The sequence below is a fragment of the Pan troglodytes genome, chromosome 5, assembly GCF_028858775.2.
Source record: "Pan troglodytes isolate AG18354 chromosome 5, NHGRI_mPanTro3-v2.0_pri, whole genome shotgun sequence".
NCBI classification, from domain to species: domain Eukaryota; kingdom Metazoa; phylum Chordata; class Mammalia; order Primates; family Hominidae; genus Pan; species Pan troglodytes.
The window spans coordinates 179,033,529-179,177,707 of record NC_072403.2 but is presented as its reverse complement, the minus strand read 5'-3'; the positions used below and the strand labels follow the sequence as shown (position 1 = coordinate 179,177,707).

At 44.2% G+C, this 144,179-nt stretch overlaps 2 protein-coding genes, 1 long non-coding RNA gene and 1 pseudogene across 25 annotated transcripts; 3 read left to right on the top strand and 1 right to left on the bottom strand.

The window, feature by feature from the left end:
- Positions 1-12,386: 12,386 nt before the first annotated feature.
- Positions 12,387-65,844, bottom strand: CEP43 (centrosomal protein 43). Of its 21 annotated transcripts, none has more exons than XM_063813670.1 (14): positions 65,504-65,712; positions 64,905-64,958; positions 61,770-61,824; positions 61,205-61,293; positions 60,615-60,752; positions 54,130-54,210; positions 51,472-51,531; positions 42,488-42,714; positions 40,229-40,341; positions 38,519-38,587; positions 32,513-32,552; positions 31,199-31,295; positions 14,787-14,881; positions 12,387-12,786 (listed from the first exon to the last, which is right to left on the bottom strand). In XM_063813670.1, exons 1-13 carry the CDS (start codon positions 65,603-65,605, stop codon positions 14,825-14,827), a joined length of 1,182 nt encoding a protein of 393 aa, XP_063669740.1. In that variant the 5' UTR covers positions 65,606-65,712; the 3' UTR covers positions 12,387-12,786; positions 14,787-14,824. The 21 variants fall into 21 exon arrangements, 13 of the variants coding, with proteins under 13 accessions (XP_063669740.1, XP_063669742.1, XP_016812111.1 ...); XR_001718906.4 differs by lacking the exons at positions 12,387-12,786; positions 14,787-14,881 and adding exons at positions 22,724-25,246; positions 28,913-29,089 and having other exon boundaries at positions 65,504-65,844; XR_010158251.1 differs by lacking the exons at positions 12,387-12,786; positions 14,787-14,881 and adding exons at positions 22,724-25,246; positions 35,926-37,267.
- A 13,429-nt stretch (positions 65,845-79,273) lies between these two features.
- On the top strand, positions 79,274-84,103 carry LOC107975014 (uncharacterized). The gene is made up of 3 exons (XR_010158253.1): positions 79,274-80,865; positions 81,674-81,775; positions 83,063-84,103. It is a non-coding gene; the product is annotated as an uncharacterized LOC107975014 (long non-coding RNA).
- Positions 84,104-111,822: 27,719 nt separating this feature from the next.
- On the top strand, positions 111,823-140,364 carry RNASET2 (ribonuclease T2). Of its 3 annotated transcripts, none has more exons than XM_001136814.7 (9): positions 111,823-112,983; positions 116,332-116,392; positions 120,243-120,298; positions 122,129-122,186; positions 126,601-126,671; positions 130,700-130,813; positions 135,568-135,613; positions 138,628-138,702; positions 140,089-140,364. In XM_001136814.7, the coding sequence occupies exons 1-9, from the start codon at positions 112,898-112,900 to the stop codon at positions 140,290-140,292; spliced, it is 771 nt and encodes a 256-aa protein (XP_001136814.2). In that variant the 5' UTR covers positions 111,823-112,897; the 3' UTR covers positions 140,293-140,364. The 3 variants fall into 3 exon arrangements, with proteins under 3 accessions (XP_001136814.2, XP_063669749.1, XP_054542461.1); XM_063813679.1 differs by lacking the exons at positions 138,628-138,702; positions 140,089-140,364 and adding exons at positions 138,741-138,875; positions 138,951-139,079; XM_054686486.2 differs by lacking the exons at positions 138,628-138,702; positions 140,089-140,364 and adding an exon at positions 138,741-139,085.
- Positions 122,826-123,567, top strand: LOC101059255 (protein GVQW1-like; annotated as a pseudogene).
- Positions 140,365-144,179: the final 3,815 nt, after the last annotated feature.

Below are 144,179 nucleotides of genomic sequence, written 5' to 3'. Positions count from 1 at the left end.
TTGGGATGATCAGCCAGCTGGTTGGTGGCAGGTTGATTATACTGGCCATTTCCATCATGGAAAGGACAGCAGTTTGTCCTCATCAGAATAGACACTTACCCTGGATATGGGTTTGCTTATCCTGCACACAATGCTTCTGCCAAGACTACCAACGGTGAACTCACAAAATGCTTTATTCACTGTCATGGTATTCCACACAGCATTGCACTCACTTTACAGCTAAAGAAGTGTGACAGTGGGCTCATGCTCATGGAATTCACTGGTCTTACCATGTTCCCCCTCATACTGAAGCAGCTGGATTAATAGAACAGTGGAATGGCCTTTTGAAGTCACAATTACAATGCCAACTAGGTGACAATAGTGTGCAGGGCCAGGGCAAAGTTCTCCAAAAGGCTGTGTATGCTCTGAATCAGCATCCAATATATGGTATTGTTTCTCCCATAGCTGCAATTCACAAGTCTAGGAATCAAGGAGTGGAAGTGGAAGTGGCACCACTCACCATCACCCCTAGTGATCCACTAGCAAAATTTTTGCTTCCTGTTCCCACAACATTACATCCTGCTGGCCTAGGAGGCTTAGTTCCACAGGAAGGAACACTGCCACCAGGAGACATAACAACAATTCCATTAAACTGGAAGTTAAGATTGCCACCTGGACACTTTGGGCTACTCCTACCTTTAAGTCAACAGGCTAAGAGAAGGGAGTTACAGTGTTGGCTGGGGTGATTGACTCCAACTATCAAGATGAAATTAGTCTACTACTAATTTCACTACTAATTTCACTCCACCGTGGAGGTAACGAAGAGTATGTGTGGAATACAGGAGATCCACTAGGGCATCTCTTAGTATTACCATGCCCTATGATTAAGGTCAATGGGAAACTACAACAGCCCAATCCAGGCAGGACTATAAGTGGCTCAGACTCTTCAGGAATGAAGGTTTGGGTCACTCCACCAGGAAAAAAACCACGACCTCCTGAGGTGCTTGCTGAAAGCAAAGGGAATACAAAATGGGTAGTAGAAGAAGGTAGTCATCAATACCAGCTATGACCATGTGACCAGCTGCAAAAACAAGGACTGTAATTGTCATGAGTATTTCCTCCTTCGTTAAGAACACGTTTGTGCATGTATACACTTGTACTAAGAAAATATCTTCATTGGCCGGGCGCGGTGACTCACGCCTGTATTCCCAGCACTTTGGGAGGCCGAGGCAGGTGGATCACGAGGTCAGGAGATCGAGACCATCCTGGCTAACATGGTGAAACCCTGTGTCTACTAAAAATACAAAAAAACTAGCCAGGTGTGGTGGTGGGTGCCTGTAGTCCCAGCTACTGGGGAGGCTGAGGCAGGAGAATGGCGTGAACCCGGGAGGCGGAGCTTGCAGTGAGCCGAGATCGTGCCACTGCACTCCAGCCTGGGTGACAGAGCAAGACTCCATCTCAAAAAAAAAAAAAAAAGAAAATATCTTCATTTTATTTCCTTTTTCCTTTAGTGACATAAGATTTATTGACTTCACATCAGCATTTAAATGTTGTTAACTTTATGTAATAGCATTTGAATTGGGGATGTATGAAGGATAGTTGTATTATGTTAGGCATAATTATTATTACCTTATTATTGTCTTTATTTGCAGATTATGTATGATTTCAGAAGATGTGTATGGGTTCAAGTTGACAAGGGGTGGACTTGTGATGATTAATACTGAGTGTCAACTTGATTGGATTGAAGGAGGCAAAGTATTGTTCCTGGGTGTGTCTGTGAGCATGTTGCCAAAGGAGATTAACATTTGAATCAGTTAATCAGTGAATCAGTGGGTCTGGGAAAGGCAGACCCACCCTCAACCTGGGTGGGCACAATCTAACCAGCTGCCAGCTCAGCCAGAATAAAAGCAGATAGAAGAATGTGAAAAAACTAGACTAGCTTATCCTCTGAGCCTACATCTTTCTTCCATGCTGGATACTCCCTACTCTCAAACATCAGACTCCAAGTTCTTCAGCTTTGGGACTGGTATTGGCTTCCTTGCTCCTCAGTTTGCAGATGGGCTATTGTGGGACCTCACCTTGTAATTGTGTGAGTTAATGCTCCTTAATAAACTCCCCTTTATGTTTACATCCATCCTATTAATTCTGTCCCTCTAGAGAACCCTAACTAATAGATTTCTTCTAAGAGTTTTAGTTTTTTTGTTTTACATTTAGATCTTTGATCTATTTTGAGTTAATTTTTTATACAGTGTGAGGTAAGGATCAAGCTTCATTCTTTGGATGTGACTATCCATTCCACCTAGTATAATTTGTTGAAAAGACTATTCTTTCCCCATTGAATGGTCCCGGAGCCCTTTTCAAAACTCAGTTGACCACAGATGTATGGATATACTTCCAGACTCTCAATTCTATCCCATTGATTTGTATTTCTATCTTTATGCTAGTACCACACTGTCTTGATTGATTGCCATCGCATTGTAGTAAATTTTAAAATCAGGAAGTATGAGTCCTAGTTTATTCCTCATTTTTAAGACTGTTTTGGCTATTGTGGATTCCCTGCAATTCTATATGAATTTCAGAATCAGTTTGTTGATGTCTGCAAAAAATCTCTGTGATTCTGATAGGGATTGCTTTTAACCTGTGTAACAATTTGGGGAGTATTGTCATTTTAACAACCTTATGTATTCTAATCCATGAATATGAAATATATTTCCTTTTGTTTAGATCTTTGATTCTTTCATTATGTTTTATAGTTTCAGAGTATAGTAAGTTTTGCAATTTTTATGTTAAATTTATTCTTAAGAATTTATTTTTGATGCTATCATAAACGAATATTTTTAATTACATTTTCAGATTGTTCATTGCAAATATGTAAAAATACACAATTGATTTTTGTATATTAATCTTGTATCCTGCACCCGTGCTGAACTTGTTAGTGCCAATAGTTTTTTTAAAGTGAATTCCTTAGACTATTATATATACAAGATCATAACATCTACAGTTTTCTTTCTTTCTTTCCAAACTGATGGCTTTTTTTTTTTTTTTTTTTTTTTTTTGCCTAATCGCCCTGGCTGGAACTTCTAGAACAATGTTGTATATAAGTGAAGAGAGTGATCATCCTTGTCTTGTTTCTCATCTTGAGGGAAAGCATCCATGTTTTCACAATTAAGGATAATAGTAGCAGTGGGTTTTTTATAGTTACCTTTTATCAGGTTGAGGAAGTTTTCTTCTATTCCTAGTTTCTTGAGTATTTATATTATGACAGAGTGTTGGATTTTTCCAAATGTGTTTTCTGCATCTTTTGAAATGATCATGTAATTTTTGTATTTATTCTGTTATTATGCATTACATTAATTGATTTTTCAAATGTTGAATCAACTGTGCATTCCTGGGGTAAAAATTCCACTTGGTCATGGTGGATATTTCCTTTTATATGTTGTTGGATTTGGTTTCCTAGTATTTGTTCATGATGCCTACATCTATTCATAAGATATATTCATCTTTAGTTTTTATTTCTTATGAGGTTTTTGTCTGGTTTTGGTATCAGGGCAACTAGCCTCATAAAATGAATTGTAAAGTATTCCCTCCTCTTTTTTGAGAGAGTTTGTAAAGAATTGGTGTTCATTAAAAAAAAAAATTTAGTAGAATTCCGTGGTGAAACCACTTGATACAGGGCTTTACTTTGTGGGTAGATTTTTTGCTTAGCTATTCAATCTTGATTATTATAATTCTTTTTAGATTTTTGATATTTTCTTAAATCAGTTTTGGTAGTTTAAATCTTTCTAGAAATCTTCCCACTTTATCTAAGTTATTTCACTGTTGATGTACAATTGCTGTCACATTCTTCCTTTACAACCCTTTGTATTTCTGTCAAGGTCAGAAATAATGTCTTCTCTTATTTCTGATACTAGGAATGTGAATCTTCTCGTTTTCATGGTCAGTCTAGCTATAGGATTGTCAGTTTTGTTGGATTTTTTTCAAAGAACCAGTTTTTTAATTTTATTGATTTCCTCTATTGTCTTTCTATTCTCTATTTCATTAATTTCCATTTTAATCTTTATTTTCTTCATTTTGCTTGCTTTAGATTTAGTTTGCTCTTCTTTCCCCAGTGTCTTTAAGTGGAATGCTAGCTTATTGATTTATTTTTTTCCTTCTTGATATAAGCATTTACAGCTATAAATTGTCCTCTAAGCCCTCATCTGCTTTCACTGGATTCCATAAGGTTGGTGTGTTTTATCTTCATTTTCATACATCTCCAAGTATTTTCTGATTTCCCTTTTGAGTTCTCCATTGATCCATTGGTTATTTAGGAGTGTGTCTTTACATTTCTATATATTTGTGAGTTTCCCAGATTTTTTCCTGTTATTAATTTCCTATTTTATTCCAAAGTGACTGGAGAACATACTTTGTGTTATTTCTGTCCTTTTAAATATATTGAAGTTTGATTTTGGCCTAACATATAATCTATCCTGGAGAAGGTTTCATGTATATATACAGAAAAATGTATATTTTGTTTTTGGCTAACGTGCTCTATAGATGTCTGTTAGCATTGATGTATTTGCCTTCAGGTTTACCATTTTGTTATTTGTTTTGTTTTATCTTCTGTTTTTCATTCTTGTTTTCTCTTTCCTACCTTCTTTCGGATTATACAAACATTTTGTAGCATACTATATTTATCTGTTGTATATTTAACTATGTATTTTTTCATAGTTTTAAAAGTGTTTACTCAAGGAATTACATTACACATAGTTAACAAAATTTTCACAGTCTACTTAGAATCAATATTTTACCACTTCAAGTTAAATGGAGAAAGCTAAGCATCATAAGGATACCTTTATCTCTCATTGTTTTTACTTCTAACATGTATGACACCAAATATGTGGGCTTTTTCTACACCAGTGAACAATATTTCAACTCTTCTGACACCAACTGGGTGCCCAGCTATATATAGTAAAGAACATATATTTGGTCTTTATCCCCAGTTCCTGGCACAGAGCTCCTAAAATTCTTGTAATTTTCTGAGTGATAGGAGTGGGAGAACCATCTTTTGTTATTGACAATAAGCCCTTTTCAACCATACCTGAGTTTATGCTAGTAAGATGACTCTTGGTAGGCCCCCGGATGGCTCCAGGATGGGGTCTGGTTATCAGACAAAACAACTCTATAATCAGAGGGTTGGACTTTCAGCTCCACCTCCCCCTCCAACCTCTGGAAAAGGGAGAGGAGGTGGATACTAAGTCACCAATGGCCAGATTTAATTAATCATGTTTTTGTAGGAGAGCCCTCAAAAAGCCCTTAGTAAAAGGGTTTGGAGATCTTCCAGGTCAGCAAATGCATTCGCATTCCAGATAGGAGATGCACCCCAACTCCATGAAGACAGGAACTCTTACGCTCAGGACCCCTTTGGATCTTTCCCTATGTACCTCTTCATCTGGCCGTTTATTTGCATACTTAACAATATGGTAAATAAACTGTTTCCCCTGAGTTCTGTGGGCTGGTCTAGCAAATGATTGACCACAAGGAGCGGGGGGTGATGAAAATTCCCGATTTGGAGCCAGTTGGTCAGAAATGTAGAAGAACTGGAAGTTGTGATTAAAATTTGAAGTGGGACATTCTTGTGGGACTGGGCCCTTAACCTGTGGGTTTTGACACTAACTCTAGGTAGTCAGTGTCAGAATTAAATTGAATTGCTGGACACCTAGTTGGCATCCAGCGAGTTGGAGAATTGGTTGCTGGTGTGAAAACAAAAACATGTATTTAGTGCCAGAAGTGTTAGGAGTAAAAATAATTCATCATATTACATCTACATACGATGCATACATTGGAAACCCCAACAGATATTGTAATTGTTGATTTCAACCATCAAATTATAATCATTTTTAAAACCCAAGAGAACAGTCTTATATTTCGTTATATAACTACCATTTCTGATGTTTAATGTTTTTCTCTGATAACACATCTCTTTTGACTGAAAAACTTTCTTTAGCAGTTTTTTAGAAAAGACCTCCTACCAATGGATTTTCTTTCTTTTCCTTAATTTGGGAATATCTTGATTTCACCTTCATTTCTGGAAGACATTGTCCCTGGATACAGAATTCTAGCTGATAGTTCCTTTGTTTCAGCACTTCCTTCTGGTCTTCATGATTTCTAATGAGAAATCAGCATCCCTTTGAATCCTTGTTTCTCTAATAAGTAATGAATTATTTTACTGTGGCTGTTCTCAAAACTTTTTTTGTCTAGTTTTCAGTAGTTTGATCCTGATGTATCTAGACGTGGATTTATTTGGATTTATCCTGTTTGGGGGTGCTGAGGTTCTTGAATCTGTAGGTTTAAGCGTTTCTGCTAGATTTGGAAAGTTCTTATCCATTATTTCTTTAAATATTTCTTCTGTACTCATTCTTTCTCATCTCCTCCTAGTATTCCAATAATACAAATGCTAAGCCTTTTGGTAGTAATCCAAAATTATCTGGTTCTGTTCATTTTTTTTAGTTTTCTTTCTCTGTTGTTCAATTGGATAATTTTGTTGGTGTGTCTTCAAGTTAGCTGACTCATTCCTCTTTTATCTTTGTTGTGTTTTTGAACCTGTCAACTAAAAATACAATTCTAAACCCTGCGACCGACTGAATGGACTCCCTCTCTTGGCCAAAGGCATTCCAAAAAATCCTGAAAATGTAGTTCAGGCCATGATGTGAAGGGGGAGTGGCGGGGCAGGGGGACATGCCTCATTATACTCTCCTCCCTTTGAAGTTCTGGCACAGCTGACTGGCATTAACAATAAAATAGAGCCTTTTTTTTTTTTTTTTTTTTTTTTTTTTTTTGAGGCAGAGTTTCACTCTTGCTGCCCAGGCTGGAGTGCAATGGCGCAATCTCGGCTCACTGCAACCTCCACCTCCCGGGTTCAAGTGATACCCTGCTTCAGCCTCCCAAGTAACTGGAATTACAGGCGCCCACCACCACACAGGGCTAATTTTTGTATTTGTAGTAGAGACAGGGTTTCACCATGTTGACCAGGCTGGTCTTAAACTCCTGACCTCAGGTGATCCGCCTGCCTCAGCCTCCCAAAGTACTGGGATTACAGGCATGAGCCACCGTACCCAGGCAAAACAGAGACCTTAAGAATAACAAAATAGGCTCTTTGTACCAGTAAGATACCAAATTCCACATCACATGACATAGCAGGCTATGAAATAAATCAAAAATATTTTACTCCAGAAATCAAAAAATATTTTACTCCAAAATATATTTCTTCAACGTATTTTGAAGTGGGCCTGTAAACTGTCTCTTGCAAAGACGAGAAACATCTTTATGAGGCCATTTCATTCCTTTACTTTCTGTACCAAGTCCCCTTCCCTTTCCAGTCTTTTTTTGATCCAGAGAGATTTAACTAAGAGCCTGGCAACTTTTAAAGTCTGATGATCTGTTGTCTCTGAAGCCTGCTATCTGGAGGCTTCATCTACATAACAAGAATCTTGGCTTCCACAACCCACCTTACCGTAACCCCAAACATTTATTTCTGCTGACTTCAACTCATTAGGCTCTTTCAGCCAATTGCCAATCAGGAAATCTTTGAATCTACCTATGACCTGGAAGCCTCCCACTCCACTTTGAGATGTCCCTCCTTTCTGGGCTGAACCAATGTAAACCTTATATGTACTGATTTATGTCTTTGCCTGTAATTTCTGTCTCCCTAAAATGTACCAAATCAAGCTGTAACCCAACCACCTTGGGCACATGTTCTCAGGATCTCCTGCGGCTGTGTCATGGGTCATGGTCCCTCACATCTGGCTCAGAATAAACCTCTTCAAATATTTTACAGAGTTTGGCTCTTTTTATCAACAAATCCATCCAGTGAGAATCTATTCCATTTATTGAATTTTTAGTTCCAATTTCCACTTAGTTTTCTTGATGTCTTCTCTCTTTGCTGAGAATGTCCTGGCACACATTTAGCCTGATATTTTATGATTCTTAGAAAATGGAAAATATATGCTAATTGAGGTGTAAGTTAAAATCTCAGTGACTAAGCACACTAGAACCTTCTTACACACATAAAAACCCAATCATCTAATCAGCTTTTCTGAGGAGGAGAATCTGCTCCACACAGTAATTCAGCACCCAGGCTCTTTCCCACTCCTGGTTCCCCCGTTCTCTATGGACTAAGGGTAACCCAAAGGTCACAAACAAGTTAACAGCTGGGAAACAGCAGCCTTGGGAGGCTTCATGCAGGACATTTTCTTCTCTCCTATGGCAACAGCTGAAGTATTAAACAATAACTGATATTTAGGATGATGACCCTGATTAATAAAAGGTCTTAAGTCATTAAAAAGTTAAATCATTAAAGAATAATTATGAAGTGTACTAATGAATGTACTTGCATTTTAAATATGTATTCAATAATAAAGTTTCCAAATATTTCATTTAAGAAGAAAATTCAATTAATGAGAGCACCCGTCTCTGAGTCAGCTCATTAACCAGGGTTTTTTACTTTATCCAAGTATGAGTGGGCACTGACAGACAAGCACATCCACAGTATGGTTGCTGTTACATAATAGTACACACTCTCAGTGCACACATTAGCTCTGAAACCACAGAAGTCAAACCACAGTGGAAAATTCAGCTACCCTGGAGAGAAATGGCAAGATAATCTTCTGCAAGGCTTCCTATTCTGGTCTGCACTCTATGGTGGCCTATATTTCTACTACTTCTTCAAGCCCACACAATTAAGGAAAAGTTATTAATTCTGAAAATATATATATGTTCTCAAATGCTCATGAGAACATATGGTATATTAAATAGTGTCTGCAATACTATGGTTTGTAGAAAACAATTAGGAATCCTGGAAGTTAGAGCTTGAGAATATACAGCTTGGCTCTATATTCCATCTCACAGGAAGGCTTTAAGTATTATCAAGATAATTTAAATATTTCATATAACTTAAGGTTTTGCGGCCGGCTGCAGTGGCTCATGCCTGTAATCCCAGCAGTTTGGGAGGCCGACGCAGGCAGATCACTTGAGGTCAGGAGTTCGAGACTAGCCTGGCCAACATACTGAAATCCCATCTCTACTAAAAATATAAAAATTAGCCAGGTGTGGTGGCACATGCCTGTAGTCCCAGCTACTCAGGAGGCTGAGGCAGGAGAATCGCTTGAACCCAGGAGGCAGAGGTTGCAGTTGGCTGAGATCATGCCACTGCACTCCAGCCTGGGCGACAGAGTAAGATTCTGTCTAAAAAAAAAAAATTTTTTTTTAATGTATATATATAGGGAGAGAGCTCCTTTTTCAATACACAAATAAATCTCTGAGAATTCTGAAAATCTTCAACTCAGTTTTAGAAAATTATTTAGGTTGGGAAGTAAACATCACCTATAAAAATAATCTGTTAAGCATTCATTTCTGTATATATTATGCTTTCTATATATTATGCATATACAGTCAGCCCTTGTATCCATGGGTTCTGCATCTGTGGATTCAACCAATCATAGACCAAGATATTTTAAAAGAATAAAACAAAAGGTGATACAACAATAAAAAAATACAAGTTAAAAAACAATAAACAACTATTTACATAGCATTTACATTGTATTAGATATCATAATAGAGATTTAAAGTACACAGGAGGATTTGCATAGGTTATATGCAAATATGATGCCATTTCATATGAGAGACTTGGTATCCTCAGGCGTCCTGGTACCAAGCCCCATGGGTACTCAGGAATAACTGTATTCCATATGTATTACAGTATTCTCAGAACTAGGATGTGGAACGTCTACAGGATTTTATTCAGTCCTGAAGCAAGCACCTTACAAGAAGAGATTATTTTTTCCACACCAGTGCAGTTGAGAATATTTCCTCCCAGGAGGCGTCTGTGACTAATAAATACAGTAAAGTCAATCACTGATAGAAGTGATAAGGGTATTGTGTGTGGTGGTGACACATGAATGCCATGGCAGCAATATCGGTCGATAGCCCCTTCTGATAAGAGCAGCCAAAAAACCCCAATTATTGCAATGAGGGCAGAAATCCATTACTGTTCGCTTTCTTTCCCCTTGGGAGCACTGACTCGCAGTGGGCTCACCCCCACCATGTCCAGCGTGTCCTCTCCTGCCCTTCCTCCTCCCCTGTCTCCAGCTCCTCCTCTCCTTGTTGAACTTTCTCCTCCTGGCCCTGGATTCTGTCTTTCACATTCTGTTGGGCTCTGCCACTTTCCGTCTCCATCTTCACTTCACCTCGAGAAATCAACCAAATCATTGTTCTTGTAAAGTTGCTCATTTAAACACTATTTTCCTCTAAAAACCTATATTTTTTTCCAAGTCTTCTAAGCCCTCAACTTATTTCCTCAGTAGAAAAATAAATGTAGGCCGGGCGCAGTGGCTCACGCCTGCAATCCCAGCACTTTAGGAGGCCAAGACAGGCAGGATCACCTGAGATCAGGTGTTTGAGACCAGCCTGGCCAACACGGTGAAACCCTGCCTCTACTAAAAATACAAAAATTAGCTAGACACGGTAGTGCAACTGTAGTCCCGGCTACTCAGGAGGCTGAGGCAGGAGAATCACATGAACCTGGGAAGCAGAGGCTGCAGTGAGGCGAGATCGCGCCACTGCACTCCAGCCTGGGTGACAGAGCAAGACTATGTTTCAAAAAAAAAAGAAAGAAAAGAAAGAAAAATAAATGAAAGGCTTTCCACTGTTTCTTAGGAGATGCATTGCCAAATATTTTTCTAAGCCCATGGCAATGTTTTTTGTTTCTCTTTTTCAAAGAGGTGGAAATAGCTGCTGATAAACCACTCCCACAACTCAAGTGGTTTGACTTGAAAATATGAGCTGGATAAATGACCTATTTTTTCTTTTTGCTACTAGTAGTTATTTTATGTAGATGATCTGATTTAAATACCGACCTAGAAGTAGAAAAACAAAGTAGTTTTAGCATTTTGGGAGAGGAGGTGCTTTTAAGATATAATTTTAGTCATCACTTTCACTGACTTTGAACACAGCTTCCCTAGACATGAGCAGGCACGCTTATCTTCTAACAGAGGCCTGAACGGTCTGCCAGAGCATCAGGATTTGATGTTACCTCAGAACACGTTCAGCTGGCAACACAGAGGTCCCACTGGTCTTCTCTAGAAAGCTTTGCTTTCCTTCCCAGGTGATCACACCATCCAGGCAGCTTGCTCACTGCAGTCCTAACTGAGGCCAGCCACTCGGTGGAAATGGACAGTTTCTAAAGTGCCAGAAAGCTGGGGCTGGGAGAACTTAGTCCAGTAGCTTTCCCTAAACCAGCTGTTTAAGGAGAATTGCTCTTTGTAAATCTTAGGGGAAAAGTGCTGTTCCTCTCCCTGTCCACAGCCCCCTGAAACACCCTGAGAGCCCTGGGGCTCCAACAGCCCAGAGTGGAAACAATGAGAAACAGTTCCGCTCCCGCTGGTGAAAGGTGGAGCCCGGGGAAGCCAACCAGGCTGCCAGCGAGTGGCATGGCAGGATCCGGAACCCTAGGATTCCGACCATGGCCCACAGTACTTCCCTTTAGATAAGACCACCTCTTATTTCCCATGAGCACTCATTCGTTCATGGACTGTGTTTATTTGCTATTGCACCTAAAACATAGATGTGTGCAAACTGACAAACTGTTTTTCCAAAGGCTCATTTTAACACCTATTCTGACTTAGCACTTAAAACTCAGAATGTTCCCATTTCTAGGGAATGTCTAGACTTTAAGAAATCACCATTTAATTTTAAGGTAATGTATGGGTCAATGAAGCCCAGCAGACATTCATTAACTATTATCAATTATAGAACATATGCCTCCTCCATTGATACAGAGTACAACAAAACAAAGTTTCTCAAGCTTCAGTTTTTGAAAGGTTACATTTCAAAAGTTCCCTGGTATGTCAGTGGGTTATGTACATCTCTCTATAGGAATATGTGTGCTAAAATGTAGAAAACAGGGTCCAGGCCGGGCGTGGTGGTTCATGCCTGTAATCCCAGTGCTTCGGGAGGTTGAGGTGGGTGGATCACCTGAGGTCAGGAGTTCAAGACCAGCCTGGCCAACATGGCAAAAGCCGTCTCTACTAAAAATACAAAAATTAGCCAGGCGTGGTGGTGGGCACCAGTAATCCCAGCTATTCGGGAAGCTGAGGCATGAGAATCACTTGAACCCGGAAAGCAGGGTTGGAGTGAGCCAAGATCGTGCTACTGCACTCCACCCTGAGGGACAGGGCAACATTCTGTCAAAAAAAAAAAAAAAGAAAGAAAGAATAAAAAAAGAAAATGGAGTCCAAACTCCAAAAGCATATTCATCTTCCAATGTACAAGTGTACTTCTACTTCCTGCTCTGAGGCTTTGCAGAACATACATCCTTAGAACTTATCATCCTGTACATGTTCACATTTTTTAAAAGATCGCAGACAGCCATGAAAGGTTTGTGCATAAAATTTATTTAATTTCAACTGAACAAAACCCAGATTGTAGGAAACTGCAGTAAGTGGAACAGTATTTGACTATCGCAATGAAGTCTGTCATGAAAACTATGAGTACGTGGAGCCATTTTGAAATCCGCACAATCGAGAAGTTCTGCCTCCAGTATAGGGTCACCTGGTGAAAGGCAAGGAATGTCCTCCAGGATACACTGCTCTAATAAGATGCAGGGAAGACGGGGATTTCATCTTCCAAAGAGTTGTCACTGGGAATTCACAAAGGCCCCTGGAAATAAGCTCAGGGTATCCACTAAAGGAGGTGGAGCCCCCTTTCACACACTTTTCCTTCCTCTTCCTTCCTTCCTGCACGCCCTATTTCCCTCACTTCCAGTCTCAGGTTCTTTAAAAAACATAAAAGTATATAAATAAGTATAATAATATTCTTGGGCTTGTAACATATACAGAGGTAGTAAGTATAACAATAATAGCACAAAAAACAAGTGAAGAGGACCTAGAGCTATAAAGAAGAAATGTGTTTCTATCTCACTGGACATAAGTTAGTATAAACTTAAGTAGATTCTGATAAACTGAGAAGGAGATTGTGAGCCATCAAGCATTCATTAAGGAAATACGTAAAAATATAGTTAAAAATAATTTAAGAAATTAAGTTGTTAAACTAGAAAATACTTAATGCAAAAGAAAGCAAAGAAGAAGAAGCAAAGCCACAAAAACACGAGACATATAGAAAACAAAAATTAAAATTGCAGACACAAATCCAGCCATATCAATAGTAACGCTAAAAATGAATGAATTAAACAATCCAATCAAAAGAACTAAAAATTATCCAACTATATGCTATCTACAGGAGACAAACTTTAGATTCAAAGATATAAATAGGCTAAAAGAAAAAGGTATCATACAAATTGCCACAGTAAGAGCAAGAATAGCTATGCTAATATCAAACAAAATAGACTTTAAGTCAAACAGACAAAAAATACTAGAGATAAAAAGGAATATTTTACAATGATAATAGTGTATTTTACAGTGATTACAATACCAATCCATCAGGAAGATATAACAATTATAAATATGTATGCACCTAACAACAGAGTTCCAAAATATAAGAAGCAGAACATGACAGAACTAAAGGAATAAATACATAATTTAACAATAAAAGTTTCAGATTTTGAAACTGCCTTTGTAAATTTTAACAGTGAGAAAATTATAACAGTGAAAGAGATCTGATCTAACCAACTCCATCTTGACTTTAATCTCCAAATTGCCCTTGGTCATTCCTGGGCATGGGCCAAGCTAACTTTGGGACAAATGATTATAGTTTATAGTTTAGATGATAATAGCCCTGCCCCCCAAAATTAAACTGCCTTTGTAAAACTAATGAAAGGCTACCAGGTTAGGAGGAAGTGAGGGGCCTGAATTCTGCTAAGATATAGGTGTAAAGATTACCACCTATTTTTTACAGAGGTCACAAGATTTGCAACTTTCCCAATTACTATAAATAACTTGACTATTGTAGAACCTAACATTTGAGATGACTTTCCAGGCTTTTGCATTTCTGACAACCAGATGGCCCTACGTGAACCTGTACCTCTTGAATTCTTGGCTCAACTGGTCCTCTGGCCCCCACCCAGAAGCTGACTTAGTACACAAGAAACATTTAGTTTCTTAGTACACAAACCCCTGCCCATCAAACTATCTTTGAAAAGACCTAGCCTCCAAATTTTTGTGGAGGCTGATTTGAATAATAATAAAACTCCAGTCTCTTGTTTAGCCAGTTCTACGTGTATTAAACTCTTTCTCTATTGCAATTTCCCTGTCCTCATAAATCGGCTCTATCTGGGCAGCAGGCAAAATGAACCTGTCAGAAACTTACAAATCCAATGTCTCATTTTCTTTCCTTTTTTTTTTTTTTTTTTCTTTTTTGAGTCTCACTCTGTCACCCAGACTGGAGTGCAGTGGCATGATCTCAGCTCACTGCAAACTCTGACTCCAGGGTTCAAGCAATTCCCCTGCCTCAGCCTCCCAAGTAGATGGGACTATAGGCGGGCACGCACTGCCACACCTGACTAATTTTTGTATTTTTAGTAGAGACAGGAGTTCTCCATGTTAGCCACTCTGGTCTTGAACCCCTGACCTCAAGTGATCTGCTGGTCTTGGCCTCCCAAAGTGCTGGGATTACAGGCGTGAGCCACCACGCCTGGCCAATGCCCCATTTTCAATGATGGATAGAACAACTAATAGTAAGATCAACAAGGAAATAAAAGACGTGAACGACACAATAACGAGACCTAAAAAACACCTGTATTAGTCCGTTCTCACACTGCTCTGAAGAAATAGCTGCAACTTGATAATTTATAAAGGAAAGAGGTTTAATTGACTCACAGTTCAGCATGGCTGGGGAGGCCTCATGAAAGTTACACTCATGGCAGAAGGCAAAGGAGAAGCAAGGCACCTTCTTCACAGTGTGGCAGGACAGCCTGAGTGCAAGCAGGGGAAATGCCAGATGCTTATAAAACCATCAGACCTTGTGAGACTCACTATCATGAAAACAGAGTAGGGAAAACCACCCTCATGATCCAATTACCTCCACCTGGTCCCACCCTTGACACATGGAGATTATGGGGATTACAAGTCAAGATGAGATTTTGAGTGGGGACACAGCGAAACCATATCAACATCTATAGAACAGTTTACCCAACAACAGCAGAATAGATATTAATATTTTTAAGTGCACATAAGACATGCTCCAAATGCAAATCTAAACCACAAGAGATACAATGTCACACCTGCCAGAATGTCTATATCTAAAAAGAGAGAGAATAAGGAGTATTCGTGATGATGTGGAGAAACTGGAAGCTTCATGCATTGCTGGTAGGGATATAAAATGGTGCAGCTGCTTTGGAAAACAATTTAGCAATTCTTCAAAACACCAAACATAGAGTTATTATATTACCCAGAGGCTCCACTTTTATGTACTCAAGAGAAAATAAAGCATATTATATATCTACACAAACACTGCATATGAATGTGCTTAGCACTGTTATTCACAACAGCAGAAAAAGTGGAAACAACCCAAATGTCCATCAACCAATGAATGGATAAAGTGTGGTCAATCCCTACAATGGAGTATTGTTAGGAAACAAAAATAAATGAAGTACTGACAAATGCTACAACACAGATGACTCTTGAAAACATTATGCTAAGTGAAACAAGCCAGTCATAAAAGGCAACATAGTGTATAATTCCGTTTATATGTAATGTCCAGAAGAGGCAACTCTGAAGAGACAGGAAGTGGTTGCCAGACAGGGAGCTGAGAGGAATGGCGGAGCATAGGGAGTTACTGCCAATGGATACAAGGTTTCTTTTTGGGGTGAATTTTTCAAAATTTACTGTGGTAATTGTTTTATAGCACTTGAAGTTCATAAAATTTAGAGTTGCCTTCTTTTCGAAAGTGAATACAAAAGTATATAAAATTACCTGTGAATGAGGAACAAATCCCAACAAATCACAAATTTTAAAAATCTGACAAATACCACAAACGTCACAAAATCCAGAAAACTAAGATATCTATAACTGCCTGGCATGGCTTTTTGATACATCTGTGCTACATTAAACAGCAAACGTTCTATATGACTTTTCCATAGGACAATGATTTTAAAAATATCTTTCAACAGAGATAAAAAATCAGTTTACTCTGTTGATCAAAAATGATTTTTAATTCTTGAGAGGTTTTAAGGGTTTCATCAGTCTTTACAATCCCTTTTTTAAAATGTCATGAAAGTACTAGAATTGTCACATTTCTGGAAATCTTTTTCAAGTTCTTTTTCCACATATGAGTTTAGAGGCTATTTCACACTTTCAGTGACTAAGAACATTGAGTGATGTACATGCTCTTTTAATGACATTCATTAACCAATTTTTCATTAATGTCATCATAATGGCATATTACAGTTTTATGTTATTTACATCAATATTTTGTGTCAAATCAGTAATAATTTGAATATTTTTACCATGTATTTGCATGGTGTCTTCCCCTTCAGTAATTGCACTGTCAAATCATAGAAGAGCTCCTCATGATCTCTGGGCAACAAGGAATTTATGAAACACTGTTTTGATATAATTTGAAAGATAGTTTGTTACAATTAGTTCTTTTTTCTGAGATAGGGTCTTACTCTGTCACCCAGGCTGTAGTGCAGTGATGCAATCTCAGTTCACTGCAGCCTCAACCTCCCTGGCTCAAGCAAACCTCCTGCAATCCTCCTGCCTCAGCCTCCCGAGTAGCTGGGACCACAGGCATGTGCCATCATGCCCGGCTAATCTTTGCATTTTTTTGTAGAGACAGGGTTTCACCGTATTGCCCAGAATGGTCTCAAACTCCTGAGCTCAAATGATCCTCCTGCATCAGTCTCCTCAATAGCTAGGACTACAGGCACAGGCCACGATGCCTAGCTAATTTTTATATTTTTTGTAGAGATAGGGGTCTTACTATGTTGCCCAGGCTAGTCTCAAACTCCTGAGCTCAAGCAATCTGCCCGCCTTGGCCTCCGTAAGTGCTGGGATTACAGGTGTGAGCCACCACACCTGCCTACAGTTCAGTTTTAATGTCCAGATGATTTCTAATGTTGGATCACTCATCTTTATCATGCAGATATCTAAAAGCAGAGCTAAATAAAGATGCTCATCGTGTGAGTTAAAGCTTGTCTGTTATTCCTAGGCACCACAGTCTGTGGTATACTAAGAATTGTTGTTTTTCTAGTCTCATAATTCTCTTGTGAACGAAATGAAAATGCAGGTTTTCGTGAAAATCCTTTTCAGTGTAAACACTTACGGCATCCACCGTGAGGTTCCTCTGAGTGGTAGTGGAGTCAAGACCAGAAATCCATGGTTTCTGATTCTGTGTCTCATGTTCTTACCACATACCGCTAACAGGGATATGAGAAAAAAGCTGCCAGGTCATAAAAATACATCACAGTAGCTCGGCACGGGGCGAGAACTTTGAGGAGGAAGTGACATCTGAATTAGGTTTTGAAAGGGGAACAGATATTCATCAGAAACTGAACAATCATCCGAAAAGTATTCTCTCTTCTCCTTACTCTCAACATCTAGTTAAGACACTAAGTCCTGTGAATCTTACCTTCTTAATAAAAATAGTATTTACTGAGTACTAGTGACTTGCCAAGAACAATGCTAAGCTCTCTGCAGGCATTACTTAAGACCAGGGCAGCCCTGTAAGGGAAGGAAGTATTTAATCTCCTTTACAGATGAGAAAACTGAGAATACTGATATTAAATAACTTGCCCAACATCACTCAGCCAAGTTGCCCATCCAGGCTTCTAACCACTGTAGTGGAGTTGCATGATTTACATTCAATTACTCTGCTTTTCCGTTTTCCTGCACGTGCCTGCTGCCCCCACAGCACCTCCCTGCCAGTAGGGGACCCCTCCTGTCTAGGGTGGCCTGTGCTCTTCCCTCGTGATTCTATGAAGGCTGCCAATCATGGGCAGACCCCATCAGCCCATCAGTTTTTCAGGTCCCAATGTTCAAATATCGCATTGAACATCCCCTCCCTGAAGAAGGTTTGCTCACACCTTTACATCCCCATGCAGAGCACACAGGCATTCTCCCAGCCAGGTTTCCACATGGACACTGCAGGCAGCACCCCCTATTCAGCACATGCTGGACAGCCAAGTGCTTCCATGGTCCCCACTCCTAGGGGTCACAGATTGGGCTCCCCAGGAAGTGGACTCTGACCCCCAGAGATTGAGTTTCCTGCCAGGAGTTTATCAAAAGTGCCCCAGAAATCAACGCCTGCTGGAAGCTAGAATTGCAAGAGTAACTTGCCAGGCAAGCTCTCAGGGAGCTCTGGAGCCAGAATGGACTCAGGCTGAGATGGCCGGGCCTCTTACCCTGAGGCAGAATGGTCGTTGGATGGAGCCCCCTGAGAGGGCCTGGCCTTGGTGACATAGGTCTCTACAGTGGAGGCCATCCCTGGAGAGGCCATGAGAATGCCCACAGCAGCCAACAAAGCCCTTCACTGAAAAGGGATGTGATGGCACATCACAGGATGGGGCCACCTCTGCATCTGCAGGTGGAGTGGACAGAAGAAATCAGCCAACTGCTTGTTGAAATGTACGGAGTGTTAATTTGCATAAGCAGTTCTAATTTAGAAATTAGGCTAAGAAATTCCATTTCCAAGCCTGTAGTTTAACTCCAGAAACACATCTTCTGCCAGAACTTACTACAAACAGGTTTCGGTTTGCAGGAACAAATGGCTGTCTTCATTCTTTCCCTTCCTTCCTTCCTCCCTCCATTTTTCCCTTCCTCCATTCCATTTTCCTTCCCTTTCTTCCTTTCTCCTTCTCTCCCTCCCTCCCTTCCTTCCTTCCTCTTTCTTTCTTTCTAGTGTGATGGATATTTTCTTGGAAATGTGTGTTAAATAAGTTGGGGTAGATCAAATAAGTGAACCCTGCAATAAATCATGACAAATAAAAATATTGGAGAATGTAATTCACGCTCAGATATGATCTGCCATATATACCTAACCTCTATAAATGTAATTAATATATAATTAATATATTGACACATAATAGTGTATGTTAAAATGTAAAGAGAAAACTAGAGGGAAACGTGAAGTTCCAACACTTACCAGCAGGGAGAGCACTGCCCCTTGCTGGAGCAATGCCCGCAGCAGGGATGAACCCATGAGAGCTGCTAGAAAAGGCCTGGCACTGGGGCAGTAGGGGTGCTGGGGCAGGAGAGGCGCATGGGCAGTAGGGGTGCTGGGCAGGAGGGGATGTGCAGGATGAAGCATGCTTCATTCATTAAAAATTTTCCTTTCAGAAAGCTACTAGTGCTTTAGAAACCACAAAGGATTTCAAACAAAGTATGATTAAGAGGTATATCCAATAGTCTGGCAACTTATAAAACATGCCAAAATCGTTTTTTCGTTGTTGTTGTTGTTGTTGTTGTTTGTTGTTGTTGTTGTTGTTGTTTTTGAGACGGAGTCTCGCTCTGTCACCCAGGCTGGAGTGCAGGGGCGTGATCTGGGCTCACTGCAAGCTCCACCTCCTGGGTTCACGCCATTCTCCTGCCTCAGCCTCCCGAGTAGCTGGGACTGCAGGCACCCACCATCGCGCCCAGCTCATTTTTTTTCTGTATTTTTAGTAGAGATGGGTTTTCACCATGTTAGCCAGGATGGTCTCGATCTCCTGACCTCGTGATCCGCCTGCCTCGGCCTCCCAAAGTGCTGGGATTACAGGCGTGAGCCACCGTGCCCGGCCCAAAATTGGTTTTTAAAGAAAATACAGGGCTGGGTACAGTGGCTCATGCCTGTAATCCCAGCACTTTGGGAGGCTGGGCCGCGGCGGGGCGGGGAGGGGTGCGGATCACCATAGGTCAGGAGTTCAAGACCAGCCTGGCCAACATGGTGAGATCCCATGTCTACTAAAAATACAAAAAAATTCGCCGGTCATGGTGAAACACATCTGTAATCCCAGCTACTCGGGAGGCTGAGGCAGGAGAATCGCTTGAACCTGGGAGGCAGAGGTTGCAGTGAGCCGAGCTAGTACCACTGCACTCCAGCCTGGCAACAGAGTGACTCAGTCTCAAAAAAAAAAAAAAGAAAGAAAAAAAAATACAAGTGTCTGAAAATTTAATATTTACGGAAAAAAGTTTCATCATCAAATCTGATGATTCTATAAACTACCAAAAACAAACCTCCAGCTAAAACCGCAGAATGACTGGCCTCCTACACACCACTGTCCACGCTCCTCCATGCAGTACCTCCTGCCTCCACCCAGCCCACTAAGCTCAGGCCCCAGGCATGCCCTCTCCTCTTCCCCGGTTCTTGGGAAGCCGGTCTGGTGTGCAGAGGGCAAACCTTGCCCAGTGCTGCTGTTAAACTAGCAGGCAGCGAAGTGGCCAAGCACAGCATGTGCTAGAAGCGGGGCAGGAGTTGGGAGTGCGGCCCCTCCTCCCAGGGCTGTAGCAGAGCACACGTTTCTGCAGGCAGGGCCACAACGCAAAGTCGGATGACACGAGGGGCCAGCTCGACCTTACCTTGTTCGGGGGTTCATTTTCTAAGGGCAGCAAGATTCATTTTTAAAAACATGTATCAGGGCATAAATTTCACATTCAAAAACGCTGTCCCTCCTACCTCAGAGGCCTTGCTGTTTCCTTCTGTCTGCCACTCTCATTCACCCAGTGCACACCCAGGTTTCCTTGAACCTGAGGACACTTTTCCAGTCTGACTTCCTCGGGGAAACTTTGTCAGCCTGGAGTCCTCTGGCCAAGTCTCTTGGCTCATCTTGTCATCTTGGTCTTCTTGCTAAACATAAAGATTTCTTTGAAATTGCCTTTGAGCTTACTGATTTTGGGTCATCCCATTATTCAGCCCTGCTACTGAATTATCTTAGGCCAACAATTTTTTAGTCAAAAATCATTTTTATTATAACCTCTTTCATACAGCCTCTTTTAGATTCAAATGTTACCTCAAATCTCGGAGTGGCATAATCAGGTTTGTCTTAATCCATTCAGGTTCCTAAAGTACCTTGGACTGGATAATTTATAAAGAATGGAAGTGTAGTGCTCACAGCTCAGATGGCTGGAAGTCCAAGGTCAAGGCACCGGCAGGTTCACCATCTGGGAGGGCCTGTTTCCTCATAGGCAACACCTCCTCACTGTGTCCTCACACGCTGGAAGGGGCAAAGCAGCTCTCCCGGGCCTCCTATAAGGGCGCTAATGATCTCATCAACTTCCAGAGGCCCTACCTAATTCCATCCTATGTGGGATTAGGTTTCGACATACACATTTTGGGGGACACATTCAGTCCTTCACAGGTTTTTGTTCTTAAATTATCTCGTTTCCTGATTACATTTTCTTCAAGATCAGTTCTTTGTTCATCTGTCTTTCATGACATACTATTCATTTTCCTTAAATGTCAGATGCTTGTTGAACGTGTGGAACTCTGAACGCAGCATTAGGACAACTCACAAAGGTAGCTGCCCTGGATTTCCTCCCCAAACATGTCCCTTCCTAGAGCAGGAAGACTAGGCCGGGCGCCGTGACTCACACCTGTATTCCCAGCACTTTGGGAGGCTGAGGAGGGTGGATCACCTGAGGTCAGGAGTTTGAGACCAGCCTGGCCAACATGGTGAAATCCCGTCTCTACAAAAAAATTATAAAAATTAGCTGGGCATGGTGGCAGGCACCTGTAATCTCAGCTACTTGGGAGGCTGAGGCAGGAGAATCACTTGAACCCAGGAGGCAGGGGTTGCAGTGAGCCGAGATTGCCCCATGGCACTCCAGCCTGGGCAACAAGAACAAAACTCCACCTCAAAAAAAAAAAAAGAGAACAGGGACACTGGGAGCACGGACTGCTCGGAGGGCAGGGGTGAGACTAGCACCCATGGACAGAGAACTGATGGCGGGAATCCTCTCCACCCAATGCCACAGGAGGGCTCCAACTTGGGCTGGGTGTGTTTTTCTCCAGGAAGAGCTACCTCTCCTGTCCTGCCCCCCTCCCATGTCCTTCACGAACCAACACCACAGCAGAGCCACACAGAGGGCACCTCCTTCAGAGGCCCTGCTCCAGCTGAGCTTGGTGGGTGGGGCAAATTCACAGGACGGCCTTCTCCTGAACCAGATTCCCTTCCTGCAGACTAGAACCTAGGGACCTCTCCAGGTTTAGGGTAAGGACAGCTTTCCCCTCAGATTTTGTAGATTGTCCCAGCTGCCTAGCCAGAAACCACATTCTCCAGGCCCCATGTCAGTGCTCAAGCCTGTTTACAGCCCCAAAGATGCCGAGCTCATACTAGGGGACAAATGTTGTGCCAGGTACACAGCAGTTTAAAAGAAAATCCCTGTTCTCATGAGCTCATAGTTAAAAACACACACACACACACACACACACACACACAAAATAAGCAAGACCATTTCAGAGTATGCTGAGATGAATAAAATAAAAGGGGTAAATAAATGCAAGTGGTGGGGCAGGGACAGGGAGGAGAATGGACATCTCCCTTAGGTCTGGAAGCGTCTTTGAACATGAGACTGAAATAAACCAGCTTCATGCAGTTCTAGGGGAAGGACATTCCAGACAAGGAGGGGCAAATATCACACCTTGAGACAGGAAGGGCTTTGGCAAGCTCAGGTGCAGAGGCTGTGCGGCAGTGGGCTGGCACAGCTCTGGTGCATGGGCAGGAGAGGGAAGTAAGGAAGGGAGGAAGAGCTGTGGGCAAGCATGAGGCAGGGACTAATGGCATCTACACAACTGCCCACAGGTTGTTATCCAACACAAAGTATAAAAGCACAACCGAATATCAACAAAGAGAATAAATGCTTTTTATTCATTTGTAGTTATCAATAAAATGAAAGACCTAGCATTTTTAAAACTCCACTGTAAAACACAGGTTACCATAAAAATGTATTTAATGGGTTAATATTTCAATATTTAAACAGAAAACACTCATCACATGCAAAACCTGTCACTTCGCATCTTCAAGTTTCATAAGTTGATAATACCTAATCAAAAAGTACATGTGAAAAGAAAGCTTTTTCATAGTTGAACTTTAAGTCATTCAAAATTATTCAATAAAATGGATGTAGTACTGGCCAGGTGCGGTGGTTCACGCCTGTAATCCCGGCACTTTAGGAGGCTAAGGCAGGAACGAGGTCAGGAGTTCAAGACCAGCCTGACCAACATGGTGAAACCCCATCTCTACTAAAAATACAAAAATTAGCCGGGCGTGGTGGTGTGCACCTGTAATCCCAGCTACTCAGGAGGCTGAAGCAGGAGAATCGCTTGAACCCAGGAGGCGGAGGTTGCAGTGAGCCGAGATCGCATCACTGTACTCCAGTCTGAGTGACACAGTGAGACTCCGTCCCCCCCGCCCCCTGCAAAAAAAAGATGTATGTGATGTATGTAGTGCTGACAGAAAAGTTTCATATTTGGCATATTTCTTTTACCCTCCCAAATATTATCAAAAGGTCTGATTCTCTGCGTAACAGAAAAGTGACAAATTTCAGTTGCTACTGTTCGAAAGTTTCATAAATTTAAAAAGCCACATCCTGCTATGCTTTCAAATCATTTCACTGAAACCTAGTTCCTATCAAATATTAAAAATAAATCATACATGTGATCCAGATTCCAGGGGACCAGAACTATAGTGCTTTTAGAAAGTGACTGTTTACAGAGATGACTTACAAAGAAATGCATTTTATGACAACCACACTGGGGGACTGCAACAAGATTACATCTGCACGTGGTGCTGTTTACTAAGACATGAAGAGCTGAAGGAGACTGAGATAGCAGCTCACAGACGGAGGGCAGAAATACACAGGGCTTCCAGGCTGTACCGGCCCAGTTTATGTCCTACTTCCTCTTGATGTTTACAGCTCAGCTTCACTTAAATTTTAAAAAGCCAGATTTTGTTACACAGCCTTAATCCTTACATTTTCATTTCCTCTACATTTTAGAGCCCAAGGAGTAATTTCTGTAATATTTAGGCTAATATGAAATGAGAAACTGGCATTACACAAGTCATGCAGTCTGCTCACTTAACCGAGATCAATGCATTAGGTCTAATTTGCTCCTTTTACTAATAAAGGTAACTTGTAGTAAAAAGCCGCAACTTAACTGAAATTATAAAGTGCAAAAACAGCACAATCCTAGCTTTACTTATATATAAATATGCATGCATCACTTTCTACTGTTTTTTCTACTTGCGCATTTTAAAATACTTTAGTATTATAAACATCCGTGACCTACATAATAGCAATAATGCTTTAACCGTATAAATGAGACTGTGGAAATTCTATTATTGGCTCTATTTTTAAGGGTTACAATGAAATTATGTACAGTATATAAAGCTTGTCAAACTGAACATGGTCTTAGGCCATTACTACTATTTCATTCCAATTTGGATTTTAATACAATTAACTTACAGATCTGAAATAAAAGCACTGCTTAATGGTTTCAGATGCATTTTGGTACTGAATATGTTTCAAGGAATCTTTACAAATAATAAATTATAATGAAGAGAACCTACGACTAAAGCTGCTTACATGGATAACAGGAGGAATGACGATTGCAAATGTTATGTTATTGACAATTCTATGAATTAAAACTCATAACCACTTCTAGATTTCTTTAAAACAAGCAAAACTAAATAGCACACACAAGAGTACTTTAATATAACCTTAATGGTCTAACAAACCTTCCAAATGGAAGGAAATACAAAATAAAGTTGACACATCAAATTTAACTTATACTAATATACTTCAGCATTACAAATTTACCAAGTCATTTTGCCAACTATGTGTAGAACCACCTAATATCAAAATATACTATGGTGGGTAAGCTCTGATTCCAGAGGGCTAAAGCCAAGGTTTTCAAAGATCACACGTACCAGCAGCCACACACACAAAGGGTTGCGCGATCCTACGGCTTTATTGACACCCTTCATCATGCTCTTAACACTGATGTTTTCATGGGTTCCTTCCCTGTAATGAAACTGAGTGTAGATAATCAATTTCCATAAAGAAATGTACAGTTAAATTAAGAATATTAAATCTTCCACACATGGGCTCAAATAGGAAGTATTTTGTTTAGTAAAATGAAAATTACTTTTAAAAAATATCTGCAGTGTTTTTGAAATGCAAGGCACCAATAGAGAGCAGACATTCCAGCTGAATGATTGTCTGGGAAAAAAAAAATGGAACCGGTCAGTCCTCTGTCCTTGTTAATTAGAATACTTCCTTCTTTGTGTCTATGCAACATCTTCCAGATAATCCGCAACATCACTGAGCTGGGATACAGTCAGATCTTGTGTGAGGTCATCAAGCTTTGTTGTTCAAAAGAAAGAAAATAATTAAGTGTCAGAATGTGAGTAGTCTTAAGTTATTTTAAAAAATCAAAACCACAATGAGATACCACCTTACTCCTGCAAGAATGGCCATAATCAAAAAATCAAAAAATAATATAAATGTCGGTGAAGATGTGGTGAAAAGGGAACACTTTTACACTGTTGGTGGGAATGTAAACTAGTACAACCACTATGGAAAACAGCGTGGAGATTCCTTAAAGAACTAAAAGTAGAACTACTGTTTGATCCACCAATCCCACTACTGGGTATCTACCCAGAGGAAAAGAAGTCATTATATGAAAAAGATACTTGCACACGCATGTTTACAGCAGCACAATTCCGAATTGCAAAAACATGAAACCCAGCCCAAATGCCCATCCATCAACAATTGGATAAAGACATTGTGGTATATACATACCATGGAATACTACTCAGCCATAAAAAGGAACAAATAGGCCAGGCGCAGTGGCTCATGCCTGCAATCCCAACCCTTTGGGAAGCTGAGGCAGGCGGATCACCTGAGGTCAGGAGTTCAAGACCAGCCTGGCCAACATGGTGAAACCCTGTCTCTACAAAAATACAAAAATTAGCCAGACAATATAGCGGGTGCCTGTAGTCCCAGCTACTTGGGAGGCTGAGGCGGGAGAATCGCTTGAACCCAGGAGGCAGAGGTTGGAGTGAGCCGAAATTGCACCACTGCACTCCAGCTTGGGTGACAGAGCGAGACTCCGACTCAAAAAAAAAAAGTAACAAAATAATGGAATTTGCAGCAACCTGGATGGAATTGGAGACCATTATTCTAAGTGAAGTAACTCAGGAATGGAAAACCAAACATCACATCTTCTCATTAATAAGCAGGAGCTAAGTTATGAGGATGCAATGGCATAAGAATGATACAATGGACTTTGGGGACTCCAGAGAAAGAATGAGAGGAGGGTGAGGGATAAAAGGCTCAAATTGGGCCCGGTGTGTACTGCTAGGGTGATGGGTGCACCAAAATCTCACAAATCACCACTAAAGAACTCATTCATGCAACCAAACACCACCTGTTCCCCCAAAACCTATGGAAATAAGAAATAAAAAACTAAAAATTAAAAAAACTGTTGCTGTAATTAAAGTATTACTTTATACTTCATAAACCAACTCATATTTAAAGCTGTGTTGAGAAGCGATTTGCCTAAAATCATGTCTACTAAGTTAGTACAATCTTTAGAGCCCAATGTTTTATGATTATTCTCAAATATTTCAAGTGAAAATTTAAAATAAAACACATCTTAGACATTATTCCAATTTAATCTAAGAAACAAATTAGTGAAAAACTGTATTAAACTTCTTTACCTGAGCATAGTCCCAATGTATGATTCTGTTCACAGGAAGTATCACTCTATGAATTGCTAACTCTAAAACCATAATTTACCCACGTTAAATTTCACGAAAATTCATTAAAATGTATAATTTGGAAACTATCCCTTCTTATGTTTTCATATGACGGTATAGAACGTTAAGTTTCTAACATCAAACTCGACATGGTGTGACACACTTTAACACTGTGCCACCTGAAGCCAGATCATGAGTCCTTTTGGAGGCTGAAGTGAAAACAGAAGGGCAGACAGGACGGCCCATGGAGTCTCAAGACTCCCAGCCCCGGGTTCACAAAGTGTTGTAAGAAACGACTCATTTTTACTTCTGTTTAAACTACTTGTAAACTAGAAAGTTAACCTATTAGCCAACTTATATCTATTCATTTGTATAAACAACTCATGATAATGGAGAAAGGAAATATTAATAGATATGTAAGCATAATGCAGGCTGGGAAAACATTTCTTAAGTAAGGAAAAAACCACGGGTGAAGATACAGGCTCCAGAATATAGAACATACAGCTGGGCAGGTCCCACTGACAGCTGAACAAGGACAGAACCCAACCTTCCCAGTCCCACCTAGACTCATTGTTGTGGCAACAGACCAGGGGACAGTCACAGCCACACCCACACACACACTCTTAGGCATCGTCTATGGCTGTCTTCTCCATACAATGGCAAGGTGGAGTAGTTATGGCCTGCAAAGCCTAAAATATTCACTACATGGCCTTTTAGAGAACAAGTGTGCCAACACCTGGGCCAGATAATAACGCACAAGAATAGGAACATCTTGTAGAGATGCAACAGTTCCATCCCGAGATACTGGGAGATGCTTTTATTTGTCTGTTCATCTGCCCCCCACATATCCTCTCATTTTGTTATTCTTCGGATATTCAGAAATTTAAGTTATAAGTAAAATCCTTTTCAACAAATAAGTCCTTGCCCTTTCTCTTGGTCCAAACATAGTCCTGCTGTAAAACTACCTCACAAAGAAAATTATTAGGAATCTTAATTACAGTTCTTATGCATTCAATTCAAATCCAATTTACACAAAAACTGAAAAGTCAGAAAAGCTTGCAGACAGACTGTAAAACAAACTGATACCTTGGAACTGTAATTTTCTCTTCCCATCATTATTACAGAGTGAAATCAGTAAGGTATTCCATCTCGTTTACAAAGTAATTGAGTGTTGTATTAATACAAATGCTAAACTACAGACAAGAGTGAATACAGGAAAAATCGTGGACTGAAAACGATCTTAATCTAGATAATTCAGTTATTGGAGATCATTAATTTAGTTTTGCTTTAAGGCAAAGAAAAGACCACAGTAATAACCAGAAACTTCCAAGAAGAACAGTTTCATTTAAAGTAGCTACCAAGAAAGAAAACTGAATGAACAAAAGCTAACTAGAAATAAATGGCTATTTAATAAAGCCTTTCCGCCGGGTACAGTGACTCACGCCTGTAATCTCAGCACTTTGAGAGGCCAAGGCGGGGGGATCACAAGAGGCCAGGAGTTTGAGACCAGCCTGGCTAACATAGGTGAAACCCCATCTCTACTAAAAATACAAAAACTAGCCGGGCATGGTGGTACATGCCTGTGGTCCTAGCTACTCAGAAGGCTAAGGTAGAATTGCTTGATCCCAGGAGGCAGAGGCTGCAATGAGCCAAGATCCAGCCATTGCACTCCAGCCTAGGCAACAGAGTGAGACTCTGTCTCAAAAACAAAAACAAAAACAAAAACAAAACTAATAAAGGCGGCTTTCATGCCTTAGTTTTAGAATAAGAACTCAAAGTGACCAACTTAGTTCAAAACTATAAAAATATATTTTACATCACAAAATAAAAATATCTAAAACGTACATTTTGAGTCTTGAAAGGGAAACAAAGGATCCCTGTGATAGCAAGCTTCATACAAATCGACGGGAACTTGTAAGATTTTGAAAAGTTTTATGAAGTGTAAATGTTCACGTTTGCTGCATTAGATTGCTATGCATTAACAGAAACCTGGGATGCACACTTATGTTCTGTCCCTTAGGAACGTGTGGCCCTCTTCCTCCAACATCTACCTATGTCTTTGCTCGTGCTGGCTCCCGTGCAGAGACTACCCTCCCCAGGGCCTCTGCTCCTAGTTCATCCTCTGTCATTTCTGGTTCAAAGTCACCTTCTAACAACCCTGCTCCTCCCAACATTCTGTCTCTTCACACAGCACCCTCCAGTGAAGCTCTGGAATCAGGGCAGCACTGACACGTCCCGGGATCTCCCTTCTGTTCTCATGGAGCTTACCATGTTCCTCCTCAGCCCTCGCAGAACCAAGTCAGAGTCATCTTTCAAAATCCCGGTCAAATATTAGTTCCTGCTTCTGAATTTTCATGGCCCATGAATGACTGGCATTTTATGGCACTTGTCACTTTTTATCTTGATTTTCCTATGTTTGTGTACATGGCTTTTCTCTCTCTGATCCTGCATAAATTTGAGGGAACAAGTCTATATCTGTGCCTACGACAGAAATGTCTATTGTGACTACAATGAACAATAGTATTAGATACCATTTATTGAATGCCTATTCTGCTAAGCACTGAGCTATATGCTTTACACGCTTATCTCTAATTTTCACTACCACCATCTCTCTTGCAAAATAGATGTGAGACCCAAGGCCCCAAAAGTTAAATAACTTGCTGGGCGCGGTGGCTCACGCCTGTAATCCCAGCACTTTGGGAGGCCGAGGCAGGCAGAGCACGAGGTCAGGAGATCAAGACCATCCTGGCTAACATGGTGAAGTCCTGTCTCTATAAAAAAATACAAGAAATTAGCTAGGCGTGGTGGCAGGCACCTGTAGTCCCAGCTACGTGGGAGGCTGAGGCAGGAGAATGGCATGAACCCGGGAGGCGGAGCTTGCAGTGAGCTGAGATAGCGCCACTGCACTCCAGCCTGGGCAACAGAGCAAGACTCTGTCTAAAAAAAAACAAAAAAACAAAAAAAAGTTAAATAACTTGGCCAAATTTGTGAGTGGTAAGTAGCAGCTCCAGAACTCAAACCCAGATGTGATGAACTTACAGAACTTGCCCATTCCACTGGGCTATCTCCTTCCTCACACCCCCACATCCCCAGCCCTGTGCTCTCTAAATAGTAGGTGCTTAATGGACACTGGTTTTGGTCACCTTGGCTGAAAGGTGACCAGATTGTCTGCTGTATTCTTACTGCAAAGAATACAAATGCTTTTGTGTTCCCCAGGTGCCCAGTAGCAATTCTCTACACAGAAGGCTTTAGAAAATGCTTCCTGATGAAGTACAGTGACTGTCAAAGTCCAATCTATGTAAATGGCAAAATTATCTAAATTTAAGCTTTTAAGTGAAAACTCCTAGGAACATTGATGTGCCAAACCCAGTGAGTAGGACCCAGTGAGAAGCAGTCTAACAAAGCCCAGACTCCTGGACGCCATCCAAGGCCCCCAATGGCAAAGGGATGCCACACCTCCTCTTCAACCCACATCATTTCACAAATCCTAGTTTAACAGTCATTTCTTCGAGTCCTCTCCCTCATATTTAAAGAATCCTTCATAGTTTCTTTGGTATAACTTTAAAGCAACATTCTTCAGGCCTCTTTAGGATGATGCAGGGTGAAAAGAGAAAGCTAAATTTATAATTTTAAGGGTATAATACATCAGGAATTAGAGAAATGCTTTATATATTATCATTTAACCTTCAAAATAATCCTATCACATAGGTATTAATACTTCCATCTTACAAGTAAAGAAACTGAGGGTCAAAGGTTAAAGCTTAACTAAGAAAATATATGAAAGAATAAGAATGCAAACACGGATGCTGCTGACTTAGATTGTGTGGTTGCATTGTAAATGCTACCTCTCTCAAAGGCCTTCTCCCTGTGTGACAATCACAGCGCTTGGAGAATCCCACCTTGTTCTGGAAAGCAAGTCCCCACCCAGCCATGGCAACCTCCAACCTGACTGGTAGACTCCTCTGAGCTGGGGACAGCCTGAAGTGGGTACTGACAGGTGACCCTGCAATGCTACAGCTCACCATCGAAGGATCTTCTGTTCTCCACCCACATAAAAAGGTAAAGTTTGGATCTCAAATACGGACTCTAACTTTATGGCCTACTGTCTTGTCTCCTGTGGATTTTAGCCCAGTCTGGCTTGCATGTTCAGATGTCACAACTGGCCAAGATGACCACACTCTCTGCACTCCAGGCTCAGCTTCCTCCTGTGATCACAGTGCCCTATACTGACTTCCACCTATGGCACCAGGTGGTCAATTCTCACTAAGCCTGACCCACCCTGATCCCTCTTAATCCACAGCAATCCCAGTGCCCCAGGAATAATCCTCAGGCACTTCAGCAGCGAGACCTGCATACCAAAGGAAGTGACAACCAAAACCAATCTTACACATTCATCAAAGACATTCTTTATAAACTCGAGCCAGGTCTCTGTCATGACTTTTCATAATTTTCAACTGTTTTTCTACTAATTAGTATGAATTTTGAAGCTTTACAGTAAATCGACAAATAGGTTAAAAAAAAAAAGCACTCTATGGGAAATGCAGAACACCATACCTTATCACTGGTATTGATGTCATCTATTTCCACAGAAAGGTCTTCTTCTATCTCTTCACCAATACTTATCTCACTTTTCTCTGAGCGATGGCTGGTACTAATTTCAGAAGGGGAAAAAAAAATAAGAACTCTGAAAATAAACATTTAAAGAGATTACCATTCTTTAAACATTCAGATATTTCTTTTAATCCTTTAAGTAAAATATAATATTAACTATAATTAATTTCATACATATTGTCTTGCTTGACCCTTAAAATAATGTAGCAAGGGCAGCAGCAGTCAAGTCAATGTAACAGATGAAGAGACAAAGGTTCAAAGCAGTGACTTTGGTCACAATAGCAAGAAAGAAACAAACCCAGATTTTTACAATTTCATCTACTACATCATGCTCTTTCTCAAAAACTGTATAATAAATTATAAAAAAAAATACAGACTTCCAATTGGAAAGATAACCTGTCAATTAAATAAAATTCTCAGGCATCTAATTTAAAATTTCGAATCACATCCACAACAAATATTACTTCTACATTACATATTATCTTTCTGTGTATAAGAAAGGAATCGACAGGGCATGGTGGTTCTCGTCTGTAATCCCAGCACTTTGGGAGGCCCAGGTGGGTGGATCACGAGGTCAGGAGTTCGAGACCAGCCTGGCCAACATGGCAAAACCCCGTCTCTACCAAAAATACAAAAATTAGCCAGGCGTAGTGGCACGCACCTATAATCCCAACTACATGGGAAGCTGAGGCAGGAGAATGGCTTGAACCCGGGAGAAGGAGGTTGCAGTGAGCCCAGATCGAACCACTGCACTCCAGCGTGGGCAACAGAGTGAGACTCTGTCTCAAAAAAAAAAAAAAAAAAAAGAGAATGGCAATCTTACTAGGGCAGACCACATATCCACATATTAGGAAATGTGATCTGAATCAAAAAACTGATTTGAGAGCATAATTATTTTAGGTCAATTTTGAGACAATTCCAGCCACAAAAAGGTATGGAAGGAAGAGAAAATCAGCACTTATGACACGGCAACTGAACTGCTTCTAAATGACTTCTCAGTTAATTCTTCAATTGTTTCTCTTCTTCTTACCAAGTTTCCTGAACATAATGTGACTGTCTATATTCCAATGTAAAATCAAAAACATGCTCTAAAATCAAATATTTAATTTTGGATTAACTATCTTTTCTTCATCTTCAATCAACATGAACAACAGAATCAAATACATTAAAATAAGCACCAAATGTAATTTTGTCTGTGTTTGGAAATTGTTTACAAATACGTATATATTTATATATTTGCCCAATAGTTTTTCTTACCTATTAAAATCATCAACATAGTCATCATCTTCTCCAGTTCCTGATAAGTTTAAGAAAAGATATGTTATATCTAATGTGCGTCACAATTTACCTACCATTAAACACACATTTCCTTAAAAAAAATTAATTATATTGCATCATTTAAAAAGTCCCAGACTAGAAATAACATTTTAAGCATATATAATATGAAGACAAATGACAAATGAAATACCTAAGAAATAATAAACTGTTACAAGTGACTATAAAATGTGGTTAACACCTCATCTTTACTCCGGGTACTCTAAGGCAATTAACATGGGGCACACTCACCATTAATAAGGTCCCTTGACTTAATGGCGTATAGCAATAGCAAGTCATCATCAATCCCCTCTAGGTACTAGATGAACTACTGAGCGTTTTCAACACGCTAATTGTTTTGTTATAAAAGTTAAAAAACACTCATGAGGTGTGAAGAGGCCATGAAGCACAGCAAATAAGGGCACCTTCAGTCAGACAGAGCCAGGCTCAGGCCTCAGACCTGCCACTCAACAGCTCTGCGACCTGGGAATGTGAGGTGCCCTTTCTTGGCCATGTCCTCTGCTCTGACGTACAGCCAAAGCCACACCAATCAGAGTTAACATAAGGATTCAGGTACATGATGTGCTTAACAGAGACCTTGGTCCACAGTAAGATCTTAATAAAAGGCAACTGAATGAAAGCGGGATGGTGAATAGTGAGGCAGTGTTACCAGTTTCTCGAAGTGCACCACAAGCCTCTGACAGAGGGGGCACCTTCAGATCAACTTAAGGCTATAAAGGACAAATTTGCAAATCAGCAGCCCTTCCCTCCCAGGACTTCTGAGGGCTAGATGAGGAAAAAGAGTTGTCAGCCTCAAAGCAGACTTGGAGGCACATGAGAGCCAACTTAAAATGTGAATGGATGGCCTATGAAAGACCCAGGAAGCATGTACAGCCACATGCAGAAGATGCAGATCACAAAAAGAAGACCTGGCATGACAGAGAGCCGTTCAAAGACCCTGCGGGCCTTGTCCTCGATCTTCCCTCAGATAAGGCTGGACTGTCTCTAAATCGGTCAGACTGCTGAGGGGATTCAAGCTCTGTCCAGACAGTTAGACAATGTAATTCTCTTACAGCCAAATCATATGATTAATTTATCAACCAGGTGAGTGATGACTAGGTCCCCTAGAGGTATAGCAATGACTAAGATGGTATCTCTGATCTCAGGGAGCAAACACTCTAGTGAAGAGGAACAATGGAACAAACCAAATACTGCTAGTGCAATTGGGAAGAACTCCAAGGTAGCAACTGAGTGGAAACCTAGGTTGCAGAGGTACAAATTACTGGGGACAGTGTGTTCCAAGAGGAAACATGTGAAAGGCCCTGAGGTGGGGGAGGGTGCGGTGGTTTGAAAAACCACCAGTGCAGCCCAGAGCAGTGACGCACATCTGTAATCCAGCTACTTGGGAGGCCAAGGCAGGAGGATCACTTGCACCCAGGAGTTTGAGACCAGCCTGGGCAACATTGCAAGACCCCCTCAAAATTAAAAATTTATTTTATTTTTAAAATTTTAATTTTTAAAATACTGTCTCAAAAAAAATTTAAAAACCACCAGTAAGGAAGCCATACAACCATAAAACAATGAATTTGGGGGACAGAATGGGTGGAGGAAGAAAAAAGGAGTGGCGATCAGAGGGGTTGGCAGAAGCCGGATCATTAGGGCTTGGTTGGTTGCAATAAGGATCTTAGCCTGAATACAAAGGGAAGCTGTCTGGGATGGGGTGGGGTGGGGGAAGACAGGAGTGAAAAAGTGCAGGGTAGCACTACCTCACTTCTGTTTTCCCAGAGATAATCGTACCACCGCCAGAAGAAATGTGTGTACAGGAGGCAACAATGAAAGTAAGGAAAGCAGAAGGCTATCAGAAAGTCCAGGCCAAAGAGAACAGGGGTAAAGGCTTGGGTCAAGGCAGGTGCCCCACAGATAAGACAGATAGGTAGATGATATGGGGTGGGAAGAATATCAGCAAATGAAGAAAACATGAATCCTTGTTACTGCTACATCCAAACCTTGCCCAGTAATGAACTGGAAATCCCTGATCATAAGCAGTCAGGAGGGACATGTCAGGAGCTTCCTCTCCTCTTGAGAATCAAGAGCTCGTCTCCACTGTAGCCTCAAAGGTTAAAGGGCTGCAAGTGCTTGCCAGAAACCAGGCACTGTCAGGGCCGAGAAGGAGAAGTGGAAATCTGATTAAACAAACTACATATGTGGCTGGTTTGCAAGCGCTAAGTAAAACCAGGAGTGGCAGCTACTAAAATGTCAGCCTCCAAGGACCCATTGTAGTGTTCCTATGTGTGAAGGCCAGTGAGGAGAGCAGAGGTGGACACTGAGCTGAGACAGCGAGGACAGCTGTGGCTGCAATGTGGATTTAAAGAAAGCTAACTGGATTCCCCACTTGGCAGCATTTGTAGCCAATTCAAAACACAAGATTGTCAGGCCTCTGAGCCCAAGCTAAGCCATCATATCCCCAGTGTCCTGCACGTGTACATCCAGATGGCCTGAAGCAATTGAAGATCCACAAAAGAAGTGAAAATAGCCTTAACTGATGACATTCCACCATTGTGATGTTTCTGCCCCACCCTAACTGATCAATGTACTTTGTAATCTCCCCCACCCTTAAGAAGGTTCTTTATAATCTCCCCCACGCTTAAGAAGGTTCTTTGTAATTCTCCCTACCCCTTGAGAATGTACTTTGTGAGATCCACCCCCTTCCCTCAAAACATTGCTCTTAACTCCACCACCTATCCCAAAACCTGTAAGAACTAATGATAATCCACAACCCTTTGCTGACTCTCTTTTCGGACTCAGCCTGCCTGCACCCAGGTGAAATAAACAGCCATGTTGCTCACACAAAGACTGTTTGGTGGTCTCTTCAGACAGACACATGAGACAAAGATATTTACTGAATAATGTGCTATAACACATCAGATTCTGACTTCTTGGTTATGTATTGTTTAGTATTACAATAATTTAAGCCAGTGTCAAAATGATTAACAGAATACATATAGGTTAAGCATCCCAAATTCAAAAATTTGAAAACCAAACTTGAATGAAATCCAGAACTTTCTGAGTGCTAACGTGATGCTCAGAGAAACTGCTCATTGGAGCATTTCGGACTTTCAGATTTTCAGATTTGGGATGCTCATCTGGTAAGAAAAATGCAAACATTTCAAAATCCAAAAAAATCCAGACTCTGAAATACTTCTGGTCCCAAGCATTTGCATTAAGGGATACTCAACCTGTACTACATTACTTTAAGGGTCAGCAAATTTTGGCCCTCAGGCCAAGGATTCTTGTTTTCTTCATTTTTTGACAGTCTCTCCTCCCCATCCCATACCCTCTGTCTTATCTGCCCTTACCCCAGTCATCTTTGGCCCGGACTTCCTGACAGCCTTCTGCTTTCCTTACTTTCATTCTTGCCTCTGGCTGATGACCTGCTTTTGTTCAGCCTGTGAACTAAGAATGGCTTTTACATTTTTAAAGATTGTTAAAAAACAAAAAAACACACAAAGACTATGTGAGAGACAGTACATGCCATCCACAAACCCTAAAATATAGACTATTTGGCCCTTTACGGAAAAAGCTTAGCAACTCTTGCTTTAAATATGCAAAGTACCTATCTATAAACACTCCATTTGGGCACCTTTAATTAATATTTGTCTGCCAAACTAAAATAGATGGTGCTCTAAAGCTTTATTTGTAGATTATTTATTTGGAACTCAGAATTTATGTTCTCATTGAAATGATTATTTCAATATGTCTAAATAACATACAGGCAGTAAAACACAGTGGTGAGGGCTCTGTGTGATGCATCAGGACTCTAAAAGCAGCATGACCTTGGGCACGTTACTTAACCTAGATTCTTCATCTGTAAAAATGGAGATAGTAATAAAACCTACCTCATAGGATATGAATTAAATAATTCCTTGGTACAGTGCCAGGCACTTATCACTAACATCATTATTCTCCTAGGCTGGTCCACTAACATCTGTCTACATATTACTCAAAATACCTAGAGTACTGTATATTTAAAATGTAAAAAACCCAAACAGAAAACAACATTGTTGCAAAACGAAATAAAACTTTATTTCTACTGAATCCTAATGCCTAGCTAAATGACAAACATCCAGCTAGTGAACTGGTAGTTCTCACCTGCATAACTACCCCAATTCCAACCCGAGGTATGCCTAAGTCCCAAGACAAAGTGAAGTGAAGGAGCACACCACCCTCCTGCCTGTACCCAGCAACTCTGCAGCCCCAGCAACGACATTCCCTCCTGAGGATGAGAATTCTCGGCAGCTCTCCACTCAGAAACAGGCGGGAAAACCCTCACTTTGGTAAGAGAATAGAGCAGTCAGAGAAAAAAGCTAAAAGGTTTGGCAACAGAGTGAAACACCACAAAAGTGAAAAAAACAGAACACAAAGGGGACAGGGCAGCCATCACGGTGCAGAGGTCAGGAGTAAAGTCTCTGGTGGCAGTTAGCCATTGAGATTTAGTGGAAAAGAACATCTAATGGCAACCACGACCACAGCTGACAGGAAAAGCACAAGGGAGGGAAAGGAGGCAGGCCCACCTAGCTGGCCAGCCAGCAACCAGGACGCACAAAGAGCAGATGGCGGCACAACCAGCAACTCAGTTACCAGGACTCCAGGGCACTGTGTCGAACAAGAATCCGGGCAGCTCAGGGAACATTTATTCTTCTGCAAATGGGGGGAAAAGTAACGTAAAAAGAAAACTAACATTTACTAGGCACCTACCATGCCAGGCACTGTACTTTAATTTACATATGAAGAGATATTTAAATCCTATTTACTCTTTAAAACGAGGCAGATGTTATTAGTTCCACTTAACAGATGAGGAAATAGCAGTTTAGTTTATCTCCCTCCGCTACCCGTCAATCAGTGCCACATCTGAGATGTCACTTCTATCCAACTCCAAGCCCAAGTTCTTTGCACTATCCAGAATGTCTCTCCAGAAGAGGGAAGGGCATTCTCGGAGCTGCCCCTTGGACAGGGCTGGGTTTTAAAAGCACATGGGGACACACCTTTCTTTCTCCCCAACCTGCCTGTGAAGCTCTTCCAATGCTTCCATGTGTGAGTGATTACAGACCAGGAAGGGATCCCATCACATCCACAGAGAGCATAGGAAGTGGCCATTGAGAACCTGGCTGCACCGTTTCCTTCAGGTCACCAAGTTTGCCTTTACATAAATGAGTTTGCCTAAAGTATGCCTGTCACACTGCTACAGTCTTGCACAGAACAGAACACTGAATGAGAATTGTGCTCTCAACATATGGCCCAGGGCTCGGTAATGTTCACATTGACACTCTTACTTCCATAGGAATGAATGTATTTACATGGCAGGCTTACCAACTTCTGCTCCATAGAACAGAACTGAACACATCTCACAATTTTTCTTTCAGTAAGTCTGTTTCCCCATTAGGCTGAATTCTGAGGCCTGGACCATGTACTACCAGCATCTAGCAAATGGCTCTGCCTCTGCCCAAATTTTTCTCAGTCTGAACTGAAATATCTTCCCTTCTCTCTTATACATCTACTTAACCATGAAGCTTCTGCACAGAAGTCACTTCTTATAAGAAGTCTTCCCTGAATGCCAAGACTGGACAAAGGTAACCTACTAGCCATTTCTATACCCACATATACTGACCCTTTTACACTCAAAATATCTGTAGATGCCCGTTTAATGTTCATATTCCTGACCAGAATTTAAACTCCATGAAGACAGAGGTTCACGAGAACATGATGGCTGTTGCTGTAGCCATCTCTCGCATAGTGTGTAATCCTGAACACGTAAAAGCCATTCAAACACCTGCTGAATGAGCAGCGGCAGGAAGGTGCTCAGCGTAGGCAGACGGAGTCACTTCTTTTACAGCCTTACCCTAAAAATAATCACTTTAAAACGATCAACACAAAAACTAGAAATCTAATTACCTAATCCAAGTGATCCAATTTTATCACTGATCAATTTCAGATCTTTCAAAACTGTATTTCCCCTTTTACCTGTGAACAGGAGAAAATATTAACATTAGAGTGACTTAGAATACAACAGTCTCTAAACCACATCAATTTTTGTCGTTGTTCAATATGGGGCTTCTTTATGACAGGAGCATAATAACCTAAAACTAAGGAAAAAATAAACTGTGATTAATGAACGCTTAAGCTATGCATCACAACCCTTTTTTTGAGACTCTGTCACTCAGGCTGGAGTGCAATGGCGCGGTCTCAGCTCACTGCAACCTCTGCCTTCCGGGTTCAAGCGATTCTCCCGCCTCAGCCTCCCGAGTAGCTGGGACTACAGGCATGTGCTACCACATCCAGCTAATTTTTGTATTTTTAGTACAGACAGGGTTTCCCTATGTTGGATAGGCTGGTCTCGAACTCCTGACCTCGTGATCCACCCACCTCGGCCTCCCAAAGTGCTGGTATTACAGGCGTGAGCCACTGCACCCAGCTACATCCCTTTTTAAACCATAAACAATACTACTTTATTGGAACACAACCACCAAAAACCATTTTTTGCCTCATTATAAGACATCACTTTCCATAAACAGCCCTGTTAGGTATGAATTCATAGACTGTTAATTATTTTCATGAGTCTTATTTTTCCTTTGAATTTCTAAATTTTTCTTCAGTGCAACTGCTATTTCACTTACTAAAGTGACATCCTCACTGGTTTTTTAGTCCTTTGTTCTCAACGTCCTCTCTAAATGATCATTCTCTAATCAATGTCAGAATGACATGTTCATGATGTCCTGGATTCCTTTCTTAAAGGTGGCAGTAACCACGGGAAAGAAGCAAATGGGAAGGGATGCGGACATTATAAATACATGGCTGGTTTAAGAGAAGCAACAGGCAGGCTCTCTTATGTGCCCTAGGAAGTCCCACAGTATATCAAGCAATACAAAAAGATTCGGAAATACTGGACAATTATGCAAAACGCATACTGTAAATTCTTAGTGAATCTACTTTAGGAAACTTTCTCAAAAGAGGTACACGTGCTCTGAAACACCACGCTAATTAAATACAACATTTACTATGATACGGTTTCCAAAGGACCTCTGCCCATCCTACATGTTCAGGGCTATGCTTTTTAAATTCCTATCACTGTGTGTGGGGAGAGGTGGGAAAGTAACTGGTGCCAGAGCTAGACTATTCCATGTGTAACCAGTGCTCTTTAGCTCTGCTGCATTTACGATGACATGTCAGGTCACTGTTCTTGAAAATGATCTGCAGAATAATTTTTTATTTAACATTTCATGATACTTACTGTGGTATCACCAAATTTTTAAAAATTAATTGAAAGCAAATCCAACTCAAGTCATTGTAAATGTCCAAAAAAGGAGAGATGATTTAAAAATTTTATTTCTATAGATAATAAAAATCAGCTAAAAAGTCAACTTCCCAAAAGTATTCCGATGGTATATAGGTATAGGAAGGGCCAGAATACAAAACAACATATAAAATAGGACCACCTTAGAAGTAACAAAACACAACAAAATATTAACAGGAAATATCTCTGAGTGATAAAATGATAGGTTATTTTAGTGATTTTCCTGGGAAAAAAAATCAACAATAATCACATAGTATTTAATTAGAGAAAAAATATCCCGAGTATTGAAGTCCACATCTTTGGGCACTTACTCTCAGAGTCTTTTAAAGAAGGGGCTCCCGCCAGGGAGCTGAGTCCACTTTTTAAGGGGGGTGCATCCGAGAGCAAGGCCAGACTTCCTGCTTGCTTCCTAGGTTCATTCCTCCTAACAAGAAACAAGGACAGTTAATCGGTGCTCTTATGTTCTGCCACTAAACACTTTTATTCTGCCACAGAAACAAAAGCAACTTACAGATATTTTATACGTGTGGTGGCTAGAAATCAAGAATATACACTTTAAAGATTCAAAACCATAAAGTACACCAAGGGAGTGCAAACTACAGATCAACCACAATCGGCACAGCCAGGGTGTAAGAAATCAGCTCACCTCTCTTTAGAATTCTGTTTGATACAAACTAAATTGACCTCTTCACTGTGATTTTTTTCAGAAGCCCGTTTCCATTACCCAGACATGCAGCCAAGGGACAATACAGGAGTTTACTAGCAAATAAGTGCCACCTCTCAGATTTAATATTGCTTACAGAAGCCACTAACAGCCATGCTGATGAACTCCCCTTAAAGTCATGACCACTAACCTCAAGGGGACCTTTAAAACTGCCCAACAACCCTCCGGGTTTCCACAGTCCCTTCTCGCCTTACTTTCTTATAGAAAGATTTCATGCTTTCTCCACTCTCCTCTTATCTCCAACCTCCGTCCTCCATCCTCACTCAACTATGAACTCAGGTGACAGCTTGCACAGGTGCCACCATCATATCCACCCCCTGCCTACAATGAGACCCACACGCTCTCCACCTTTCCAGCAAACACAAGCCCCTGCATGGGATTCCACTGCTGCGCAGCCCTCCAGTTCTCCTCTCACTCCCTTACATCATTAATTCTTCCATCTTTAAAGCTGAACAGCTCTCGTCAGCATACATGCTGTTATTTCTCCCACCTAAACACGTTTTTCAGCCCTAAATCCTGCCCCTCCAGCCACCACCCTGCTCCTCTGCACACTTTTACAACTCATCAGAAAACTATTTTTCATCTACAATCCTTTCCTGTCTGTCTTGAATGCACTCTAATTCTCTAACCTGCCTCGCACCCCCATTCCAACAAAACTGTGTCAAGGTCATCACTGACCTCCAGATGGCTAAATCCAACGGCATCATACAGCTACTCCTCCCTACCGCCACCTCCACAGACACCACTCTCCTGGTTCCATCTCCTCTGCTGCTTCTAGCTCCCCGCTCTGGCCTCAAGGTGCGCAGGACCTGCTTCCTTGGTGATCCTCTGTAGTCTCCCACAGCCCACATTATCTACAAACTGATGACTCCTAATTTACATCTCCAGCTCAGACCTCTCCATCAATCCCAACGCATACACTCAATAGCCTACTTTGGATTTCCACTAGCAATCTTCTCTAACTTAGCACAGCGACAGGGGCCTCTAGGCTGTCATGCCACCTGTCTGTGTAATCCACTCTTGCTCTTGCCACTCTTCATCTAACGTGTTTCCAACCTTCTAGTTTTGCAGGCTAAAAACCATGATGCCGCTCTGTATATTACTTTTCTCTAGCACTTACTGGCAAATCCTTTTCCATCATTAACGGCCTCCTAACTGGAAACTCTAAGACCAACCTTCCCCAGCAACCTCAGGATCCTTCTGTAATGTACGCCAGATCAAGATCCTCAGGGCTTCCAGTCTCAAAGGAAAGCCGTCCAGCTCCTCATCTCTGAGTCCACCTCATCCGATCCCCATCTTGCTCTCTCTGCTACCCCCAACTCGCCTCCCTGCTGTCTGTTTCCTCTCCCCAAAGCTCCATCAACCCACGGCAACTCCCTTACCTCCTCTAGCTCTTTGCTCACTGGGCACCTCCAAGTGAGGCCCCCTCCAATTTGGACAGCTGACATGCACCTGCCCTGACCACACACTCGGGCTCCCATCACTGCTCTGCTCTCATCACCCGACACACTGCAGCATAACCCTCATTGCCTGACTCTGTCACCAGAGCATGAGCTTCCTGAGGGCAGGAGTCTTCCCTCTTCTATCATTGCTGCACCCCACCCTGGAACAGCCCTGGCAAGTGGCTGACACTCAATCTACACTTACTTGTTGGAATAAATCATGTCTAGGTTTTTCTAAAATCTGGGATTGTTTTACAACATGAAAGGCATTAACAACACATAGTCAGATTTATGGATCCAATAATTATAAACCTTCCATAGTTCATTATTTTTTAACTATAAAATGAAAACATTTATCTTATTTTTAAATCCCTAGTCTCATAGCTCAAAAACCATTTACTCACAAACCGTAAGTTTTCTCTGGCTTAGGAATGGGATCATCAAAGAAAGAATCTCCTTCCATATCATCTTCATCTGGACAAAGGCTGGCTTTGTCTTTGCCATCTAAAGTTCTGTTGCTTAGAAAAGATCCAATTTTTGTTTCATGGGACAGTAAGTGAAGGCTGCTTTTGCTCTTGGGTTCTGACAAGGAGACACTTGTATCACTCTGATTGGCCTCATCATTGGCCTTCTAGAAAGAGAGGGAAAGAGAAAAGGCCTCCTTGGTGAGATAAAACTTTAAGATATTTTCAATAATAAAAGAAGTCTCATGAGCATAATCAAACCTGTTTGTGTGTGTGCAACCTTTGTTTGTTTGTGTGTGTGTGTGTGTGTGTGTGTTGGGGCAGCTCTCAGCAGCGTGAACTGCAGAGCAATGCCAGAATTCATCACTCCATCCCCAGGATTCCTAACATGGCAAACTTTCAAAGGGGGAAAAATATTAGAGAAATATATTAATACCATTCCTTTCCCCTTTCCCTAAATGGAAATACCTTTAGTATACCTATCCCATTTATAAACACTTTCCCATTGAGAAACAATTTCCCATCTCCTCTTCCATATGTCATTGCTTCATAAATTATCTTAAATTAATACATTTTCAACTTGAAATCAGGAGAGATCATTACTATTAAAGGAGAAAAGAAAGATTATTTCATATGAATGAACCAAGCATTAAAGTAGTCATCAGTAAAAATAGCAATTTTCTATCCAGTGCTAAACACAACAGGCATCAAAGTGAAAGACGCTGCCTTCAACCACTCGTATTTCTAACATAAACCTTTGCTAATCAAAGTAATTATCTCAATTCTAACTTCCAGGGTAACTTCCTAACCTATACCTCATTTTGATGTCCATGGACATATATACGTGTGTGTGTGTGTATTTCTCTATGTATACTAACATCATTATAAAAAAATTCTGAATCATCCTTATCCATGCCCTTGGATACAGAGTGATGTTACCACTTTTCTTTTTTGTTTTCAGGGAGTCCTAACCTTCACAGCCGACTTTCACTCCATTCTTGGTCAGATTTCTTTCTGCCCTTAGACGGGGTCTATGTTAATAACAATAATGAAAACAAAAAATAATGCTAGTAATAATAAAAGCAGCTGACATTTATGGAGAACATTCAAATGCTTCACCTTATCTCACTGAATCTTGAAAATGGCCCTAGGATCTGGAGATGGCTTTCTATCTGTGGATATAAATCAGGAAACACAGAGACAGACATTGATGTCACTTGTCAAAGTCTCCAGAGAGTTAAGTGGTCAGGTCAATATCAAAGTCAAAGCCTGCTTCCAGAGGTTAACTCAATATTTATGCTATTAAGCTAAATTATAATGAATTTGTGGGCTTCATGGGTTAAAAATGGCAATTTCCCAAAATTCAGCCTTGCGTACTAAAGAGAGCAGTATTGTGTAAAATACCTGTGGAGTACTAGAAAAAGCACTCAACTGAAACAAGGAATCTGGAATGTAGTCCAAAATTATTAACTCCATTTTTTTTCTTTCTTTTTTTTTTTTTTAAGAAACAGGCTCTCACTATGTCATCCAGGCTGGTCTTAAAACTCCTGGGCTCAAGCAGTCCTCCTTGCCTCAGTCTCCCAAGTAGCTGGGTTTATGGGATTACAAGCACAAACTACACCCAGTCATATAATCTTTTTTTTTTTTTTTTTTTTGAGACAGAGTCTCGCTCTGTCACTCAGGCTGGAGTGCAGTGGGGCAATCTGGGCTAACTGCAACCTCCGCCTCCCAGATTCAAGCGATTCTCCTGCCTCAGCCTCCTGAGTAGCTGGGATTTCAGGCACGTGCCACCACGCTTGGCTAATTTTTGTATTTTTAGTAGAAACAGGGTTTCAACATGTTGGCCACGCTGGTCTCGAACTCCTGATCTCAAGTGATCCACCCGCCTCGGCCTCCCAAAGTGCTGGGATTACAGGCGTGAGCCGTGAGCCACCATACATGGCCCGTATAATCTTAAGTAAATTAATTTCCTAGGCATGAGTTTCCTCAAGAATTGAACTAGATTCATATTTTTCAGATCAAATTATATCTAGGAAGGGATGGATGGCTGAGAAAGAATTAAAGAGTAGTAACTACTGAAGCATGGTGACCAAAGTCTGGGTTAGACATTACCGAACAAGACGCTCTTGAAGGATGGTTTCACTTTTCATATGGGTACAGACAGAATGCATTATGCATGTCTTATGATATACGTTTACATCTTTACACCAGGTAGAGGTCTTGACTAGTTGACAGGAGGCAAAATATATGCTGTGCAAATTTTATTGCCTTCTAGAGAGCTATACATTCCATGTTATTAATATAAATTAATGATTATAAAGAGATGTCTGAAAAAATAAATAGCAAGTTATAATTTTAGACAACATATTTTCAAAGGGATGGAAACTTTCAAAAATTTCCTAACAACTTTCTTGACATTTTCCTGGTATTATCAAATATAGAAAAATATTATGTAATTCACAGCAGTTGTAATTTCTGATTTTTACACTGTTTTAATAATGGATTTATATCTTTTTAAAAGAATATGCATTTGGAAATAAATACCCTGATGTGATATTTAAACATATGTACAATGACACAGCCTGTGGCCATGACAGATTCTCTCCTTCTAAACACTCATGAGAAAGTGCCAAATAACTGGCATGACAGAAACTGAAAAATGTAAATGTAAAGCAATATTATGAGAAACAATAATTATTCTGATTTCCCCAAGAATTCACACTGCCAACGTAACTTAAATCCACATAATGAACTATCTAATATCAAAGCTGAGCAACTAGTAGGTATCCATGATTATTTGACAGGTTTGACCAATATTCCTGCTATAGACAGAAAGACCAGTTTTAGGAAGACAAGTTTTACGGAGAAGGGCATTACTATATTACACAACACATACTTGTAAACATAACAGAATTATTTTAAAAATATAGTTCTCTTAATCCAGGGAGTAAAAATAAATTCTGAAACAATCTGCTTTGGAACTGCTCTCAAAATCAAGTTCTAAACCACACAGTAACATGTTACTACTTTATAACTATGGCTCATTTTTGCCAAAAGACCATTACCAACTAGGTTATTAATGAATTCACTAAACTTAATTCCAAATAAACTTCACTATTAAAAAAATCTACATGAAGAGGAGAAAGATTTGTCATCAACACATTTTGCAGATTAAAACCAAAGCAGTGAAAATGCTGAGAGCAGTTTCAGTGGCTCCTCCATGTACACAGCAGGTGTACCCGTGTGCACAGCAGGTGTATGCGTGTGCACAGCAGGTGTATGCGTGTGCACAGATGCTCAACCCACAACAGCGCTTCACCTCATCAACCGTCAAGTGAAAATATCACAAAGTGGAAAACGGGCACTTCATAGACATGAGGTGCAAAAACACAATATCCAAAAAATGCTGGCTATTCAGTCCCCTGGCATCAGAGTGCCTCGTGACCATGTGGCTGACTGGAAGCCGTGGCTCAACGTCACTGCCTGGCCCCGAGAGAGAATCGTACCACCGATTACTGTCCTGGGAAAAGATCAAAACTCAACGTATGGTATCTACTTAATCTATATCACTTTTGTACCATCATAAACTCAAAAAAGCATAAATCAAACTGTTGTAACATTGGGGACCATCTGTATACGTATGTATACCCGGGAATCTGCTTTAAAAACCCTTATCATGAGTTAAGACAAACTTATGTTACGTACATAAACTGCAGTTACTTGGGTTTTGTATCACCTGGATTTGGCTAAGTTGACGATTCAAAATGAAGCTAAATAACTAAGGTTAAGTATTGTTTAAAAACTAACAAATAAGATTTAAAAAATATAAGGCCAGGCACAGTGGCTCACACCTGTAATCCCAGCACTTTGGGAGGCCGAGGCAGGCGGATCATGAGGTCAGGAGATCCGAAACCATCCTGGCCAACAGAGTGGAACCCCGTCTCTACTAAAAATACAAAAATTAGCTGGACGTGGTGGCACGTGCCTGTAATCCCAGCTACTCAGGAGGCTGAGGCAGGATAATCGCTTGAACCAGGAAGTTGGAGGTTGCAGTGAGCTGTAATCGCACCACTGCACTCCAGCCTGGTGACAGAGCGAGAATCCGTCTCAAAAAAAAATACACACACACACACGTATCATGGCAATGCCTTAGAATTCATTCTCTGGACAAGCACAGAAGTTATGGGTCAAACTGTATCCCACAAATGAAATATGTTGAAACCCCTAACTCCCAGTACTTCAGAGTGTGACCTTATTTGGCAACAGTGTCCACTGCAGATGTATTTAGTTAAGCTGAGTCCATTCAAGGAGTAGGGTGGGCCTGGGTCTTAACCTAATGAGCGGTATCCTTGCTGGGGGGAAGAGACACAGAGCAACACAGGGAGAAGTCCATGTGAAGATGGAGGCAAAGACCGGAGTAATCCATCTACAAGCCAAACAGCATCTGGGTCTAGCAGCCACCAGAAGCTAGAACAGGAGCCACAGCCCTCCGCGAGCCTTGATTTCACATTTTTAAGCCTCTAGAACTGTGACACAACACATGTGTTGTTTTAAGCCACCCAATATTGGTACTTATATTACATTAGCCCTAGGAAACAAATCAAGTCATTTATAACAAAAAACTAAAACAAGTTTTGTCTTTTCATAAAAGTGAGGGACCTATTGCACAGCACTACAACGGTCATTAAGTTCTCTTGGCTGGAGCTCAAGACTAATAATAAGCTCTATGGGAAATTATAGTGCAGCCATAAGAAAGCTTTAGTATATATTTAAATTATCCAATAGTACACTCATATAATAAAGAAGCCAATCATTTCTAGATTAACAAAAAGTCAGCACTAGAGAAGTTTCACAATGAAAAACCTTAATTTTTCAGTAGTCAAAAACTGAATTGTATCAGACTGTCTTAAGAACCTGAAAAAAAAAAAAAAAGAATTTTTTTCCAAACTGTTCATGTAGGAAAAATATCAGTCAAAGAAATACTATTGTTTTGCAAAAGTATTCAAAAAATTCATGCAATACAGTTGTCCCTCAGTACCCAGGACACCTGCAGACACCAAAGTCCGAGGATGCTCAAGTCCCTCGTATAAAATGCTGTAGTATTTGCACATAGCCTACGCACATCCTCCCATATGCTTTAAATCATCTCTAGATTACTTGTAATACCTAATAAATGTAATGCTATGTAGGCAGTTGTATACCATTATTTTAAAATTTATATCATTATTGGCCAGGCGCGGTGGCTCACACCTGTAATCCCAGCACTTTGGGAGCCCAAGGCAGGTGGATCACGAGGTCATGAGATCGAGACCATCCTGGCTAACACAGTGAAACCCCATCTCTACTAAAAATACAAAAAATTAGCCGGGCTTGGTGGTGGGCGCCTGTAATCCCAGCTACTCAGGAGGCTGAGGCAGGAGCCTCCCGTGAACCCGGAAGGCGGAGCTTGCAGTGAACCGAGATCGTGCCACTGCACTCCAGCCTGGGCGACAGAGAGAGACTCCATCTCAAAAAAAAAAATAAATAAATAAATAAAATTTGTATTATTATTTTTTATAACCATTTTTCCATTTACATACGACTGAATCTGCAGGTGTGAAAGCAATGCATATGAAACCTCCAGATATGAGGCTGCCTGTATTTGAAATTCTCTTCACCACCCATGCCTCTGCCCCCCACCTCTCTCCCTGCCAACGACAGTTTCTGATCCATGACTTACTAATGAATTATTTAGAGAAGTAATTTTACTACAGGGCTAAGTGTGGGAACATTCATGCATCCATGTATCCATTCATTCAGGATGGTGTGAGAGTGTGACAGGGAATGGTAACACCTGGTTTGGAAAATCCTCAGGTGACTGCCAAAGATACAAAAACATATGCCCCAAAACCTACACGTAATGTGAAAAAGCATCTCAATACATGTTAGTTTTAAAATACCTGAAAACTGGGCCAGGCACGGTGGCTCATGCCTGTAATCCCAGCACTTTGGGAGGCCAAGGCAGGAGGATCACTTGAGCCCCACAGTTGAGGATCAGAATGGACAACCATAGTGAGACCCCTGCCTCTACATGAAAACATTTTTTAAAAAATTAGCCAGCTGTGCTGGCATGCACCTGTTGTCCTAGCTACCCAAGAGGCTGAAGTGGGCACTTGACCCCAGGAGGACAAGTGGTGTGAGCCATGATCACACCACTGCACTCCAGCCTAGGTGACAGAGTGAGACCTTGTCTCTAAAAAGAAACAGACACCTGAAAACTATTTGTAAGAAGAAAGGATGATCTTTCATATTACATTTAACATAATGATAAAGAGCAACTAATTCTAAATATTAAAAACAAAAAAATATAGCTCTTACTCAACATTTCCAACTAAATGGTAAAAACCTAAGCTAGTAGGGCCTATCAAAAGTCTGTTATAATTTTCTGATACTTTTTTTTTTTTTCCAAACAATTAGGATGTTTGGTACAACGAAATGGAATACAATGAGATAAATTATCACAGATGATACTTTGGAAGTCAGCAAGTATTAATATATATTTCAAAATTATTAATTCATTTTTAAAATGCCCTCTCATTTCATATTTATACTCCTTGTATACCAAATCTTTTATCTTTAATCTTTATTTTATTTTTATCTTTATTGTCTCTTAGCAACAACAAAAATAAGAACTTCAGTTTTGCCCAAGTTACATCAGTTCAAAAACCCTACAAATCAATTCTAACTATACATATGAATGTTTTTTTAAGTTTATTTATAATATGAATATAGCTTCCCTGAAGAAAGTGCCAAGGGTCTCTGAATGAGCCACTAGTACTTGTCGCCTCCTGCATTCGAAAGCAACCGGACACACGCGACACTCCTGATCAGTGCTCCAGAGCTCCGGGAGCAGCGGTACCCTAGGCCCTCCTGCATCGCATGCCCAGTTCACGTCTGCAGGACAGGCAGGGCTCCCATGATGGCTTTGCACACCTTGGGAGATGCCACTCACCTACCATGCGGATGGCTCCATCTGGAGTCTTGCTGTGTACAACCTCAACCACCACATGCAACATAGCATCTGGATGATGAAGATGTTGAGAATGTTAAGGCTGTTGGGAACTCACTGCATGCACAAGGCAAAGCAGAAAGGCTTTGCAATATATAAGTAAGGCTGGCAATAGGCCACACGGGGTACAATACAGACTTCTCACAAGGCAGTTCAGAAACAAGATCAGAAATGTACAGGGAAAAAGGTTTCCAAGTAATTGAGGAAGCATCCTGGCCTCAGGAACACAACAATGAAATAGAAGAGACCCAAATTACGGACTAAATCCTGGGATATGGGCCCACCTAGGTTCTTCAATCCCCTCTCAAGTCAGGGCACACACTACACTCTGCCCAAAGTACCGTGAAAGCTAAAGTCTGGGCCCATCACAGTTATTTCACATCACACAAAGTGAAAACCACATCTCTTAGGATGCCTTGGCTCCATGTATAAACTTCTTGAAAATGTTTAAGTTGTTTGAAACCCACAATAGCAATAAGATTATAAAAGCTTAATACTATAAAATATGCTTTTAAATTTTAGAAAAGTCCAAGAAACTGATTTTTAAAATCTATTAAGAAGTTTTATATCTTACTTAAGGTATGTCTCATCTCTCCAATTAAACTATAAACTCCTTAAGTGAGAACTGTGTTAAATGTGTTGCCCAAAGCATTAACACACAATAACTTTCACTATGTAAATGTTAAAAAAAACTTACTAAATCATTATTTTAAAGCATCTTCTTGTTTAATAACGCATAAAGAACAGTGTGAACAGAAAGAGAATATAGTAATAGGAATTTGCCTTTGAAGCTCCTAGAACTAAAGCCATCTAACACAACAGGTGGAATTTTTAAAAAGCTTTAAGTTTGAAGATTTTCAACCTAGTGAAAAAATCTATACATAACCAAAGTTCAGCATAGGACTAATGAATCTCACAGAACAGAAAATTAAATATTTTGTCTTATCCTAAGTACATGTAAAAACTGTACTGATAATGTTTCTAAAACTTCTAATATTTAAATTTCATAAGCAGCTAATCTACTGGATTAGTCAATTTTTGTGATCTTTAGGAGAGGATGAAAAAGCAGCCAAGGCCTTGGTAGTATGCAGCACTGGCCCCCAGCACTCTACTGTGAGCAGGGGCCCTGAATAAAGGATCACAAATGTGCAATTGTCTGAAAAATGACAGAACACAAAAATATCTTGGAGGAAATACGTTTAATTTTTAATTTATCAATAGGTACATATTCAAAAAAATAGTTTGATGTTCTATTTTCCTCAAATAAAAATCACAATGTTACTAATATGTATATAATCATCCATTCAAAAGAAAAATACGTATTTTCAACTCTAATTGCCAACACAACAGGAATTTTCAAAGTAAAACTGAGAGCATGGTTTTAAGATTCAACAGTATGATTTTCACCTGGATAAAAACTGACAGTGAAATTTACTTTTTATTTCATGCCATCATTACTTTTTTGTTTTTTTAGACAGAGTCTCACTCTGTCACCCATGCTGGAGTGCAATGGCACGATTTCAGCTCACTGCAACCTCCGCTTCCCGGGTTAAAGTGATTCTCCTGCCTCAGCCTCCCAAGTAGCTGGGATTACAGGCGCGCACCACCACGGCCGGCTAATTTTTGTATTTTAGTAGAGGCGGGGTTTCACCATGTTGGCCAGGATGGTCTCGAACTCCTGACCTCAAGTGATCCGCCCACCTTGGACTCCCAAAGTGCTGGGATTACAGGCGTGAGCCACCTAGCCCAGCCTCAAGTGACATTTCATAAGAAAACTGAGAACCCAATCTGACAGGAGCCCAGCGCTCCAGGAGGCCCCAGAGTCGAGACCTGATGCCCACAGGCTGCTTTTCTCCTCTGCCCTCATGCATGTTACCTTGTCACCAGCCTTCTGCCCGCTTGTCTTCTTCTTACCTTGTCCTTTATACCTTGGTATCTGAGCATGAGAATAAAATGAGATTTTACCACAAAATAGAAATCTTTAAAAAATAAACTAACTCATTACCAAACAAAGATACCTACTGAAAAATGTCTCAGAAGTGGAACATCTAGTTAATATGTTCTGTGAGGCCTGCTTTTTTTGGTCCTTTCTTAACTATTCCTAGAGTGATCTACCTCATGTTTACTGTTTCCAATAGTTACTAGGTCAAACACAGATACCTTAGCCTCCACCTGCTCAGCTTCTACTGGGTGGAGAATCAGCTCTTTCATGCTACATTTTAGCAGCATTCTAAATAAGCCTCACTTGAGTTCCTAGGCAACTTCCTTGAAGACTTGTCCTGACCTCATCTGACCTTTCTCAGGAGCACACAAAGCTGGTTCCTAAAGGTTGGGTGGACCCTACTCTTGGAGAGTTTCTAGCGTTCTCCGTGGGCCCTCAAGGCTGATTTGGTAGGAGGTAGCTAGCAAGAAGACGGTAGGGAAAGTACTGGATCCCAAATCCAGGTCCTTCAGTACTAGAGCCAAAAATAAGGGTTTATCTTAGAACAGATGCAACCCTACACAAGGACTATCTAGGGTATTTCTGAAGTGGGTTTATGAGGCCAACTGAGAAACGGAGACTAAACTAGAATAACGGGATGGCGGCAGAGACAGCTGTTAGGACAAACGCTATTCTCTAAAGCAGCCTCAGGACAGTCCCCCCTTCTCTGGAAAAACTCACAGCATCATTTCCTGACTGACTTAAAACATTGAGATTCTCATTATAATTCTTAGATCTTAAAATGTATGTAGGGAGAATAAGAGTACGTAAAATAGACTTTAATATTTTACCCTGAAGACATACATTATATATAGGTTAGGATTGCTAATTTGCTTTAAAAACAGTAATAATTTGCTAAAAAGAGCTTCCAAATAGTCAAATGCTATAGGTACTGATAAGTATTTTGGAATATTCATTAATTTTAATTTTTCTAAAGCCAGGTATTTTCATGAAAAGTAAAGCTTACTTACATAGGCTGTTTTATTTGCAATTAATTTAAAGAAATTTTAAAAATTTACTCATGACCTTACTCTATCACTGGGGTTATAGCCTCCTATGAGTATTTAGGAAAAAAAATATTTTAAAAAAAGGCCTTCCCTACACCAACTAGAAATCTCAGAAGGAGCAACTATAAACAATACAATAGTTGTTTCTTTGGTTAGAAATGAAGTATAAAATTCCTTAGTTTTCCAAACTTAAACAATAAAAAGGAGCAACAACATCAAAGAACAAGCAAAAAATAACAGCAATCGTTCAGCAATGTTCTGTGCCTAGACATTTAAAAAAGAAAGGTATCGTGTAGCATAATCACTACGTCCTGGAAGTTCACCTATTTAAAAAGATGCAACTGTATCTGAGAGTCGATCCACCACCATAAACCCACATGGGACCTCATCTTTTGGAATGGACTCCACAGCATCACTCTATTCCTATGGGATGAAAATCAAAGGGACAGTCAAAGAATACAAACCCGACCTGTCATGGACTGCAGGTTTGTGTAGTCCACAAACCCCCAGCTCCTATGTTGAAATCCTAACCCTCAATGTGATGGTATCAGAAGGTGGAGCCTTTGCGGGGTGAGCAGATCATGAGGGTGAAGGCTTTGTGAATGGGATTAGGGCCCTGACCCCAGAGAGCTCTCTCACCCTCTTTCCACCACGTGAGGACACAATGAGAAGGCAGCTCTCTGCACCTAGAAGAGGGACCTCACCAGACCTAACCACAGTGATGCCGTGATCTTGGACTTCCAGCCTCCAGAACTGTGAGGAAAAATGTGTTGTTTGTAAGCTGCCCAATCTATGGTACTTGGCAGCCTGAACAGACTAAGACAGACCCAAACCTATCCTTTGGTAAGACCGCCTGGGACTACCAATTCATGCTATGCTCTTGAGAAAACAAATTTCCTGACAATCATCTTTCTATCCATTCCTACATATCCTGGATCTTAAATTCAAAGTGTAGAGCTCTTTTTTTTTCCCATTATGCTTAATCTCTGAAATCAAGTCTTACCTTTAACAACTCATAAAACACACAAACAGACGCACACATGCATACACACACAAATGTAACCAAAGTACATACATTTTCTTAGAAATTCTATCAAAACAGCCCAGGTATATTAAAAACCATCATGATTTACAATTCTGGATCTCATCACCCATCTAGAAGTCTAAAATATTCATTCAATATTATAACCTATAATACATATTTCTAGCTTAATATTCTCAAGCTAGGAATTTATAAATGAAAAGTAAGTAAATCTCCTTGTTAATAGGAGAAAATGTCCGAAGTACCAAATAAATCCAAATATTCTATGATTCTGTTACTTACCAGCACATTCCTTTCTACAATACAAATGTCAAACAACTACCAACAAAGCAAAAATTTTTTTTTAATGTATACTTAATGGAAAAAAAGCACCTTCAAGAAACTAAAGAGCCCATGTGTTTATATAAAACAATACAACTTGTAACAAGAAAGACTAGAGAGAGAAAAGCAGAGCACTCTGGAGTTAAGTCCAGACATGACTTCCGTGTTCCACAGCTAACTCACCTTACTTGGTGTTGTCTGTGCACTTGTTTTTCCCTCTGGTGACTTTGGTGGAGAATGTACATCAGATAGATCAAGTGCACCCTAAAACATTTTAGTTTAAAATTAAAATACATTTAAAAATAAAACACAAATATACCAATTACACTCCAATAGAATTTTAGCATTTAAAAACACTATACAATGTTGGTATTTTATTTCTTATTAAAGTAACCATCCTTTTTAGATTTTCCTCTAATTTTACCCCCTCAAAAACCTTCTACACATCCCTAGATTCTAATTACCTGCAAAATATTTCATTTATTCACTTTGAACAGGATACTGTCTTTCTCCACTGAAACCTGTCCCAGGTCTACCATTCCAGGATTTACTTCCTCACTTCCCTTCTCCCTACTCTCCAGACAAATAATATCCTGTCATTCTCTAAGATCTACTTTTTGCCCTCCTTGAATTTGTTTCCCTACTTCATTTTATCTCAAGAAAAAATACCAAATAACAACTTTCATTAAAAATACTTTACCCTTTCAAATAGTTGTTCACTCTCCCAGTTTTCTACTTTCACACATTTTTTTTCCAAAGTGGTAAGCACCTGTTCTAGCCCAACTTTCACAGGAGTCATCTGTGTCTGCTGCCCAGTGCCCTGTCACCACAGGGTTCTGAGCACTGTGGTTAATGCCAAGGAGGAGGTTTTTAAAATGTTTCTTAAATGAAAATCACTTCCTACAATTCATCCACTACCAGCACAAGCTCTAGGACACTGTACATAGTAAATACTGGCTGTTTGTTACAAAAATCCCTTTATGACTGACTGTAACTTTTTAAATACGAAAATGTGCTGTTCTTCATAACTTCAGTTCTCCCTCTTCAGTCCCACTATTTCTGGTGGTGATATTATCTTTTAGGCTAAAATCCTTAAACTGGCCTTTGAGAGCTTTTCTTTTCTCTTATTGCCTTCTGTGACCTTGCCCCATGCCAAAATATTAGTTTACCAAGTCTTGTTGATTCTCAAAAGGTCATCTTTATCTATTCATTTCTTTCTTTCTTTTATTTATCTTTCTTTTTTTTGAAACAGGGTCTCACTCTGTTACCCAGGCTGGAGTGCAGTGGTGCGATCTCGGCTCACTGCAATCTCCGCCTCCCAGATTCAAGTGATCCTCCCACCTCAGCCTCTCAAGTAGCTGGGATTATAGGAATGCACCACCGCACCCAACTAACTTTTTTTTTTTTTTTTGAGACGGAGTTTCATTCTTGTTGTCCAGGTTAGAGTGCAATGGCGAGATGTTGGCTTACTGCAACCTCCGACTGCCGGGTTCAAGCGATTCTCTTGCCTCAACCTCCCGAGTACCACACCCAGCTAATTCCTTGTTTTTTTTTTTTTTTTTTTTTTTTTTGAGACAGAGTCTCGCTCTGTGGAGTGCAGAGGTGCGATCTTGGCTCACCACAACCTCCACCTCCCGGGTTCAAGCAATTCTCCTGCCTCGCCCTCCCGAGTAGCTGGGACTACAGGTGCACACCACCATGCCCAGCTAATTTTTGTGGTTTTAGTAGACAGAGGGTTTCACTATGTTGGCCAGGCTGGTCTCAAATGATCCGCCCGCCTCAGCCTTCCAGTGTGGGATTACAGGTTTGAGCCACCGCACCTGGCCAATTTTTTGTATTTTGGTAGAGATGGAGTTCCACCATGTTGGCCAGGCTGGTCTCGAACTCCTGACCTCAGGTGATCCACCCGCCTTGGCCTCCCAAAGCGCTGGGATTACAGGCATGAGCCACCGCGCCCAACATTCATTTTTATATTTTTAATAGAGACGGGGTTTCACTAGGTTGGCCAGGCTGGTCTCAAACTCCTGGCCTCAAGTGATCCGCCTGCCTCGGCCTCCCAAAGTGCTGGAATTACAGGTGTGAGCCACCATGTCTAGCCTGTATGTCCACTTATTTCTATTCTTACTGCTACCATTCTTGTCTAGATTTGCCTTCTTATGTGTTTCACTTCCTTCTAGTCTGCTAACTTCTCCATATTTTACCGATCTAACCTCCACAAATCTTCTAAATGGGTACTCCTCTTCAAATTTTCAAAGGCTTCCATTGACTGTGAACAGTATGTTAAAAATCACTATGCCAGCTGGGCGCGGTGGTTCACACCTGTAATCCCAGCAATTTGGGAGGCCAAGGCGGGTGGATCACGAGGTCAGAGATTGAGACCATCCTGGCTAACACGGTGAAACCCCGTCTCTACTAAAAATAAAAAAATTTAAAAAATTAGCCGGGTGTGGTGGTGGCTGCCTGTAGTCCCAGCTACTCGGGAGGCTGAGGCAGAAGAATGTCGTGAACCTGGGAGGTGGAGCTTGCAGCAGTGAGTTGAGATCTTGCCGCTGCACTCCAGCCTGGGCAACAGAGCAAGACTCCGTCTCAAAAAAAAACAAAAAAAAATCACAATGCCTTAGACTGTGTAAGAGATATGAAGATAAAGCCCTTGTCCTCAGTAAATTTCCATGTGTAACCAGTGCAGATCACTACTACAACTTTGACAGAAGGAGGCACTAAGTTACATGCAGTTTCCAGTAAGGAGAGAGGAAGAACAAGAGTTGCAGCTGAGGAGAAAACCTGACTGACAAAATTCCACAGCTGGGGAAGGGGAAAGAGTATAATTCCAAGTGGAGGATAGAATAACGAAATAAGAGAAGGCGAAAAAACACAAGCCACTTTCAAGTAGTAAGTCCAAAGTTCAATCTGACTTAAGTACAAGGTTCCACATTAAAAAAAAAAAACACATAAGGCTAGAAAGACAGGTTAAGGCCACATCACACAGAACATTTCATAAGGGCTGAAGAATCTGGGACTCCTGAGTCGGCAGTGCAGTCACTACAATCGTACAGAAGAAACGAACAGAGGAAGGGCTGAAGTTTAAAAATAATTCTGCAACAGTGAATGACAGACTGAAAGCATGAGAACCTTTAGGAAGAAATGATCCTGGACAGATATAAGGACCTACATGGTAGAGGTGCTGAAGGAGATGAAAATGATCCATCGAGGGGCTCAGAAAACAAGAAAGGGCTTTAATTATCTACGGCTGGGGAGCATCCAATAAAACCAAACAAAAGTCAGGTTAAAGCGGGTGGGGCACAGCAACCTAATTCTTGAGGTGGTTAAAATGCAGTTTTGGTAAAAAGCATCAGTAATTTAGTTCAGTGAGCTTAACCTATAGCTAGTTTTCTACAGTCAAAGTCAAAAGCTAATAAAAGCTCTAATTTTTTATTTCATTATAAACAACAGGTTTTCTTCCAAAGTAATAGAAAACACTAATAAATAATGAAGGGCCAAAACATACATCTTTGAGGTCTCTATTTTAAATATTTTATCTATTTGTTTATATACATACGCACAAACTATTAAAATTAAATATCCAGATATTAGGAAGGGAAAACTAGCAAAAAATGGAGATGAGATGCCCAACTTACTGGTTCAGCAACTTGGGGGAGTAAAACAACTACCTTTTGAGGATACAGAATTCCTATCCTGGCTCTATTTGACAGAATCACAGCTATGAAAAAGTCAGGGCAAACTTCAGGGGAGGCCTCAAATCCACGAGTCAGAATGAAATGCTGAAGAACAGTGATTCTGTGTCCATTTTCACATCACACCCACTACACAGGCATGCTACTGGGTCTCATTTTGAGGTACACTCCTATCTAGCAGAGAACAGAAAGCCCTCCAGCAATTACTCTTTCTTCCACAGCCTGTTACCAAAGCTACGGGGTGCAAGGTGGAGAGTGAATCCTTCCTGACAGAAGAACTGAATCCAGAGCACATGTGAAGAGGTGGCTCCTTGGGATGAAACCAAGGAGTCACAGGAATAGAATCAATCAAAACACAGAAGTGAGCAAGAAGAACTTGAAGAGGGTTATTTGCGGGGAGTAAGGTGGGATTTGCTTTTGTCTTTATGTTTTTACTTTTTAGAGGTAAAGAGAAGAAAGTAAGTTTTTCCACACAGGATTCGAATATACTATTGGGTTATCCAGGGAGGTATGTTTTGTGAAGAGCTGGAAATTCTAGTCTGGAGCTAGGATAAAGGACTGAGCTGAGCTTAGGCAGACTACACTGAACTTAAAGAGTCATCCATACAATAACAAGAAACAGTAATACTAATACAGTCGTCCCTCAGTATCCACAGGGGACTGGTTGTAGGACTCCCCTGTGGACAACAAAATCCAAGGATGCTCAAGTCTCTTATGTGAAATGACATATTTGCATATAACTTATGTACTTCAAATCGTGTCTAACTTGTATCTAATACAATGTAAATGCTATATAAATAGTTTTCTACTATATTTGCATTCTTTTGTTGTATTTTATCCAAATATTTTCTTTTTTTCTTTTTTTTGAGATGGAGTCTCGCTCTGTCGCCAGGCTGGAGTGCGGTGGCACGACCTCGCCTCACTGCCACCGCCACCTACTGGGTTCAAGTGATTCTGCCTCAGCCTCCCAAGTAGCTGGGACTACAGGCACACACCACCGCGCCCAGCTAATTTTTCTATTTTTAGTAGAGATGGGGTTTCACCATGTTGGCCAGGATGGTCTCCATCTCTTGACTTCATGATTCGCCCACCTCGGCCTCCCAAAGTGCTGGGATTACAGGCATGAGCTACCGCGCTCAGCCTATCTGAATATTTTCAATTCGCAGTTAATTGAATCCACTGATGCCTACTACAGTAACACACAGAGTCCTCCGTGCCAAGCACTGTGCTCAAAGCTTCACACATCTTGCTTCCTCAGACCCCCTCCAGACCTGTAGGCGCGATACTTCTGTGATCTCCATGTTGCAGATAAGGAACCTGGGCACACGGAGGCTGAGTGACTGCAGGCTCACAGAGCTAGAATGTAGCAGAGCTGGGGTTTCACCCAAGTAACCTGGTTCCAGAGTCCATGCTAGTGGTATGTTAAGGAAGAAAGATCAATCTAGACAGAAAAATATGCATAAACACCACTGCAATGAGGTGAGCCAAAGCACAACTACTAAACAGAAAAGAAAATGAAAGGGCAGTTAGAAAGAGAAGAGAGTTCTTCAGGGCCACAGAAGCCGAGAGGGGAGAGCCAATAAAGAGAGGTCATCATGACCTACAGACTGCTGGCCCCAGGAGACTGGGTTCTTTAGTTTGTTTTTGATTGCCCAGTACCCAGCACAGTATCTATCAAATAAGCGCACAATAAAAGCTTGCTGGATATTGATAAATGAAGGAATGAAATTATATGCACAAGCTGAAGTGACAACCTGCGCTCTGGGTGAGCCGCCTCACTCCCAGCCAGCCTGGGATCTGGCTATGCTCTCCTGCTCCCACACTTGGCTGGCACCGTTCCAACTTCTCGGAAAGCCCTTCCCAATCCTCGCCCCACAACTGACATCCTACTCTCACTTTAAAATTGACTTCAATAAAATTTTGGCATGTGACAATCGCTTCCTCCTCTAAACTATTCATAATATGGTTGGAAATAATGTGTTAAATGACAATTCCTCCATAATCTTAAACTGTTATTTAAATGTTAATTTCCTTATTTGAGCACATTTTATCTTAAATAGCTCTGCGCTATTCAGAGACACAGAAGTTTCTTATATTTTATCTTATACTACCCACAAAGTCTATTTACCATGCCTTACACATAATTAGTACTCAGGCAAGCTTTATCATTTTTCAAAAATTCTAATAGAAAATATCCTCTGAGACTCACCAAAGAAAATAAGTAGGAAACCTATACAGCCCTCCACATTCTTACCTATAAATTTCTGACTAAAAGCTCACATTTAATCAAATATCTGGAACAGTTACAGATGTTACCTGTATCTATAAAACAGAGTATCTTCATGTAAAATTAATGTATGAAAATAAAATTATATCATTAATCTCATTAGCACAATTTCTGAAAAAAGGTTAAGAGTATGAAAAGTACTACTAATCAAAAAAGTGTAAGTTTGAACTGTTTCTAAACAGTGTAAAGCAAAATCAACAGCTTAGTTTTAAGCCTAAAGAGGCCTTTAAGTCCAAAAATTTATTAACTATCCTATAAATCAGCCCTTTTATATTTAAATAAGATGTTTTAATAAAAATAATAGCAAGTTGAGTGCTTCTGTTGGCTTATGCAGAGAAGCCTCAGAACACCAAGGTAGGGCCTGGTAGAGCCCACTTCATACACAGTATGGAATGAATGGAGGATCAAGCGAGGCAACGAGGACTTGGGATTTGTTCCAGACAGTTTACCTCATGACCCAACACTCTTGAGGATCAAAAACCAGAACAGATATGCCACAGAATCAGAGTCAGCACATTCCTAATTTTCATTAAAATTTGCATTGATACAATCTGAATGCATCTCATTTTGTTTTTAAGGAATATCTTCTAGTATGAAAACCTTAATTTACTACATATGCACTAATCTGCATGGCTAAACTAAGTAGCCAATAATTAAAATAGAAAAAGATAACACAGAATTCTACTTACTTCCCCAGTGGTTGGCCCTTTTTCTTTCTGTTGACAGCGCCTGATCACTTCTAATAATAAGGGTCCACCCACAGTACCTTCTGCTTCAATTATACCTAAATCTCGGGCTAAATTCTCTCGACCTTCGAGACCTTGCAGCTAGAAAAGAAGTTAAAATACAAGTGCACAAAAAAATAGCAGAAGTTATTCTCAAGGAGTAAAGAAAATATTTTCAGAGTTTAAAGACATCTTTAAACTCAAAGAGACTGTCTTACTAATGAATGAAATGTCTATTTTAAAAAATTATGCCTATTTCTTTTACAGAGCCTCTACCTTCAAAGTTTCCATTAACAGGTGCAATCTAACATCGTATCAAAATTAACTCTATAGTAACACTTTTATTAGCAAGCTTTCAAGTAACACAAAGCAGCAACACTGGTGCCAGCTATCTGAAAGCTCATATGGCTTTTAAGAAAAACAGATAATCAACTACCAAAAATAATCTAAATGTAAAAAACTAACAGTTGTCAAATTCTATTAACTTTCAGCTTAATATTAACTCATTTGTATCAAAGGTTTCAAAAGATAGATGTAAAAATCATTATTCTTACTGTGCTAGTTTCAGGTTGAAAAACAGCCAAAGTAAAGTCAAGGTTAAAAAACTGAAGAAATTCTGCAACAAGACTAGCCACTAAACGACCTATAAAGATCAAGAAAAAGGTAAGTAAGCAAATCTTTAAAAACTGAATTTTTTAAATTAACATTATGAAATAGATACACTAAATTAATGGAAGAAAGGTTTCTAAATTTTTTAAGTTACAAATTTCCTCTTTGAATAATATGATTAAGTAATGAAAATCTCAATCTCCTGATTTTTTTCACTGGGATCATCAGTCTGTAACTAACTGTAAGACAATCATCTCATAGATTTCAGTGTTTCGCTTTTTAATGGTTAATATTGGCTTTTTGTAGTAAAACTGGCTTTAAGCAACAACATCCCAAATCCAAAAATATGTAATAGCAACACGATTGTTGTACAATAAAATATTATTTTAAAATGAGGACCTATAACAATTGAAGACAAAAGAAAAGCCCTGAAATTCCTGATTTCTCCCAAATGGTATCAAGATTCAAAAATTCAGAGATAGATAAACAAGAACAAACTGAACATCTTACCGTCTTTGGTATTTAAAAACTTTTTCAGGCTCTCATTAACTAAAGGAGTTTTGTTCTGTTAAAAAAAAAAATTTAAGTGTCATGTGTTTACCCTAAAAACAACTACAAAATATAAAGTTTAACGTTTTCATTGATAAAATTATGGTTTTACAAAATCCATTCTACAACTGTTAATTACTACAGGACTTACTTTGTGCTATTTAGTAATTTCTCAAAGTTAATATAACAAAACCATATATGAAGATTTGTATTTTTAATTTTTAAATGTTTTATAAACTGCTTTTGAAGCTAGATATTTTCAAATACCTGTGTGAAATACAATTAAATGTCAACAACTGTTTATTATTTCAAATACATGAAGTTTGATAAAAGTTTTGTCATCTCAGATATCTACCATTTATAGCATACTTACTATGAACAGGAATTTAATTATACACTTGTAATTCCCAGTTTATCCATGAAATGTGAGATGATCTTATGCGGCCCATAGGCCAACTTATTTTTGTAATTATACATTTATTTGAATAAGTATGGAAAAAATACTTCTAGACCATCAAGCCTGTGATTGTTGCTGAGAACAGGCTACAGTAGGTAGCATATGGTAAGCTTCCTTAAGACCACATTAATTGCTGCTACAGTGGCAGCCTCATACACTGCTGATGGGAATGCAAAATGGCATAACGAGTTTGGACAGCAATTTGGTAGTGTTTCTTAAAAGTCACAAATATTCCTAGCATGTGACCTAGTCACTTCACCTCTACATATTTTCTCAAGAGAAATCACAGATCCAAGCAAAGACTTGTATGTGACTGTTCACAGAAACCTTATTTGTAATACTCAAAAACTGGAAACAGCCTAAATGTCTGTCAGCAGGTAATGGCTAAACTGTCATATCTGTACAATGTATTAATGAAATGATTTATTAATACATACCACAACATGAATGAATTTCAAATGCATTATGTTGAAGAAACAGACCAAAAAAAAAAGAGTACCTACTATACGATTCCTTTTATATAATTCTTAAAAAGGTTTGGGGTGGAGGAGAGGGTTACATAAGGGGCACAAGGAAAACTTTTGAAGGTCAAAAGTTTGAAGGATATGTGCAGTACCTTGATTGTGATGATCATTTCACAGCTGCATAAATTAACTATTAAAAATCAATTTGTACATATTAAATACTTTAGCTTTACTATAGGTCAATTTTACCTCAATAAAGTTGTTAAAATAAAAGACAAGGAGAGGAGAGATCCTCAAGGTAGTTGGTAGGCTGGTTCAGGGAATTCTAAGATACTGAGTCAACTGAAGTATTTTAAGAGAATGGAGGGACAAGATCAGATGTGTACTATAAACAGCCAATCTAGGAGCAATGTGGAAAAAGGACTTCAGGGAGATGGTGAGGGACAGACACCACGGAAACGGAGACTGGCAAGTAGGAAGGGGATAAGGCAATCTGGAAAAGAAAAAACAAGCACAAAGGAGGCAGCAGAGCACTCCCTTGGGGACACTTCAGATACACACCTGACAGACACAGAGCCAGGTGATGGCTGAGCAGGTGGAAAGAAGAGCAAGGCCTAAGAAACGCTTAGATTTCTTGCCAGATAAATGATGGTCCCATTAAGGGCATAATACAGTGGGCAGTTTAACATACAGGTCTGAAGCTCGGGGGAGAAACATGCATGAAAGTTACAGGGCTGGAGTTACTGGATGAATAAGGTCAGTCTGTGAGACAGTACAGAATGACAACTGTGGATAAGTCTCAGTCAGGTGTACAGGAAAAAGATCATGCTAAAGAAACCAAGGAGTGGTCAAAACCAGGTTGTGAAGGAAAAAAACCACAGCGGTATTAAAAGCAGAATGTGAGTAAAGGAAAACAGTTTACTCCTAATAGTTATTTAAACATGTTTTCAAGCTCAAAAGAAAAGCCATCAGAAAAGGAAGGGGTCAAAGATACAGTAAATAATTAAAGACTTGAAAGTATACACAAGACAGAGGGATTATTCTTGGACAGGACAGAGCCTCTTCTTCTAAAGCAGTAAGAGGTACAGATAAATATAGACACAGGTAAGCATTTTCACAGGTGAGCAATAGATTGAGGGACAGGAGAGGAGGACATAAAGTTAGGATCTAATGGCTTCTACCTTCCCTGTGGAGGAAGCAACAAGACCATGTGTTCAGAGAGAAGGAAGCAGGGGTGACATAGAAGGCTACTGCACAGCTAGGGTGAAGAAGAGAGCTGCTGGGCCTGCTCAGGACCTAACCAGGTTGGTACCTGCCAATTTGCAACATCAGCAATCCACATGATTGACTGACTCTTCTCCAAGAGCACATATGTGCAAAGTGGGAAGAGAGTTAGTTTGCTGGGTTAAATGACCACTGAGATTTCTTCCAGACCACGTATGACCGTTAAGGCAAGGTAATTAGGGGTCCAGACCCATAGGGTCCAGAGCAAAATGCTGCCAAGAGAAGACTGATGCCTGCACAGACATGGAAAGGGCAAAGAACTGAAGATTTTGATGAAATTAGAGATTAGGTATACAGGTCTAAAGAAGTGAGAGGACAGTAGACTGATTTGTCATACAGCAAGAGTTTAAGACTTTGATGATGGTTCTATTCTTGTTGACAAATTCCAGAATATTTACTCAGGATGGTTGGTGGGACTCCGAAAAAGTTAAATTACCCACTTAAATATAGAGAAGTGGCTGCACTTTTAAAATAATCGCTGTCTTTTTCATTGTCAAAATAATTGAGTGGTCAGATAATTTTGGGAAAAGTTGCATACTATATACCCCGTTTCATAGGGATTAATAACATATTAGCTTACTAAAGGATCTGAGTGAACCTGCACTTAACACATTGACGATGGCACCATTTCTTCAAGAAACTCCTATGACCATTTGTTTCAGATTAAGCATTAGTATCAGAGTTACTGTGGTACCTTAAGATTACCCCTAAATTCAAAAGCTACACGAAAAAAGAATAATTTTGGCTCTCTCTCAATAGTAATATAATCCTTAACAGTTCAAAATTATCCCTAGCTATATGTTACTATAAACTATTTTTAAGACGGTTTTTAATGAATAAGAAATTAAGTATTAACGAATACAGCCATGTTAAAATCTGGAAACTTCATACCTCTACTTTTTCTTGCTCCTCTAGTGCTAAAAACACAGCTGCTCGGAGTTCAGCCTTAAAAAAAAGGCAAGAAACAAGAAATTATAATTTCAAGACAATTTTCACAACAAGCTCACATTTATCCAGCAACAAACACAAGCAAGCCAACGAGCTGGGAGGGCAGGTGCAAAGGTCAGAAACGCCTTCCGAAACGTTCTCAGTCACACAAGCTCTCCGACCCCCAGGCTTCGGCTGGACGCGCTGCTTTCCCGCCGCGGATCATGCCCGAGCCTGAGGAAGAGACGCTGGGGCCGCACTCCAGGGCCCAGCTGCGGGCCGCCCGTGTGGCCCCCAGGCCCCGCGGTCCCGCCCCCACGGAATGCGGCAGGGGACGGGCCAGGCGCCCCCAATCCGCGGTGCCCTCCGGGACCACACGAGCGAACGAGCCGACCCCCCCTGTGGGGCGGGCAGGACGGAGGCCATGCCGGGGCGCGCCCCCAGTGCCCGCCGGCCCCGGTCCCTCGCCAGGGAGGCGGCCTCCTCGCCGCGACCGTTGTGACGCCCGCTGTCCACGCAGGCCCTGCGGATACGCCAGGCCCGGCCCCAGCCTCCGGCCTCACCTTGATGCGGTTCAGGACCCCGCTGTTCTCCAGCGTCTGCACCAGCAGGTCCCGCAGCTCCGTGTCCTCCTCGGCCACCACTGCGGCCGCCGTCGCCGCCATCTTGCTTCTCCAAGACAACCGCCGAAGCCGCGCTAACGGCCAACGGCCGCAGCAGGGTCCGCTCCGCGCGCGGGCTACGCGGCCGACGCAGCCAAAGCCCCGCCCCGACGCCCAGCGCGCTGGCCCTGCCCCCTGGCGTCGGGAGGCGGGGCATAGAGACCTCGGGGTTGACGCTGGACACCCAGACCCGGGGAGCGCCGGACCACTGAGCGCCGAAACTTAGGGTCGGCGCTGGGGGCGGGGCTGCGGGGCGCGGGTGGGCTCTCAAGGGGCGGGGCGTCGGCGGGGCCTCCAGCCGGCAACCCGTTGGCTGCCGTCGCCTGAGGCGCGAGCTTCGAAGCCGGCGAGCGGTGAGGAGGAGGCGCCCTCGCGTGTGGAGAGCGGACTCCGCCTGGACTCCACCGCCCACGGCCGCATCCCATGGCCGCACAAGATCGCCGGAGTCATATTATCGACGTAGTTAAAGGCTACTAGCCTAAAGCCGGGCGGACTGCGGTAAGGAGGCCCCGAGACCGAACCTGCAGCCCCTGCAGCCCCGGGGGGGCGCCGGGGAAGGGACTCCCGAGAGGTCGCGAGGGGCGGAAGGCCCTGCAGGTTGTCACCCAGAAATAACGTTCTGAGGCCCCCCAGCCAGGCGAACGGACCCTGCTCGGCCACGGCCTCCGAGGCTAACCGGAAAGGTGCCAGGCCGAGGTGCAGGGGCGGGATGGCCCCAGGAAGAGCCCAGGGCCGAGGAGGGCGTTGGGTGGGCTCCGCGCTGCCCGAACTGGGGCCGCAGTCTCCACTCCCTCCTGCCCCGCGGCCCTCCGCCGACAGCCGGGCGCCGGCGGAGAGTCCTGGACCCCTCCCGGGCCCTGGAAGCCCCGTCCCGCCGGAGCTGACGCGCCCTCTTGGTATCCATCCGGCCGCCTGGGCTGCCCCTCGCCCCTCGCCTTGGCAAAACCAGCTCCCCGGACCGAGCCCTGCCTTGGAGAGTGTGGGCGCGCAAGGCCAGCCGAGCTGTCGGTTCCGGGGTTTCGGGGTGCGCCACTGTATGGCGGCGTAAGCCGAGAAGTGTCCGAGGCCGGGCTCCAGCAATTGAGGGGCTGATTTGGCCCCGGTGAAGGACGCGCCCGGAGGAAGGAAACGGGAATCCGAAACGGGCGGTGGCCGCGCCTTTCCCGAGGCCGGCGTCGAGGGCTTCGGCGCCTCAGGGTGGGCGGGAGGGGAAGGTCGTGCGACCCGCGCGGCCGGCGGAAAGGAGCAGCGGGAGCCACGGCCGTAGGGAAGCCACGGGAAGACGGGCGGCTGCGCTGCCATGCGCGACCCTCTCCCTGAAGCCCTCGGCTCAGGCGCCAAAGGCAAGGCTCCTTCGGGCAGGCCTCAGCTTTCAGCTTCAGTTTTTTCCCTTTGGCCGAGTCAATTGCGGTGCCGAGTTGTATTTTCCTTTCAGGTGTGTCCAAGAACCATTCTTAGGAGACGCCTGCCGGCCGCTTTGGGATAGGGCCTGTCTGCCCATACTGGCTTCCAAAGGCCTCTGTGTGTTCCTGTATGTGGGCGTGCACGTACCTGTCACATGTGTACGCGCAGACCACAGGATGTCCACACTGGCTTCCAAATGCGTCTCTGTGTTCCTGTCTGTGAGTGTGCACGCGCATGTCACATGTGTACACACAGATCACAGGGCATCCACACTGGCTTCCAAATGTGGCTGTGTTCCTGTATGTGGGTGTGTACGCACGTGTCACGTGTACACACAGATCACAGGGCATCCACACTGGCTTCCAAATGTGTCTCTGTGTTCCTGTCTGTGGGTGTGCACGCACGTGTCACATGTGTACGCACAGATCACAGGGTGTCCACACTGGCTTCCAAATGTGTTTCCATGTTCCTGTCTGTAGGTGTGCACACATTTGGAACTCACAGACAGGAACACAGAGACGCATTTGGAAGTCAGTGTGGACATCCTGTGGTCTGTGCATACACATGTGACAGGTACGTGCACGCCCACATACAGGAACACACAGAGGCGTTTGGAAGCCAGTATGAGCAGACAGGCCCTATCCCAAAGCGGCCATGTGATGTGTGGGCACAGATCACATGGCGTCCACACTGGCTTCCAAATGCATCTATGTGTTCTTGTCAGTGGGTTTGCATGCATGTGTCACGTATACACACAGATCACAGGGCATCCACACTGGCTTCCAAATGTGTCTCTGTGTTCCTGTCTGTGGGTGTATATGCACGTGTGATGTGTGTGGGCACAGATCACAGGGCGTCCACACTGGCTTCCAAATGTGTTTCCATGTTCCTGTCTGTAGGTGTGCACACATTTGGAACTCACAGACAGGAACACAGAGACGCATTTGGAAGCCAGTGTGGACATCCTGTGGTCTGTGCATACACATGTGACAGGTACGTGCACACCCACATACAGGAACACACAGAGGCATTTGGAAGCCAGTATGGGCAGACAGGCCGTATCCCAAAGCGGCCATGTGATGTGTGGGCACAGATCACATGGCGTCCACACTGGCTTCCAAATGCATCTGTGTGTTCTTGTCAGTGGGTTTGCATGCATGTGTCACGTATACACACAGATCACAGGGCATCCACACTGCCTTCCAAATGTGTCTCTGTGTTTCTGTCTGTGGATGTGCATGCACGTGTCACATGTGTGCACACAGATCACAGGGCATCCACACTGCCTTCCAAATGGGTCTCCATGTTCTTGTCAGTGGGTGTGCACACACGTATCACATGTGTATGCACAGATTACAGGGCGTCCACACTAGCTTCCAAATGTGTCTCCATGTTCTTGTCAGTGGTTGTGTACACGTGTAACGTGTGCACACAGATCACAGGACATCCACACTGGCTTCCAAATGTGTCTCTGTGTTCCTGTCTGTGGGTGTGCATGCACGTGTCATATGTGTACTCACAGATCATGAGGCATCCACACTGGCTTCCAAACGTGTCTCTGTGTTCCTGTATGTGGGTGTGTATGCAAGTGTCTCATGTGTACACACAGATGACAAGGTATCCACAGTGACTTCCAAATGCATCTCTGCGTTTCTGTCTGTAGGTGCATATGCCCATGTCACATGTGTACACACAGATCACAAGGCATCCACACTGGCTTTCAAATGTGTCTCTTGTGTGCTTGTCAGTGGGTGTGGATGCACGTGTCACATGTGTACACACAGATCACAGGGCACCCACACTGGCTTCCAAATGGGTCTCTGTTCTTGTCAGTGGGTGTGCACGCATGTGTCATGTGTGTACACACAGATTACAGGGCGTCCACACTGGCTTCCAAACACGTCTCTGTGTTCTTGTCAGTGGGTGTGTACGCATGTGTCACGTGTACGCACAGATCACAGGGCATACATTGGCTTCCAAATGTGTCTCTCTGCTCCTGTATGGGGGTGTGCATGCATGTGTCACATGTGTATGCAGAGATCACAGGGCATCCACGCTGGCTTCCAAACACATCTCTGTGTTTCTGTCTGTGAGTGTGTACGCAGGTGTCAAATGTGTACGCACAGATCACAGGGTGTCCACACTGGCTTCCAAACACGTCTCTGGGTTCCTTTATGTGCGTGTGTATGCACTTGTCATGTGTACACACAGATCACAGGGCATCCACACTGGCTTCCAAACATGTCTCTGTGTTTCTGTCTGTGGGTATGTACACACATATCACATGTGGAAGAGGTAGGAAGAGGCTGGAAGAGGTAAGGGTCATGAAGGTGCAGTGCACTATTGTACTGTTTGCGCTTTGTATGTGTTTGGTTAGTTTTGCAAGAACATGCTGGTGAAGGAGAGAGAACCCCAAACAATTGATTAGCAGTGCTACTGAAACTCAGATATACACAGGAATGACAAAGAAACATCTATGAAAAAAAGCAGATTCTGGAACTCCATCTCCCTGAGATTGTCACTCATGGGGTCTGCAGGAAGTTTCAGGAATCTGCATTTTCTTCTAATAAACGTGGTCCACAGGTTATAAGTTGAGATACAAATAGAATATATAAAGTAAAAAAGGAAAATTTGAAGTTTCCTGCCTAGCCCAACTCTTCTCCTCATTGGTAGTGTCTGTTAAATTGGAAACATATCTCTTTCCAGACATATTAATACCTTTTATACAGTTGACTCTTGAACAACATTAGTTTGAACTGCGTGAGTACACTTATATGTGGATTTTTTTCAGTAAATGGAATATTTTTGGCGATGGCAACAATTTTGTGAAAAACCTCACAGATGAATCGCTTAGCCAAGAAATATGGGAAAAAAAAGAAAAGAAAAAGCTAGATATGTCATGAATGCATAAAATATATGTAGATACTAGGCCATTTTATTATTTACTATCATAAAATATATACAAGCCTGTTATAAAAAGTTAAAATTTATCAAAACTTACACATACAAACAGACAGTTACATGGCACCCATTAGGTTCAAGAGAAGTGTAAACAGTTGTAAAGATGTAATATTAAATAATAACTGCATCAAATTCACTGTAGTACATAGTGTACTACTGTAATGATTTTGTAGCCACCTCCTGTTGCTATTGCAGTGAGCGTCAGTGTTGCTGGTATTGGCTAAAAATTCCAAGTAACATAATCATCTCTGAGTGAGCAGTTGATCTCTCCAGTACATTGCATATCACAGTAAAAGGTAAGCTCTTGAGGTTCTCACATATTTCTCGTTGTGTTTACTGCAGTACTGTAACCTTGCGTAACACCATGGGACCATTACGAAGTGCCACTAGTGGTGCTGGAAATGCTCCCAAGAATCAGAGAAAAGTTAATGACATTACAGAAAAAGCGGAATTGCTTGCTGTGTATTGTAGATTGAGGTCTGCAGCTAAGGTCGCCTGCCATTTTAAGATAGATGAATCCAGTTTAAGGACTGTGGTATAAAAACAAAAGGAAGTTTATGAAGCCATCGCTGCAGCTACACCAACAAGCATGAAAACCTTGCACTTTTTGGGAAATACGTTTTTATCTCATATTGCAAATGCAGCTTTTTGTGGGTGCAGGATTGCTATGAGAAAGGCATACCTATATAATCTAATATTCAAGAAAAAGTGAAGTCATTATCTGACAAAGCAAAAGGAAGATGAAGGATGGTATGATAATTTTAAAAAGTGGTTTGGCTTTCAAAAAATGTCAAGATAACAGGAGAAGCAGCTTCTGCTGACCCAGATGCAGCCGACGAGTTCCCAGACACCATTAAGGAAATTATTGAGGACAAAAGGCCAGACTTGGTGGCTCATGCCTATAATCCCAGCACTTTGGAAGGCTGAGCTGGGTGGATTGCTTGAAGCCAGGAGTTCGAGACCAGCCTGGCCAACATGGCAAAACCCTGTCTCTTCTAAAAATACAAAATTTAGCCAGGTGTGGTGGTGCACATCTGTAATCCCGGCTACTGAGGAGGCTAAGGCATGAGAATCGCTTGAACCCAGGAGGCAGAGGTTACAGTGAGATTGCACCACTGCACTCCAGCCTGGGAGACAGAATGAGACTCTCTCAAAAAAAAAATAAATTAATAATAAAAATAAAAAAAATAGAGAAAATCACTGAGGAGAAAAGATATCTGCCTGAACAGGTTTTTAAGGCAAACGAAAATGCCCTATTCTGGGGGAAAATAGTGCCACAGAGGATATTTATTAGGAAGAGAAGTGAACATCAGGATCCAAGGCAGGAAGGGGTGGGCTAACTGTACTGTTTTGTGCAAATGCAGCCAGATTTATGATCAGGACTGCCCTTATCTATAAAATTGAGCCTTGAAGGGAAAAGAAACACTGCCTGCCACTCTTTTGGTTGTACAGCAAGATGGCTGAGCAGCAACTCTTTTTCTGGATCAGTTATATAAATGCTTTGTTTCTAAAGTCAGGAAGTACCTTGCCAGTAAGGGATTGCCTTTAATGTTCTTTTGATATTGGACAATGCCCCTGGCCACCCAGAACCCCATGAGTTCCATACAAACACATTGAAATGGTCTACATGCGCCTAAACACAACACCTCTAATTCAACCTCTAGATAAGGGAGTCATAAGGACTTTAAGGATCATTACACACAGTACTCTGTGGAAGAGAACCCCAATTGAGAGAATATCATGAACGTCTGAAAGGATTACACCATTGAAGATGCCATTGTTGTTTCAGAAAAAACCATGAAAAGCCATCAAGCCCAAACAAATTCCTGCTGGAGGAAACTCCAGATGTTGTGCATCACTTCACAGGATTTATGACAGAGCCAATCAAGGAAATCATGAAAGAGATTGCAGATATGGCAAAAAAGGTTTCAAGATACAAATCTTGGAGAAATTCAAGAGCTAAGAGACACCACACCAGAGGAATTAACAGAAGACCACTTGATGGAGATGACTCCTTCTGAACCCAGTGCCAGACGATGAGGAAGAAGACGAAGCAGTGCCAGAAAACAAATTGACATTAGACAATCTGGCAGAAGGGTTCCACTTATTCAATATGGCTTTTGACTTCTCTTATAACATGGACTTTTCTATGAAACAGGCACTGAATCTAAAGCAAATGGTGGAAGAAGAATTGGTGCTAAATGGAAACATGTTTAGAGAAATGGAAAAGCAAAAAAGTCAGACAAATTATGATGGATGTATCTCCATCAGATTACACTTATTGTGCCTCCCTCTCCTGCCTCCTCTTCCACCTCTTCTACTTCTGCCACCCCTGAGACAGCAAAGCCAACCCCGCTTCTCAGCCTATTCAAGGTGAAAATTATGAGGACGGAGACATTTATGATGATTCACTTACACTTAATGGATAGTAAATATATTTTCTCCTCATGATTTCCTTAAAATGTTTTCTTTAGCTTACTTTATTATAAGAATACAGTATATAACATATGTAACATACAAAATTGCCGAGTGCGGTGGCTCACATCTGTAATCCCAACACTTCGGGAGGCTGAGGCAGACGGATCACTTGAGACCAGGGGTTTGAGACCAGCCTGGCCAACATGGCGAAACCCCGTCTCTATTAAAAAGATAAAAATTAGCCAGACATGATGGTGCGTGCCTGTAATCGCACCTACTCGGGAGGCTGAGGCAGGAGAATCTCTTGAACCCAGGAGGCGGAGGTTGCAGTGAGCCGAGATTGCACCACTGCACTCCTGCCTGGGTGACAGAGCAAGACTCCATCTCAAAAAAAACGAAGTGTTAATTGTTTATGTTGTTGGTAAGACTTCCGATCAACAGTAGGCTGTTAGTACAGTTTTGGGGGATGGAATTTTGACTGTGAGGGTCTGTGCCCCTAACCTCATGTTGCTTAAGGGTCAACTGTACATAGATATGTTACATACACACACATACTTCCTCCCTCTCTGTAATTTGGATCCTATGCCTATTATCTTTTAGTTTACTAACTTGACTTAAGAAGTCCTGATCATTTTTTGATGTTCATGCATACCGTATAGATCCTACCTCATTTGACTTCTACAAAATATTTGTTAAGGGTGTTCTAAAAGTTACTTTTTGTAGTTAGGCTACACTTTATTTCCATTTGTTTGTTATGGAAATAATGCATAATAATCGTTAAAAATCCAAACAAAAGGGGGGAACATATTAAAAGAAAAGTAAGGGTCTCCCAGCTACTCTACCTACCTACCCACCTACCTTATCTGTTACCATATCCTAGACCCAACTGCAATTAACAATTTCTGGTTTTAGTTCTTCTGGTTCTTTTCATTATAACCTTAAATACTGTACATATACATCTTGACTCACCAGCTGAAAATCCTTCAAAGGGACAAAAACTTATTCTTAACTCCTAATTTAAAAAATCGTATTACTTTTAGTTTTGCTAGAAGCTTTCATGACTTTAGGTTGTTTACCTAAATCATTATTTATAAATTTTACACACTGTATATTGGCTCCCTACTAGGAGAGGTGAGGAATTGGTACAGTCTTACTTTCTCGTCTTTTCTCCTCCCCCTCCTAATTTTGTTAGTTTCATTCTCATTTTTAGTCTGTCAAGAATTTGCATTCTTTTTGTAAATAAAATTACAGACATCCCTTGGTATCCATGGGGGATTGGTTCCAGGACCTCTCGTATACACCAAAATCCACATATACTCAAATCCCACAGTTGGCCCTGTGGAACCTGTGGATATGACCATTGGCATCCCAGGAATACTGTATTTTCCACCTACTCTTGGTTTCAGTTGTGGAACCCACTGATATGGAGGGCCAACTGTATATAATGAAAAAAATTTGCATATAAGTAGACCCACACTGGTTCAGACCCCTGTTGTTCAGGGTCAGCTCTGTATCTTTCCAACTTTGTGCATTGATTGAAAAACCAACAACAGTATGATATTAGGGCTATAACAGATCTGTTAGGCCAAGCCCACATGCCCCTGAACAGAACATTCTGCACATTGGGCCAACTTCCAACTGCCGGCACCTGAAGTTATTTGCATTATCAGCTATCTTTGTCCACCAGAGCCTGCTCTGCCTGCATTTTGGGAAGACCTAAAGTGCCAAGGAATTAACACACCCTGCGAGTATGCTCAATTGAAGGCAATGAATAGAAAAAGACCCCCGACTCCTTCACCCCTGGATTTCAGGGAGGTAAATCCAAGATGTATGCTAAGGAGGTGACACTTAATGTCAGGCACACACACCTGTTATGAGAGTTTCCTGATTGAATAAGAAAGAGGCATTCCAGGCAGAAGTAACCGAACATACAAGAGTGCAAGACCAAGAGGCTAAGGCAGATTGCTCTGTGCAAGAAGTGGCAGGTAGTGTGGCGTGGCTGGAGATGAAGAAATGACTGGATTGGGAAGGACTTTATCCACCAATCTAATGAATTTGACTTTCATCTTGAAGGTGTGAAATAGTGTGCTAAACAAGTTTAAAAGCAGTATGTCATTAGCCTATTTGTATTTAGAAAGAGCACTCCAGAAGCAAGGAGGGGATGAGTGAATTGGATGTACTGACACTGGAACAAGGAAATTATTCCAATAGTCCAGGAAAGAAGAAGGACATCAACTAAAATTGCACAAGTGAACATGGAAAAAAGAGGATGCGTCTGAGAAATATAAATATTGGCCGGCGCGGTGGCTTACACCTGTAATCCCAACACTTCGGGAGGGTGAGGTGGGCAGATTGCTTGAACTCAGGAGTTCAAAACCAGCCTGGGTAACATGGCAAAACCCCTCTCTACACAAAATACAAAAATTAGCCAAGCGTGATGGCGTGGCCTGTAGTCCCAGTTACTCAGGAGGCTGAGGTGGGAGGATCACTTGAGCCTGGGAGGTTGAGGCTGCAGTGAGCCATGATCTCGCCACTGCACTCCCACCTGGGAGATAGAGTGAGACCCTGTCTAAAAAAAAAACAAAGAAATATAAATATTGTATTAGGGTTTACCAAAGAAACAGAACCAATACAATATATGTATGTATACGGGTATATATATAAGGAGATTCATATAAGGAACTGACTCACAAGATCGCTGAGGCTGGCAAGTCTACAGGATGAGCCAGCAAGCTGGAGACCCAGGAGAACTGATGGCATAGTTCCTGTCCAGAGGCTAGCAGGCTTGAAATCCAGAAAGAGTCAGTGTTTCAATCTGAGTCTGAAGGCAAGAAACAAGCTGATGTCCCAGTCAAAAGATCAGAAGGCAGGAGAGATTCTTTCTTACTCAGGGAGGATCAGTTTTTTTGTTTTATTCAGGCCTCTAACTGATTGGATGAGACTCACTCATATGTTAGGGAGGTCAATTTGCTTTACTCAGGCTATCCATTTAAATGTTAATCTCATCCCAAAACACCCTCATACACACACCCAGGATAATGTTTCAGCAAGTATCTGGGCACTCTATGGCCCAGTCAAGTTGACACATAAAATTAATCACAAATATGTTCCAGTAACTTGGTTTTTAAACAACTAGATTCTTATGAGAATAAACTCAGGATAGGATAGGGGAAGTGCTTTCTGGCTTTCCACTTGCATATTCTTGGAATGTCACTTTTTCTTAAACGTTAAAAATTGAAGGCCGGGCATGGTGGCTCATGCCTGTAATCCCAGCACTTTGGGAGGCTGAGGCGGGTGGATCACGACGTCAGGAGTTCCAGACCAGCCTGACCATCATGGTGAAACCCCATCTTTACTAAAAATACAAAAAATTACCTGGGAGTGGTGGCGCGTACCTATAATCCCAACTACTCAGGAGGCTGAGGCAGGAGAATCACTTGAAACTTGGGAGACGGAGGTTGCAGTGAGCCAAGATCACGCCACCGCACTGCAGCCTGGGCAACGAGAATGAGACTCCATCTCAAAAAAAAAAAAAAAATGAAAATGTGTCGTTAATCATCGAGATAGTCTTTCAGTCTGCACTCAGTAATATTAATGCCTTCTCATTGAAGTCATCTATTCTGTTCCCATAAAGATCAGGATAGTTTAGGTAGTGATGAATAAATAAGGTTCTCAATGGCCTATTAGTTTTTTTAAATGTTCAAAAGATAGTAGCATGTTGGGAAAAGAGATGAATTCCACATTTCTTTTGGTACAGTACAACTTACTGAAATTGCTTTCTTCTTTCAACAAGGATTTACCAGGTTGTGTGTAGTGGTTAAAAGCATGGACTTTACAGCCACATTACATGGGTTCAAATCCACTTACTAGTTATGTTAACCATAGGAAGTTAGCTAATGTCTCTCTGCCTCAGTTTTCTGTTGGTAAATTAGGATAAAAATCTCCGTAGATGTGAATATGTATAGCTAGATAGTAGATTGTATTCAAAATCCCAATCATAACATAATAAAAATATTAACTATTATTAGTTGTTTTGAATATACAACCTAATTTCATTTTCTCCATGATCTGAGCATGTTGAGTTATTTTTAAACAACTCCATTTAACAGATGGGACAGTGTTCCAATAAGCTAGGTAGTGTGCCCACAGACACACAGCTAGCAGCTGAGATGAACCACCCAAGTCTATTTGGTTTTCAGCTCATGATCTTTTCATGATATTTTGCTTTCTCTCAATATTTATAGAATTTAATTTAATTGACTAGAATTAAATAAACTAAGAGAAAATGATTGAATGAAGAGATGCAGAAGGCAAGAGATAGCAAAGGTCATTCTGGGCTGGGCATGGTGGCTCACACCTGTAATCCCTGCACTTTGGGAGGCCTAGGCGGGTGGATCATCTGAGGTCGGGAGTTCGAGACCACCCTGGCCAACATGGTGAAACCCCCGTCTGCTAAAAATACAAAAATTAGCTGGGTGTGGTGGCAGGCGCCTGTAATCGCAGCTACTCGGGAGGCTGAGGCAGGAGAATCGCTTGAACTGGGGAGGTGGAGGTTGCAGTGAGCCGAGATGTGCCATTGCACTCCAGCCTGGGCCGTAAGAGCGAAACTCCGTCTCAAAGCAAAAAAAAGAAAAGCTACCTTTACCAAAGACAGTTAAAATGATGGCCACCAAGGGGCAGTGTGCAGCAGGACAACGGGCAGAGAAGGTGGCTTTTTAAATTATTTTTCACTGCCTGCTGAGACAAAGATGTTACACCAGAATATGCCACCCTAACATATGCTTCTTTGGCATAAGGATTATTTTGAGCTGAAGACGATTGAGAAGAAACACATAAAAGAAAAACTCTGCCTTCCCTTTCTCTGCCTAAAGGCAGGACATGGCAGTTAATGATCGGCCCTGACCTAATCGGTTATGTTACCTATAGATTACAGACATTTTATAGAAAAAGAAAAACACTGTGAAAATCCCTGTCCTGTTCTGTTCCATTGTAATTACCAGCGCGTGCAGCCCCCAATCACATACCCACTGCTTGCTCAATCGATCACGACACTCTCCTGTGGACCCCCTTAGAGTTGTAAGCCCTTAAGAGGGAAAGGAATTGCTCACTTGGGGAGCTCGGTTTTTGGAGACGTGAGTCTGCTGATGCTCCCAGCTGAATAAAGCCCTTCCTTCTACAACTCGGTGTCTGAGGGGTTTTGTCTGTGGCTACAAACCTGTCTTTGGCCAGTCTAATTTACAGGACCTCAGCCAGAGAACTAAGATGGGTAGAGGCAATACAGGAGATAGAAATAATTTAGGTAGGTAGATAGGGTGAAAGAGTCCCTGACAAAAGCTTTCCTTCTGACAAAAAAACAGCTCAGAAATTACTTCCATTCTAACCACAGGCAGTTCAAATAAATCACTTCTCTTTTAACAAAGAGCAGCCTGGAAGATTGGACTGTATAATGTAGATAAGCATCTCCGGCACAGAGGGAGAGTTTCTTGGGTAGTCACCAAACTTACATAAATGGGTCCCAGTAAAAACAGTAGACTTTAATGAGCACATTCCTTTCCCCTTTTTTGGACAGGGACACACTAAGGTTAGCTGGAAGCTTGCATGGTAGGGTGGGGGAAATGCCTGCAGCTGCAAGGAGGTACCCGGGACAAGGCATGGAAACTCCCCCTATTCTTGTTAGCACATGCAAGGTGGGAGGAGAAAGGCAGTGTGGAGTCGCCCAAGCTAAGAGCCTGCCTGCATGATAAAAGAATGGGGTGGGGGCTGCCAGAGATTCCACTCTATACAGATGCCACACCTGGTCCTAACCAGGTTTTCATGCCCTATGTAGATGAGATGCCCGCTCCCTACTAGCTCATTGATAAAAACCCTCCATTTTACTGCAGCACAGCAACCCGTCTGGGACCTCTCTCTGTGAGAGAGCTGTCCTTCTCCTTTTGCCTATTACACTTCTCTAACTTCACCCTTTGTGTGTCTGCATTCTTCATTTCTGTGGCCATGAGACAAAAAACCTCAGCTGATATCCCAGACAACGAGGCTGCTTTAGAGGGAAAACGGATAGCTAATATTATCAGTTAATTGGCTATGTTAATTGATACCTTCAAATTAGGTGTTTTAAAATAAATGCTGAGAACAATATGAAAGTGTTTTTCTTTTACTAATTCTCTGAGGATTTTGTTATTTATTTAGCTTTACAATGCCTAGCCCCCTTTATAAATGTAATTATTGTGTTGCTAAGTGCATGTATACAAAAAATTCATTGGTTCAAAAGCCATAGGCCTGGTACCATAGCCATATATGGTACTTTCAAACCTTGGAAATGCACATTCTCAGTGTGTCGGAAGCTCTGTACTGCTCCTTCTTGAAGAACTACTTTGATTTGTGGTTAACTCGCTGTTTTGACTCACTATTTTAACTCCCATTACTTCAGTATCTGACATTCAGCCTCAGAATCTGGCCAGTGTATCAGGGCTGGAATTAATTGATTAACACCATTAGATGGCAGTACTGTTTAAATTCCAAAAATGGTTATAAACTCATTCTCTAAAATGTGTGTCAAATAGAATATTGGACTGATTTAATTGATAACTCTAAGAGCACAAAAGGATTAAACACACACACAAGACAAAGTTTGGGATATACCCATTGGAAAAACCCTTGGTCTCTTTAAATTTTGTTTCATATGTATGTATATAGCACATATTGCCAGCCTCTTTACCTCTTTTTTCCTTTTTTTTTTTTTTTTTTTTTGAGAAGGAGTCTTGCTCTGTCACCCAGGCTGGAGCACAGTAGTGCAAACGTGGCTCACTGCAGCCTTGAACTCCTGGGCTCAAGCGACCTTGTCACCTTAGCCACTGTGACCAGCCTTCTTTTCCCTTTTGACTTTGTTATATCACACTGACTCTAGAAATGTGGTTCTTTATTGGGGCGATTTTGCCCTCCCCCGGGGACATCTGACAAGGTCTGGAGACATTTTGATTGTGGGTAGGGGGAGGGACACTCTGCTACAGGCATCTAGTTGGCAGAGCCCGGAGATACTGCTACACACCCTACACTGTGCAGAACAGCCCCTACGGCCAGGAATTATCAGGCCCAAACAAAATACCAAGTTAGTTTTTAATTTCAAAGTTTACGTGTAACATTATTTTTTAGATATAAAAAATATTCACACATTAATTTGATCACAAGAAATTTTAAAGAAATTTAAACATTTTCAGAAAAGGCTACTTCAAGGTGTCATGACAGCTTTGGACCAAACATTAATGTTCTATATGACTTTGGGCAAGTCAGTCATGTTTATTAGACTTAATAACCCAGGTAACGTTAGCTGTTGGAGGGTTTTTTAAAAAACGTTTTATTTTGAAAAAACTTCAAACTTACAGGAAAAATGGCAAGAATACTACAAAGACCTATTTATTCAGATACACCAGTTGTCACAATTTTGCCATATTAACTTTATCTATTGATCAATTTCTCTTTCAGTCTATTGACCTATCTATCTTGAACTATTTGGGATTAAGTTGTAGACATCAGATCCCCTTACCCTTAAACACTTTACCACGTCTTCCTAAGAATAAGACCATTACTCCACACAGTACACTTATCTAAATCAGGAGACAGCATTGTTATAATACTGTTACCAAGTGGCAAGCTGGTGCACTGTCCAGACGGGGAGAGAGAGAGAGAGGACCTGATTTGTAACACTTGCCAGTTCCCATGTGTGATGGTTTACTTTGGTTCATAACTACCATTGTCCTTGTTACAGTCTTTTATTAAAATGTGGGGTGTGTTAGGCCGCAAGGGCAGGCCTCAAGAAACAGAATCTCTCTCCTGCCCTCTTTTCACCTGCCCCAAGGCAGGATTCCATCTTCTCCCACCTTTCCAACTGTGGGTCTTAAGACTTTTCAGAGAGGGTCCTGCCATACACACTGGGGGAAGGAATGCTGACGTCATGAAGCTTCCATGAAAACTCAAGAGGACTGAGTTCAGAGAGCTTCCGGATAGCTGAAAGCATGGAGGTTCCTGGTTCCTGGAGGGTGGCGCCCCAGGCATGGAAGCTCTGAGCCCCTTCCTCCGCACCTCATCTCTTCATCTGTATCCTTTGTAATATCCTTTATTATAAAACAGCAAATGTGTTTCCCTGAGTTCCGTGAGCCACTCCAGCAAATCAATCAAACCCAAAGAGGGGGTCATGGGAACCCCAACTTGAAGCTCAATCGGAATTTCCCAAGGCCCAGATTTGCAACTGATATCTGGGGGTGAGGGCGGTCTTGGGGTCTGAGCCCTCAATCTGTGGGATCTGATGCTACCTCCAGATAGATAGTGAAGGAACTGGGTGGAGGTCCTGGCTTGTGTCTGCCTCTTGGTGGTGGGGAGAAGTTCCCACACATATGGTCACAGGAGTCTTCTGTGTTGATGATTGCTGTTGTGGTGTGAGAGCAGAGGAAAAACACAGTTTGAGAGAGTTTTCCCAAAATACCATGGTAAGTGGCTCATCATGGCTGATTTCAGGTTATCAACAGCTTAACAACCAGCTCAAAACATGCTTTGCTGTTTAACAATCAACTCTCAGGGAATCAGTGAACTGGTGAGCACAAAGCTACTGTTAACAAATCCATGGTTCATATGCAAAAGTTACCAACTGCTCTAATAATGTCCTTAATAGTCATGTTTTTTTCCAAGTTCATGATTCGGTCTGTATGATCATTTGTCACATCTCTTTAGTATCCTTTAACCTGGAGTGGTTCCAGCCTGTTTTTGTCTACTGGGGCATTGCTCTTCTTGAAAGAGTACAGGTCAGGTGTTTTGTAGAATGCCTTTCAATTAGGGTTTACCCAGTGTCTTCTCTGGATTAGATTTACATTATGCGTTTTTGGCAGGAATACCACATACATGATGTTTACTTGGTTCATTGGATAAGAAGCCCGTGATGTCGGTTTGTCCTATTATTGGTGATACCAATTTTGGCCACTTGGTTAAGTGGCATGTGTGAGGTTTTTTCATTGTAAAACTGTTATTTCCTTTTTGTAATTAATACGAGACACTTTGAGACTACGCGAATATCCTCTCCCTCATCAAACTTTTCTCCACCAACTTTAGCATCTGGTAGCCACCCTCCAAAATGGCCCCAGTGATCCCATCTCCTAATAAGTACATGTCTGTGTGGTCCTCTCCCACACTGCATAGGAATGGCTTACGTAACCAATAGGTAGTTGAGGATGTGATGCAGTCTGACTTTTGAGGCTAAGTTGTAAAGAAAGACACTGTGTCTTCCTCCTTGTTGTCTTGGAGCGCTTGCTCTGGAGAAGCCAGAGGTCATGTCGTGAGGATACTCAAGTTGCCATTTGGAGAGGTGCACATGGTGAAGAAATGAGGCCTTCTGCCAATGACCATGTAAGTGAGCCACCATGGAGATACTCCCATAGCCCTGATCAAACCCTCAGATTACTGCAGCCTCAGCTAGCATCTGGACTGCAATCTCATGAGTAGGCCCAAGCCAGAATCACCCAGAAAAGCCATTCCCAAATTCCTGTCCCACAAAAACTGTCCAAAAATAAAAAATAGCCACTAAGTTTTGGAGTAATTTGTGGCATGGCAGTAGATAACTAATATAGCATCCATTGAAAACTTTTTTCTTGGCCGGGCACCGTGGCTCATGCTTGTAATCCCAGCACTTTGGGAGGCCAAGGTGGGTGGATCACCCGAGGTCAGGAGTTAGAGAGTAGCCCAGCCAGCATGGCAAAAACCTGTCTCTATTAGAAATACAAAATTAGCCGGGCGTGGTGGCGCACACCAGTCATCCCAGCTACTCGGGGGACTGAGGCAGGAGAATCGCTTGAACCTGGGAGGCAGAGGTTGCAGTGAGCTGAGATCGCGTCACTGCACTCCAGCCTGGGCGATGGAGCAAGACTCTATCTCAAAAAAAAAAAAGACAACTTTTTTCTTCAATCAGTTACTAATAAGATGGCTGCAAAATGGTGAGGTTTCATTGTTTTGTTTTACTTCATCATAACATCTACATTTATTAGTAGGCATCTACTCTAAACAAGAGCTTTTCCTTCTTGTTTTATTTATTTATTTATTTATATCAGTTTGGTGTATAGACTCCTATTTTACTCAGTTAGTTATAATCCATTATTTTTATTGTTTATTTTGCTGCTCAGATTGTCCCAGCCCTGGCTGGTGTCCTTCTGACTCCTGTGTCCTTTTACAGAGTCAGTGGTCTTCCCTCTCCCAGCTCTGGAGCCAGCCATTTTTCCACGGATCTCTATTTCCTTTTAGTGGAGAATGGTATTCAGAAACCAAACTTACTGTCTATAAATATTATTCTGTACATTCTGCTGAAAGTTTAAAAGTGTTGCTTTTTATATTTGAATCCTTAATCTCCCTGGAATTTAGTGTATGGAGTGAGGGAGATATCAAATTTCATTTTTTCACACATATATAACCAATTATTTCAGCATCTCTTATATTGAGGAGTTGCTTCTTTACCCAGATAGCTACAATGCTGACACTAACATAAATCAGCTTGATATATGTCAGTTTTTTTCCTGGGTTCTCCATTCTGTTTCATTTGTATGTGTTTCCATAACTACACTAATAACAGTGTTAAATTATTAAAACTGTATAATATGTTTTGACATCTGATAGGGCAATCTTTCATTTATTCTTCTCTTTCAGGAATTCTTTGGCTATTCTTAGGCCTTTTCTCATCCAGATAAGATACTGAATCAGCTTATCAAGGGCCAACTTATTGAATTGTTATTGAATTTGAGATGAATCAATAAAGAGAAAGGAGAGCCATGAAATTAGAAAAACTACCCTAATTAAGTCTTCCCTTCTAAAAGTCAGGAAAACTAGCATTACATGAAAATGAGTACCAAAAAAACTAAGGTCAAATCCCATACAAAGTCATTATGAAGAAAAAAAGAGAATAAAAAATAATTTCTTTAGAAAATAAATTATGACAGAAAGCCATGGCTTCAAAACAGATGAAAACTAAAATATTTCAAAATAAGTTAATAAACATCTAAAATGACATTAGATATGAAAAAATGACGTGTCAGATTTAGAAATATACAGAAAGGAGATGACAAACTCAGAAAAGAAGTAAAAATTTTAAAAACATTTCAGAAATGAAGAGAGAAAGAAACACGAGCAAATAAACAGAACTGATAATGCATTAAAAGAAAAGATGAAAAAATATGAGGCTATAAAAGAGACGTGTGGTACAGGATAACGGTCACCCAAAGATGTCCCCATCCTAATCTCCAGAACCTGTGCCTGTGTCACCTGACATGGCAAAGTGACAGCAAATGTGACTACCTTATGGATCTCAAGAGAGAAGCCTGATCCTGGATCATCTGGCTGAGTCCAGCCTAATCGCATGTGTCCTTAACAGTGGAGAGTCGACTGCAGTGGTATGAAGGAAATGCAGCTATGGAAGAAACGGTCTGAGAAATGGTACATTGCTGGCTTTGTGGATGGAGGAAAGTGGTCATGAGCCAAGGGATGTGTACTACCTCTAGAAGCTGGAAAAGGGAAGAAAACAGATTTGCCCTAAAGCCTCCAGAATGAAATCCAGACCTACTGACACCCTGGTTTTAGCTCAGTGAGACCCATGGTGGGCTTCTGAAGGCAAAATTGTAAGATAATAAATGTGTTAAGACACTAAATTTATGGTGATATGCTATGGCAGTGGTAGAAAATTAGTACAAGATGAAAAAGATTTAAAAGGAAATGACAGATATACACATATAGGAAACAGGCAAGGAAGACCCTGTACACATGGGTACACGTGCATGCGCACACACACACAGATATATTAGTTCCTAAAGAAATAAAATCAGCCAGGCACGGTGGCTCACGCCTGTAATCCCAGCACTTTGGGAGGCCGAGACAGGCGGATCACCTGAGGTCAGGAGTTCAAGACCAGCCTCAACATGGAGAAACCCTGTCTCTACTAAAAACACAAAATTAGCTGGGCGTGGTGGTGCAGGCCTGTAATCCCAGCTACTCAGGAGGCTGAGGCAGGAGACTTGCTTGAACCTGGGAGGCGGAGGTTGCAGTGAGCCGAGATCATGCCATTGCACTCCATCCTGGGCAACAAGAGTGAAACTCTGTCTCAAAAAAAAAAAAAAGAAAAGAAAATCAAAAGGAATAGATCCAAACAAACAAGATGTATAATTCAGGAAAGGTTTCCTGAAATAAGCATATACTTGAAACGACATATTGAAAGATTATCTAAACACCTTGGAAAATGGAGTCCAAATATCCAATACCAAGATATTCTAGTAAAATTATTGGAAGAGAAAGGAAAGAAGGAAGGAAGAAAGGGAAAGAGGGAAGAAATAAAATTTCTTGGGGTTCCTTTCCCCACCAAAAGAAGATGCACTGACATTTTGAAAGAAAATTAGTTTGACATCAGATTTTTCAACAGCAATGCCTTATGTCAGAACAAAATGGAGTTACATATTCAGGCCAAGTGTGGTGGCGCACACCTGTAATCCCAGCACTTTGGGAGGCTGAGGCGGGTGAATCGCTTGAGCCCAGGAGTTCAAGAGCATCCAGGGCAATGTGGCAAAACCCCGTCTCTACAAAAAATTAGCCAGGCATGGTGGCATGCACCTGTAGTTCCAGTTGTTGAGGAGGCTGAGCTGAAAGGATCGTTTGAGCCCAGGAGGTTGAGGCTGCAGGGAGCTATGATCTGCACTCCAGCCTGAGTAATAAAGTGAGACTCTGTCTCAAAAAAAATAAAAAAATAAAATAAAATGAAAAAAGATACTCGAGGAAAGTAAAGATAAGCCAAAATAATTTTCAAGTATAAAAGCAGCAAAGTGTTACCAAAATGCAAAGACTCAGGAAATACAGTTACCATAAGCTATTCCTAAGGAATCTACTAGTGAACAAGTTTCAAACAGTCACAATGACTGCAGAGACATTGACGTAAAGACAGATGGCAAATATTAAGTGGGTGGGTAGGTAGATACAGCTGTAGATATGGCCAGCTGTTTGCTGGAGGCAATTTGGACAAGCTTATGAGAGCCAATGAACTTTTCAAGAATTTTATGAGTTGGTTATTAAACATAGACATTATGAACAGTTAAAGTATATACATGTACGTACATTTAAATAAATTAAAAACAGTAAACACTAAAAACACATGGCTTCATAATTATTTTACTACATTTTACAATTATCTATGCTTTTGAGGTTATTTACATTGATCATATCAAATGGTGGAGATAGGGTCAGCTTCTGCACATCTTTTCCCGAACTCCACATTTAATGATGTCACCTTGATAGCTCACCAATGGTGAAAGTATTTACTCCATGGAAAGCTGCAAAATGCTATGAATCAGGGCTTTTCCCCCCTTTTTCTGGAGAGTCTCTTGTTAAACATTTCCTAGCACATCAATGGATTCAAAAAAGAGAAGCTAGTATGCAACAGATCCATGACTTGACAATGTAGATACGCCACCACTCTGAAGACATATGAGGAGGGCACTGGGAGAGCGTATGAAAAATGTCTTTTTAGCCTTTCAGTAATCATTTTGGATGATAGTGATGTCATCGTTATTCTGAGAATGGAGTGTGTGCAATGTCAAGTAAAGCAAATAAATAATCATATGATATATTTAATTGTGTTATCCTCTCTGTTTTGAAAACCAGGATTTGGCCGTGGATGGTGGCTCACACTTGTAATCCCAGCACTTTGGGAGGCTGAGGCAGGTGGATCACTTGAGGTCAGGAGTTCGAGATCAGCTGGCCAACATGGAGAAAACCCCGTGTCTACTAAAAAATACAAAAATTAGCCAGGCCTGGTGGTGGGCGCCTGTAATCCCAGCTACTTGGGAGGCTGAGGCAGGAGAATCGCTTGAACCTGGGAGGCAGAGGTTGCAGTGAGTCGAGATCATGCCACTGCACTCCAGCCTGGGCAACAGGGCTAGACTCTATCTCAAAAAAATAAATAAAATAATAAAAATGTTTCCTCATCAAGTTAAAATGTATGAAGTGAAATAAATATTAGACTTACCCTCTTTAGTTTTTGCTAGCTTCTTATGTTTAATATGTATATTTTATAGTAGTTTTCATGTGACAAAGATACTGACTTCCCAAATGTCATAACAAAGGAAGGAATTTTGCAGTCAATGAAAGCATTATTATTATTACTATTATTATTTTGAGACAGAATTTTGCTCTTGGTGCCCAGGCTGGAGTGCAATGGCGTGATCTCGGCTCGCTGTAACTTCCATTTCCCAGGTTCAAGCGATTCTCCTGCCTCAGCCTCCCAAGGAGCTGGGATTACAGGCACCTGCCACCACACCCAGCTAACTTTTGTGTTTTTAGTAGAGGCGGGGTTTCACCATGTTTGCCAGGCTTGTCTCGAACTCCTGACCTCAAGTGATCCACCTGCCTCGGCCTCCCAAAATGCTGGGATTACAGGCGTAAGCCACTTCACCCAGCCAAAAGCATTATTTTGATAGATAATCAGCCATTTCATACAGCTCAAAAGATTTTAACTTTTGGGTTTGATTTAACATTTTTAAGTGTATACTTTTGTCCTACTGGTCAAAATTTTATGACTTATTTTCAATCAGTAACCAAGTCTTACTCCTTTAATGTGCCCAGCATCCTAGAACAGCTGAGAAGTATGATTTTTTTTTTTTTTTTTTTTTTTTTGAGACGGAGTCTCACTCTGTCACCTAGGCTGGAGTGCAGTGGCATGATCTCAGCTCACTGCAGCCTCCACCTCCCAGGCTCAAGCAATTCTCCTGCCTCAGCCTCCCAAGTAGCTGGGATTACAGGCTCCCGCCACCAAGCCTGGCTAATTTTTGTATTTTTAGTAGAGACTGGGTTTCACCATGTTCGCCAGGCTGGTCTCAAACTCCTGACCTCAGGTGATCTGCCCGCCTCAGCTTCACAAAGTGCTGGGATTACAGGTGCAAGCCACCGTTCCTGGCCAGAAGTATGAATTTCAATTATATTGACGTGAAGAAACCAGATGATATAGTTTTGCATTTCTGGATTTTAATTTTTAAGTGATATTTCTCTTTACAACAGTAGGATGTTTTCATTATAAAACATTTGAAAATAAGTAAAAGGAAATTTTTTTCAGGGTATTTCTCTAGCCCTTTTTTCTATATAAACATTATGTATATACATATATGTTTGGTTCAGTTATTTAAGACAAAACAAACATTCTTCTTTTCTTTTTTAGATGGAGTCTTGCTCTGTCACCCAGGCTGGAGTTCAGTGGCGCAATCTCGGCTCACTGCAGCCTCCGCCTCCTGGGTTCAAGCGATTCTCCTGCTTCAGCCTCCCAAGTAGCTGGGATTACAGATGCACACCACCATGCCTGGCTGATTTTTCTATTTTTAGTAGAGGTGGGGTTTCACCATGTTCGTCAGTCTGGTCTCGAACTCCTGACCTCATGACCCACCCCCTCGGCCTCCCAAAGTGCTGGGATTACAGGTGTGAGCCACCACGCGTGGCACAAAACAAACATTCTTAATGAGAGTACCTCTAATATATCACTTACATGCAGTCAACTCCAGGATAAATCACGTAAATATATATTCTAGCTGTATGATAGAGTCAACTCTTAGCTCTCTGCAAAAGGCTAATGGTTTGGATTTTTAATGAGAAGAAATAAAACTGGTAGAAATACGGTAACATTGAAAGTATTTTATGATTTTTTAATTATATTCAATAATTTTCTCAATTTTAAAAGAATAACGTGAAACAGTATATATGAGTCAGCCTCATATTTGAATACTTGTATGGGGTAATAAGTTGTGTAATAGTTAAATTCCCAAGAGACCGAAAAAATGATAATTACCCGCATTTTAAAACAGTAAATTGAGGGTGAAAAGACTCAATCATTTCCTCAGAATGTTTTCTCGTAACTGAGTCATAAATAAATACAGTCTTCCTGTAGATTATTTTAATTTTACCCAATGAAATTCACTATAGAGGTTATCACTAAACAGGACATATTCTTGCGTTTTTATCACATTGTTTTTGGTGACATTTCAAGAAGCCATAGTCATAATTTAGTGTGGAAGTTATGTCGGTATTCACAGTAGGCAGATACACACAAAATAATGTCTTTTGACAGAATCCAAATGCTTCTGTCCAAATCTGCTCTTATATCTAAGAAGTAATTCTCCTTGAAAGAGCAGCTTTACATAAGCTTTAAAACCCTAATTATAAGCTCAGAAACTCAGCTCTAAATTACTTTAATTACATAAAATTGATGTAAATCATAAAGTGCAGAGAAGTCACTTTTCCTTTTGTCTGTTGGCTGCAGCAAGCATCCTAAGAACTGCTCCAATGTCTAAGCCAGATAGAAATAGAAAGGAATGCTGTAAAAATGCCTAAGGATGAAAAATTCAGAGAGGAATTTCTATTTGTCCTGCAAAACAGTGCCTGGGAGATATACACGAATGGGCGTGCACATGCGTATATACACCTACCCCACACCCCCATAAGCATATACACATATATGTGTATGCTGACCGAAAAGAAAATATTTCTCAACATCATAGCACTGCAGTCATTTCACCAATCTATTAACTCAACAAATTCGTTTCCTACTCTAAGCCAGGCATTCATTTCAGGGAAATAAGAAAAGGAATTGCCAGATATCAAAGCATTAAAAGAAAGGCTGGCTGGGCGCGGAGGCTCACGCCTGCAATCCCAGCACTTTGGGAGGCGGGCGGATCACAAGGTCAGGAGTTTGAGACCAACCTGGCCAATATGGTGAAACCCTATCTTTACTAAAAATACAAAAATTAGCTGGGTGTGGAATTAGCTGGGCGTGGTGTCTGGTGCCTGTAATCTCAGCAACTCAGGGGGCTGAGGTAGGAGAATCACTTGAAACCAGACGACAGAGGCTGCGGTGAGCCGAGATCGCATCACTGCACTCCAACCTGGGTAAAAGAGTGAAATTCTGCCTCAAAAAAAAAAAAAAAAACAAAGATAAAGATAAAGAAAGGCGATGCCCCCAGCTACTGAGCAGAGTGAGGTGATGTCCTGTGACTCGAGGAGGCTGGAAAACGGCTGGAGTGCTGATTCCCTGGAGGCCCGTCTTGGGAAGATTTTTCTCAGAATCCAGCTGCTACTTCAGAAGGATCCCAGAGATTCCCCCCCCCCCCCATGCTGAGGGGACTCTGGTGGAGGGGAGGACACATGGGGGGACTTTTGTGGTGGGGGGACACATGGGGGGCTCTGGGGGATGAGAGGCCACATGGGGGTGGGGCTCTGTTTGACTGTCTCAGCTGGGCCTGTCTTTCCACCATCCCAGCCCAGTGCCCCATGTGGGAGGAAGGGCTCACCCAGTATGCGCACTCTCCAGCCCCAGCTGTCTCAGGGCCCAGCCATTTGAACAAATTGAAACCAAGTGAGTCTTCCCAGCAGAGGCTCCAAACACCGTGGAGCAATGGCAGTCATCCCAACTGGGCCTTTTTAGAATTCCAGACCCTCACAATGTGTGGGCATAACAACATCATCACTGGTTTATGCTACAAGGTATGGGGTGTTTCTCAAACACGTAAAAGAAACCCAAGACATTGGTCCTGCAGCTGGAGAGGAGAGTGCAGAATCAAGGGACATTGCTTAGTTGGAATTGACAGTGTTTCTGGGACTGACTCAACATGGGTATGAGTGAGGGGACTGTCTGGGCTGATTAGTCCATTTGGGCTTAGGAAAACAGTGGCACCTATTTCTGAGATGGTCTTTTACTAACACCGTGCATTGCCTGCATCTTCCTGTGCATGGCTTTGTTTGCTCCTATCTGCAGGTTGGTGAGCCCCACAGGGCAGGCTGTACTATGCACTGTCATAGCCCAGGAAAGCCACTTTCAGACCAGGTGGCTTGCTCCAGAACCCAAGGCTAGCTAGTAAGGGGCAAAGCTGGGTCTAGAACTTCAACTTTCTCTTTTTCTACTCCACGATATGACTGACATTTAGGTTTGCACACAGCAGCGTTACATCTATGGGTTCTTATTTAATAATGATAAATAATTTTTTTTTCTTTTTTTTTTGAGATGGAGTCTCGCTCTGTCGCCCAGGCTGGAGTGCAGTGGCGCAATCTCTGCTCACTACAAGCGCCGCCTCCCGGGTTCACGCCACTCTCCTGCCTCAGCCTCCCAAGTAGCTGGGACTACAGGCACGCCCAGCTATTTTTTGTATTTTTAACAGCGACGGGGTTTCACTGTGTTAGCCAGGATGGTCTCGACCTCCTGACCTCGTGATCCGCCCATCTTGGCCTCCCAAAGTGCTGGGATTACAGGCGTGAGCCACCGCGCCCAGCCAATAAATACTTTATTATTTTTTGACCTAAAAGAAGGAACTGAGGCACAAAATATACTTTGGTTTTATTTTATTTATTTATTTATTTTGAGACGGAGTTTTTGCTCTGTTGCCCAGGCTGGAGTACAATGGCGCAATCTCGGCTCACTGCAACCTTCACCTCCTGGGTTCAAGCAATTCTCCTGCCTCAGCCTCCCAAGTAGCTGGGATTACAGGCTCCCGCCACCATGCCCAGCTAATTTTTGTATTTTTCAGTAGAGACGAGGTTTCACCATGTTGGTCTTGAACTGTTGACCCCAGGTGATCCACCCACCTTAGCCTCCCAAAGTGCTAGGACACCCAGCCACAAAATATAATTTTAAGGAGTTTATGCAGCCATAAAGAAGAACAAGATCATGTCTTTTGCTGGAACACGGATGGAGCTGGAGGCGATTATCCTTAGCAAACTGACACAGGAACAGAAAACCAAATACCACGTTCTCACTTGTAAGTGCGAGCTAAATGATAAGAAATCATGAACAACATAGGTTGGAAACAAGACACTGGGGTCTACTTGATGGGGGAGGGTGGGAGGAGGGAGAGGAGCAGAAAGGATAACTATTGGGTACTGGGCTTAGTACCTGCATGATGAAAAAATCTGTACGACAAGTACCCCGTGATGCAAGTTTCCCTTCACATGTACCCCAAACCTAAAATAACAGTTAAAAAAAAGTTTACTTGAGCCAAGGTGAGAGGACAGCCACCTGGAAGACTCAGACCCAGGTCACCTTGGATATGAGCTCTGTTAGGCCTTTGACAGAAGCAGGTTTTCCAAAGCAATAAGAGGGACAGGGAGTGGGCTGATACAGCTGTTTGTCAGGAATTCCCATTGGTTAGACAAATAAGATTGATTAGTGATTGACTATACATTGGTGAACTGTGGGGTATGGAGTATGGTGTCCAGTGAGTGGCCTTGCTTGGTTAGTTGATAGCTGCTTGTGGCAGCAGCTGGTCTAGAGCCCACATAGCAAGCAGCTTCAAGAGCTGATTACTTAGCTCAAGGCGGGTGGTGGGATGGACTGCTGCCTCACTCTCATGCCTCTGTGGGTCTATAATTTATAGCAGGCTTGCATTCCTCAGATAAAGTTTCTTTTCTTTCTCAATTTCTATACAGAGATCCCTCAAGTTGCAGGAAATATGGACAGGTACTCAGGCCTTTTGATTTCCAGGACACAAGTTTCTATACCCTTGCCAACAGTTAGCTGCCTGATCTTTTCTAAAAGGGCTCAATGAATGCAAACGTCAAACTTCTCTTTGCAGCTAGATCCAAATGATCACCCTGCATTAGTCTGTTCTCACACTGCTCTAAAGAAATACCTGGCTAATTTATTTAAAAAAGAGTTTTTTGTTTGTTTGTTTTTAGGCTCACTGCAAACTCCGCCTCCCGGGTTCAAGTGATTCTCCTGCCTCAGCTTCTCCAGTAGCTGGAACTACAGGTGCCCACCACCACACCCGGCTAATTTTTGTATTTTTAGTAGAAACAGGGTTTCACCATGTTGGCCAGGCTGGTTTCAAACCCCTGACCTCGTGATCCACCTGCCGCGGCCTCCCAAAGTGCTGGGATTACAGGCGTGAGCCACCGCGCCTGGCAAGAAAAGAGGTTTAATTGGCTCATGATTCTGTAGGCTGTACAGGAAGCATAGCAGCTTCTGCTTCTCCGGAGGTCTCAGGAAACTTTCAATCATGGTGGAAGGCAAAGGGGAAGCAGGCATCTTACATGGCTGGAGCAGAAGGAAGAGAGAGAAGGGGAAGGTGTTCCACACTTTCAAACAAGCAGATCTCATGAGAACTCACTCACTTTACAGTACTGAGGGGGGATGCTGCTAAGGTGTTCATGAGAACTCCGTGCCATGATCCAGTCACCTCCCACCAGGCCCCATCTCCAATACTGGGGATTCCAATTCCCCATGAGATTTGGTCGGGGGACACAGATCCAAACTGAAGCAGAAAAATAGGGTCTGGAAGCAGGGAACATAAGGCCGATTCACACTTCAGCTATTACAGGAAATATCCTCTCCACAGGGTGCACACCGAGTAAAAGACTGTGTAACTTTACTTCATCCTTTTCATTTACACAGGGTGTACCCAAAGCAACCAATGGAATATAACCTCTAGAGGGTATCTAAACTCCCAGAAATTCTGTAACGGGGCCTTAGAGCCCCTCTGTTCAGCCCTGCTCCCACACTGTGGAGTGTACTTCCATTTTCTTTTCTTTTTTTTCTTTTTTTTGAGACAGAGTCTTGCCCTGTCACCCAGGCTGGAGTACAGTGGTCTGATCTCGGCTCACTGCAACCTCTGCCTCCCAGGTTCAAGCAATTCTCTGCCTCAGCCTCCCGAATAGTTGGGATTACAGGCGCCCGCCATCTCGCCCAGCTAATTTTTGTATTTTTAGTAGACACGGGGTTTCACCATCTTGGCCAGTCTGGTCTTGAACTCCTGACATCAGGGTGATCCACCCACCTCGGCCTCCCAAAGTGCTGGGATTACAGGCTTGAGCCACTGCGCCCAGCTGTGTACTTTGATTTTCAATAAATCCCTTCATTCCTTCCTTATTTTGTTTGTGCCTTTTGTCTAATTCTTTGTTCAAGACACCAAGAACCTGGACACCCTCCACCGGTAACATATTTTGGCGAGCCAGCCAGGAGAAGGTAGGCCCAAAGTTTGGGATTTATTTTTCTCCTTTCCCCTTTTACATACAGGGAGATTTTTCTCTCTCTGTCTGTTCCTTTCCACCTCAGGACCCTTGGTGGGAAGCGCAGAAACATGGAAGCAACTGCAGGTTTCTGGCTGTGACCAGTGAAATAAGGGGTTTCCATGTGGAGGTGCCTAACCACCACCACCCTATTCACTTAAGGGACCTGAGTGTTTTTCTTTTTTTTTTTTCCTTTGTTTGTTTTTCAGTCTTTTAGCGGCTGTTTCCTAGTAGCTTCTTGGAAATTGAGGGCAATTCGCTGGGGTCACTCCCTGGTATCGCCTGAAGGCCAAAGAGTGAATGGGAATAATTGCCCTACCCAGAAGGGGGAATGACTCTTTTTTTTTTTATCTTTTCCAGGTGTGGTCCCTGATCCCTACGGTGGTGGTGGTAACTCACACTTGTTTCAGGTGACTTAAACCTTTTCTTATGCTAAGTTTTTTGCTTGTCCTATTCAACTATCTAAGGACAAAAAAGCCCACCCAGCATCCAGTTCCTATGTATCATTACAGTTCAGGGCTATCCTTATCAAGCTCATAGCTCCTAGGAGGCTCTGGAGGGAAAACATGCAGAGAAAGGTCAGAGACGTCTGACACTCTTTTGGACCCCATAGGGGGACGCCCTGAGGATCCTCCGAATCTCAACCTCTCCAAAGGGGGTGCTCTCGGCAGAGGTTTTGAGGTCTAGTACTAAGCCCCCCTTAGAATTTTCTCTCGGGTTTGCAATGCTGTTTAGCCCCAGTATAGTTTGGAATCTGGAGTTTCCTGTTGAATGGGAAAGTGGGATGGCATTGCATGTATCCAGCCTTTGTTGCTGCTGTTCTAAGCAGGGGGCCTGGTTAACATGTGACATGCTCCTTGGGTGCTGTTTGGCCCCAGTGTTCTTTGAAATCTGGAGAGGTTTGGTCTTGAAAAATCAAGCTCCATGGAGACTGCTTTACCTGAAATTTTGGTTCACAGCCTTTGTTGGATTATCTATTGAGACAAAGTAAATGCCAACAAGCTTGTATTGCTATCTCACAGCTAAGGTTCCAAGCTGTTGGTTCTTCGTTTATGTGTGGGTCTACATGTCTAGATGTGTTTGTTTGTATGTACACCTATTGTTATACATTGTGTCTACCAAACTGGCTTACAAGTAAAAGAGCACTCATAAATAAATAAGTTTAAGCAATTTTCAAGTTCACCTGACTTAAGTATAACTTTGCTAAACAAGCTGACTTTAAAATTATTGGTAGAATAAAAACAGAAATGTAGGAAGGGCGCAGTGGCTCATGCCTGTAATCCCAGCACTTTGGGAGGCTGAGCTGGGTGCATCACCTGGGGTCAGGAGTTTGAGATTTAAAATGCTACTACTGCACACAATGTGTTTTTTAAAAAATGTTAAGCCAGTAAGTACTCAAGCACTAGGAAAACCCTCCTAAACATGCCCTGACGTAACCCTTCACAGAGAAAGGTCCTATAAAACCAACCCACACACTACCCTTGGGGAGCAGCCTAGTCGTTTTTCCTTCTTGGTGCTGACTTCCTTGTGCACAAGCTAAAATAAACTCTCTTTGCTACTATGTCTGGTGATCTCTCTTGATTTCTATCCTGGGAGATTACAAGGACCCAGGCACCTGTAACACCACGGTGCAATGCCAGCCACAGTTGGCTTCCTAAAGTGGATGTGTGGCAGGTGTCCGGGAGCATTTGAGGCCAGGGATCTGGACCAGTGGTTCCCGATTGGAAGCTTCTGGTCCTCAGGGGACATTGCAATGTCTAGAGGCATTTTGTGTTGTCACAACTTGGGTAGGGAGTGCTCCTAGCATCTGGTGGGTAGAAGCCAGCAATACTGCTAAACATCCTACAGCGCCCAAGGCAGCGCGCCCACCCACCGCGCACCAGAGAATTACAGCCCAACGTGTCAGTAATGCTGAGATTGAATCTTGATCTTGAGGGTCAACTTGATTCAGTATGAAGTTATTTAAAACATAACCCCCGAAGCTTTGTATATTCGTGAATTCTGCTGGTCAAGAATTCTCAGGAGGCAGAGTGGGCCAGCCCCTGCTCCGTGATGCTTGTGGCCTCGGCTGGAAAGAGCTGAGTGTCGAGGTCACTGGGGCGGCCAGAGCAGGCCCCAGGCTTCCTCACTCCCATGCCTGCCCGGTCCCCACCCAGGGGTGAGGCGAGCTGCGACCGTCCCCGTGCGCCTGCACGCAGCCTGTCTGTGTGGCCGGGCTTCTTTATACCCGACACCTCAGAGCGGTCACCTCAGGGCTCTGAGGGGGAGCGTTCCTGCGCTCAGGGTGGGACTTTTATGATGGGACCTTTATGGGAGCCACCTAGGGTCCCTTCTGACGTACGCTGTTGGCTATAGCAGTCACAGCCCTCCCAGATTCAGAAGGATGGAACACAGGCCCCATCTCTCCATGAAAAGAGGGTCCAATAATTTGTGACCTTGTTTCAAAATTGCCACAGAGATGGCCCTCCCTTTCCACTGCTCAGCTCAGCCGTGCTGTGACCCAGTGCTTGGGCTCAGCTTGTCCTAGAGCACCATCCCTCCCACCCCTGCAAACCCGGGGCAGAAATGCTCCTGGTGTTTGTCCCACCCGAGGCCTCCATATCAAGGATGTATAGGTTTTTCTTTTCAATGTCAACAAGAAATGTCTCTGTCCCTAGACAGTGGGGCTTCTTACAGTAACCTAGGTGAATTCTCTCAAAAGTGATTCATCTTGCTAAGGGAAGGCTCCTCTGTACTCCTCCCTCTGCCCCAGTGTGCGACCCTTACTCTTGACAGGTGCCATCTGCTTCTCCTAGGGGCTGGAGGGGTGCACACAAAGCTACCTGCTGCAATGATTTCCAGATGTCATGGTTCCCTTATTTATCAAAGTATAATTTTCAAGAAGTTGTAAAACACAATCCTCATACATTGGTATGAGGATGCGATGTAAGTGCATGTCAAAGACTTAATACTGATGTGGAAAAAATCAGGTGATAAAGCTAGCTCAAAGATAACCTGAAACATTGTTTATTTGCTGAAGAAAGATGAGGAATGAGATTGCTAGATACAAAACTGGTTAATGCACCTTCAGGGAACTAAAACTTAACTTCAGAAATTATCTTTTCTATGAGACAAAAATAATTTGCATTTGTATCCTAGCAAGATTCTAAAAGTTGTTGGAAACAGTGAGTTCCTCCTCAAAGGTTCCTCTTGTCCTTTATTTTCAAAGCCTAACTACCTTGCCTCCTTGCCCGTAATTACAGTAAACAACCTTCCAGCCGTTCCCAATCTGTAACCCACATCCATTCCCAATCTGTAACCCACATCCGTTCCCAATCTGTAACAACCCACATCTGTTCCTTATTTGACGCCCTTACTTCTGAAACTGCTCTTCCTGCTGCTGGAGCTCCCACCCCTGCTCCATTTTGAAGTAGCTGATCCGGATCAGCTTAGATTGTGCCAAGTTTCAAGAAAAAGATGAAATATGAGTTGCATTTTGACAAATGAAGAGGATGTGAAGGGCAGAAGGAGCAGAAACTACCAGCAGAGATGCTAAGATGAAAGGTTAGCACACCAGTAGAGACGGTTAGACTGGGGAAAAGCCTAATTTCTAGTATTCTGAGCCATGCGCCATGGCTGGCTTTGCGTTCTGGTGCATTTTCTATTCCTGTTGCTTGTCTGGTGCGGAGCAACCCTTCAGTCTCTTCCCCTGTACCTGCCTTTAATGTTCTTTCCCCCGATGCTTCTGTTTGATGTTGATATTAACAGACATGTACAGAAGGTTAACACTATGATGAGCCAATTAGCCATCCCACACACAGACTTATTAGGACAATAATAAAAGCCAAATGATGAGGACGTCTGGTTTACTTCAAGCTAGTGAAGACAAGTCATAAGTCATCATCTTAATCTAGTCCAGGTAAACAATTTTGTGGTTTAACTAGCTTCCCAAGCCAAAATCAGCTCCAAGAGTAAAAGTAAATTACTTTAATGACTAACTATATTTTGAAGAAGGAACAAGGTAGCCTTTAGACTAAATAGACTCCACTTTTTAATCTGTGGCCAAATGCTTGAAAGAGATTAAAGGAAAATGCAAAGATATGTCAATATAAGAAAACAAAATAAAATAACAAAATAAGAAAACCCTTTTATTCCTAAATTTGATTTATAAACGTCAATATGGACTCATGATATATTTTCTTTTAAAAAAACATAAATCAAGGCCGGGCGCAGTGGCTCACGCCTGTAATCGCAGCACTTTGGGAGGCCAAGGCAAGTGGATCACCTGAGGTCAGGAGTTCAAGACCAGCCTGACCAATATGGTGAAACCCTGTCTCCACTAAAAATACAAAAAAATTAGCCAGACATGGTGGCACACACTTGTAAGTCCAGCTGTTTGGGAGGCTGAGGCAGGAGAATCACTTGAACCTGGGAGGCAGAAGTTGCAGTGAGCTGAGATCACGCCACTGCACTCCAGCCTGGGTAACAGAGTGAGACTCCATCTCAAAAAAAAAAAAGAAAGAAAGAAAAAAAGAAAGAAAAAGAAAAAAACCATAAATAGAACAAATGAGCAAACAAAATTTATTTCCTAGCTCTATCTGCTGAAAAGTGTTAGAAACAAGGACCAACCCAGGGGCAATAAGCAACCCTTGGGCCAGGACTATGACCTCTAAATACAAATTTCAACTAAAAAGAACCAGGGTTCCCTTTAACAAAATAAGGCAGGAGTAGCAATATGTGTATTAACTGATATGGAATTTGAGGCCAAATGTATGACAGTACAAAACAGGACTTTAATGACAAAAAGATGAATTTTATAAAGAAAATCAAAAGAAATTGTATCAAGAAAAATAAAATGTTATAAAGAATGTCATGGCCAGGCACAGTGACTCATGCTTGTGATCCTTTGGGAGGCTGAGGTGGGTGGATTGCTTCAGCTCAGGAGTTTGAGACCAGCCTGGACAACAAAGTGAGATCCTATCTTTATTTTTTTTGAAAGGCACAGAGTGCAAGTTGGATTGAAAAAACAAGACCTATCCGAGTGCTGACTTCAGAAGACTCATCTCATACATAATGACACCCATAGGCTCAAAGTAAAGGATTGGATAAATATTTATTATGCAAATGGAAAACAAAACAAAAAAAAGAGCCAGAGTCACTATTCTTATATCAGATAAAATAGACTTTAAACCAACAAAAGTAGAAAAGGACAAAGAAGGGCATTAAATAATGATAAAGATTTCAATTAAACAAGAAGACTTAACTATCCTAAATATATATGCACCCAACATTGGAGCACCCAGATTCATAAAACAAGTACTTCTAGACCTATGAAAAGACCTAGACAGCCATAAAATAGTAGCGGAGGTTTTCGACACCCCATTGGAAAGGTCATTGAGGCAGAAAACAACAAAGAAATTCTGGACTTAAATTGGACACAACCAGCTGGACCTAATTGACACCTACAGAACACTCCACTGATCAACCACTCTTCTCATCTGCACACAGAACATACATCAAGATTGATCACTAGCTTAGCCATAAAGCAAGTCTCAATAAATTCAAAAAATCAAGATCATACCAACCACAATCTTGAGCCACGGTGGAATAAAACAGAAATCAATACCAAGAAGATCTCTGAAAACCACACAATTACATGGAAATTAAAAAACTTACTCCTGAATGACTTTTGAGCAAACAATAAAGTTAAGGCAGAAATTAAAAAATTATTTTAAATAAATGAAAACAAAGATACAACATACCAAAATCTCTGGGATGCAGCAAAAGCAGTGTTAAGAGGAAAGTTTATAGCACTTAACGCCTACCTCAAAAAGTTAGAAAGATCTCAAATTAACCATCTAATATAATTCCTAGAAGAACTAGAAAAACAACAACAAACTAAACCTAAAACTAACAGAATAAAATAAGTAACTAAAATCAGAGCAGAACTAAACCAAATTGAGATGCAAAAATCCATACACAGAATCAACAAAACCAATAACTGGTTATTTGAAAAGATAAACAAGACTGGCAGACCACTAGCTAGAGTAACAAAGAAAACGAGAGAGACAAAAGATCCAAATAAGCACAATGAGAAATGACAAAGGCAATATTGCAACCAATACCACAGAAATACAAAAGGTCCTCAGAGACTATTATCAACACCTCTATGCGCACAAACTAGAAAATCTAGAGGAAATGGAGAAATTTCTGGAAGCACACAACCTTCCAAGATTGAATCAGGAAGAAATTGAAACCCTGAACAGAACAATATCAAGTTCCAAACTTGAATCAGTAATAAAAAACCTACCAAACAAAAAAAGCCCTGGTCCAGATGGATGCACAGCTGAATTCTACCAGATGTTCAAAGAAGAGCTAGTACCAATCCTAGCTCTCAGTTGATTCTTGGAATCATTTTTGGAAATGATTCCAAAAAATCAAGCAGGAGAAACTCCTCCCTAATTCATCCTACAAAGCCAGAATCACCCTAATACCAAAACCTGGCAAAGACACAACAAAAAAAGAGAAAATCACAGGCTAATATCCCTGATGAACACAGACAGAAAAATCCTCAACAAAATACTAGCAAACCAAATCCAGCAGCAACATACACAAATCAACAAATATAATGCATCACATAAACAGAACTAAAGACAAAAACCATATGATCATCTCAATAGACATGGGAAAAGCTTTCAGTAAAATCCAACATCCTTTCATGATAAAAGCCCTCAACAAACTAGGCCTCAAAGGAACAATTTCAAAATAGCTCTCCCTCTCCCTCTCCCTCTCCCTCTCCCTCTCCCTCTCCCTCTCCGTCTCCCTCTCCTCACGGTCTCCCTCTCCCTCTCTTTCCACGGTCTCCCTCTGATGCCGAGCCAAAGCTGGACTGTACTGCTGCCATCTCGGCTCACTGCAACCTCCCTGCCTGATTCTCCTGCCTCAGCCTGCCGAGTGCCTGCCATTGCAGGCGTGCGCTGCCAAGCCTGACTGGTTTTCGTATTTTTTTGGTGGAGACGGGGTTTCGCTGTGTTGGCCGGGCTGGTCTCCAGCTCCTAACTGCGAGTGATCCGCCAGCCTCGGCCTCCCGAGGTGCCGGGATTGCAGACAGAGTCTGGTTCACTCAGTGCTCAATGGTGCCCAGGCTGGAGTGCAGTGGTGTGATCTCGGCTTGCTACAACCTCCACCTCCCAGCCGCCTGCCTTGGCCTCCCAAAGTGCCAAGATTGCAGCCTCTGCTCAGCCGCCACCCCGTCTGGGAAGTGAGGAGCATCTCTGCCTGGCTGCCCAGTCTGGAAAGTGAGGAGCGTCTCTGCCCGGCCGCCATCCCATCTAGGAAGTGAGGAGCGCCTCTTCCCGGCCGCCATCCCATCTAGGAAGTGAGGAGCGTCTCTGCCCGGCCGCCCATCGTCTGAGTTGTGGGAAGCGCCTCTGCCCCGCCGCCCCGTCTGGGATGTGAGGAGCGCCTCTACCTGGCCGCAACCCCATCCGGGAGGTGAGGAGCGTCTCTGCCCGGCCGCCCCGTCTGAGAAGTGAGGAGACCCTCCGCCCGGCAACCGCCCGCCTGAGAAGTGAGGAGCCCCTCCGCCCGGCAGCCACCCCATCTGGGAAGTGAGGAGCGTCTCCGCCCAGCAGCCACCCCATCCTGGAGGGAGGTGGGGGTCAGCCCCCGCCAGGCCAGCCGCCCCGTCCGGGAGGGAGGTGGGGGGGTCAGCCCCCCGCCCGGCCAGCCGCCCCGTCCGGGAGGTGAGGGGCGCCTCTGCCCGGCCGCCCCTACTGGAAAGTGAGGAGCCCCTCTGCCCGGCCAGCCGCCCCGTCCAGGAGGGAGGTGGGGGGTCAGCCCCCCACCTGGCCAGCCACCCCGTCCGGGAGGGAGGTGGGGGGGTCACCCCCTGCCCGGCCAGCCGCCCCGTCCGGGAGGGAAGTGGGGGGGTCAGCCCCCCGCCCGGCCAGCCGCCCCGTCCGGGAGGTGAGGGGTGCCTCTGCCCGGCGGCCCCTACTGGGAAGTGAGGAGCCCCTCTGCCCGGCCAGCCGCCCCGTCCGGGAGGGAGGTGGGGGGATCAGCCCCCCGCCCGGCCAGCCACCCTGTCCGGGAGGTGAGGGGTGCCTCTGCCCGGCCGCCCCTACTGGGAAGTGAGGAGCCCCTCTGCCCAGCCAGCCGCCCCGTCCGGGAAGGAGGTGGGGGGGGGGTCAGCCCCCCGCCCGGCCAGCCGCCCTGTCCGGGAGGGAGGTGGTGGGGTCAGCCCCCCGCCCAGCCAGCCGCCCCGTCCGGGAGGGAGGTGGGGGGGTCAGCCCCCCGCCCGGCCAGCCGCCCCGACCGGGAGGGAGGTGGGGGGTCAGCCCCCCACCCGGCCAGCCGCCCCGTCCGGGAGGGAGGTGGGGGGATCAGCCCCCCGCCCGGCCAGCCACCCCGTCCGGAAGGTGAGGGGCGCCTCTGCCCGGCCGCCCCTACTGGGAAGTGAGGAGCCCCTCTGCCCGGCCAGCCGCCCCGTCTGGGAGGGAGGTGGGGGGGTCAGCCCCCCGCCCGGCCAGCCGCCCCGTCCGGGAGGGAGGTGGGGGGATCAGCCCCCTGCCCGGCCAGGCGCCCCGTCCGGGAGGGAGGTGGGGGGGGGTCAGCCCCCCGCCCGGCCAGCCGCCCTGTCCGGGAGGTGAGGGGCGCCTCTGCCCGGCCGCCCCTACTGGGAAGTGAGGAGCCCCTCTGCCCGGCCACCACCCCGTCTGGGAGGTGTACCCAACAACTCATTGAGAACGGGCCATGATGACAATGGCGGTTTTGTGGAATAGAAAGGGGGGAAAGGTGGGGAAAAGATTGAGAAATCAGATGGTTGCCGTGTCTGTGTAGAAAGAGGTAGACATGAGAGACTTTTCATTTTGCTCTGTACTAAGAAAAATTCTTATCCTGTTGATCTATGACCTTACCCCCAACCCTGTGCTCTCTGAAACATGTGCTGTGTCCACTCAGGGTTAAATGGATTAAGGGCGGTGCAAGATGTGCTTTGTTAAACAGATGCTTGAAGGCAGCATGCTCGTTAAGAGTCATCACCACCCCCTAATCTCAAGTACCCAGGGACACAAACACTGCGGAAGGCCGCAGGGTCCTCTGCCTAGGAAAACCAGAGACCTTTGTTCACTTGTTTATCTGCTGACCTTCCCTCCACTATTGTCCTATGACCCTGCCAAATCCCCCTCTGCGAGAAACACCCAAGAATGATCAATAAAAATAAAAAAAATTTAAAAAAAAAATAATAAGAGCCATCTATGACAAACTGATAGCCAACATACCAAATGGGGAAAAGCCAGAAGCATTCCCCCTGAGAACCAGAACAAGACAAAGATGCCCACTGTCACCTCTCCTATTTAACATAGTCTTGGAAGGGCTAGCCAGAGCAATCAGTCAAGAGAAATAAAAGGCATCAAAACAGGAAAAGAAGAAATCAAACTATCTCTCTTCACTGATAATATGATTCTATACCTAGAGAACCATAAAGACTCTATCAAAAGGCTCCTGGAACTGATAAATGACTTCAGTGAAGTTTCAGGATACAAAATCAAGACACAAAAATTAGTAGCATTTCTATCCACCAATAATGTACAAACTGAGAGCCAAATCAAGAATGCAATTCCAGGGCCAGGTGTGGTGGCTCACACCTCTAATCTCAGCACTTTGGGAGGCTGAGGTGGCCAGATCACTTGAGGTCAGGAGTTCGAGACCAGCCTGGCCAACAGGACGAAAATCTGTCTCTGCTAAAAATACATTAGCCTGGTGTAGTGCCGGGCACCTGTAATCCCAGCTACTCAGGAGGTTGAGGCGAGAGGATGGCTTGAGTCCAGGAGGTGGAGGCTGCAGTGAGCTGAGATGGTGCAACTGCACTCAAGCCTGGGCAACAGAGTAAGACTCTGTCTCAAAAAATAAAAAAATAAAAAAAAATAAGCCAGTCGCAGTGGCTCACACCTGTAATCCCAGCCCTTTGGGAGGCCGAGGCGGGCAGATCACCTGAGGTCAGGAGTTCGAGACTGGCCTGGTCAACATGGTGAAACCCCATCTCTACTAAAAAGTACAAAAATTAGCCGGGCATCGTGGTGGGCGCCTGTAATCCCAGCTACTCAGGAGGCTGAGGCAGGATAATTGCTTGAACTTAGGAGGCAGAGGTTGCAGTGAGCCAAGATCGCACCACTGCACTCCAGCCTGGGCAACAAGAACATGACTCCATCTCAAAAAAAACAAAAACAAAACAAAACAAAAAAAGCAATTCCATTTATGATGGCCACAAAAACAATAAAATATCCAGGAACACATCTAACCAAGGAGGTGAAAGATCTCTACAGGGCAAACTGTAAAACTCTGCTGTAAGAAATCATAGATGAGACTGGGCGTGATGGCTCATTCCTGTAAACCCAGCACTTTGGGAGGCCAAGATGGGCAGATCACGAGGTCAAGAGATCGATACCATCCTGGCCAACATGGTGAAATCCCGACTCCACTAAAAATGCAAAAATTAGCTGGGCATGGTGGTGCACACCTGTAGTCCCAGCTATTCAGAAGGCTAACGCAGGAGAATCGCTTGAACCTGGGAGGCAGAGGTTGCAGTGAGCTGAGATTGCACCACTGCACTCCAGCCTGGTGACAGAGCGAGACCCCATCTCAAAAAAAAAAAAAAAAAGGAATCATAGATGACACAAACAGTAAAGCATTTGATGCTCATGGATTGGAAGAATCAATATTGTTAAAATGGTCATACTGTCCAAAGTAATCTATAGACTTAATGCTATTCTTATCAAACTGCCAACATCATTTTTTCACAGAATTAAACTATCCTAAAATTCATATGGAACCTAAAGGAGCCTGAGTAGCTAAAGCAATCCTAAGCAAAAAGAACAAAGCTAGATATATCATACTATCCAACTTCAAACAATACTATAAGTCTACAGTAGGCTGGGCTCGGTGGCTCATGCCTGTAATCCCAGCACTTTGGGAGGCTGACTTGGGCGGATCACGAGGTCAAGAGATCTAGACCATCTGGCCAACATGGTGAAACTCCGTCTCTACCAAAAATATAAAAAATCAGCCAGGTGTGGTGGCGCGCACCTGTAGTCCCAGTTACTCAGGAGGCTGAGGCAGGAGAATCCTCAGCTTCAGGAGGCTGAGGCAGGAGGCGGAGGTTGCAGTGAACCAAGATTGCACCACTGCACTCCAGCCTGGGCCACAGAGTAAGATTTCATCTCGAAAGAAAAAAAAAAGACTACAGTAAACAAAACAGCATGGTACTGGTACAAAAATAGATACACAGACCAATGGAACAGAGTAGAGAACCCAGAAATGAAGCAGCATACCACATACTTACAGTCATCTGATCTTCCACAAAGTTGACAAAAATAAGCAATAGGAAAAGGACTCCCTGTTCGAAAAATAGTGCTGGGATAGCTGGCTAACCATATGCAGAAGAATGAAACTAGACTCCTATCTTTCACCAAAAGTTAACTCAAGATGGTTTAAAGATTTAAAAGACCTCATACTATAAGAATCCTGGAAGAAAACCCAGGACTCACCATTCTGGACAATGACCTTTGGAAAGAATTTATGACCAAGTCCTCAAAAGCAATTGCAGCAAAAATGAAAGTTGATAAGTGAGATCTAATTAAACTAAAGAGCTTCTGCACAGCAAAAGAAACTATCAACAGAGTGAACAATCTACAGAATGGGAGAAAATATTTGCAAACTCTGCCTCTGGCAAAGGTCTAATATCCAGGATCTACCATAAAATTAAATAATTTAACAAACAAAAACCAAATAATCTCATTAAAAAGTGGGCAAAAGACATGAATAGACACTTCTCAAAAGAAGAGATACAAACAGCCAACAAACATATGAAAAAATGCTCAATATCAGTGATTGTTAGGGAAATGCAAATCAAAACCAGAACACCAACCAGAATGGCTATTATTAAAAAGTCAAAAACCCCAGCTATGGCAACATGGTGAGGCCTCCATCTCTATAAAAAAAAACTTTTGTTTTTTTTTGAGATGGAGTTTCGCTCTTGTTGCCCAGGCTGGAGTGCAGTGGCATGATCTCGGCTCACCACAACCTCCACCTCCCGGGTTCAAGCAATTCTCCTGAATCCGCCTCCCAAGTAGCTGGGATTACAGGCACACACCACCATGCCCAGCTAATTTTGTATTTTTAGTAGAGATGGGGTTTCTCCAGGTTGGTCAGGCTGGTCTCGAACTCCCAAACTCAGGTCATCTGCCCGCCTCGGCCTCCCAAAGTGCTGGGATTACAGGCATGAGCCACCTTGCCCAACCTACAAAAAAATTTTTAAAAATTAGCCAGGCGCTGTGGTGTGTACCTGTGATTCCAGCTACTCGGGAGGCCGAGGTAGGATAATTACTTGAGTACAGGAGGTCAAGGCTACAGTAAGCAATGTTCACGTCATTACACTGCAGCCTGGGTGACAAAGTGAGACCCTGTTTAAAAAAAAAAAAACTCAAAAAACAACAGATGTTGGCAAGGCTGTGGAGAAAAAGGAACATTTCTACACTGTTGGTGGGAATGTAAATTAGTTCAGCTACCGTGGAAAGCAGTTTGGAGACTTCTCAATGAATTTTAAAAAGAACTACCATGGTCAGGCGCGGTGACTCACGCCTGTAATCCCAGCACTTTGGGAGGCTGAGGCGGGTGGATCACCTGAGGTCAGGAGTTCGAGACCAGCCTGACCAACATGGTGAAACCCCATCTCTACTAAAAAATACAAAAATTAGCTGGGCATGGTGGCGGGTGCCTGTAATCCCAGCTACTCGGGAGGCTGAGGCATGAGAATCGCTTCAACCTGGGAGGCGGAGGTTGCAGTGAGCCGAGATCATGCCGTTGCACTCCAGACTGGGCGACAGAGCAAGACTTCATCTCAAAACAAACAAACAACAAAAAAAAACTACCATTTCACCCAGGAAAAATCCCATTACTGGCTATCTATCCAAAATAAAACAAATCATTCTACCAAAAAGATACATGTACTCTCACGTTCATCACAGCGCTATTCACAATAGCAAAGACATGGAATCAACTTAGGTGCCCATCCACGGTAGACTGGACAAAGAAAGTGTGGTATGTATATAGCATAGAATACTACACAGCCATAATGAAATAATGAAATCATGTCCTTTGCAGCAACACGGATGCAGCTGGATTATTCTAAGCAAATTAATGCAAGAACAGAAAACCAAATACCATACCACATGTTCTCACTTAAAAGTGGGAGCTAGGCTGGGCACGGTGGCTCACGCCTGTAATCCCAGCACTTTGGGAGGCCACGGCAGGTGGATCACTTGAGGTCAGGAGTTTGAGACCAGCCTGACCAATATGGTGAAACCCCATCTCTACTAAAAATACAAAAATTAGCTAGGCAGCCGGGCATGGTATCTCACACCTGTAATCCCAGCACTTTGGGAGGCCGAGGCGGGAGGATCACGAAGTCAGGAGATCGAGACCATCCTGGCTAACACGGTGAAACCCTGTCTCTACTAAAAATACAAAAAATTAGCTGGGCATGGTGGCGGGCGCCTGTAGTCCCAGCTACTTGGGAGGCTGAGGCAGGAGAATGGCGTGAACCTGGGAGGCGGAGCTTGCAGTGAGCCAAGATCGCACCACTGCACTCCAGCCTGGGCAACAGAGCGAGACTCCGTCTCAAAAAAAAAAAAAAAAAAAATTAGCTAGGCATGGTGGCCCTCGCCTGTAATCTCAATTTACTCAGGAGGATATGACAGGAGAATTGTTTGAATCCGGGAGGCGGAGGTTGCAGTGAGCGGAGATCAGGCCACTGTACTCCAGCCTGGGCGACAGAGCAAGACTCCAATGTCAAAAAATAAATAAGTAAGTGGGAGCTAAACCCTGGTTACCCATGGATGACAAGATGGCAACAGTAGACAGTGGGGACCATTACAGAAGGGAGGTAGGGAGCAGAGCAAGAGTTGAAAAACTAACTATAGGATACTAGGCTCACTACCCAGGTGACAGGATGAACATACCCCCAACCTCAGCATCACGCAGTATACCCGTGTAACCAACCTGCACATGTACCCCCACATTTAAAATAAAAGTTGAAATTATTTTTTTAAAAAATACATATTAAATATCTATTAAATTGTTGTTGTTGTTGTTGTTTTGAGAGGGAGTCTTGCTCTGTCGCCCAGGCTGGAGTGCAATGGCGCCATCTCGGCTCACTGCAACCTCCGCCTCCTGGGTTTAAGCGATTCTCCTGCCTCAGCCTCCCAAGTAGGTGGGATTACAGGCACCTGGCACCATGCCTGGCTAATTTTTTTTTTATTTTTAGTAGAGACTGGGTTTAACCATGTTGGTAGGGCTGGTCTTGACCTCCTGACCTCAGGTGATCAGCCTGCCTCAGCCTCCCAAAGTGCTGGGATTACAGGTGTGAGCCACCGAGCCCAGCCAAAATTAACTGTTAATGTAATATTAAACTATTATTTGTAATGCAGAAGGGCTTATCTAAAGTAAAGCAGTTCAGTTATGTAGTAAAATCTCAGAAGTCTAAAATGCCTTGCTTATCTTTTTAAGATAAATAATTGTAAGACAGCTCAAGTAAGCAGCCTAATATCCACGTGTATAGGAGTATGTGTGTGCATGTGTGTGTATGTGTGTGCATGTGAGTGTGTGTGTAAGCTCATGGGTTTTTTTCTTTTCCTTTTTCAGAGTAAATATGCTTTGAAAATTTGACATCCATGATTAAATGTAATATATTGCTTTGCTTCACATTTCATAATAGCATGCTATTTGATCTGATTTATTCTTATTGTCTAATTCCAAAAAGTTTTTTCCCTCTGGTTCCATCAGTTAAGTCACACTTGAAGAACAAATTATATTGTGAGAAACACATGACTGGTCTTTTCTGTTTCTCTCCTGTCCTCCTTTTGTCATGGCCACAGCTCAGAATAAAAGAGTTCCACAAAATGTGTACCACAGTGGCCAGGCTGGCATGGCAAGGCCAGAGGTGCTGGGACACCCTGACCAACATGGTCAAACTCCGTCTCTACTAAAAATACAAAAATTAGCTGGACGTGGTGGCACACGCCTGTAATCCCAGCTACTCGGGAGGCTAGGGCAGGAGAATTGTTTGAGCCTGGGAGACGGAGGTTGCTGTGAGCCGAGATTGTGCCACGGACTGCACTCCAGCCTGGCTGACAGAGTGAGACTCTGTCTCAAAAAAAAAAAGGAAAAGAAAAAGAAGAGAAAGGGCAGGGAAACACCCAGCAGCTGGCCTCACTTTCTCAGCAAATAAGTAATGCAGAATGCAAAGGAGTTTTTAAGGTGAGATTCTTTCAAGTGTGACAAAGCTCTTTAGAGCTTGAGAATCCTAAACTGTGTAGTTGTGCCACTGCTCTGCCATTGGAATGGCCAGCACCAGATATGGGCTGTTCCTACCGCCTGGGTTCCAGAGTGAAAAATACCGTGGACCACAGTGGCATCTGACGCATAGCCAGCATGGAATATGGGCAAATGAATGATAAATGATCAACTTCCGTTGAAGTGAGACACTGAGATTTGGGGGCGGTGTATTATTGTAGCATAACCCAGCAAAAGCTGGCATGGAAACAGGAAACCTGGAGCTAATGCCAAGAAGAGGTTGTGTGGTGAAAGTATCTTGGTCTCTTCAGAATTAACAAGGATTTAAGGATGTCTGTTCATAGACATGGCTGTTGCCATCCTGTCCCCCTCCCCTCTCCTAAGGACATGTTTCTATACAAGCCAGCAGCATCTTTTAAACCTCATAGTTTGTACCCTTTTACACTATGTTGTGTGAGTCAATGTAATTCCCACTCTGGCCCCTGCCCGCCTGCTTGATGCTGGAGCCCTCTTTGTTTTCGTAAAGCTGGGCGGCTTCCAGACCCAAATCCAGCCTTTACAGCCGCTGCCTCTTCCCTACGTAGGGTTCCGTTTAGGATCCTGGTAGGTGGACAAGTAGTGAACAAGACAGATGACAGATGCTCCAGGTTCACATCCAAGTTTTGGGGGCTTGAGAGCTTTTCCATTTGGATGTCCTTCTTTAAGAACAAGAAGGTAAAATTGTGAATACGGAATGAGATATGGGGTCTTGGTGGGGCCCATGCCAGCGAGAGGCCTGAAGCTCCTCATTAGCTTCCGATGTGGGGGTGGGGGAGTAGAAGTGGGCAGTACAGGAGGAAGTGACAAGAATTCTCAGGGGTGGGGAGAACTGTGTCGAAAATAAACAAGGAAGTGCAACAGGAAATGACTGGGTGGCTTCCTCAGGCTGGGTAGGACGCTGCTGAATTTATCTGATAAAAATCTCCTCTCTGTGAGTTGTGGAAAATGGCTTGCTGCGAGACCCCCCTCTTCCCCACATAACATAGATAAGAGTGATAAAAGGGATGCGGCTGGGCGCTGTCTCCAAAAAAAAAAAAAAAAAGGGAAAAGTGACGGATGCTCCCCTCACTCCACCCCCTACCCATTACCTAGGACAAAGCCAGACACAGATCCTCCAATTCCCATTCTTCACCTCATCAATGATGAGCCAGTCAATAGAAATAACACACTTGTTAAGCAAACTTGGTGAGGCTCCTCTCTTCCCCCGAGGCTGAGGACTTTTGGCCTCATCTTAGCCTGAGTCAGTCCCCCCTGAGAACAGGCTGGCCACGAGGTCAACCTTCTCTGATCTAATGTCCTATGAAGGCAGGTTCTCATCCCACTTCTCCATTCCCAGTTCATTCTTTCTCTCTCTTTTTCTCTCTTTCTTCTTTCTTTCATTCATTCTTTTTGTTGTTGTTGTTGACGGAGTCTCACTCTGTCGCCCAGGCTGGAGTGCAGTGGCGCGATCTCGGCTCACTGCAACCTCTGCCTCCTGGGTTCAAGCGATTCTCCTGCCTCAGCCTCCAGAGTAGCTGGGATTGAGGGAAGAGAGAGACCCTCTCATATTGTTTTATATTGTTTTATACTCAGTACCTGTTTTAAGAAAAAAACAAGGAAGTGAAATCAAAGACAGGCAGCCCGGCGCCAGGCCCAAAACCGGACCTGGGCCTGCCTGGCCTAAACCTAGTAGTTAAAAATCAACTCATGACTTAGAGACCGATGTTATTCATAGATTCCAGACATTGTATAGAAGAACATTGTGAAACTCCCTGCCCTGTTCTGTTTCTCTCTGACCACCGGTGCATGCAGCCCGTCACGTATCCCTTGCTTGCTCAAATCAATCACGACCCTTTCATGTGAAATCTTTAATGTTGTGAGCCCTTAAAAGGGACAGAAATTGTGCATTCGGGGAGCTCGGATTGTAAGGCAGTAGCTTGCCGATGCTCCCAGCTGAATAAAGCCCTTCCTTCTATAGCTCGGTGTCTGAGAGGTTTTGTCTGCCTCTCCTCCTGCCACAGGATTACAGTCGCGTGCCACCCCCCCAGCTAATTTTTGTGTTTTTAGTAGGGACAAAAGGCCCCCAGGCCCCTGCAATAATGGCCCTCACCACGCCACCCCTCCCCGAGTCCAGATCTGCTTCATATTTGGCAGTGGCCACAACAGCCCTCCTTGACAAGGGGCTGTTTAGACACCCCGGACTGAGATTTAAAGGAAAATGAGGATTCTGGGAAGCACTTCTGTTTTAAGAAAATTATTTGTTTAGCTTAAAAGAAAAGAGAAAAAGAACTGTGGCATGCGCCTATATTCTTGAGAGGAAGGAATGAAAGGAGCCGGAAAAAAACAAAAAGTCGTTAGGGAAAAGGAGAACGAGAATAACACCATGACCTGTAGGAGGTCCTGGAGGAGCTAAGGAGGTGTCAGCCATTTCCCCCCCCCCCCCCCCATCTGTTCCACAGGTGACATTTTATTGAGCACCGACTGTCCCCCATCCACTGTGCTCAGTGGCAGGGACTCAAGGTGGGCAAAATAGACATGGGCCTTGCCTTGCAGTCTAGAGGGAAAAACAGATTAATCATTTAAATATTTTGTTTCAAAGAATGGTAATGCATGCAGGCAAGGTCCAGGCCTGTGGGAGAGCAGGCTACAGGCCCACCTGCTATTTAGACAGTTACCAGTGGCGGAGGACCCCGAGGAAGGCGCAGTTTACTCGACGTGTAAATAGGAATAGCCTTAACTAGCTGTGGGTGTGCGGACAGGGAAGGGAGAGAGGAGAAACATCTGCAGAGACAATGCCGGGTGCACAGCCCGTGGGCGGGGCGGCGGGTGCAGGGGAACCCCTGCCTTTGAAGGGCTGGGAAGGCCAGGGTGTGGGGGGAGGAGACCGGGCCTATGGGACTGGGCCTGGCTACGCCAAGGTGGGGCTGACATGAAGTCCCCTTCATCCGTGGGGGGTGGCCCGTCCCTCTGGGAGGGGATTCCTCACAAGATGACTTCCCAGGTCGCGCCCCGAGGCGGCTCTTTGCTGCCCCCACAGAGATGACTTCCGGGCTCCTGGGGCCCGCGGGGAGGGGCAGGTGAGGCCCAGGGCTGGGTGAGGGCCAGGCCCTTCTAGGAATGTTGGTGCTCCCAGCACCTAGCACCGGGAGACTGGAGAGGTTTCCAGGGGACTGGCCCGAGTAGGTCCCCTCCTAATTCTGGAGCCGTCTCTCGGGCTGCGCAGTGGAGCGCCGAGGTGGCGGGAGGCTGCGGGGAGCCTGGGCGGCCAAGCACCATCTGCAGTCAGGAGCTCCCGGGCAGCTTGCAGGGCGCAGTTTTTGAAATTGGGTGCGGCGTGCGGACCGCGGGCCTGCAGGGTGCGCGGGTTGGGCTGGGGGCTGTCCCTGGAGAGTAGAGTGGCCCTGGGGCCCGCACGCCCACTTGCTGGCGGGGGATGGCGCAGACACGGGCGGTCCCCCCGAGGGCGGCCCTCACGGGTGGTCTAGGTTAGCTCGGACCCGGGAGTGTGGGAGTGGCGCAGGGCTGCGAGAAAGGGCGCGGGGCGCCTGCGTGGCGAAGGAACACAGCCGCCTGACACGCCCGCAAGGCCCGCGGAACTGCTCCTGCCTCGGCCTCTCTGAGCCAACCACGGGGCGGGGCGTGAACGCCGGGCGGGGACGTGCCGTTCTGGGGGGCGTGTCCACCGGCGGGGGCGTGCCGTCCTGGGGGCGTGGCTCTCTGCTCCGGTGCAGGCCCGCAGGGCGCCCTGGGCTGGGAGGAACGCGACTGACCGTGGTCGTGGGCGGACGGCGGCTGCAGCGCGGAGGAGCTGGGGTCGCTGTGGGTCGCGAAGCAGAGCCCGGGACGTGCGCGCTTGGTGCACGATCCTGAAGGGGAGCTCCGAGGGGCCCGGGTCGCCAGGGCTGCTGCGGCCATTCCCGGAGCCCGGCGCGGGGCCCGCGAGATACCGGTTTAGGCCGTCCCAGGGCTCCGGGCGCACCCGGTGGCCGCTGCTGCAGCGGAGGGAGCGCGGCGGCGCGGGGTCTCGGAGACAGCGTTTCTCCCGGAAGTCTTCCTCGAGCCGCAGGTGGGAAGTGGGAGCCGGAGCGGCAGCTGGCAGCGTTCTCTCCGCAGGTCGGCACCATGCGCCCTGCAGCCCTGCGCGGGGCCCTGCTGGGCTGTCTCTACCTGGCGTTGCTTTGCCTGGGCGGTGCGGACAAGCGCCTGCGGTGAGTTACCTTGCGGTAAAGTGGGGAGCGTGGGAGCCGGGCCCTAGAGCTTTCCACTGGGTGAAGGCTGCAGCTCTCGGGGTCGGCGGTCGCTGAGCCCCGGGCAGCGACTGGGGAGGGCGGGGGGAGCCGAGCACGCTCCAGGGTGACCCCTGGGAAGAAGTTGGGAAGCTGAGCACGCCTCGGGGTGACCCCTGGAGGGAGTGGGTTGGGGGGAGCCCTTAGCACACTCACAAGTGACCTCTGGGAAGGAGTGCGATGAGGGGAGTCCTGAGCACGCCCCGGGGTGACCTCTGGGAAGGAGTGGGTTGGGGGGAGCCCTGGGCACGCTCTGGGGTGACTCCTGGGAAGAAGTGGGTTGGGGAGCCCTGAACACTCCCCGGGGTGACCCCTGGGAAGGAGTAGGGGGTAGGGTGAGGTCCTGGGTACACTCCAGCCTGGAGCTGGACTGGAAACTGATCCCACAGACTGCTCCCAGCCTAGGACGCGACAAAGCAGGTGGCAGGCTTGGTGGAGCACTGTTCCTGCACTCGAAGTTCTCTCAGAGGTCGAAGAAGTCGTGGAGGGGACACTTAATTTCAGCTTTCACTGCGGCGGGTGGTGAAACGACTGTTCTTCCTCTTTTTGAGTATCCTGTTCTGAATCCCTTCCCTTGGCTCGCCCTCCGTGTGTGTGTGTGTGTGTGTGTGTGTGTGTGTGTGTGTGTGTGTGGCAGCCGCCCAAATTAATTAGGGGTAAACAGGCGGTGCTGCAAAGAATTCCAACTTTAATTCTGTGGAAGATACCAATATTTGAATACCATATTATTTCTTTCTATTTGGGTAATGATCGGGTTAATAGAAGGATTTCTTACTTACATAGTAGGTGTGGAAAAGGTGGGTTTTACTTATTTATTTTTTTTTAGACAGAGTCTTGCTCTGTCACTCAGGCTGGAGTACAGTGGCGTAACCTCAGCTCACTGCAACCTCCACCTCCCGGGTTCAAGCGATTCTCCTGCCTCAGCCTCTGAGTAGGTGGGATTACAGATGCACACCACCACGCCTGGCTAATTTTTGTATTTTTAATAGCCAGGCTGGTCTCGAACTTCTGACCTCAGGTGATCCGCCCGCCTCGGCCTCCCAAAGTGCTGGGATTACAGGCGTGAGCCACTGCACCCAGCCAGGGTTTTACTTTTTAAACACCTTAGGTATATATTTTTAATCATGTACATTAAAATGTAGCATTATATTTCAGTGTTCCGGAAAGTGTATTTTCTGAAAAAGAGCTACATTTATGTCCTTATTTATTGGCCATGAGGTTCAGAGCCTCTCACTGGGGAAGTCTGTGGCGTGCCGGCCCTTGCTCGCTGAGTGGAAACTGCTAGTTCACACCCAGGTGTGGGACCTTTGAGCTCTCTACGCTCCAGTTTCCTCATGTGTAAAGTAGAAATAGTAACAGTCTGCCTCACAGAGTTGGCTTCAGGAGAAATCAGTTAAGGTACAGAATGTAACTTGGAATGATGTCTGGCTGGAAGTAAACATTAGCATAAAACAGGCTGTCATATGTGGATCCCCCACCCCAGCCCATAATTCATGCAGCTGATATAATCGGACAAACTTGAGCAGGCAAGATTTGCGAGAACATGGTTGATTCAGACCACGAGGGCTTCATAGGTCAGCAGGCATTTTCCCAAGTTCTAACTGGTTTTGAGACCTTGGTGATTTTTCTTTCTTCTTTGACTTTCTTTAGCTTCTCCATTACTTTCTCCGTGAATAGGGGAGGGGGGCATGTATGTGGGAGGGGGTCTCCTGCAGTCACATCACTCTGCCTGGTTTTAGATGGAGAATTTGTTACAAACGTCTGAGTCTTGGTAGTTTCGTTGTAAGCATATTGATAGTCTCATCTTCCTGGGTGTTGCTAAGCTTTCCAGCCTCAGGTTCCGACTATGTAAAATAAGGTTTTTGCACCCAAGGGTAAAAAATGCTTTACCAGCTCTAATTCTCACCCTGCAGCTCATCCTTTTTTTTTTTTTTTTTTGAGACAGGGTCTGGCTCTGTAGCCCAGGTTGGAGTGCAGTGATGTGATCTGGGCTCACTGCATCTTCCACCTCCTGGGCTTAAGCTATCCTCTTGCCTCAGCGCCTTCCAAGTAGCTGGGACTACAGGTTCATGCCACCACACCTGGCTAATTTTTGTAGAGACAGGGTTTCACCATGTTGCCCAGGCTGGTCTTGAACTCCTGAGCTCAAGCAATCCTCCTGCCTCTGCCTCCCAAAGTGCTGGGATTATAGGGGTGAGCCACCACGTTTGAACCCTTTTTTCCTTTTATACTGAGAGCTTGCATAATTAGTTCCAATGTACAACTAAGTTTTCATACCATCTTAACTGTAAATTCTATACAAATTCAACAGGACTCAATTATTTACAAAAGCTAATGTGTGACAACTTGATCTTTTTACTTGAAATCTTCCCTTCTAAAATTTGATTTATCCTGAAGTGTCTGCTTGACTTATATTCCTGTGTTGCTGCTGGCTTTTTCCATGTGCATTTTTTGCAAGCTGCACTTTTTACTTCAGTCTCGTTAAGTCTTGCAGTTCTGGCTAGAGGCCTCCTGCCATGAATAAGCTGCTGCTCCACAGTGGCTTCTGTGAAGTCTTAGAGTCAGATGAGTTTCACGGTGTTCAGGTTTGTGATCCAGTGTGGCCCCAGGTTCTGGGTAACACGTGTGATGCAGTGCTGCGTGCATACCATGTCGTGAATAACATTCATGATGCAGTGCACATACCGTGTTCAAGTTAACAGTCCTGGTGGCATCTGAAGTAGCACCCTAAAATCAAATGACACAAATTCTGCAGAGAAGCAAGTGAAGTCTAAAAACTGAGTTGGGGTAGTAACGATAAATAGCGTTATGCTAGTTCAGGTTATGGTTTGTTGCCAAATGAATTACAAAAAACTACCAGGTTTCAGGCTTTTATGGGTTTCACGAATGCAGGGGAGGGATCGTGGGTCTGCGTTTCTCTTGAGCATCCTTAGGAGAAAGGCGCTTCGTGGCTCAGTGGCTTCCCTTCAGTGAGGCCCTCCCTGGCTGCACTCCTAGCTTGCCCTGCCTCCGCTTCCCCTCCTCTCCCCTCCTCCCCTTATCCTATTCATGTTCTCCGCCACTCAGCACTGGACGCCACCACACGTGCCTTCTTAGTGTAGGGGTGTACCGCCTTCCTCACAGGAGTGTGTGCAGCAGCAGGGCAGGCAGTGTTCCTCCTCCCCCAGCACTCGGTGCTGAATGAATGATTGAAGGGATGGATGGGTGGATGAATTTTTTCTGTAACTTTAAAAAAAGTTCTTGAAAAATAAGTTTCTTGTGTTTTAACAGTGACAACCATGAGTGGAAAAAACTAATTATGGTTCAGCACTGGCCTGAGACAGTATGCGAGGTGAGTGTTTCTGCCTTGACGGGCCCTGGGGCCTGGGGAGCCCTGTGAAGAGGGGTTTGTGTGCACGTGCCCGTCCAGGGCACCCATGCTGCTGGTGCGGGAGGTAGGCATCGCTCTGGCGGGTGGGCGGTGTCTCCTACAGAGACTGCCTCCAGGAGGGCTGTGTGTGAGCTTCCCAGGGCTGCTGTAACAAAAGTGCCACAAGCTGGGTGGCTGAGAGCCTCAGGAATTTATTCTCACGGTTCTGGAAGGGGAAGTTTCAACCTAGGGGTCAGAAGGGTTGGTTCCTCTTGGAAGGCTCTGAGAGAGTTTGTTCTGTTTCTCTGCTAGCTTCTAGTAAGGACCCGTGGTCCTCTGCGTTCCTGGGCTGACCCATCACCCCAGTCTCTGCCTTCTCCTTCACGGTGTGTTCTCCACTTTGTGTCTCTCTGTCTCTTCTGATGAGGACACCAGTAATTGGATTTAGGGCCCACCCTAATCTGGTATCACCTTTTCTTGATGACATCTGCAAAGACACTGTGTCCATGTAGGGTCATGTTCACAGATGGGAGGAGGGGTTAGGACAGGGATATATCTTTTGGGAGGACACGGTTCAACCCACAGCAAGCCTCAGTTTGTCTCCTCCCTTTGTGGGCGGCAAGCCACCCAGGTGCCAAGGCAAGAGACCGAGGGCATAAGCTGTTCCAGTATAATAAAGAAAATATATAAAATGAGAACAGTTATACTAGAAATAGATTATAGATATGATGATATATGAATATTATTAATCATCAGTTTGTAGCATTGCTCTTTATTCCAATATTATAATAATCTTTGCTCTACATTTACAGCCTAGGAAAAACCAGGCCATACAGAGATAGGAGCTGAAGGGGCACGGTGAGAAGTGACCAGAAGACAAGTGTGAGCCTCTGTCACGCCCAGACAGGGCCACTAGAGGGCTCTTTGGTCTAGTGGTAACACCAGTGCCTGGGAAGGCAACCATTACTTAGCTGACCTCGGTCTAGTGGTAGCGTCAGTGCCTAGGGAAGGCACCCGTTACTCAGCAGACTGGGAAAGGGAGTTATAGCAGACTCTGCTTCACCATACCTCTTGTGGATAGGCCTCATATCAGTCAGGCCTGCCCACAGCCATCTGGAGGCCTAACCATCTCCCCGTGGTGCTGTGCTTCAGCAGTCACACTGCTGTTTCACTTTCATGTTCCACCCAGTACACCTGGCTCTGCCTTCTAGATAGCAGTAGCAGAATTAGTGAAAGTACTAAAAGTCTTTGAAATGCATAGAAGAAATAATGGTGTAAGCTGGCCTCTCTCTCTCTCCGCCTCCGCTGCCATACAGGGAAGGGCCCCCTGTCCAGTGGACACGTGACTCACGTGACCTTATCAATCATTGGAGATGACTCACACTCCTTACCCTGCCCCTTTTGCCTTGTATCCAATAAATAACAGTGCAGCCAGGCATTCGGGGCCACTACTGGTCTCCGCGTCTTGGTGGTAGTGGTCCCCTGGGCCCAGCTGTCTTTTCTTCTGTCTCTTTGTCTTGTGTCTTTATTTCTACAATCTCTCGTCTCCACACATGAGGAGAAAAACCCACAGTCCCTGTAGGGCTGGTCCCTACATCCCTCCATGTATTGGACATTTTATTAACATGTCCTGTGAGTGAAGAGGACCCAAGAGCTTCCCTGCCTCCTTTGCTGTGCTTGGCACCCATGGCACTCGCGGCCCTCCGGGCTGGCCCCTCATCATCTGGCTGCGTTTTGCTCCATGCCCACATCCCTTCAGGGCGTCAGTGTCCAGGCCCTTCTCATTGGAGCACCCAGAGCCAGGACACTGCCTGGATCTGCGCCTCAGGGCGTACCCTGCTCGGTGTATCAAGCTGACCCTGGTGTGCATTGCACACTTCTCAAGTGTTTGACCGTGTTGCTGAGCTAGCACCACATTCTGTCAGGAGCACGCAGGCTTTATGTTTTGCCTCTAGCACTGAGTGGTAGTGACTTTCGCTTCTACTTCCTCACTGATTTTTCTGATGACAAACGAAAATGAAATTTTGCTTATCTGGCTCAAATTATGCTCTTGCTCATTTCTGTACACGAGATTGCCCCGTTTTCAGTTTTGCAGACTTAATGTTGCGCTCCTGATGCTGTTTCCTTGCCTTGGGTTGGGGCAGTGGACAGAAGGAGCCAGAAGCTGCCTGGCACCAACTTTCAATTGTTGGGAGTGTAGCTGGCATTCTGAGATAGGGAGGGATTGCTGGAGTCCTTGGTTCCCAAGGAAGGAAGGACCGTGGAGGAGGAGCTGGAACTTAAGCACTGTCTTTGACCCACACTGAAGGATCTGCCTCCAGGGCCTGAGACCAGGCTGCTCTGCATTCAGGGAGGCATTTACATGACAAAACGTGGGTGTGTCCCTGCACACTGAATGTAAATATGCGTGGAGGCACATCTTTGCCTTGAGGCTTTAGAAACAAGATTTAAAAAAAAATCTGTAGCAAAATGTCCTTGTTAAGGAGTGTATTTCCTACTGGGCAGCCATGGTGAGGGGTTCTGTTTCAGCCCAGGTGTCCTCCTAGGCAGTGAGGGCTGTCCCGGGTGCCCCCTCTGATGAGATGCTTGTGTCAAAGATGCTCAGTCTGCCTGTCGGGTTCCCAGTGTCCTGGGCTCTCCCACAGCTCCACGCAGGCAGGCCTGGGAACTGAGTGCTGTGCAGAGCCCTCAGAGCCCCGTGTGGTGCAGGCTTTGCTCTCCGCATTGCCTCCAGGAAAGGAGCCCAGCTTCTGGCTTTGAACTGGGTTCCCTGAGGGATAGAGTTGAGTGGCAGAGGTGAAGTTACAGGTTTTGGCCTCTGACCCTCTTTCTCCAGCACTGAGCAGTAAGGACTTTCTGTTCTACTTCCTCAACTGATTTTTCTGTTGACAAATGAAAATGCAGTTTCACTTATCTGGCTCAGATTATGCCCTTGCTCATTTCTTTCTTTTTTTTTTTTTTTTGAGATGCAGTCTCACTCTATCACTCAGGCTGGAGTGCAGTGGCGCGATCTCGGCTCACTGCAAGCTCTGCCTCCCGGGTTCAAGCTATTCTCCTGCCTCAGCCTCCTGAGGAGCTGGAACTGTAGGAGCCCACCACCACGCCTGGCTAATTTTTGTATTTTTAGTAGAGACACGGTTTCACAGGTTGGCCAGGATGGTCTCGATCTCCTGACCTCATGATCTGCCCACCTCCGCCTCCCAAAGTGCTGAGATTACAGGCGTGAGCCACCGTGCCCAGCCTTTTTTTTTTTTTTTTTTTTGGAGACACAGTTTTTTTCTTGTCACCTAGGCTGGAGTGCAAGGGCATGATCTCGGCTCACTGAGTTCAAGCAATTCTCCCGCCTCAGCCTCCGGAGTAGTAGTGACTATTAGCGCCTGCCACCACGCCCAGCTAATTTTGTATTTTTAGGAGAGATGGGGTTTCACCAGGTTGGCCAGGCTGGTCTGGAACTCCTGACCTCAGGTGATCTACCCGCCTTGGCCTCCCAAAGTGCTGGGATTACAGGCATGAGTCACTGCGCCTGGCCCATAAAAACACCTGTTTCTGTTAAGTCAAATATTTGAGGAATGGCTTAACAAAAATGGCTGTTTCTGTTCAGTCAGTTGTTTGACGTTTGGCTTAGAACATCCAGCCCTAGTGTAGCTTCCTCATGGATCTGTTGTTGTAAGCAATGTATTGTGAACTAGCCCTGGTTTTAGCTTGTGTTATTAGTGCAGTACCTGTGTCTCGTTGGCATATGTTGCAACTAGCTGCTAAATGTATTTTAATAGGGTTCCTAAGTGTATTTTAATAAAGAGCCAATCATTTTCTTGTTGTATTTTCTCCCTAGAAAATTCAAAACGACTGTAGAGACCCTCCGGATTACTGGACAATACATGGACTATGGCAAGTGTCTCACACAATTAAATCTTAGGCAGAAGAGGCTCGCTGACTGGGAACCCTAGCTTGAATGTGGTCTTAATATTTATTCTTGTTTTTTGTTTTCAGGAGTTTATCCAATAGACTAGATTCTTATTTAAAAATATCTTTAGTCTTTCTAGCAGAACCCTGATTCTCTTGTTCTTTAATTCTGTCTTCATAGAACAATAACACTTTTTTTTTTTTCTTCTTCTGAGACAGAGTCTTACTCTGTTGCCTAGGCTGGAGTGCAGTGGCACGATCTTGGCTCACTGCAACCTCCACCTCCCAGGTTCAAGTGATTCTCCTGCTCCAGCCTCCCAAGTAGCTGGAATTGCAGGCACGCCCCACCACACCCGGCCATTTTTTGTATTTTTAGTAGAGACTGGATTTCACCATGTTTGTCAGGCTGGTCTCGACCTCCTGACCTCAGGTGATCCATCCACCTTGGCCTCCCAAAGTGCTGGGATTACAGGTGTGAGCCACTGCGCCCAGCCAATAACACTTTTTAAAATAGTGTTTACAGATTCTCGGTACATGTCAGGGTCACTACATTTTAATTTTCTCATTTTGTTCTTCTCTTGGGGTTTATTATAAATAACTACATGAAAATACATAAATGCACGTCTCGTACACATTTCAGAGACACTCAAATTTATTATTCTGGTTTTGTCTGCGTTTTGTTTAGTTAATTCTTTTCTATGTAACATGGACATACTTGTGACGCTGAACTGTGCACATCAATCGCCCCATCTGAAGGACCAGTTTTGTCCCACTGCCTCGATGCCGGGATTGAAAAGGGCCCTTTTAGCTTAATTGGTGCCTCCTGGCTCCTTAGGAAGAGGGATTGGTGGAAAACAAGTTAAACTGGAATGTAGGTACTTGGCTTCGGATTTCACTTTCTTCTCTGTCTGGTCAGATAACCTTGACCTCCTGTCTCTGGGGCTCCTGGCTTTCCTAGACTTTGCGTGGTGTCCTCTCCGCTGTGACCAAATGCTCTGATTGTACCTCTGCTCATCATGGCCGTTTCATTTCTGGGGCTGGAATGAAGCTTTGCAATGCTGTCCAGTCCAGTGGATGGAATCAGGCGGGTTTCACATGCTGGTCCAGCTGTTGACCCTGAAGACACTCTCCTCCCTGGCCTCTTTGGGGCTCTGAGGGGTCTGGGTCTTAGGAAGTTGGTGACCTTGTGGAGTAAGCAGCACTCAAGAGTCAGAGTTGATAAGTCCAGAATTAGATGTGTGAGGATGGAGTTAAAGTTCTAGACAGTGTAAGTGCGTTTGCTACTGAAAATGAAATGAAAATCCTACTAGCTGATCTTCTGCCATACGCCAGGCACTTTCTGACATGTTTTATCTGTCATCTCCTGGAGTCCTCCTCACCATTGAAAGGAGCAGACTCTCGCTGTTCTCATGCTGGATCTGTGGTGCAGAGATTGGCCGGGGGTCAGCTTACTTAGGTCCTGGTGCTAGGGAGCGGCAGAAGTTGCCGTCAACCCAGCCGGGGCTGACCCCAGAGTCCCCGCTCCTCGGTGCTACTAGGCTATCCATTGCACTTCCTTTACTAAGCAGTGGCCTGTCTGCATTACTCCTGGACGGTTTAACACAATTTCTTTTCCCTGCTAAAGAAATTTGAACTCTGACTCCTCTTACCTGCGTCTTCTTTCTTAAGCATCCTGCCTGGGATAAGGAATTCCCAATTAGAATTTCTCTTTTTATTCTTCGCAGACTTCAATGAAAGTGTTTTCTAAGGTCATGTAGAAGCCACCCCAACCAAGCCTAATATTTCTTATTTTCTCTTTTAAATTTGAATTTCCAGGCCCGATAAAAGTGAAGGATGTAATAGATCGTGGCCCTTCAATTTAGAAGAGATTAAGGTATTGACTTTTAATTATATTTCTACTGCAGAGTGTTGACCTAGATTAACTCTTTTCTTCACAAGCATACCTTCAAAGTCATCTTTAAAATTAAGGGGTCATGAATGTATTCACCAGGATTGAGCCCTTGCTGCTGTTTGAGTAAGTATCATTATCTCGACCCCACAAATTACACCAATTGACCTTTCCCTCTCCTCCCCTCCCCTGCCCTGTGCCCAAGCCACTGCATGAGGGGCCTGAGCGAGGGGCTCCTACCGGAGCAAGCCCTGACACTCCCCCATGCCAGCCCTGTGCAGATCCTGACGCTCGCCCGCCAGCCCCCCCTCGTCCCAGGCCCCAGGACTCCTGGGTCAGATGACCGACGTGGGAATCTGGTGGGTGTGCTATATCGCCAGGCATCTCCAGACAGCTGAGGCTCAGAGAGCACAGGCCTGGGGCCGTCCTATCTGGTGGACGGGTTTCTGAGCAGGTGGACATGCGGGGCCTTTCCAGTACAAGAGCTTGATTAAAGAAAACTCACAGGGCGGGAATTTATTAGAGATACTAGCAGAGGTGTTCCTTTGAGATACCCGTACCTTATATGTCATACGGAGTCTTCACTCCCACACACGCCCTCATCTTTCCTTAGGGGTGCCAACAGTTCCTGTGTGTAACCAGTATATACCAGGGTAACTGGACCTGGACCCCAGGGAGGGGGTGGTAACTGAGGCCTTCTTTGAAACGTGTGGTAGCATTGAAGGCTTGCAGGAGTCGTGGGTCTCTCCTAGGAATGGTACATTCCCCAAGGTCATTAGTTGCAAATCCATCACAAGTTCTTTTTTTCTTTTCTTTTCTTTTCTTTTTTTTTTTTTTTTTGTTTTGAGACAGAGTTTTGCTCTTGTTGCCCAGGCTGGAGTGCAATGGTGCAATCTTGGCTCACTGCAACCTCCACCTCCCGGGTTCAAGCAATTTTCCTGCCTCAGCCTCCTGAGTAGCTGGGATTACAGGCATGCGCCACCATGCCCGGCTTATTTTGTATTTTTAGTAGACACGGGGTTTCCCCATGTTGGTCAGACTGGTCTCGAACTCCTGACCTCAGGTGATCCACCTGCCTCGGCCTCCCAAAGTGCTGGGATTACAGGTGTGAGCCACCGCGCCCAGCCCACAAGTTCTAATCCATATGGAATTGTTTTCTTTTTCCTCCCCGTGAAGACCTTCAGTGGGATGAGCCAAGAGGCTGGGGACTGCCGTGAGACTTAGGAGGGACACCTCAGAGCCTGGTGCTGTCTCTAGCTCCTCACTCACACTCTCCTCCTCTCCTGCGGGACTCACTGCAGGGAATGGTTTCTGGGGAGGCGTGATGAAGAGGCCACTTCAGGATACGTTGAGTTTGAAGTGCCCTTGAGACCTCCAGGGGGTGACGTAGAGGATCTTCAGGGTCAGAGGAAAGGTGGCTTTAGGCATAGTTAGCATGAGGATGGTGAATCAAAATGACAGGTGTGGGGATGGACATGGGTCTGTGGACATGGATGGGTGAGGAGTCAGGGCCGACAGGTGTGGACATGGGTGGGTGAGGGGGCAGGGCCGACAGGTGTGGACATGGGTGGGTGAGGGGGCAGGGATGACAGGTGTGGACGTGGGTGGGTGAGGGCAGGGCCGACAGGTGTGGACGTGGGTGGGTGAGGGGGCAGGGATGACAGGTGTGGACGTGGGTGGGTGAGGGCAGGGCCGACAGGTGTGGACGTGGGTGGGTGAGGGCAGGGCCGACAGGTGTGGACGTGGGTGGGTGAGGGGGCAGGGCCGACAGGTGTGGACGTGGGTGGGTGAGGGCAGGGCCGACAGGTGTGGACGTGGGTGGGTGAGGGGGCAGGGCCGACAGGTGTGGACGTGGGTGGGTGAGGGGGCAGGGCCGACAGGTGTGGACGTGGGTGGGTGAGGGGGCAGGGCCGACAGGTGTGGACGTGGGTGGGTGAGGGGGCAGGGCCGACAGGTGTGGACGTGGATGGGTGAGGGCAGGGCCGACAGGTGTGGACGTGGGTGGGTGAGGGGGCAGGGCCGACAGGTGTGGACGTGGGTGGGTGAGGGCAGGGCCGACAGGTGTGGACGTGGGTGGGTGAGGGGGCAGGGCCGACAGGTGTGGACGTGGGTGGGTGAGGGGGCAGGGCCGACAGGTGTGGGGGCAGGGCCGACAGGTGTGGACGTGGGTGGGTGAGGGGGCAGGGCCGACAGGTGTGGACGTGGGTGGGTGAGGGGGCAGGGCCGACAGGTGTGGACGTGGGTGGGTGAGTGGGCAGGGCCGACAGGTGTGGACGTGGGTGGGTGAGGGGGCAGGGCCGACAGGTGTGGACGTGGGTGGGTGAGGGGGCAGGGCCGACAGGTGTGGACGTGGGTGGGTGAGGGGGCAGGGCCGACAGGTGTGGACGTGGGTGGGTGAGGGGGCAGGGCCGACAGGTGTGGACGTGGGTGGGTGAGGGGGCAGGGCCGACAGGTGTGGACGTGGGTGGGTGAGGGGGCAGGGCCGACAGGTGTGGACGTGGGTGGGTGAGGGGGCAGGGCTGATAGGTGTGGACGTGGGTGGGTGAGGGGGCAGGGCTGACGGATGTGGGTGGGCTAAGGGGACAGCGCCGACAGGTGTGGGCCTGGTGGGCAGAGGGGACAGTGCTGGTGGAGCCCCGTGTTAACAGCCAGGTGGAAAGGGGCATGTGTGCCTGCAGCTGGGAAAGGCGGAAACCGAGGAGTGGAGAGATTTGAGAAGAGGCACCATGGGACTGCATATCCCCGGGGCGTCCAGGACAGGAAAGCTGAAATGCTTCTTGAGTGGGGGCGTGGGTGGGTCGTGGGTGGGTCGTGGGTCTGTGGTGGTGTGAGCCGCTGCTCCTCAGAGTAGTCCTGGCTTCCTTGTTGTGTAGCAGTAGGAACAACTTGGCATTGTCCGAAACGGAAGTAGCCCAGTTTGCACACTCAATCATATCGTGCCCTAGGACATCTCGGAGAGCTGATGGGGCTGAAGCCAGCATGGTGGGGCAGGAGAGGTGGGGTGGGGGGCTGGAGGGGAAGAGGAGGGGGACAGAGCTGCACCCACACAGGCAGGGGCTGTGGGGTAGGGGCTGAGTTACAAATGGGCTGAGAAAAGGACCCTCATATAAGGTGCTGGAAAACAGGAGAAAGGGAAGGAAAGTGAAGTTATCCGAAGTTTGTTAAGCACCTTTTTACTGACCTTTTTGGGTTTTTTTGGTGTAGAGGGTGTGTAGAAATTGAAAAGTAAACTCCAGTTCTGTTGGATTTAGCGCGACTGGTGCCCAGGCTGCCCAGCTCACACAAGCTCTTCTCTGGGAAAAGGAGAGCTTGTCCGTTGTTTGTTTGTTTGTTTTAATTGATGGTTTTGTTTTTTTTTTTTTTAAGATGGAGTCTCACTCTGTCGCCAGGCTGGAGTGCAGTGGCGCAGTCTCGGCTCACTGCAACCTCCGACTCCCTGGTTCAAGCGATTCTCCTGCCTCAGCCTCCCGAGTAGCTGGGATTACAGGCATGTGGCACCACGCCCAGCTAATTTTTGTATTTTTAGTAGAGACAGGGTTTCACCAGGTTGTCCAGGATGGTCTCGATCTCCTGACCTCGTGATCCGCCCGCATCGGCCTCCGAAAGTGCTGGGATTACAGGCGTGAGCCACCGTGCCCGGCCAATGTTGTTTTTAGAACAGTTTTAGGTTTACAGAAAAATTGGATGGAGATTACAGACAGTTCACTCCCTTCCCCCTCAACTCTCCCAATCATTAACATCTTCTATAGTGTGTTACATTTGTTACAATTAATGAACTGATACTGATACTTTATTATTAAATAAAGTTTAGCATTAACATTAGGGTTTACTCCTGTGTTGTGCGGCTTTGGACAAATGCAGGAGAGCAAGTCCCACCCAGTGTGCTCTGGAGCAGCCGCTGGCCCTAAACCCCCTGAGCCATACCTCCCCTTCTTCCTGCCCTTGAACCCCCAGCAGCTGCGAATCTCATTCCTGTCTCTTAAGACTACCTTTTCCAAATTGTCACGTCGTTGGAATCATACAGTATGTAGCCTCTGCAGACTGGCTTCTTGCACTTAGCAATGTATGTTTGTAGTTCCTCCAGTGTCTTTTCATGACTCGACAGCTCATTGGTTTTTGTTGCTGAAAATATTCCATCGTTTGGATGTACACTTTATCCCTTCACCTATAAGAGCTTGTATTTTCGTGTGCAGTTTTATGATTACTCAAATTGCACTTGTAGATATATCTTAACAAACACTTCATACAAAATAAGCATAGGATTATTTTATTCACCAAAGTATTGTTAATTAGCAGAGCTCAATTCTTTGGTGTCAGTTTATCAAATTTACCTTCTAGGTTTTGAGTTTATTATTAAGATCCTGCGTAGACTTATTTTATTTTATTTTTTAATGCATAGGATCTTTTGCCAGAAATGAGGGCATACTGGCCTGACGTAATTCACTCGTTTCCCAATCGCAGCCGCTTCTGGTAAGTCCCAGCCTCTGATTGCTGTCTTGATTACTGTCTGAGCGGGTGTGGGGAGCGTGATGAATCGCTAGAAGTGGAAACTGTGTGGGAAGCAAGATAACAGAATCTGTCTTCTGGGGCTGAGCAGTTTGAACAATCTTTTATGAGATATGATTCTGTTACGGCATTTTTGGTGCCTTTCTCCAATGTATAAAAAAATGAAAGCAAGTGGAATTTACCATATAAGCCTGTTTTCTAACCTATATGGTATTTATTACTTTGCTTTAAAACTTTTCTCGGCCAGTCACAATGGCTCGTGCCTGTAATCCTAGCACTTTGGGAGGCTGAGGCGGGTGGATTGCTTGAGCCGAGGAGTTTGAGACCAGCCTGGTAACATGACAAAATGCCATCTCTACCAAAAATTTTAAAAGTCAGCTAGATATAGTATTGTGCGGCTGTGGTCCCGGGAGATCAAGGTTGCAATGAGCTGTGATCAGCTGGGGTGATAACCAGCCTAGGTGACAGGGTGAGACCGTGTCTCAAAAAAAAAAATAAAAGAAAGATACAAATTTTCTCTTCTGAGGCTCAACAAAGTCAAATGCTTGCATATCTAAGAATTAGTCCATATTAGACAGGAAAGAATATTTCTTAAGGAAATTGTGCTCCTGTCTTGAAATACATTAAGAAAAAAGAGACCAGGCACAGTGGTTCACACCTGTAATCCCAGCACTTTGGAAGGCCAAGGCAGGTGGATCACTTGAGGTCAGGAGTTCGAGACCAGCCTGGCCAACATGGCAAAACCCCATCTCTACTAAAAATACAAAAATTAGCTGGGCATGGTGGCGTACGCTTGTAATCCCAGCTACTTGGGAGGCTGAGGCAGGAGCATCAATTGAATTCAGGGGGTGGAGGTTGCAGTGAGCCGAGATTGCGCCACTGTACTCCAGCCCGGGCAACAGGGCAAGATTCCATCTCAAAAAAAAAAAAAAAAAAAAAAAGATGTCTTCTAAAATGATGATCTCATGCCTATGACTTAGGGAGGAGAGAAAGTGAGACTTAGCATGTGAGGCTGAGACCTCAGTCATAGTGAAGCACCTTTAAGTTCAGCAGAAGCTAAGCCTAGGGCATAAACGCCATGTTGAATTCAAGATAGCTTTTAAAATCCTGGCTTTTTAAAGAACATAAAGTTGAATTCCTTGTATTAACATTATATTAACTGAAGGTAATTATTTTCTCTATCCCACTTCAATATTGCAATTTATAATTCAGATTACAACCCATCAAATTTTAGGTAGGAAGATTAACCTAGAAATATTTTTGTGTATAATTTTCAGGAAAATTAAAAGTTAAGTTTAGAAGAAAGCTTTTGAAAACAAAATGAAATGGAAGTGATGTCCCTCTTCCTGGTTCATTGGTGTGGCAGTGAAGTGGCCTTAGGATTCATGGACCCTCAGTCTGTGCGTTGAATCACCCTTGAAAATTCGGGTGGTGAATGGTTCAGGTCTCAGTCACCTGTTCTGCACAGCCTGTGTTCTAGAAAATTATTTCAAAATAATGGCCATGATAAGTTGGAATGGAAGAAGATAGGAAAAAAAATTATATGTCACTTCACAGTGTACTTCAGATGATGAGTTTATGGTAACTGAGTTATGTGAAAGAGAATTTTTCCAGTTGTTACAATGTTCCATGATAGAGTCTGTCAGATTTTAGCCAAATGGCTTAAAATAAATCAGCAAACATGCAAAGGCCTTCAGTGAGCTGGGTCTTGAGCATTTAATCAAAACAGTGTGGGCACAGTATGCATTTATTTTTGTGCTCCGATAAAGGCAAGATGACTTACTTTAAATTTTCAGGTTGATAGTTGAATTACACACTTAAAAAAACTGGTTCTAAATGAAAAAGATAAATCTCACACACAAATTAATATTTATATTTTTGAGTGCTCCTAAATACAAAATATCAGCTAGGGAGGAGCTCCTGTCTGGGCTGTGTCACCCAGTCCTGTGCCTATCACTCAAGTCACCTGACTAACTCCATGGGGGTTGGCCTCTGGCTTCTCCACCTCTGCTCCTTGGGCAGGGGAAGGTGTCACAGCACTGCTGTGGAATGTGTCTTTGGGCATAACCAGCCCCGAGGACTGGCTGCCTGTTGTGGCCGAGCGGGCTGGGTGACAGTGAGTGGGTGAGCCTGGGACATCCGCTCCTGGCTGCATCTGCGCTTGGTGGGTGAGTCAGGGTGTCTCTCAGCACAGAGGGCAACACGCTGAGTCACTTCGCATTGGTGACTGACCGTTCTGATGCTTAAAAAAAAAAAGGTCCAGTCCAAGTGAAGTGTGAGTGAATGCTGTGAGCTCCATGAATATCAATCTATTTCCAACATCTGTTGAGTTAAGCTTGCTCCAGGAATAATGATGGCTGACATTTACTGTTTATTGTGAGCCAGGAACTGTTTTCATTCATGTGGAAGGGCTCAGCACACCTCATCTCACCTGCAGAATTACCCCTGTTTTATAGAAACTAAGTCACCTGGAATTCAGGTTACATTTCAATTAGTTTAAAATAATCTCCTTTTTCTACCTTATAGGATATAGGAAGTTATCAGGTAATTTGCTCTGGAAAGGCTTCTAGATGAAGACAGTTACTCATCCACTTTCATCGTTCCTGTTTTCAACTTTTCATCCTTTTCCGAGACTTAAATTGATAGGAATTATTTAAAACTAGTATTTTGGATGAATTTTGCCAATGAATTAATGCACATTTAGATTGTGTTTTTAAGACTGCATATAAGTGCTTTATAAGTGGTTGCATGAATGTTATTTATTAAAACGTCATGAATTCATCACTAATAAAGCTGAGGAAATCTGATTCCCATTTTGTCTTTTCATGCTAAAGATGATAAACATCTGAGTGACACGCCAGTCATTCTGAAGGTGGCTGTCAATCTCGTCAGCAGTTGATTGGATGACAGCCCAGTGCAGTGGGAAGGGCGCTGACCTTGGACTTGAGCGTGGCCTTCAAGGGCAGGCTCTGAGTGACCTTCAGCAAGTCCCCTGGCCCTTCTGGGCTTCCATTCCCTGTCTGTAAACTAGCAGTGATATTTCCGCCTTGCAGAGTTTTGAGAACCAAATGAAGAACGTGAAAGATTTTTGTAAACCTTTAATCTGCAGTAAAATATCATGAATCATTCTCAGTGACCACATTTTTCTGGAATACAAATTGCTGTTCACGTGCAGCCCTTTAGTTATAGGCTATTCAGTTGTTCTTATTGTCCTCTATGTAGAATGGATGCTTAAACTATAATTTGTAGAAGCTGAAATGGAAAATGGGCCTGAGGTGTTTCCTGGTAATTAGCTGTCCTGCCTTTCCATGGCTGGTTGCTTAGAAATGACAGTTTGTGCCACTCTACGAAATTCCCTGACTGCAATGCACCCAGTCACTGCAGGAGACCACACGTTGCTTTGTGAATCAGTGGGGGTTGGGGCAGCAGCATGTTCTTTTTTCTCAGCTTTGATTTGTTGTTAATTGAGCAAGCTGTAATTGTAGACGTGAACTGAAACTGATTATTTAATCGTGGGGGATTGAAATAATTGCCTATGTTGCAAATAAGGAATTTTATCCTTCCTACTTTGTAAAAGAAATGACATGCCTACCACATGGGAATAGTCTGTGCTGAGAGAAAAACATGCTTGAGCATTTTAATTGGGAATCAGTTTCATTACTCTTTTTTTGAGATGGAGTTTGTCTCTTGCCCAGGCTGTAGTGCAATGGCATGATCTCGGCTCACTGCAACCTCTGCCTCCCGGGTTCAAGCGATTCTCCTCTTCAGCCTCCTGAGTAGCTGGGATTTCAGGCACCTGCCACCACACTCGGCTAATTTTTTTGTATTTTTAGTAGAGACAGTTTCACCATGTTGGTCAGTCTGGTCTCAAACTCCTGATCTCAGGTGATCCACCCCCTTCAGCCTCCCAAAGTGTTGGGATTACAGGCATGAGCCACTGCACGCAGCCTGTTTCACTACTTTTAAGTGGAGATTTTTCCTAATCCTCACAGGAAGCATGAGTGGGAAAAGCATGGGACCTGCGCCGCCCAGGTGGATGCGCTCAACTCCCAGAAGAAGTACTTTGGCAGAAGCCTGGAACTCTACAGGGAGCTGGACCTCAACAGGTGGGCGTGCCCTTCCCCCGGCTGCACTTCCCAGTGGGGATCTCTGCTGTCGCCCAAGCCTGACGGCTGGATCCAGGGGAGTGGGTGTAGACCTCACTGCCCTCCAGCAGCTTCTGCATGTGCACTATTCGGCTACTGGGATCATTCCTGAGGAATGTTCTGAGCCTACCAAGCCTTTCCAGATCATTCTACATCACGATCACACAGAGTGGGTGCAGAGTATTGGGATGCCCATCTGGGCACCATCTCATCATCAGAGTCGGCCGTAGGGAAAACGAGGACTCCAACCAGCATGTGCCGTTCTCAGCCATGATTCCTGATAGAGGATAGTGCATTAACAGGTCGTTTCCTTAGAAAGACGGAAACTCAGGAAGTCTGTAGGTCTTTGCCGCAGAACTCCTGGAACAAGCAGGCAGGAAAGAGATGTGGGCCAGGGTTCTTTAAGCCCCAGAAATGACCCAAACCTGCCTAAATCGTCCCTGCCTGCCCTCACCTCTATTCTTGAGAAGGGGAATATGTTGTCCCACTCGAGCCAGTTGACTTGTAAAACAAAGTGCCTCCCGAGCGCCACACCCAGCCCACTCACTGTCCGAATCTGGTCGCTAGAGAGCCAGGGTGTGCCCTTACCTCTCCGTCGGGACGTTTCAGGGTGTCAGTGTCTTAGCTGCTCTCACTGACCTTCATCATAAGAGGTCATAATAAACCAGTGAAGTCGTGAAAAACATGACAGGCAATTGCACAGCCTCTGTGTTGCTGCTTTTGGAATTCACGCAGCTTGTTTTAGAGCAATTCTCCTTCAAATCAGAATAATACCAGGAGCCTTAGCTAATCAGCTGTATTTAAGGTTTCTGAATCAAAACTGCTTAAAAGATGAATAAACCTCCATTGCTTATCTAGACATGTGCTTTGCCTCCTCAATGTACAAAATCGTCTCACACAGATGGTCTCCTGTGTCATCTGATGAAACGCAGTCTAACAGCTGCGACTTGGGTGGGGTAGAGCTCAGGCACTGATAGAAGAGGGGCTTGGCACGGTTAGCGGGGATCAAGATTACATCAAAGAATGCCCTGTGAATAAATTTCTTTAAAAATCACCTCCCAGAGCGCGTGGCATTAGGTGTGCCTTTTCATCCTGGTTCTGACACTAACTAGTTGTACAATTTGTGTCTCTAACCTCTAGCTCTTTTTTCCATGCTGTGAAATAAATGGATAGGTTGTCCTCAACCCTGAAGTCTCTTCCAGCTCTTAAAATCTGCACTACCAAGTATATACACTAAGAAACGTACACAGACCTATACACTTTGATTTGTATATAGTTTGTGTATATAATTTGATCTATGTAATCTTAGGTTTTTAATAAAGGAAGCATTGCTTTCTTGCAGTAAGAGCAATATTTTAGGAAACATTTTCTCACCCAACAAATGTAGCTAATTAGCTGTTCAGAAATCATTATGGGCCGTGTGTGGTGGCTCATGCATGTAATCCCAGCACTTTGGGAGGCTGAGGTGGGTGCATCACCAGAGGTCAGGAGTTCAAGACCAGCTTGGCCAACATGGTGAAATCCCATCTCTACTAAAAATACAAAAATTAGCCAGGTGTGGTGGTGCATGCCTGTAATTCCAGCTACTCGGGAGGCTGAAGCAGGAGAATGGCTTGAACCCAGGAGGTGGAGGTTGCAGTGAGCTGAGATCGTGCCATTGCACTCCAGCCTGTGCGAAAAGAGCAAAACTGTCTCAAAAAAAAAAAGTCATTATGAGGATTAACCAAGAGAGTGTCTTAGGTAGCTCCTGGAGCACAGGAGACTTGCAATTAAAAAGAAAGTCTGACATTGCTGAAAGACTGGCAGGGTAGGACCCACTTTGGAGATGACAAGAAAGATGCCCTCTGTTTCAAAATATGGGTCTCACAGTCCTGACCCTGCTGCAGAGTGCTGGTGTTTTCCAGGCTGACTCCATAAACCAGTTCATTTAATCAAACAGAGAAAGGATAAATGGATACTACTGAAAATTTTAAAATCAATCATCTAAATAATTCATCTCTGTATCCAACAAATAGTTTATTAAGTGGCTCCTACTTACACTCTTGAAACTCAGTAGCTTTCCTGCTATGGTTTGGATGTGGTTGGTTTATCCCCACCAAATCTCATGTTGAAATTTGATCACCAGTGTGGAGGTGGGAGGTGTTTGAGTTGTGGGGAAGGATCCCTCATGAGTAGGTTAATGCTCCCTTGAAGGGGTGAGCGAGTTCCCACTCAGTTCCCCAGAGAGCTGGTTGTTAACAGGAGCCTGGCACCACCTCCAACCCCTGGCTTCCTCTCTGGCCATGTGATCTCTGTACACACCAGCTCCCCTTTGCCTTCTGCCATGAGCGGAAGTTTCCTGAGGCCCTTGCCAGAAGCAGAATCTGGTTCCATGCTTCTCGGACAGCCTGCAGACCCCTGAGCCAAAAAAACCTCTTTTTTTAAATAAATTACCCAGCCTCAGGTATTCCTGTATAGCGACACCAGACAGACTGAGACACACACACACACACACACGACACATGCAAAACTCTAAGTCCTGGAGTCCCTGTGGGGATTCAGCAGAGCCCAGTGCTGCCCTGCCATTGCTGTAGATGGGAATGGTGCGTCCTCCATTCATTCATTCATTCATTCATTCATTCATTCAGTAAATGTTCACTGAGGGCCTGCCAGGGCAAAGCACTACTGAGAGTATGTTTGCTAAAACCTATAAAGAACAATTATAGGAAAATTATATTCTTAGTTTCTCCAAGGGAAATCTATAATTCTTAGTGCCTTCATTTTAATCTAAAAATTAAATTAAGAAGTCAAAATTTAAGACCCCTCATTTTTCCTTGTAAACTGGTATCACAAATTGTCTTTTTCTCATAGGTTGGCTTTTCAAATTATCATAAACTGGAACAGGCTGGGCACAGTGGTTCACGCCTGTAATCCCAACACTTTGGGAGGCCAAGGCGGGTGGATCACGAGGTCAGGAGTTCATGAATAGCCTGGCCAACATGGTGAAACCCCCGTCTCTACTAAAAATACAAAAATTAGCTGGGCATGGTGGTGCACGTAATCCTAGCTACTCAGGAGGCTGAGGCAGGAGAATCTCTTGAAACCAGGAGGCGGAGGTTGCAGTGAGTCGAGATCGCACCACTGCAGTCCAGCCTGGGCCACAGAGCAAGACTCTGTGTCAAAAAAATAAAATAGAATAAAAAACTAACTTTTTTTTCTTCACTTCATAATATGAAGACAGCAAACCTGAAAAACCACAAATCATCTTGAAGCAAAGTTCTCAGGGTTCCCATGGACACAGATGAGCTGATGGCACGTGCTAGAGTACCCACAGATAAAGACCTGGGATGAGTGCCAAGCTCATCTCAACTCAGCAGAAAGCATGATGCCAGGTTAGGTGCTGCATTTCCCCACATCTTTCTCTCGTTGCCGTATTCCCTTGATCACCCAAGTCAGGAGCCTGCTACCCAATAGACATGTAACACGAGCCACAGATGTCATTTTAAATTTTCTAGTAGCATCATTAAAAGGAGCAAAAAGAAACAGGTTAAATTAATTTCAAAAATATTTTATTAAACTCTATATCAAAAATAGGATCATGGAAACTTAGGATAAATATTAAAAAATTAATAAGCTAGTTTACATTTTTTTTTTAACTGCAAAGTCTGAAACCTGTTATTCATACAACACCAACAGCTAGGGTAGGCGAGGTCCCGTGGGTTCGGGCCATGATGGGGCTGAAAGGACCCTGGTCCGGCATCTCGGTCCTTGTTCCAGGAACTCTGTGGCCAAGACAGTCTGACAATAAGTTACTGCCCACAGAGGATGTCTAAGTCTTTGTGTCCGCTCTGTGATCGTGATCTAGAATTTTCTACCAAGGCTTGATGGGGAACTAGGATATTCTTCTGCAATGATTCAGAATTTTACAATGTACCTTTATAATTTAATAAGTGAATTCTATATATGGTAGTTTGGTAGGATTCTGTGTAGAAGTGCTTTAGGAGCTGATTGAAAGCTGTAGGGACTTACCATACGGTTATGTATTGCTTGGTGATGGGGTATAAAATTGTCATTATGTGAACACCTTGGAGTGCACTTACTTAGCTGATACAGCCCGCGACACACCTATGCTTTGTGGTATAGCCTGTTGCTTCGAGGCTGCAAACCTGTATGGTGTGTGACTCTGCTGAGTACTGTAGGCACCTGTATGTAACACAATGGTAAGGATTTGTGTATCTAAACGCATCTCAACATAGAAAAGGCACAGTAGAAATGTGGTCATATGGGACCGCCCTCGTACATGTGGGCCTTCACTGACTGAATGTCGTAATGTGATGTGTGACTGTGTTTAAAGATTTGTCCAAATGCAGTTTACCAGGGTAAGCCTGGAAGCCGATTTCAATTGCTGTCTTTTAAAGCAGGTGTGGCAAACGGGTGGTGATGTGTGTGCCAGCTCGACTCGGTGGTGGCCCCAGCGCTCCCATGCTCCGAAGGAGTCAGGAACTGGAAAGGGTGCCTGCCTGGAGCAGTTTGTGTGTGTGCTAAGGGGTGGGGAAGGCGGGGACTGGGAGCCATGTATTTGCAGTCCATGTTGGCACATTTGTTGCATAAAGTCATAGAAAACACTTTCCTTTAAGAGTGTCTTAATTTTTACCATGAAATATGATATCTGAAAAGAACAAGAAAGGAAAATGGACCTTCATTATACAGCTAACTTTTTTGAATTTAAATTTTAGTGTGCTTCTAAAATTGGGGATAAAACCATCCATCAATTACTACCAAGTAAGTCTTGCTTTTGCTTCTTTTCTCGTGTGTATCTCCCAGGGACCTCCAGCAGGGCCATTTCAGCCTCTGAGTCAATGGGCTGTAAATTGCCCCAGTGCAAACCCCCTTCCTACTTAAATGTTATCATGTAAACAGATTTTATTTGCATTTTATTTTCCTGTGCATGTTGAGTATGAGCTGAAGGCTGCTTAGACCAGTAATTTGGAAGCACAGATTTCATGGCTCCCTTTGTGAGAAGTGTGTGCTCCAGGGTCCGGCAGAGCAGGTGGAATCTGCAGTTTGAAGAGTCACATTCACTTTTATAACGTAGTCTTATATTTGTTTGTGGTTTGTTTTCATGATAAAATTGTGATTTGTTTTATGATAAAAGAAACTATAGATATTTAAGCATGACAAGATGTTATTAGCTGGTAAGCATATACAAAAAGTTGCTTTTGGCCAGGTGTGGTGACTCACGCCTGTAAATCCCAGGACCTTGGGAGGCTCAGGCTGGAGGATTGCTTGCGGCTAGAATTTCGAGACCAGCCTGGGCAGCAGAGTGAGACCTCTAGAAAGAAGTAAAAGTAGCTGAGCATGATAGTATGTGTCTGTGGTCTCAGCTATTCAGGAAGCTAAGGTCAGAGGATTGCCTGAGCCCAGGAATTTGAGGCTGCAGTCAGCCATGGTCACCCCACTGCACTCCAGTCTGGGCGACAGCCAGATCACGTCTCTTTTAAAAAAAAAGAAAAAGTAGTTGTTTTCAACTCTTGGTTGCCTGTTTTTGTAAACAAAATTGTATTCCTTTGTTACCTGGGGATGCCTGTGCTCCCATGGTGTAGCTGCAGTAGGGACCGATGTGTCATCCACAAATCCCGGGATATTTACGACGTGGACCTTTACGGAAAATGTTTGCAGACTCTTGCCTTAGAGAAAGGTATCAGATTCTTTGAGATAGTTTTCGTATTTATCACAGGTTGTGGATTTAGAAAAAGGTTGACAGTCACTGATCTTAGTAGTTCTGGGGCGATGGCTGGATGTTGAACAATTATTTTGGTATCTTGACTGTTTGTGAAATAAATTGGCAACAGTGTCTTTGCTCTCATGGTGTCTGCTTACCTGTGCAGCCATTTTTCCAGGGTCTGGGGAGCAGTGGACTTGAGGAAGGAGTCTACCAGCCCTTTCCAGACTCCCCCTCAACCCCAACCCCAGGAAGCCGTAAGATGATCGCTTGCAGGGCCCTCACCGTCCTCACCTGGACTCATGTGCGAATAGATGAGGGACATGTGCCTGCCATGTTTGCCCAGAGCTTGGTGTTCAGGGAACTGATTCCAGGGGTGGCAAAAGCCACAGGGGCCACACATTTGCTGAGCTGCTTCCAGGTGCGAACGGCGCTTGTTTGGGCATCAGAAACAGCACGGTGGATACTCGGAGTCCTGTCCTTTGAAAGGAGTTTGATTTATCATCAGGAGAAATTTGTTGCTTTTGCATCCAGCATCCAGCCACGTATCCACTCATCTGTTTTATGGGGAAATCAGGGCTGCGGGAGCACCCAGGAGAGCTGCCGACCCAGACATTTCCTGGGAAATGCGTTGCTGAGATGGAGGCCTGCAGCCTGCCCAGGCCCTGAGGGGAGTGGTTCAGTGGAGCAGAGCTGGGGGTTGGGGGCTGGGAGATATGGGACCAGTTGTCTCTTGAGGGGGCTCAGGGGCAGAGCAGGAGGGTTGGGAAGGGGCCGGGTGGGAGCCATAGACGTGAGGGCCTCATCCTCCAGCAGCGCTGAGCTCTGAGTAGGCCGGGGTGTTTGCTTGTTGCTGTCCCTGTGGTGCTGGGGAGAGGCTAGGCACAGAGACCCTCCGAGGAGGTCACATGCTGGGGGAATCTGGGCCTATGGCTGTGCAGCTGGAGAGGAAGGGATAGTGTGGGGAGCTTGGACTTGGCCGTTTGGGACAGGGGGATGGGAGAGGCAGAGGTCCTGCCTCAGGCCTCCATAGGAGTGGCATTTGCTGGTGTCAGAAGCTTGGCAAGAGGGGAGGATGATCAGACCCTGCATGGACAGTTCGAATTGGAGCTCTCTGCAGAGTCCAGGAAGAGAAGTCTGGATGGGAGGGAAGCCGTGGGGTGGAAAAGAGAGCTTCCAATGGAAGGCAGTGAAAAAAAACTCGCCGTAAGTGAAGGAGAAGAAGGAGGCCAAGGAGATGGGGCAGGAATGGCAGCCGGCAGCCAGGCGGTCAGCGGAGCAGGTGCTCAGGAGGCCCACAGGAGAGCTTCGTGGAAGGAGTGGACAGTGTCTGAGGCAAGGGGCAAAAGGCACCTGCTGGAGCTGGTGACCCCAGCTTGGTGCCCCCCAAAGCCAGAGTACGAGGCTGAGAGGATGCAGGTGTCCTCCTAGGAGGTTTGACTCGGAAGGCACGAGGCAGAAGCAGTGGGGGAGGACTCCCTCAGTAGACCGAGGAGGAGGCCCCTCATCCAAGAGGAGGTTGGAGCACACGGGGGTCTAGGTTTGCAGTTTCGGGACCGGTAGCTGAGGGGTCCCAGGGCCTTTCTTCTGTGAAGGAGAATGTGTCCACTGTGGGGAGGGGGTCGGGAGAGAGAGATACTTCAGAGTGGACAGGGCTGAGAAAGCTTTATGGGCCGCGAAAGGCAGAGTAGTTGTTGGTGGATGAGGGTGGCTGTGGCAGGTGGCGTTTCAGGTGAGACAGCTCGGGGCCCAGAAAGACACTGGGAGGAGGAGAGTTCCGCTCTCCAGAGAGACAGGAGCAGAGAGGAAAACAGAGCCGCAGCGAGCAGCTTGTGGTCTGGGGATGAAGCCCAGGTTGACAGCATCCTCTGCCTCGCGGGTGGAGGTGGGGGCATGATTCTCACACCTGTGCTGGGTCCTGTCCTGCCAGCCAAGGGAGACCAGGACCCTGCCACTGTTGCCCTGCCAGCCAGGGGAGACCAGGACCCTGCCACTGTTGCCCTCAGGATAGTCCAGAACTGTCAGATCTTTTCTGTTGAAGTTTAATTTCTAATACACTTGTATTTAAAATCAGGTTGCAGATTTTAAAGATGCCCTTGCCAGAGTATATGGAGTGATACCCAAAATCCAGTGCCTTCCACCAAGCCAGGTTAGACAGTTATGTTTTGTCTTCCTTTTTTTCTCAAGACAGGTTCTACTTTTCTGATGGCCTTGTCTTCACCATGCAGTTCCCTGGGGCAGACTTGTATTTGTGCATTTGTGTCTGTATATGTGGGCATGTGGTGTGTGTGTGCATGTGTGTGTGTACATGCATGTGTGCATGTGTGTGTACATGCATGTGGGCATGTGCTGTGTGTGCATGTGTGTACATTATGTGTGCATGTGCTGTGTGTGCAGGTACATGCATGTGTGCATGTGCTGTGTGTGTGCATGTGTGTGCATGTTCTCTGTGTGAACATGCATGTGGGCATGTGTGTGCGTGTGTGAATGTGTGCATGCATGTGAACGTGCTGTGGGCATGTGTGTGTGTGTACATGCATGTGGGCATGTGCTGTGTGTGCATGTGTGTACATTATGTGTGCATGTGCTGTGTGTGCATGTACATGCATGTGTGCATGTGCTGTGTGTGAACATGCATGTGGGCATGTGTGTGCGTGTGTGAATGTGTGCATGCATGTGAACGTGCTGTGTGGGCATGTGCATGTGTGTGTGCATGTCCTCTGTGTGCATGTGTATACATGTATGTGGGCATGTGCTGTGTGCATGTGCTGTGTGTGTACATGCATGTGGGCGTGTGTGTGCATGTGTGAATGTGTGCATGCATGTGAACGTGCTGTGTGGGCATGTGCATGTGTGTGTGTGTACATGCATGTGGGCATGTGCTGTGTGTGTGCATGGGCCTGTGCCTCTGTGTGCATGTGCATATGAACATGTTCATGTGCTGTGTGTATGTGTGCACATATGGGCATGTTTTGCATGTGTGCACAGGCCTGCACATCTGTGTATGTGAGCATGCATGTGTGTCTGTGTGAGCATGTGCTGTGTGTGAGCAAGCATGGTTTCTTGACAGCATGCTAGGACAGGGTTGGTCTTCTTGCTTATCTTTAACAAGAATATACCTGTTCTTTTAGCAATAGGGTACTGTTGCCCTTTTGGCCTACAAAAGCCATTTCTTCTCCTAATATCTTGATAGGTATGTTGAGTGCTGTTGTATCTGTGTGTAACTTTGTTAATTTTCTCTAACATAAAAGCAGAGGCTTTTCACCAGGGCACCAGGCTGGCCTCTGGTGGTGACCAGGAGATCCAACCCCCAAGCCCAGCTCCACTGCCCACAGGCGAGTCACCTGGGGCCACTCGTTCCAATTTAGTGCACAGCAGCCTTCTGCTCAATGAAGGGGTCCGTTCTTGGAACCTAGAACCTGTGGTATGGAGCCTCTGCTTTTGTTATCTTCAGGTTCTAGAAGTTCATGATCTTAAGACCTTGATGATAATCCAAGATCTGAATTCTAAAGCGTCTTTCATTGTTTACTTTTAGGATGAGGAAGTACAGACAATTGGTCAGATAGAACTGTGCCTCACTAAGCAAGACCAGCAGCTGCAAAACTGCACCGAGCCGGGGGAGCAGCCGTCCCCCAAGCAGGAAGTCTGGCTGGCAAATGGGGCCGCCGAGAGCCGGGGTCTGAGAGTCTGTGAAGATGGCCCAGTCTTCTATCCCCCACCTAAAAAGACCAAGCATTGATGCCCAAGTTTTGGAAATATTCTGTTTTAAAAAGCAAGAGAAATTCACAAACTGCAGCTTTCTGAAAAACAACTCCAAAGTGAAGTCTGTTTATTTTGCTGTTTCCCCTCCATGCCTGTGAATTGGATGTTGTGGTCCCTGTAGAGTGAGTGCGTGTGGCGTACACGGGGAGAAAGGAGCTCTCCCACGCCTGAGTGGCTGTTTTGTGCTTGGGATAAAGCTCACAGATTGTTTTTTTTTTTTTCTCTATTAAGCTCTTCAGTGCCCTGGTAGATCAGGCAGGCATACTTGGAATTTAGACAGATGGCACCGATTCAGGGGACTCTCTTGCTCGAGTTTTCCCCTCGGAGCCTGTTGCCTTCTTGGCACAGGGACCCTGTCAAGACAAAGAGCTCCACGCATGGCAGGAGCCCATGCTGATGCCTGGTGGGCCTGGGGAGTGTCTCTAGCTCAGACTGGGTCTGTTCCATGTGGCCAGAGCCCCAGGACATCGTTCCTTAGCCAGCTGCTCCGTTGTTGGAGGCCTGGTGTGGTCACAGGCGTGTCCTAGAACGGTGACTTTGCCCCTCCTGCCCTAGGAGATTTGAGTGTATTCACAGAGCAGCCATCTCCTGTCTCCGTCAGAGCAGTCTCTTCCAGGTTCCTGGAAGGTCAGTTTCTGTCAGGCCTCACTTCCTTCTTATCAGAGGGTAGCCAGGTCCCTGCACTGGTATCTATTTAGAAATGTACATGGAGCCCCCAGCGAAATGTGCCTACATTGTGTGTTCCAGAACCGGAGGTACCCTTACCTTCTAGATATGTGATGACATGGCTCTCACGTCAGGCAGACTGCTGCACCCACGCTCTCGGCCTGCCGTGCAGGGATTTCACTCGTGGAGTGAGGCGTCTGGGGGCTGTGCAGTGGGGAGCTTTCCATGTGTTGTTAAGACAACCTGTTAGCATTGTCTTCTCCCGCGTCTCTTGGCCTCTTCTCTCTCTAAATCCTTTTCTCTGTTTGTCTTAATCACATTAACGTCCTATTTATGTTTTATTCAATATACATTTAAAATAGAACTTACTATGCGCCAGGCATTGTGTTCAACACGTGAAATATTTAATCCTTAGAATAACCATATTGTCAGCATAATTTACAAAAAAAAAAAAAAAAAAACCAGCTGTATCAATGCCTGTGAATATTCGGCTTTACTCGCCCATTTAAAGAAGAGATTTTCAAATTGGCTCAAACCAAAACCTCACTTCATGGTGTCTACAAGACAATCTGAAATGCAGAATGTTCAGAGAGAGACAAAGGTTTACCAGGCAGATGGGACAGTGAGAAAGTAGGTGTCGCAGTCCTGATCCTAGACTCAGTGGCCTCTGCGTCCCCCGCAGGCATTAAAGGAGACGCAGGACGGCCTCTGGCCCTCTGGAAACGAGCTCTGCAGTAAGAGCCTGAGACAGGCAGCACCCAGCCAGGCCTGACAGCTTCTGCAGACAGACAGAGTGAGATGATGGGGGATTTGATGGAAGCAGTCCCTGTATTTTGTCTCTTCTGTAATGGAGGAGCTGAGCCCTCTTCTGCAAGCTGTGGGGAAGGCTAGCGGAGCCCAAGGGTCCAGGGTCCCCACCTTGTCATTGTCCCTCGGCCCTTCTCTGAGCTCATTTCTGTCTCCAGTGTTTTTCTGTTGGCTTGGCAGGGCAGGATTTGTTTCTGTCGGGAACTGATGATTTGTGTTTGGATGCCTGTGAGAGGGACAAGATCTGATTTGTTTTGCACCTGGAAGGGCATGATTTCCTGCATTTGCTCTGCGTCCTCAGGGAGTGGGTGTACTTTAGAGTTGGACTCTTAAGCCTCAGAGTCCTTTAAATGATGTCAATTTTTTTTTTTTTTTTTTTTTGAGTCATTTTGCAAACACAGGGATCAAGGCTTGGGTTTTATCTTCATTATTCCCAGAGGAGCTGGTGAATTTGAACAGACTTCCTATTCAAATTGCATTTATTTTATAGCCTTGGGGGGTCAAGGAAAGCAGCTCTTCAGAGGCTGTCTGCAGTCAGCTGCCTTTGCGGTTTTTAAAGAAGCCATTCTTTTTTTTAAGTAGTGTGTATTTATTATGTGAGTCTGAGCATTTGAGAGCGGACGGGGACGCCAACAAGGTAGCATCCTGGTGGGAGGCATGGGCTGCGGAGTGCTGGTTTCCTGCCATTGTCACATCAGCTAAATGGAAGAAGGCACTGGTGAGGGGCTGGATGGTTCAAAACATGAGCACAAGCAAATACTTGGATCTCTTAATATTCCTGTTTTGGCCTAGAGCTCAGTAGCAGGTAGAACATGAGCGTTTGATAACCTGCATCAGATCATGTAAGTATAAGGCACTTATGAGCCGCAGGAGACAGAAGGGGAAGACTCTGCGTTTAAGGTTCAGTGACGGAGATCAGATCCAAGCACATGTTTTTACATCATTAAACAAGTAGGTCGTGCATTTTCCAGATTCAACTCAGGAAGATGCAACTCTGACCACATGGTTCTCGCTGTAACTGGGCGGAGGTGACTGAGAAATGCCTCCCATGTGAGCGGGGTCTCAGGCTCGTATGTGTGGAAGGAGGAGCAGGCCAGGCTCTGGGATCAGAGCTGGGGGTACAAGTGTCTCCCAGGGGGACAAAGGAGCAGGCACATCTCAGGATGGAGAGCAGCCAGGAGGGGCAGCTGGCCCGGGTCTCAGCCAGAGCAGGCGTCTGCCTGGAGCATCTCTGCGGCACCATGGAAAAGAGGACCCGTGGACTAGGCCGCAGGGATGAGTGGAACTTATGGTGGGAAAAGACACCGTAGGTAAAAGCGAGACAAGAAAACCAGGTTCCCATGAAACTCCTTCAGACCAGCCCCTTCTCGGCAGGGCTATTGCTGTACCCAAGAGCATTTCTCTTGGCCTGGGAGGGGACAATGCTTTGTCACCTAGAAAGCAATGCCTCTCTCCAAGCTAGTAGTGGGAGATCATTATGTGCTTGAATTACTAACAGTAGCAATTGTATCTTATTCAGAACTAGGTATCTTTTCTTTTCTTTTCTTTTTTTTGAGACTAAGTCTCGCTCTGTCGCCCAGGCTGGAGTGCAGTGGTGCGATCTCGGCTCACTGTAACCTCTGTCTCCTGGGTTCAAGCAATTCTTCTGCCTCAGCCTCCCGAGTAGCTGGGACTAGGCACGCCACCATGCCCGGCTATTTTTTGTATTTTTAGTAGAGTTGGGGTTTCACTGTGTTGGCCAGGCTGGTCTGGAACTCCTGACCTCAGGTGATCTGCCTGCCTCAGCCTCCCAGAGTGCTAGGATTATAGGTGTGAGCCACCGCACCTGGCCCAGGTATCTTATCTTTCCACCGAAACTTTTGCCTCCATCTCAGTGAATGACATCACCATCTGCTTATTCCAGGTAGAAACCTCAAAGTGAACTGGAAACTTTTTTAAAAATTTTGCCTAAATTGTGAAAGTGTTCTGAATTATATTCAGCTTATCCTTCTCATTACTGACTTAGTTCAAGCCTCAGTCTCCCATCTGGGCCATGCATTGACTGCCACGCCACCTGACTGTCAGTGCTGGACACTGGCACCGTGTTTGTGCCACTCCGTAACCAACCATGGCTCTCTGCTCCCAGATCACGCCTCCTCAGTATGGCGGCTCAGGGACATTCCCTCAATCCCTCCTGCCCTGTTGGCAGTGCCTCCACCCACTCCCCACAGCCCATGAGGGCTCTGCTTAGCACTTCCTTGTGCCTGGATTCTCCGCGCAGTTTGGGTGGCCTGGAGTGCTCTTCTGCTCATCTGGTTTAGCAAGTTCCATGGGATGTCAACACCCAGCTCCATGGCTGGCCGTTAAGAGTTCTTTTGCAGTCCTAGGTGGCTCTGCGCCTCCACGCCCAGG

Coding starts and splice junctions, on each gene's coding strand:
- CEP43 (XM_016956622.4), bottom strand. CDS start 65,605: ATGGCGGCGACGGCGGCCGCAGTGGTGGCCGAGGAGGACACGGAGCTG. Junction 40,342..42,487: donor CCAGAGAAAACTTACGGTTT/GTGAGTAAATGG, acceptor GTTTCTTGTTAG/GAGGAATGAACCTAGGAAGC. Junction 31,296..32,512: donor TATGTTGATGATTTTAATAG/GTAAGAAAAACT, acceptor TTCTGAAATTAG/TACCAGCCATCGCTCAGAGA.
- RNASET2 (XM_054686486.2), top strand. CDS start 112,898: ATGCGCCCTGCAGCCCTGCGCGGGGCCCTGCTGGGCTGTCTCTACCTG. Junction 116,393..120,242: donor GGCCTGAGACAGTATGCGAG/GTGAGTGTTTCT, acceptor TTTTCTCCCTAG/AAAATTCAAAACGACTGTAG. Junction 135,614..138,740: donor CATCCATCAATTACTACCAA/GTAAGTCTTGCT, acceptor TTTTTTCTCAAG/ACAGGTTCTACTTTTCTGAT.